The sequence below is a fragment of the Eleutherodactylus coqui genome, chromosome 1, assembly GCF_035609145.1.
Source record: "Eleutherodactylus coqui strain aEleCoq1 chromosome 1, aEleCoq1.hap1, whole genome shotgun sequence".
Classification (NCBI taxonomy): domain Eukaryota; kingdom Metazoa; phylum Chordata; class Amphibia; order Anura; family Eleutherodactylidae; genus Eleutherodactylus; species Eleutherodactylus coqui.
In genome coordinates, this window is record NC_089837.1 from 214468338 (window position 1) to 214612516 (window position 144179).

Consider the following 144179-nt stretch of genomic DNA (forward strand, 5'->3'; position numbering starts at 1 on the left):
AAAAGATGGCAGGGTCAGGCCAGTATTGGACCTGAGATGGCTAATTCGGCACGTCAGAACAAGACACTTTCGGATGGAGTCCCTCAGGTCCGTTATAGCATCCATGGAACCTGGGGAATTCCCGTCCTCGGTGGACATCAGGGATGCGTACCTACACATTCCAGTCCGGGAAACGCATCAGAAATTCCTACGCTTCGAGGCACAGGGAAAGCATTATTAGTTTACGGCCCTACCGTTTGGACTCTCGACGTCACCAAGAGTGTTCACGAAAGTCCTGGCTGCAGTAATGGCGCTCCTCTACTCAAGAGGCATAGTGGCCATTCCGTATTTAGACGACGTCTTGATAAAAGCGCCATCTCAAGACAGCAACCTAGGGAGCCTGCGCATTACGATACGGACACTGGAGGAGTTTGGCTGGATGATAAATCACAGCAAATCCTGCCTAGTCCCGACACAACGCCTGGAGTTTCTGGGGATGGTGTTCAATACCAGAAAGCACCAGATTCAACTACCCTGAACAAAGGGAGAAACGCTCCTCCGCAGCGTCAGGTCCCTGATGCATGGGAGACCAGTGACCATCAGACATGGCATGAGGGTGTTGGGTCAGATGGTAGCATCATTCGAGGCCATACCATTTGCGCAATTCCATTCAAGGGCCTTCCAACACCTGATCCGGTCACACTGGAACAGGTCTCTACTGACCCTGGACCATCGAATTCAGGTGACCCCCCCCCCCCCCCCCCCAGGTCTAGGACACCCTAAGCTGGTGGCTGAACCCTAGGAGGATGCGGGCAGGTCGGTCACTGGCCCCAAACCAGTGGGTGATAGTAACCACAGACGCCAGCCGCTCCGGGGTGGGACTCTGGGGAGTCAGTCGACACAGGGACGTTTGTCGCGGAGCGAGGCAAAACTCCCAATCAATGCCCTGGAACTACGAGCCATATGCCTAGCACTCCAGCATTTCAAACCGAGCCTCAAGGGAAAAGACGTTCGAGTTCAAACAGACAACGCTACAGCGGTAGCATATGTCAATCATCAAGGGGGCACGCGGAGCACGAGGGCAATGAGCGAGGTGGCCGGTATACTCGGTTGGGCAGAGAGCCACCTATGGTCCATCTCGGCAGTATATATCTCAGGTATGGACAACTGGGTGGCAGACTTCCTCAGCCGGGAGATGGTGGATCCCGGCGAGTGGGGGTTACATCCAGACGTCTTCCAGGCAATCTGTCAGAAATGGGGCACCCCGGACATGGATTTGATGGCATCCAGGATGAACTACAAAGTTCATCCGTTTGTGGCCCGGTCACGGGACCCTCAGGCAGTAGCAGCGGACGCACTAGCCATTCCATGGGGAGGCTTCAGACTTCTTTTCCCTTTTTTTCCCCTCTTGCTCTCATTCCAAGGCTATTAGGGAAAGTCAGGAGGGAAGGGCGGCCAGTAGTCCTGGTAGCCCCAGACTGGGCGAGAAGGAGCTGGTACGCAAACATCGTGGAACTTCTGGCCGACGTGCCGTGGCAGCTACCAGAGCAGGAAGATTTGCTGTCCCAAGGACCCCTCTTCCACCCGGATTCCAGGTCGCTACGTTTGATGGCGTGGCTATTGAGACCGAAATATTAAGGAGACAAGGGTTTACGGAAGGGGTAGTCGAAACAATGATACAGGCCAGGAACCCGGCTTCATCTAGAATTTACTATCGGGTCTGCAGACTTTTTTTGGCTGGTGTGAGGATCAGCACATCCAACCCATGCAATTTTCGCTGGCAAATATCCTGGCATTTTTGCAGTCAGGGCTCGAGGCGGGGCTGAAACTGGGCTCGCTAAAAGGTCAGGTCTCGGCCCTTGCAGTGCTTTTTCAAAGGCCAATTGCGAGTAGGCTGGCAGTGCGGACGTTCCTTCAGTCGCAATCACCTCAATTCGAAGAGTTTCCGAATTGGCTGCCCTGTCAGTAGAACCGCACTTTATGACGTTCCATCAGGACAAAGTGGTTCTAAGGCCAGTCCCGGATTTCCTCCTGAAGGTGGTCTCGCCCTTTCATATTATTGAGGATATCATCCTACCATCCTTTTGTCCAACACCGGTGCATGCGAGGGAGAGAGTGCTGCACCGCTTGGACCTGGTAAGGGCCTTACGAATATACGTAAGGAGAACCAGAGATTTCCGGCGAACGGAGACACTGTTCGTGGTTCCAGAGGGGCCCCAAAACGGATCGGCAGCCTCAAAGGTGACCATTTCAAAATGGATAAGATCACTGGTGACAGAGGCATACCGCACCACAGGGCGCTCGCCACCATTCTGGATTACGGCCCACTCCACGCGGGCGCTGGGGGCCTCTTGGGCAGTTCGCCACGGGGCCTCAGCATTACAGGTATGCAAGGCAGCCACATGGACTTCCTTGCACACGTTCTCAAAATTCTACAAGGTCCATACGTCTGCATCATCAGATGCCTCTTTCGGCCGGAAGATTTTGCAGGCGGCGGTCCTTTGATCACTCTGGACCACTCTTGTAAATAGCCCACCCCATGTTTTTTTGTTAGGGACTGCTTTTGACATCCCATGGTCTGGCTGTGGCCCCCAATGATACGGACGAGAAACAGATATTTTTGGTATAACTTACCATAAAATCTTTCTCGTCGCGTTCATTGGGGGACACAGCACCCACCCTTTTCTTTAAAGAGCAGTTGCTGGAACTTTCTGTTCTTCAGTCACAGATGGCGTGATATTAGTCCAGAACATTATGTTTGGTGTGTATGGAAAATGTATTGTTTTGTGGTCATACGTAAGAGTGGCCTTGGGCTCCTTTTTACGGTTTCCCTCACCTTCTGCAGAGTGCTCAGATCACTGATCCAGGAAAGAGAAATAGATGTGGAGCATAGGGCACACTCTCACTTATTGTCAAGTTGCAGCTGCTGTCTGAGAGGAGCGTCTTGTGTGCAAAGCAGGGAAGGGGGAACAAAACAAGCATTCAATGTGATAAGGGTCTAGAGAACCATTAGGAGCACCCTGTGTGATAGTTGGGCAAGAGAATGAGGAGCAGTCTGAATGGGGGTGGGGGTTGTGTTGAGAGGTGATCTATGAGAGCAGCATAGGCAGTGGCCTAGGGAGCAGTCTGCGTGAGATTACGTATTGGGAGTAGCAGCTAGTTGACACTATTAAGGTGGGGCTGTACATAGTGTTGGGATGTGCTTAGAAAGCATGTAGCTAAAGATGTATGTGTCAGAAATTCAACGTCGACAAATGATGGCTGGAAAAAGTCCTCATGGTGGTCTGGGCTGGATAGAGATGAAAACCAGAAGTAAACATCACCTGCACTAACTGAAGGTAACTGCACTGTAATCACTATCACTGTGTTTTGGAGGTATCTGACCATTATATGCTGATTTTACCATTCTCTTTATAGTAGAGCTGAGCTGCTGTATCTGAGCCTGACCTGTTGTAAACATTAGCTTGTGCTGTCTCCAGGGAGAACAAACATGTCTCAAGGCTTCTACTCCAAATATTTTAAGACTCTGGCAAAGCTCATGGCTGCTAATTGTGCATCAATGGGTCACTTTAAAAAACAAAAAACAGTAATGTAGCTAAAAGTGATGGATGTGAAGCGACCATAAAATGGAGCTGGGGGCCTGAGCTGAACTTATGCACCCATGCCCACGAGTCTTTAGCTACACCCCTGAGATGGACTCATTTCTGTGGAAAAGGTACACATCATGAACACACTTCACCAAAAAAAATCAACAAATCAAGGAGCCCACAGCGGAATCCGGGCCGGTGTCTGTGTGTACCTGCCATTTTCTGCATTGCAGATGGTCGGGTTGACTCTCCTCCAGGCTTGCGCAGGGCAGTTTGCATTTTTTTTTCAAAAATTTTTTTTTCTTGCCTCATGGCTAGGCGAAGATGCAGGTACCCGCGACCTATCCGCAATGTCAATTGCAGATGGGCCGCAGGTTGGACAGCTTCTATAGAAGCTGTCCAAGTGGAAATTCACGCGAAAATAGAGTATGCTACAATTTTTTTCTCCCCTCGAATTGCAATTCATTTCCACAATCGTTTAGAAAAAAAAACGCTTTTACATAGCATGTAATAAACAGTATTTGTTGTGGTTCTGTGGTGTGGACACCGATCGCGGTTTCCGCAATGCACATCGGTTCGTGTGCAGCCAGCTTAAAGGGGTTGTCTTGCGAAATCAAGTGGGGTTATACACTTCTGAAGGCCATATTAATGCACTTTGTAATATACATCGTGCATTAATTATGAGCCATACAGAAGTTATTCACTTACCTGCTCCGTTGCTGGCGTCCCCGTCGCCATGGTGCCGTCTAACTTCGGTGGCGGCTTGCTTTTTTAGACGCGCTTGCGCAGTCCGGTCTTCAGCTCTGAGCACGAGCCGCTTCAGTGTGCTCGCCGCTACAGCTCTTCTGCGCATGCGCAGACGAGCTGTCACTTCTCGGGAGCGCGCTGGAGCGGCCATTCTGTACCATCCTCTCTTAGAGGAAGGTGCAGAAACTTGAGCCGCCCAGCTGTCCCGAGAAGCCGCCCAGCTGTCCCGCCTTCCTGCCGCCCAGGTAAGTGATGGGCCGGGGGGGGGGGTTGGCTGCCGCTGTGCCGGGGGGGGGCTGCCGCTGTTCCGGGGGGTCTGCCGCTCTGCCGGTGGGGGTCTGCCGCTTTGCCGGGGGGGGGGGGGGGGTTTGCCAGGGGGGGGGGGGGGTCTGCCGCTCTGCCGGGGGGCCTTCGTCTGTTGTCAGGGTCTAGCGCCGGTTACCTGCTGCCTGGCGGTGGGTGACTGTGTGCCGTGGTCGGCGGCTGCGGTGGGTCCGGGCGTCTGGTTGTCAGGGAGACACAGCTGGTAGCGTCTCGGGAGCGCGCACGTCGGGCTACAGCAAGCGACGGGAAAAAAGCCGGCGGCCATCTTGGGAAAGTTTTTATAAGTTGCTGAAACGCTGGAACTGTAAGTACAAACCAGCTAGAAAAGTCATTTACAGGGGGGCTTAGTAATGTATGCTTAATTAGGGGGACTGGGCAAAAAAAAAATTCACTGCTTCCTCGAGACAACCCCTTTAAGTACCATCCCACCTCAAAAGGCAAATGAGCAGAAAAAACTGGATGTGGGCACAACCTTTTAAGGGAAGCACAGACTCTGAACTTCTCTGTTTTTATATAAACGCGTTTCAGGGCTACGGCACCCCTTCCTCCGTCTTTGCTGGAGACATACTACTTGCCAAGTTATGTAACAATTTGAGAAAGGGAAAAACTTTCTAACCTGCCCATAGGAACCAATGACAGCACAGCTTTTATTTCAGATTTTGCTGTTCAAAAAGAAAGCTGCTCTGTGATTGGCTGCTGTGGGTGAGAAAGACAGTTTTTCTTGATGGCAGTTGACCGAAATCTGACAACTTTGTCCTGCGTGCTGTATGTCCTTTGTCCTGGGGTACAGCACAGTGGCGGCTGCTAAAGCTGTGTTCACCCATGCTATATTTGTTTTCGATTTTTAATGGTGGTTACTTCACCATAAAATGCATCAAAAAGCTGCATGCCGTTTTTAAAAATGGCAGATGACCCGCAATTAAAAATGCCACTAAAATGCTATGTGTGAACGCAGCCTAGGACTGGGGTCACACGAGACGGAAATGCTGCGGAATTTCCATGCGGACCCTCTGCACAGGAATTCCGTGTGCATTTTTAAAACTGAGATTAAGCAGCAAAGTGGACAAGATTTCCAAAAATCTTGGTCACATGCTGCAGACAAGCCACTCTGAAACTAACATGGGGCGCAGAGTTCCAATCTGTGACATGTCAATTTGGCGCAGTTTCTGCTGCAGACCCTCTTTTCTCTGAGCGTGGGTTTTGAAGCAGCCTTTCCCCTGCGGAAATCTTGTGGAGTTTTAGTGCGGTTTCTCTGCAGACATTCTGCGAAATTTCCGTCCCGTGTGACTCCCAGCCTAAGGGCGCCCACCCACTGGCGATTTTTTTTCCTTTGCGTTTTGCATTTTTTCTCAAGAGCAATTAGTTTTGAATGTACTCCTGTCCACTGGCGTTTTTTTTTTCAGTCCGTTGCAATTTTTAACATAGGAACTGTCAGTTGCATATGTGTCCTTATTTTTCTCTTAATGCACCCATGAATGTCAATGTAAATTAACGGAAAAAGCCGCGAAATTGCCGCGAAAAAGCCGCGAAAAACGCGCCGAAAACGCTGCGTTTTTCACGCACGAAAATCGCAAACGCGATTTTAGGCTGACTACCCACTACAGTTTTTTTTCACTGCGAAATTCGCAGTGTTTTTTTTTCTGCAGGGGTCTATAGGACTTGTGATGTTAAAATCGTGATTTTGCGGTAAATTGCAATCCCATAGACCCCCGCCAAAAAAACCCGCGAATTTCGCAGTGAAAAAAAACTAGTGGGTAGTCACCCTTAGGGTGCCTACCCACTAGCGTTTTTTTTCCGCTGCGAATTCGCAGTGTTCTTTTTTCCAATTGTCAATGGGACTTTCTAATGTTAAAAACGCAACGCACCAAAAACGCAAGAAACAGCCAGCACCCGGGATGTATGAAGGGAGATCACTCCGCGATGTCTCCTCATACATAGACCGCCGATGTAGGTCGTCAGAAGGCATATTGGCGGTTGTTAAGGAGTTATTATTTAATTGACATGGCCAGTTGACTTGACTACTAACACATTTTAGCTGTGATGTGATTACTGTGGACAATGTTTTTTTTTCTTACTATTCTGTATTTACAAAGCAAGACCCCAACATTTCTTTTTCACAATTGTCAAATCCACAAGGGTAATGAAGAAATAGTATTGCATGGTTACAACTATCTAGGGTCACAATATAACTAGATATGTAGATATTTCCCCTATTAGGCTGCATTCACACAGGGCGGATTCCCGTCAGAAATCTCGCGGTTTGGCCGCAGCAAAAACCGCGAGATTTCTGCTGGGAGAACCGCTGCAGTTTAAGCCGCGGCGGCTTTGAAGCGGCTCGGCCGGATGCTTTTCCGTTGCGGCCGGTGCTCCCATAGAAAAGAGCGTGGCCGCGATGTAAATAAACAACCAAAAAAAAAGTAAATAGACATGCGGCATCTTTTGAAGCCGCGGCGGTTTCAACCGGATTTACCGCAGCGGATTAGCCGTCCTGTGTGGACGAGATTTCTGAGAAATCTCATGCACATGGCTTGCTAATCCCGAGATTAGCGGCCGCGGGCGGTTTTGCCGCGGGCGGATCTGCTGCGGCAAAACCACCCTGTGTGAATCCAGCCTTAGGGTACCTTCACATGAAGTGTATCTGCTAATGGTATTCCGTGGCGGAAAGCCTGCAGCTAATACGCCAGAAATCTGCAGCTAAATGTTGCGGATCTGCTACAGCTTTTAGCCCTAAGCCTGGGTTCACACAGGGCAGATTTGCTGCAGTTCTGCCGTGGTTTCCCATTGCATATCCGCACTGCGGCAAAACCGCTGCGTTTGCAGTGCAATGCAGCACAAATGAGTTTTGGAAAAAAGCTGTTCTCAAAGGACGGATTTTGCAACTGCGGCGCGGTTTTAAAAGAAGCAGCATGTCCATTCTTCTGTCTTTTCCGCAGTGCTTTTTTGCCCATAGACCTCTAAAGACGCAGCTAAATACGCACCAAAATATGCAGCAAAAAGTAAAAAAGCGCTGCGGAAAAAAACGCCTGCGGATTTTTCCGCACGAAAATCCGCAAGCCAAAATCAACCTTTGAAGCGGTTTTGCCGCAGAAGCAGTACTTCTGCGGCAAAACCGCAACGGAAAAAACGCAGCAAAACCGCAACATATCCGCCCTGTGAACCCAGCCTTAGGCTGAATTTCCATGGAACGGTTTCTTAGCTGAAATCTCGCAGTTTTGCCGCAGTGAAAAAAAAGTTTTCCACAGGATAAGCTTCATTGCATGGTTTTTCATTGCGGCCGGCTCTCCCATATAGAGGAGCGAGACTGCAATGGCAAAAGAAAAAGAATTGACATGCTGCGTCCCAGTAATCTGTGCCGCTGCAGCGGCTTTGCTGCGACGGATTATCCGCAATGTGTGGACAAGATTTTTGACAAATCTTATCCACATGGCTGGCTAACTCCGGGATTAGCAGCCGCAGACAGACTTGATACAGTGAAAATCCGCCACAAATCCGCCCAGTGTGAACCTAGCCTTTTATTTCAAGAGTTGAAATCCACAGTATAAGGGCTTGTTTTCACGACCGGTCGTTGTACGCTTCCATCTGAGCAGTCCCCCCTTCCCTCCCCCTCACTGGCTCTCTGCTTCTCTCCTCCACTCCGGTGTTTGCAGTGCTCTGCTCTGTCCTGCCCACTCCCATTGCTGGCTATTGAGAAAGATCTGGATGTTGGGTCGAAACGTCGCTGTTATTGGGACCATGGAAGAATGAAGGAACACATTTTTGGCTATGTACCGTGTGTATTAAAAACTTTAACACACCGTGTGATGCTGCTTCCTCGTTGTGAATACTGAAGTTCATGTGGATTTGGGTCGGATCCCAGGTTAAGCGTGCATTGTTTACCACTCCAACCAAGTGTGGAAGATTGGCGAGTGCAGCTGACGATTTTCAGTTTTGTTGAAGCTGGCTATTGACAAGGGTTGGGATCTTAGCCCCGCCCCTGTCCTGCCCACCCCCATTGCAAACCGCTCAGAGGGGAGGAGAGAAGCAGAGAACCAGAGAGGGAAGGGGGGACTGCTCAGATGGAAGCATATATAGGCCGGCCGAGAAAACGACGGTTATATATGCTCATGTAAATAAGCCCTAAATCTGCAATGTAAATGGGAATAATGTGGTTGTGGACTCCGCAGCATTTTTCAAAAACACTGCAGATTCATCGCAGAAATTTTCCACTCCACTTCGCCCCTGTCCCGCCCCCTCCCATTGCAAACATACAGCAAGGGGCAGCGAGAAGTGGGAGGGAGTTTAGCAGTCACGCTGCTAAATTCCCTCCCACCCCCCCTCTCCGGCCGCTATCATTGGCTCTCATAGGAGTCTATGGCAGCGGCCGGGAAAGATAGTTCCAAGACTATCTTTCCTACCCGGCGCTACATTTGCCGGTCGGGCGCTTTTACGCCGTGTGGTCTGATGCATTGGAGTCCAGTGCATAAGTTGGTAGCGTATATCTGCCGACTGTTAAAACGGACGGCCAATATACGCTTGTGTGAATAAGCCCTATGCATGTAGGTAGTAATCTGTATGCACCAATGTTCCAGGTACAGTGAAACTGGGAGAATGCCTTCTAGCGAAGGAGCTGGGTGTATTTGTAGACTAGTACATATGTATCACAGACTACACACACAATGTTCATCAGCTGCTGCCAAGGCCAGCAGGATATTGTTATGTATTAAAACAAGCATTGATGGACTAAGGACAGGCATGTAAAAGGAAAGACCAGCCCCTCTACTACACTGTATGATTTATGTTCCCAAGCACATCATAGTTTTCTTTGTACTATTGTATCATCCCATTTCCTCTAGTTCTGCTGTTTTCTCGCCATCTCCCTGGAGTCCATCAAGATAAGCACTTCTATGATGGAGGAAATAAGTGCAGCCTCTCCCAGGCCCAAAGAATCTCTATATATAGTAATGTAATCTAGGGGATGGAATTCACAGCGGTTGGCTATGCGGAGGGCATGTGACCAGTAATAACTGCGGTGAGCAGGTGAGCTGAGATAATAGGAGATCCTGCGTGCAGCTGTAAGGGTTTCTGGTATGTTCAGCCTGCCTGCTCACTGTACATGATTACATATGACACAGCCATGGACTTTGTATGATCTTGCACTGATTGTGGAATGGTCAGACTGAGGAGACTGTATAGATGTAGTAGAACCGAATACCTCCTTAGGACTGTATTGTTTGTGCATTACGGATTGTAAAGATTCTGCATTGCTAAAGTATTTGTTAAACCACATCCATCATATCCCAACTCAGCCGGCATATACAGATGCAGCACAGTTAACAGGACTTTTAATGTGACAGTTTGTTTACCCTTTAAACTCCTTTATTGTGTTAAGAGAACAATTGTTTTTAATGGCTTAAGATAACTTTCTGCTACATTTGTATTTGCAGAAAGAAGTCGATAATCTTCCCAGAGATCTGCAGTGATTTAAAACAATGGACAGTGTTTAGTACTAGCCATTTAATGCATAAGGACGGATCGGATTCTGCATTCAGGATCGCACAGCTGAATTAGCCGGTGACCCCCGCGTACCTGTCCGGAGTCTTCATATTCTGTACTGCGGATGTGCCGGCAGGCGTGCATGCGCAGTACAGATTATGCCGCACTGTCGCTAGGCAATGACGCGGATCTGGCAACCTCTCCGCAATGATGATTGCAGAAGGGTTGCGGGTCAGACTGTTTCCATTGACTTCAATGGAAGTCGTCCACACGTAATCCAGCTCAAAATAGAGCATGCTGAGATTTTTTTTTCACCGTGAGTGGAAAATCACAATTGATTCCCGCTTGTAGGCACGAAAAAACTGTTTTCCATAGCATGCTATGGCAGATATTTGCTGCAGAATCCGGAGGCAGATGCCTGCTCCAGATTCCGAAATGCAAATCCGCAAATCTTCATAAACTGGAACAACATAGGGTTAGAGACTAGATGGATCTCAGGTCTGCCAGGGTTAATTACTGTTTAATCTCAGGTTTTCTGTAGGGATGGTGGGAGGGAGTGGGGGGCATGAAGATGTATAAACAGCATTAATTATATGCTGATTTTTGTTTCAGTAAGGCCTCCTGCAAACAGCCAGGTTGGATCCCACTGCGAGAATCCTCGCAGCGGGATGCGAGCCGTGCCCCTTGCAGTGACCAACGCAGCTCACCTCTTCCCGGCATCTTCTCCGCTCTGCTATGTGCCGGTTGCTGCCCAGCCGGCACAGGTGCAGAACAGAGCCAACGTGTCAGCCGTGACGTTTCTGTGCAGGCCTCTGGAGGCTCGCACAGAAATATGACATGCCGTGGTTTGTTTACCACACGAGTTTTCACGCGGTCAAATCGCGGCTGTCTGCATAGGATTGCATTATCTAATGCAATCCTATGGCAGCGGGCATGGGCGGAAATTCTGCGGGAAATCCCGCCGCAGAATTTCTGCTTGTGTGCACAAGGCCTAACTATGCAGATGGCCAGCGCTCCTAACCGCTTGTAGTTACCAGCACTGGCTCTTAGGACCCTGCTATTGGGAGTGATGCAGTCTGGGTCCCGGCAGGGAGAATATTGATTTCTTTCTCTGCTGCTGCCAAGAACCTGACACAGACGGGCCAGACAAGTGAAAGACATCAATGGTTTCTCTGATAGGACCCGGCTTGCATCACTCCTAAGAGTCGGGTCCTAACAGCCAGTGCTTGTAATTACAAGCAGCTAGGAGTGCCAACCTTTATCAGTTGGATACCGAAATAAAAATCATGTGCCATATAATTTAAGCTGGTTACATATTGCCAAGCCCCCTTTCCTAAATTCCATATGGCATATCTGACTAAAGGTTTACACTGCAAGTTTAAAAGAGTAAGGATACAAAATTCTCACTGCAAATATGGAAGATGGAACAATACAGCTGCAGCGTCACCTATTAGATGGCAGCATTCCTGCAAATCAATGTACGACTCTTTACACAAGTCTTTAAAACAATGATTGGGAATAGGAAGCCAAGCCAGAAAACCATACACAGACAGCTGTTTCGGGCTGTTTGCCTCTCATCAGTGTGCAGTAGGTTTCTGGTTTGGCTGGTGAGATGCATGTGACAGGTATCATTACTCCATAAGGAAAGCACCCAGAAGGTGTGTGGAGACACCTAGCAGGGGAGTGCGTCGGAAGGGGCATCGTCTTTCCCCAAGGAGAGCACTCAGAAGGAGTGTGGACACCCACTCGCCTCCTAGGTGTCTCCACACACCTTCTGGATGCTCTCCTTGGGGAGAGAGGACACCCCTCCCGACCCACGTCACAGGTCTCTCACCAGCCAAGCCAGAAACCTACTGCACACTGATGAGGGGCAAATGCATGGCCTTATAAGTGTCCTCACTCACCTCCTAGGTGTCTCCACACCCCTTCTGGCTGCTCTCCTTGGGAAGAGACTATGCCCCACCCGACCCACAAAATTCTCACTCACAAGCAGTTACAAAACGACATCAATTAAGAGAAAAGAAAGTGAAAGTGTCCATAGCCTCTAAATTGTTGTAACGTCTTTTTTTTCTGTCTAAGGAAATGGGAAACTACAGTCAAGCAGAGATAAGTAAGCAGGAGAGTTATAAATGAGCCTTCTTTGATGATCTTTTGCACGTTGCATCTACTATCAGTATCAAAAGCTAGGTATATTTATAAAGCCCCCCTATGGATGGCAGAATCAGCACAGCTCCAGATCTGGCCGATAATTTCTGCTGCAGATTTAGAAGCACATTAAGGTTGGGTTCACACTAGGCGTATTCCCGTCGGAAATCCCGCGGTTTGACCGCAGCTGAAACCGCGAGATTTCCGACGGGAGAACGTTTTTTCCGCAGCGGCTTTGAAGCGGCCCGGCCGCTCGCTCTTCCATAGAGGAGAGCGCGGCCGCGGCAGAAGTAAACAATAAATAGACATGCTGCGGTTTCAGCCGGACTTACCGCAGCGGATTGGCCGTCCCGTGTGGACGAGATTTCTGAGAAATCTCGTCCACATGGCTGGCTAATCCCGAGATTAGCGGCCGCAGGCGGATTTGCCGCGGCAAATCCGCCCTGCGTGAATACAGCCTCACTGTGTCCTTTACCTTACTTACTACTTTGCAGAGGCTAAACTCTGGACCCCCTGATTCTCATATGGATTTCTTACAGTACATGAGGATAGAGTATTGAAAACCTCATCAACTAATAGTGTACTGTAAACTGCTGCCAATATGCCATTGCTCCCGCGTCACCACTTCTCATGTGATTATCATGATCAGCCTGCGTTAAATGGCCCTTTACAGCAGGCCATTGATAAAAAGTTCCAAACCATCCCTTTTAGGTCTCTTTCACATGGGTGTTGCGGTTTTCAGCTACCCACATCACAGCCGAAAATCACATGAACAAGAGAAAGCAGCAACCAAGTCGTGGCTAAATCTCACGTTTTCTCATCCAATTAATGCGGCCAGGTGTGGTGTACATACGCTGCAGCCCTGGAATTCGGTCGTTGGGGGGGAGGGGGGTGACGGGGGTAGAATCTTGCACTGCTAAACTCTCCCCATCTCCCTTTGCCGGCAGATTGCAGCAATAGAATCTCCCATACAAGCCTATAGGAGCTGCCGGCAAAGGGAGGGCATTTAGCAGCTGGCGGCTAATCGTGGCCAAAAGATAGGGCAAGAACTATCTTTTCTGGAAGGTCAGAATCTGCAGGGTGTGCGCTATCTTTTCCGTCTGGACAATTTTACACAGATCGGATGGGCAAATGCATTGGACTCCAATGCTTCAGATGGTCGTGATTTTCGGCTGACTATCGCAGCAAAATAGCCGCAATAAAACGTTTGTGTGAATAAGTCCTCAATAGGGTCTGAAGGGATTTTTGCATTCTGATACAACTGCTGGGTGTTGTGTAAAGGTTATGGACACCTTTGGAGGACACTTTTTCTCTCACTTTAAATGCATGTAGTTTGGGCTGACAATCATTTCTGCTGCAGGGTTTAATTCACAATTGCGCACAGTTTGTCTTCTGAAGTTTCTACATATCAAGTGATGTGCAGTCTAAGCCTCAACAGGCGATTGATCAGTAAGACTGCACTGACTGCTTAGTTCTCAGCATTTAGGCTAAACTCACACGGGTGAGTGCAATGTTGGGCTCTGAATCACGGCCCGATATCGCACTCGCCAACATGCAAATTCCCCGCGGATGCCAGGTGTTTTTATTTCAAGACCGCCTCGCATCACTTCAGGGAATCAGGGAGTGTCTCCCATTACTTTCAGTGGTCAGACCTCACATCGCACTGAAAACAATGGGTGATGCGAGGGCATGCCAAACATTAGGATGTGCCGCCATGCGATGCAGGAAAAAAAAAATCACTCCTGTGTATTACCCCATTTAAAAGAACGGGGTTCATATTCATACGTCTCGCAACGCACAAAACTGGCCTGTGTAATGCTGGCCTTAGGGCTCCTGCACTCTGGCGAAGCGTTTTACATGGAAACAGCCTCGCATCCCTGCGGGGGTTCCCTTCATCCCCACCGCGGCTGTGACAACCGCAGCAGGAGATCGTGGTGTTCTCACATTGTTTTAAACAATAGGCAAAAAGAAAGATGCTGTGATTTTTTTTTTTTCCATCGCAGCGTGACAAAGACCACCAGGTCGAAACGTTGCTGTCTGATTTTGCTGTCATGGGAGAATAAAGGCTATTTTTCATCTTGGCAATCCCTGATGCTGCCGCCTTTCTTTATCTTGGCACATGGACAGGTGTCCAATGCAAGTTGCGCATGAACCTCTCGGAGCAACTCGCAAACATGGCAATTATGGGCCTGGCTGAGACTGCAGTTTCTATATACAGTGATATGTAGAAGCTCACATCCTGGGCGCCATAATGCCAGGAGTTTGGAATGGCAACGCTACAGCCTCTGATTGGTGGGCGGCAGTCACCTGACTCGAATGTCAATAGAAACTGGGTAAATCGTGGGTCTGGAGCCCCATTTTGTTGGGGTACCCATTTTGTTTTGGTTTATGTGATTTGACTGTAAATTCAAAAAAATGACTTCCTAACTGGACAACCCGTTAAAGATTTGTACAGTTGTAAACTAATGATGGTCTATCCTCAGAAAAATGCTATTACTAGTAGATCGGAGGAAGCTCTGATCACCTGTTCTCGAGGACAGTACTCTCATGCACTGAGCTGATTGCTGCAGCTAGCAGACAGCTCTGATCCTACTGCAGTGGCCAACCTTGGTATGGCAGGCAAAGTTTCCATTCACTTTAATGCCTGTAATACTAAGCGTTGCTACAGCAGTGGGAACAGAGCTGTCAGCTCAGTGTAGGAGATCACCAGCCCAGAAAACAGATCCTGTGCAGCAGACCCTAGCCAGCCTACTATTGTTGGCCTATGCTGAGGATGAACCATCAATAGTCTAAAACTGCTCCAAGTGAAAAAAAAAGCCCCCAAAGCTGTCAATAGCCTTTAGGATGGCTTCAAATTCTTTTCTTGCTTTGTGTGAATGTGATCTTGAATAGGCCACAGCCTTTGTATCAGCGCCCTCTAGTGGCAATAGAAGATTAGGCTCATATCAAATATTTTTAGTGACAAGTTCTTACAGCACTTTTCTTCTCTCACTTGTGTACCATCTATTGTTGTAGTTTAAACACCACTTGGATAAAACGGACTGGAAAATACACAATGGGTGAATTTAGACAGAAAAGCAGAGTTGAAGAGAATGAAATGAACAACTCGGTGGGTGATCTAAAGAAGACGTGGCAACTCTGGGCAAAAGATCATGCGGATTATCAGAAACAAAACCCTTTCAGCAATGTCATACAGCCTGGCCATGCCCGCCCGGACACTCAGGATCCAGAGTATGGCAAGCCCAAAACTGGCACTCTCACAGAGAAAAGAGGAAAAGACGCTCACAGGCACCTTGGAAAGGAAGTGGAGGAACTGCGTCAGATCATCCGAAATATTGGGGTAACTGCTGAAGATGGACTAACTAGAGTCACCTTTGGGAAGCTGTTTGATGCCTATGTGACCATTTCTAATAAACTAGTAGGGGTTTTGTTGAGAGCCAGAAAACACGGGCTGCTGAACTTTGAAGGCGAGATGCTTTGGCAAGGAAGAGACGACCATGTTGTTATTGTATTGCTAGAATAAAATGAGTAATTATATGTCAGAGTCATTGTAATGTATTGGAGTAACTGATTGGGCTGATAAAGTCAATGTGGAAGGTTGCAACAACTGGTTTACACAATGACTTATGAACATTCAAATAAAGTCCATCACTATACTGCTGCAATAAATGCTATATTTCTATATCAAAGATGCAGGTATGGGCGCCGGAGGCTCCTATTTGTGTTATGCATTGGCAGCTTCCATCATAATACACTTTTGTTTATTTACAAAGACAACCGCTATTCATATGGCCTGATGGAGTAGGAACGCTAGAGCTGTGCCACCCATACTACTTGCATGTCATCTATTACTAGGTTTCCCTGCTGATACGGTAATGGATATGTATAGTTGGGGGCAAAAATCAGCTGTTTGCTGGGTGTTAGAGAGGCAGTGGCCTCAATATGAAAAAATGTCTTTCTGAAACAACCCTTTTAAATGTATTATGTTCTTCATACCAAGAAACAAGCTGAATGTGTGACTACCACCAGACTGGTCTGGATTACAAAGGAGAGGGGATGTAAGTGTGGACTCTGCCCACTGGGTATAAGTGAGATGTTTGGCAACTGACACAACCAGCTGTTTCCACCACAGGCGGTGCTCGTTCCATACCAACATCTAGCTGCAAGTGATGCTTTTTCACTACTCCTCTAAATCACACACAAACAAAAGGTCCGCAGGCCAAGTTCGACCCACCAACCATGCAACAAACTAACGTGTTTCACTCGCCAAGTCTCTGTCTTTGAGCAGAGAAACGAGATTAAAAGACAAATAAGGCTGGGTTCACATGGGGCCGATTCTTGACGGAAATCCCGCGGTTTGGCCGCAGCGAAAAACCTGCAAGATTTCCACCGGGAGAACCGCTGCTTCAAAACCCGCGCCGGTTTTGAAGCGGCCCAGCCGCTTGCTCTTCCGCTGCGGACGGCACTCCCATAGAGGAGAGCGCGGCCGCAGCGGAAGAAAAAAAAATGAACATGCTGCGGCTGGCAAATTCGCGCCGCAGCCGTGGCTTCTGCCGGCTTTGCCGCCCCATGTGGACGATATTTCTGAGAAATCTCGTCCACGTGGCTGGCTAATCCCGGGATTAGCGGCCACATGCGGATTTGCCGCGGCGAAATTCCGGACGGAATTACCGCAGCAAATCCGCCCCGTGTGAACCCAGCCTAAAGGTTTCCTTGTCTTTCCCCCAATAGATTTCTTTTTAATCAATTAAAAAGGAAAGCAAATGGAAAGCTTTCAGTTTGCTTCCATTCCGTTGTTTTTAACCCCTTAATGACGCAGCCCTTTTTTTTCTCCCTCAGATTTCCCGCAGAATTTCCGCCCGTGGAAGCTGCCATAGGATTGCATTAGCAAACGCAATCCTTGGCAGACGGCCGCAATTTGTCCGCGTGAAATCACGCACGGAAAACAAATCACAGCATGCTCTATTTCTGTGCCAGTCTCGCAGAGGCCCGCACAGAAATGTCACTCCCGGCTGCCAGCTCCGGTCTGCCCATGCGCTGGCTGGCTGGCACATCAAAGAGCCAGAGCCACGGGAGAAGTGAGTGCCACGCTGGTCTCTGCAGGGGCTCGGGTCGGGTCCTGCTGCGAGAATCCAACCTGGCCAGCTGCAGGCAGCCATAAAGTTTAATCAGCATCATGACCCATTCACTGTATTATGTGTGTATGTTTTACGTGTGTAATATGGAGTGAATAGAATTAATTGATTTCAATGGGTTTTATTCACAAATGCATATTTTTCACATGATTTTCAGTCGTGTGGAAAAAAAACAAAAAATGCTGCTTGTTCTATTTTGGTCTGTATTACGGAATAGGCAATAGCAGTGAATGGGACTCCGCAAATACACAGTGAATACCCATAAAAACAACGGGCGTTCAGTTTTTTCTTTGCATGTTTCAGAGCTGTGTATTTAGATGCTGAAAAAAAAGCATGAAGGGCCGAAAAACACTCTGAACAGGCGAGTTTTAGTCCATGAATACCGAAAATTGCATACTCCACTGTGCATGAGCCCTCATGGCTGCTCTCACACAGGCGCTAGGCAAAATGCGACGATTTTGATCGCTGTGTTTTGCCGCAATTTTACTTTCATTTTCAGTGGGTTTAGTGCACCCCATTATTGTGATGATGGGTGATGAGTGCTAAACAGGAAAAAACAGACAGCGCTTCAAAATCATGGTGTTAGAAAAAGCGCTTGTCTGAGAGTGGCCTTAGGCCTCATGTCCACGGCTAAAATAAAATTCAAAATCCGGAGCGTTTCACCCGCAGTATGATCCGCGCCCCATAGGGATTCATTGGACACCTGCAGGTAGTTACATACCTGAGGATGTCATTTTTCCCTTGAGGCGCGGATTGCGTGTGCGGGAAAACACCCGCAGCATGCTCCATTTTAGTGCGGGTCTCCTGCGGGAACGGCACCCGCAGGCTTCTATTGAAGCCTATGGAAGCTGTCCGGATCCGTGACACATCCACACCTGAATTTCTGCTCTCCGGCGCAGGAGAGCAGGAGTTAAAAAAAAAAAAAAATGGAGTGCACGGCGCATGCACGCTGCTGGCGTGCCGAGCACATCCGCCAGGCCGAAGGAAGAAGATCCAGTTGCGACAGAGGGAAGATCCGCAGCGTCCGGACAGGTAAGTATAACTTCTTTTTAGTCCTCATGTCCGCGGGAAAGGACAGTCCCGCTGCGGGATTCTGCATGGAGAATCCGCGGCGGGCCTGATTTTCCTCGTGGACATGAGGACTAAAAAGAAGATATACTTACCTGTCCGGACGCTGCGGCCTTAGTCTACATTTTTCAAGCAGCTTGTACCCTTATTCATAAGTCAGGACACAAGCTGTCTGAAACATGCAAAAGAAAGAAAATGTCTACAGTTAATTGTTTGGGGCTAGATTTTGAACCTTTTCCTCTGGAATTTGCTTACCGTAGCGGATCAAAAGATTGCCGCATTTCATTGTTTTGGCATTAGATTAGTGATGCAACCTTACCACCATCCAATGCACTTTTTCTTTTTAGCAAAATCTCTGTGTAAAAGCAGCCTCTAAGTCCTCTTAAACTCTATTAGAAAGGAGTAGACTATAATAATAGACTATAATAGATTATTCAAATAAAAATATTCATATGCCAATATTTTACTTGTGTCCCAATGAATAAGAAGCCGAGCAAAGTATTCATGTATATGCTGAAAATTTATTGATTTAACCAACCTGGATGACAAATTTGCAGCATTATGCTACCAGTACTGCTGCTTTATGCCCAATGGAACACTTTAATATGGTTTACTATTGTAGAATACTAATGCAGCCGGCTGGGCAAAAATACCTATGGGTGAGTTTTAAGTTTTACCCTCCACTCCATTGTCACCTCTGAATGTCTTTTAACTTATGTTGGTGACACTGGAGATGAAAGACAAACACATTAAGGATTATACTGGGCATGCGACTCGTCAAACATCTACAATAAGGTATTAAGGGTTGTTGCCATCTTGTTCCATCCTGGTCTCGCACCATTTTGGTAATCTGGCACTTTAATCCATAGGCCTCCTTTACTTTCCTTACAGTATGCACACGATCATGTGGTTCTCTTGTGTTTTTAGCGACTGCTCAGAATAATACTGAATGCCTCGGCAGTATTTGTGATATCCGATGCCTTTGCCATGCACTGCAGAGACAATCAGCTGCCCATTAGTTTTTTTTTCATGCACGGTGTCACCTCTAATCCGGCACTAAAGCAAACCTGCATTTACTTGTAGTAGGCTGAAGAGGCTGCAGCCATCAACGCCCCACATAGCAACAATGCTACAGGAACTATATTAAAAATTACAATGTGCCCATTGAAATCTGCAGCCCATCCAAGTAATTCCTGGATACGACAGGTTTTCCAGAGGGGCAGCCACTCTTTAGACACACCCTATTAGAAAATATTAACAGGAGCTGCAGGCAGATACCTTTAAAGTGTAATTTAACTTTTTTTTAAGCTTCTGATATGCGATAGTAACATGTCAGACGTTTTGATCGATGGGAGTCCGGGTGCTGAGAACCTGACTAAAACAAATGGGCAGTGAGTGCTATGCCCATGTGACTGTTTCTGCCACTGCTCAGCGTGGTGTATGGGCTCCAGACATGAGAATGGGCACCGCCCTCAGAGGAGCACTTTAGTGATAGGTGGGGGGGATCTCAGCACACGGATCTCCACCGATCACACCTTCTGACATGTCACTATCACATATCAGAAGCTTTTAAAATATTTAGTCATACTTTAACTACAGTTTAAACTTGTATGTCCGGAAAGTGATACTACTACAAGGGTCATACTGGCCAGTACGTCACATCCGCCATACTACAGCCTGCAGTTTATTAGAGGCGGTTCACTTTTCAAGTATTTTGTAATAACTTAAGCATAACAGGCTAACTTTACTTTCTAGCACTTTACAATCAGACAATAAATATGCTGCATTCATTATTAGTATATCATACATCCTTTTATCTTCTTATGGGCTGGCACCACCTAGCCCTGTCAGCCGGAATGAAACTGGAGAATAAGGTGCTTCAATATCAACTTGCAGGTCCGTTTGATTGAAGGCGCTCAATAAGCTGATCAGCCTGAAAAAGACGTAATACCATTTTATAGAGTATCTGTCACGTGTCGTTCAGTACATATTACCAGATTTTATTCTAGACTTGGAGAGCCACCCTTCTGACGATGGGTAGAGCAGAGTACCCAGATGCCGTATTATAAAGGGGACGGCAATATGTTCTGGCGGCAGACTCCATGGCAGCTGGCCCGTTGCAAGAAGAACGGCTAGAAACATGACAATTATTTTCTGAACAGAAATCACCTGTAAATTCCCGCAGGAGTTTGAACGATAAGTGTTCAGTCGTGCAGAAAAATTACTGACGCAACGGTGTAAACAGCAGACGTTCGCTTCTGAACTGTCTGCTTACTGTCAAGGGAAGAACACTCCCCAGCCGCCTCGCCTCCAACGCTTTCACCAATGTCAGCGATACTCCTATGTAACAGCACAGCATCGATAGGACGCACTGTGGGGCATTGTTGGCCCGACAGCTTGCCTCGTCTAAATGGGGCAATACCTGTCACACAGCAGGGTGTCTATACAGATATTTAGCATCACGAGGGAACCATAAGTGGAGGAAGGCGATGCTGGGCGATTTGAACAGAAATGCACTGTTGGGTTCCCTAAAAGGCATTGTTTGTCTGGCTATACCCCACAACTGTAGGAAATAAATAGATATAGATTGTTAATCCACTACTGAGGCTAGTCCAACGCCACCACTACAGTGATATTTCCCCCATCTCTAACCAACAAGTGACAGTGACAACCCGCAGGCGCACGCCGAGCCATGGCCCCATTTTAAAAAATACACATATTCACTGAGGGGGGGGGGGGGTGTCAGGAGTATTTTGATTCCACAGATTCTTTTCAGGAATGAATGCAATTTAGAGAAGAAAAAATTAAATTTCAAATTTTTGCAAATATGTCATTTTAAAGACAGTTTTTTTTTCTGTAGTGCACATGAAAATGAGGATATACACCCCAAAATGGATCTCCGTTTGTCCTGTGTGCAGAAACATACCCATTGTGGCCCTCACCCTATGTCTGTATGCACAACGGGCCCAAACCAAAGGAGCATTAAACTTCAACAGTTTTTTTTTAACTTTTATGTGATCGCCATTATCAATTGCTCACTGCGGCCCTCAGTCACTGCTCAAGGCTCTCTGGTACCTTTAGTAGCTAGGAGCAAGGAGATTTTTTAAATTTTCCTGGCCCTCCCTAGCTTCTGTGCTTGCATCCGCTATACTGCTGACGTCCGCATGCGCCGAAGTTGGGGAAAGGTCTGTGGCTAAAGATCCCATTAGGGGACGTTGCCGCATACCTTAAGTATAATTGTACCTTCCCTCACGGATTGGATCTGTGACGGGAGATAAAACTTTAACTTTTTTTACTTTTACATGATTACTGTTATCCATTGGATTATGGCAATCACGTGACTAAGGACCACCTACAGCGCCCTCCTATGAAATCTACGGGCTCTCGGCTACATTTGGTAGCCAGAAGCAGGGAGATTTTAAATGATCCTGGCAATCCTTAGCTTTTGCGCATGTGTCAGGCACGTGCACAGAAGCCAGGGTAAGGTCCGTGGATAAATATGATATGAACTGTGTTGAGATAAAACTTAAATTTTTGCTTGTCACACTTTTTTTTTTAAACTTTACATGATCATGTGACTGGTGACATCTCCCTGCTCTGGGCTACTCATGCTAGCTGGGAGCAAGGAGATTTTAAATCTCCCAGACTTCTAGGCCTTCTGCGTGTGCACCCAACATTTTATGTCTGTCTCGCATGCGCAGAAGCCAGCGTGAGGTCCTGGAAGGACCAGAACGCCGCTGGACATAGCGAAGGACAGAAGCGAGTAGCTTCAGCTCCCCTCATGGATCCGAAGTTATTTTACTTTGTTTGCTTTTATGCGATCGCTGTTATCCAAAGGATAACGGCGATCGCGTGACCAGGGGTTGCATATAGCGGCTCACCCTGACAGCTCCAGGCATTCGAAAACAGGGAGCTGTCACATCTACAGCCCCCACGGCTTTAATCACCAGGGCTAGCGTGTTCTTTTACGGCCCTGGGGATTAAAGCCCACAAAGCCAGGATGTAAAAACACTACGGGGCGGTCACTTTTCAAAGAACATCTGGGTAGTGACACAAGCTTATTTATGTGCCCCTAATAAGGATGGGGATCCCAGTTCAGCTCAGGATATCCGCAGTCAGGTTGGTACTCCAGTCTGTATTATGGACACATGAATGTGACTGAAATACGCTTGTCTGTCACCGGCCTAATTCTACAGCCTGAAGAAGAGGATGGTGTAACTTGACTGCTGGCAGACCGCTCAGTGTCAATCGAGCTTTGAGTGGGACAGTGTTATGGATACACCAAAAGCCACAGCTTGTCCTGTATATATGGTCTTCTGATAATCGGGTGTTAAGTCAAACTCCGCTATCTTTCTTTCAGTCTAAACACAGCATGTAACAGATGTCATATTTGAATTCAGCGCACTAAAGTTACTGTAAGCCGCCTATCTGCTCATCGGTTACAAAAATTGTGTTGCACAGTGTAATCATTCAGTCAAAATGCCAGCAGCAATTGATTTGTTTATTGATTTTCATGCCTGCAGAAACTCAACAAAGGACAATCAGCTCTAAACAACGGCCTGTTTACTGTGAATGGAGGCAGGTGGGTGGCTGGAATGGCACGGGCCAGCTCTATTCACTGAGTGATTATAACTTTGTGTAAAAGGACCCCATGCATGCATTGGATTTGACACAGATTTCAGCATCAAGTCTGTGCCAAAATTTGCATCAATCCCAATGATAATCCACATCCCATACATGAGAATATATATATAGCCCATTAACAATCAGTATAGATTTTTGGCTGTGCTGAGGATTTTATTATTTTGCATGGAAATGTAGAGGATTTGCTCCATTGAATGACAACAGGACTAGTCCTCAAGTGGAATTGGTGCGCACTAAAGTACAGATTACATTTACATATCTGTGGTGGATCTTATAGTAAAAGGCCCCTTTAGACACAACGATTGTCGTTCAAAAGATGTCGCTCAAGTGACTTTTCAGCGATCATCGTTGTGTCATTTGCAGCCCAAGATGATCGCTTAAGATCAGCGATCACTTTGCGCTACCAGCGGAGGATGCAGAAGACAAGCGGGGTGTCCCCGCTTGTCTTCTGCATCCAGATGTTTTCTGCATGGAGCGCCCGGCTGTTATACAGCCGAGCACTCTGTGCTAGGTATGGAGAACACAGCTGGTTCGCTCTGTTCTTCATACCCCACCTGTTATCAAGAAGCAGGATACAGCTGAAACAATAGTATCAGCTGTATCCTGCTGTGAATCCCTGATAAGCCTCATCATTGTCTTTCAGCACGCTAAAAGACAACAATGAGCGACAGCTTAGCGAAAACTGCAATGATGTCAGTGCAGTTACACACAACTATTATCACTCAATAGATGGCTTTTGAGCGAATTTTGACCAATAATCGTTGTCTAAATGGGCCTTAACCCCTTCATGACATGGCCTATTTTGGGCTTAAGGACGCAACAATTTTTGGCGGATTTTCTTCTCCGTTTATCAAAAGTCATAACTTTTTTATTTTTCCGTCGACGCGGCCGTATGATGCTTGTTTTTTGCGTGGCGAACTGTAGTTTTTATCGGTGCCACTTTTGGGTACATAGACTATATTGTAAACCTTTTTTTTTTTTTTTTAATGATAGCAGGGAAAGAAAACGCATCAATTCTGCCATAGATTTTTTTTTTTTTTTTTTTTTTTTTTTAACAGCGGTACTCATGCAGCATAAATGAGACATTCCATTTTTTCTGCGGACCGGTACGGTTACAACGATACCAAAATTCTTACATTTTTTTTAGGTTTTCCCACTTTTCTGCAATAAAAACCCTTTTTCTGGGTAATCTTTTTTTTTTTTCTAAATTGCTGCATTCAAAGTCCTGTAACTTTTTTATTTTTTGATGTACGGCACTCTATGAGGGCTTATTTTTTGCGAGACGAGCTGTAGATTTTATTGGTACCATTTTGGGGTACATACGGCTTTTTTGATTACCTTTATTGCGTTTTTAGTGAGGCAAAATGCTAAAAATTAGCATTTTGCCTCAGTTTTTTAGCGTTTTTTTTAGCGTTTTTTTCCGTGCACAGTCAAAAGGATGTGCAACTTATTGTACGCGTCGTTACGGATGCGGCAATACCAAATATGTGGGATTTTATTTTTTTTTTACATTTTTTTAAGCTAATCTGAGAAAAAGCATTAAAAAATGTTTTTTTTTTTACTCTTTTTTTTATATTTTTTTAAATTCTTTTTTTAATCTTTGTTTTTTTTACACTGTTTGTGTCCCTCTGAGGGACTTTAACCACTGCCCTGATGATCGCTGGTATAAGGCATGGCAGAGCTACTGCTCTGCCATGCCTTATCGCTTGTACAGCGATTATAGGCATAGGCAATACAGGACGCCAGTGTCTGGCGTCCTGTTGCCATGGTGACAGGCCGGGCTCTCGCGATGACATCGCGAGTTCCGGCCGGAGACACAGAGGGAGCCGCGCTCCCTCTGTGAACTCTTTCCCTGCCGCGATCTACTTAGATCGCGGCAGGGAAGGGGTTAACAGCGGGGGGAGCATCTCCGATGTCCCCCCGCTGTTGCAGCAGGACGCCGGCTGTGAGTGACAGCCGGCTCCCGCTGCGGGATAGCGCGGGATCACATAAGATCCCGCGCTATCTCCAGGACGTAAGTTTACGTCCTGTTGCAGGAAGTACCAGGCTGCCAGGACGTAAACTTACGCCCTGCAGCGGGAAGGGGTTAAGATATGGGTAGGATTTACTAAAATTCCCTAACTGTTCATATTCTTTCAGAATCAGGAATCCACCAAGATTAAATTAATTTTACTGCCTATACATCTTCAATGAATACATATATAATAAATGACATATAGGTAATATAGACTTTATATAAATGTACCTACATGGAATGTGCTGCACTTACCGTGATAAACCAGTAGGAATTCAGTCTGTAAATCATGCGAGAAAGAAATCCCAGCTGGCTGGCTGGCGCCAGAACATGGAGATGTAGATGGGATATTGAGCAGAAGGGAGGCCAGTGGAAACCCAATCTGACGGTAAAATGGAAAAAATACAAAAATCAATACACATTTGACAACAGCAAACATCGTTAGGCAGTTCTTATGATGGAATGCAGGAACAGCAGAAGATGATTTACAGAATGACTCTAATTATCCCTTCCGAAGAAAAGTACAATACAGGAAGACAAGGCTTTCAGCATCATCTTGAGGTCAAGTACAAATGGTTGTAACTGCAAGTTTTGCCCTACGTACACATGGCTGTAAATACAAGGGCACAACTTGCATCAGACGGCACACAGACACCGTGCACTGTCATCATGTCTGGGGCACTGCATGTCCTATTTCTCATCTGTGAAACATACCATCATGTGCATAGCCTCATAGGCTTTTCCATTTCCCCCAAAATAAGCGCTACCCCGATTTTGGGGGATTTTCAGGGAGGCTTGAAATATAGGCTTTACCCTAAAATTAAGCCCTAGTTGCATAACATAAAAAACAAACAAAAAAACTGGAATACATTACCTAGCAGGCTCGGTCCAGGTCCCTCCCGCTGCTGCCCGTAACTCCGACGCGCTTCTTGCAGTTCTCGACCGCCCACAAAAGATCACTTCCTGATTACGGGATTCATAAATGGCTCTGATTGTTTCTCGAGCGCTGCTCAACCAAACAATATAGCGCTCGATGAACCAATGCAATGTCTGTGATTGGTTCATCGAGCGCTATATTGATTGGTTCTTCGACCGCTGCTCAATCAATCACAGCCATCGCGTTGTGGAGGTGGGATTTATGAATTGGCCACTCAATGCGTGGTCGAAGAACCAATCAATATAGCGCTCGATGAACCAATCACAGACATTGCATTGGTTTATAGAGAGCTGCATTGATTGGCAGAGCAGTGCTCGAGAACCAATCGGAGGCATCGCTTCCTGGAGGCGGGTTTTATGGATCCCGTAACAAGGAAATGATCTTCTATGGACGGCTCAGGACTGCAAGAAGTGCGTTGGAACTCCGGAGAGCAGTGGGATGGACCTGGACTAAGCCTGCTAGGTAAGTAAAATAAGACCTAGCGCCTCTTTTGGCGCAAAAACCTATATCAAACAGGGCCTTTTCAGGCAAACATGATATAATAGGGCAGTGTGCTGACTGTGAAATTACACAGACAGCACACAGCCCAAAACTACAGCTGTGTGCACCTAGCCATATGCTGATGAAACTCAAATCTACCTCTTTGGCTCACATGTTTTCCGTTTCAGATCCAGAAATCTACCTATCCAGAATCCCAGCTATATCCTCCCTATTCTGTTCCTGCCTTGTATAAGTAAATGTGCAGAAAACAGAATTCATCAACTTCCCTCATCGCACTCCCCCCCCCCACCAGATCTATCAATTACATTTTATGTCTCCACACTTTCCCTGTCACACTGCCTTATCTTCAAGCTTTACATATAAGCCCTCAAAAATATCTTGCATGAACAAAAATATTGGTGCACGCCCTCATCATCTCTGCTTAACTAATGTAACCCAAATATGTGGGTGATTTGTAGCTGACAGAGGGAGCCCTCCCCCTCTTGTCAGGTAAACAGCATGTAAATGGTTATCTACAATCCTGGAAGTTGTGACCATGTGTCAGCCTTCCAAGATAGCCGACACCTGCTGTGAGTGCTGGCTGTGAATGGCTAAGCTACAGTCAATCACAGCTAGCGCTTCCAGAAAGCGGAGATTTTTCAATCCCCGGGCAGAAGAGAGGAAATAAATCAGTGCCAGGACCTTGGGAGAACCTGCGGCCGGGCTGACAGCGCATCTAAGGTGATGTATGTGGATTTTTTTTTCTCTTCTTCAGCTGCAGCTTATTTTCGGGGTAGGGCTTATATTTCAAGCCTCCCCCGAAAATCCTTGCATGTGATGCTACTAAATCGTGATATTGCCAAAAGAAGACGCAGCGATATCGCACGGACTAATGATGCGGTATCACTGCGATTTTTGCGCGGCGATGTCGTGTTGCCCATGTGAACGAGGCCTAAACAAGAGCAGCCAAGCAAGCATGCAAGAATGACACAATTAATACAGCGCCATGACAGAAAAAAAAAAAAACAGAATGGCACCATGTGCAACAGCAAAGGGAATACTCTACTCAGGAGGGAAAAATGTAAAGAAAATAACAACCACTGAACTGCTGAGAGTATAGGAAAATGATCCTCGGCCCAGGCCAGGACTTTCGCTCCTTCGGCCATGCCCCTCGTCCTGCTGGTTCTGCTCTGGTGATTTATGTACGCGGCTACTATTGTGTGGTTGCTTTGGGTGACCAGTCAACTGGTGAGGAAGGGATGAAGCGACAGGAGAATGGTTCAAAGTTCCAACACATTTATTGGCAGTATGGATTCTTGTCTGGCCCAAGAGACTTGCACTGTGAGGCTCTAGAGAGACCCCCTACTGGGAGGAGAGGCTAGCATTTGTGGTGAGCACCTGCCATTAGAGAATCAGAAAGGAGGACCCTAGATGAACCCGTGGAGAATCCAGCCACCAATGAAGACCGTGTTGGGTTCGCAGAGGCACTAGGATCTTCAGATCCAAGGAGTTTGGGGATCAGTCTCACCTTGAAGAGGCCGAGCGTGTAATTTGGCTGAATGGAATTGCCTCAAAGGAGGAGACCATTAGCACCAATACTCTCATGCAGTGGGGAATGTACAGAGGATTCTGAATTTGTAGAGAGCCCATTTGCCTCTGGAGGCGACACAGCTTCGCTGGTCAAGATTTGATAGTGATTGGACCAGAAGGCGAATAGGAGAAAACACTGGTACGCTTGACAGATGGGGATGTGAAGGCAGTAGAGATGAGCGAATGTACTCGGTAAGGCTGATTTTGCAATCGAGCACCGCGATTTTCGAGTACTTCACTACTCGGGTGAAAAGTACTCGGGGGCGCTGTGGGTGAGCGGGGGGTTGCAGAGGGGAGTGGGGGGGGAGAGGGAGAGAGAGAGAGCTCCCCCCTGTTCCGCGCTGCTACACCCTGCTCCACCACACCACGCCCCGCCCCACAGCGCCCCCGAGTACTTTTCACCCGAGTAGTGAAGTACTCGAAAATCACGGTGCTCGATGGCGAAATCGGCGTTACCGAGTACGTTCGCTCATCTCTAGAAGGCAGGCATCCTTAATGTAAATGAATGAGAGAAACTCCACGGCTCCATGGATGCAATGACAGATCTCAGTGAGTCTATGTGGAAATGCCGAATCCTTATATACTGATTTAGGTTCTTTAGATCCTTTTTGGGCACCACAAATAGTTTGGAATAGTATCAGGTAAAATGTTGAGAAGGGGAAACCAGAACAATGAAAGCCTACTAGGATAGGCTGTGTAATGCCCAAACAAAGGTCCTGGCCTTTGGAGGGACTTCGGAATTTTTCATCTGAGGTAACGAACAGGGGGTTGGGCTGAAAATTCTATGACGTAGCCTAAAGAAATGACATTCTGAACCTATGCATCTGTGACATGGGTGAGCCAGGCCTTTCTGAACTGGGAAAGTCATCTCCCCACCCTTGACAAACTGGGTTGGGCCACCCCATATGCATAGGATTCATCAGAGGACAACTGAGTGCTGTGGCCGTGGGTGCCAGGAGATTTGGGGCCTTAAGGGCCTTCACATTTGATCTAGCGATGCTCTTTTACTATCCGAGGTATGGGGCAGCAGCAAAAGGAACAAAATTGAGATCTTTTCCTCTGTGTAGCTCTCAAGACAGCTGGGTCTGTTCTGTGGTAGATGGGAACTTTCTCCACTGATGGCATCAGCCTGGCGCCAAAAAGCCTTGCACCAACAAAAGGGAGGCTTGTGAGAGACCTTTTAGACAAGGGTTCTGTGTCCCAGGATTTAAGCCATGAAGTCTGGTGTGCGACTACTGAAGCTGCCAAGGCGCGAGCTAAGAGCCTGGCCGCATCCAGGGAAGCATCACAGATAGGCCAGGCAGGGTAGTTTATCTGATGCGCCATATCCGCCAATTCTTTAGGCGAAGAACCGGAGCGGATACGCCTGCGTAGTGGTTTAGCTTTGCTATTTCAGCAGTGTTCCCTGCAAGCCCTCACCTGCCTTTAACGAGGAGGGGAGCTTTCCGGTGACAAAGGATGGTAGGGACACTATGGCTGGCGGGTGGGCCACGTTTAAGTTAATGCTTGAACGTGCCCCCTTTTCTTCAGAGGTTGGAGCAGACAAGAGAATGGTTAGCTTTGTTCTGTTCACCGGCCTCAGTGAGGTAACAGGGAGAGTCATGCCTCACTGTTATTTCCCATATCCAAAACGGTGTTTAAAAACCGTTGAGAAACAGGTCTGCCACCTACAGACACTAAACTAAAAACTGATTTGCTTGGTGCCTGCAGGGGAAAAAAATATAGTGAAATGGGAGGCGCTAAAACTTTTTTTTTTGCTTATTGTCCGCCTCCCAGTGGCAGTAGCTTTACCCATGGTCTATAAGCTGTGTCCCCCAATGATCTGGATGAGAAAATTAGATGTATTGATCTATATTCTGCAAGCTGTTTCAATACATCTCAATAAGCAAGACAAATAGAATTTATACAGAGAAGTGAACCTCATGACAACTTACCTTATATCCTCCATATCTGTCACATTGTTTTTCTGGAGCACACACTTTCCTATTTCCACCATATTCTGAACTGCATTAAGGAAGATAAGGAGACGCAGCTGAATGTCAGTAATGGAAACATATAAGAGACTAACGGCTCATACACCCCAGAGCCATTGACATGGGGCAGTTATGCACTGCACAAAGGCTGTATAATATGCTATATATCATGAGGCCGTACAGGCTCCACATGTGAAGACCTAATATCTAAGAAGCTATGCTTTTAGGAGCATAAGGCTCTGTACATACAGCATTCATGGAGCACTTCAGATTTGTACCTGATGCAAGAGAAAAAACTACCATATGAAATTGGAGCCATACAGAATAGGCCCAATGCACTAAGATGGGAACCCTAGGATGGCTCTATATAAAATGAAGAATAATACTGTGGTGTGCGGTCTGAAAAACACATACGCTCTCACAGCTTTTAGTCAACGCATGACTTTACTGAAGAGAGAGGGTAACTTCTGAACATAATCACTGACACGTCCAGACTAAGTATAATAATATGTGTCTATGGATGTACATATAGAACAATTGTCATATCAGATCACGACTGTCCTCTATCTACTGATTACAAATCCCATAAACATACATGCAGATCATCCATCTCACCTAGCTGCACATGATCATTTGTTAGGGTTTTACAGTTTCCTACATGCGCCTTGGGTACAACCAGGTAGTGATGAGGCGCTCCGGGTCGGATGTCTCTAAAGCAGGCCAGCTCCTCCTGTGAAGAGAGACTATTTATTAGAATATCCCGTCTCAGTGCTACGTAACTCAACTCAAACAGGGTCATAAGAGACTAGGAAGAGAGGTCGGATTTTCTTTCACAAAAAGAGTGGCATGTTGGGGAGAAGGGGCTCGAGTGAACGGGACCCCCGAACATTAGTTTAAATGTTGGCATTTAAAGAGTTAACAGCTCTAATGAGCCGTGCGACTTATCGGAGCTGTTACGGGCAGCCAGCAATAGCAACATCCCCCTCCATACACACCCCGAATGTTCATGACGCAACTGTATGTTCTGCAGCGTTAAGGGGTTAAAGGGATTCTATCAGCAGGATCATGTTGGCCATTAGGCAGACAACATCTAATAGAGCAGGAGAAGTGGAGTAGATTGTGTTATAGGGAAAGGTTCAGTATAACTTGTATTCTATTCATTTATATCTCTGCACATTCTGAGCTGAACAGTCCAATGGGCGGAGCCATTAGTGACTGACATCCACCCCTGTATGTAGAGTTATACTGTTAGCTGTCAGTCACTGATAGCTCCGCCCATTGGACTGTTTAACTCAGAATGTGCAGAGACATAAATGAATAAAATACAAGTTAGGGTTCCTACCCCCTTGCGTTTTTTTTTTTAACGTGATTGTCAATGGGACTTTCTAATGTTAAAAACGCATCACAAGTTTGTGCTTTGCAATTTTTGTGCAATGTATTTTTAATATTAGAAAGTCCCATTGACATTTGCGTAAAAAAAAAACTAAAAAATGCAGCGATATCGCAGCGTTAAAAAAAACGCAAGTGTGTAGGAGCCCTTATATTGAATGTTTCCCCATAAAACTACATATCAGTCTGCTCAGCTCCTCCGGCTCTATAACATCAGGCCTGCAGTTTGGGCAACATGACCCTGCTGATGACTCCCTTTAAACAAAAAGAACAGGAATTAGAAAGAAAAATGTTACAAACTTGTATAAATCATCTAATGTGGAGTAAATGGAGGCATCTCTGCAATGGTGTTCAACATAGAACAAAAAACACAAGAAAAAATATGGTGCTCACGGTGATGCTTGTGTAGAACAATTTTAGGTGTGCATTAAAAAAAAGTAACAAAAATCCTCAAGATTTTGAGTTGTGAAAATTAAAAAAAAAAAACAAATAAAAAAACAAAATAAAAGAAACAACAGAAGACCCCTGTAGAGTCTGTGGTAGTCAGAGCTGTGGTTGCTCGCTAAAAATCGTGTGAATTAAGAATAGCCGCGATCAAGTCCTGATTTTAATTAGCGTTTTCTTGTTCAGTCACACAGCGGCGGTGGTGGATCAACAAAAAATACGCTGCTGCACGGAAATCCTCGGAATGACTGCTAATACTTAAAGGGGTTTCCAGTGTAATACTATTGATGTCGCTATGCCTCCGCGCGGGCTCGTAAACATGAGCTGACTGCGTATTACGTGTGCGATGTACGTGTGTGCGATATGCAGGATTTTGTAGGTAATCAAGTACATTGACTTCCACTGTATTGTGGACAACGCAGTGTGTTCTATTTTCCCATGTATTACACGTGAGAGCCCATTATCTCTATGGGGTGCGTCATCAATGCTGTCCGTACGGGATTACACTGCTTACGGGGGTGCTGATAGGTGCTGCTGTGAAGTGATAGAGTGGGAAATTTAAACAAAAAAGGAGGACAGGGCATGACAGCATGTGTGAGATACACCGCCGTACGTGGTGATAGGCCTGCTTACCACCAGATCCACAGCTGTAAAACCCTGTGTAACTTCTGCAGGGTTTTACACATACGGTCATGCGTGCCTGGCTTACACTCATCATCATTGCCGCATCTACAGGGTGAGCCACGGACAAGTAGCCAGTATCAAGCCCAATGTCCACGGGCACGCATGGATTCCATCTGCTGAATCCCGCAGCGGAATCCAGCCGTACCCACAGACATGGAGAGGAAAATACATTTTCTTACCTGTCCAGCTCCAGTGCGGGTCTCCTTTGTGTCGGCCGGATCTTCTTTCTTCAGCACAGAAGATGTATCCGGACATGCCAGCCAACGTGCTTGATGCATGCACAGTCCTCATTTTTATTTTTATTTTAAATCTGCTGTCCCGCTGCACTTCCACAGTGACAGCAGTGGGTGTGCCGCGGCGGGGACGACTTCCATTGATTTGAGTGGAAGCCGTCCCGCGGAATCCGCAGAAAAATTGAGCATGCTGTGCTTCCTTCCCACGTGTGCGATCCGCACGCTGGGAAAAAATAATTTTAAAAAAAATCACATCCGCATGCTCTAAATTGTTTTGCGGATGCTAATACATCCTAATGGGCAGCTTGATTTGTAGATCTCCTGCACGGGGTCCACAAATCAAATCTGCCCGTGGACATTGGGCTTAACACTCTTACGTCTTTGATGTGCACAGCAACCAATCACAGCAAAGCTTTCATTTCTTATACTTGTGAGGTAAAATGAATGCTGTGCTGTGATTGGTTGCTAGGAGCAACAACGAGTTTCTCTAATGCCTCATGTCCACGGGTACCCACGGATTCCACTGCTGAATCCCGCAGCGGAATCTAGCTGTGCCGACAGACATGGGGAGGAAAATACATTTTCTTACCTGTCCGGCTCCAGCGAGGGTCTCCTCTGTGCCGGCCGGAACTTCTTTCTTAAGAACAGCTGATGTGTCGGCGACGTGCCGGACACATGTGCAGTGGTATCTTATTTTTTGAATCCCCTTCTTTCCCGTGGACCCGCGGCACGTCCGCAGTGACAGCTGTGGCTCTGCAGTGATGAGGATGTCTTCCATTGACTACAATGGAAGCCGTCCCGCCGGATCTGCAGAAAAATGGAGCATCCACACACTTTTCATTGCCTTGCGGATGCTAATGCATCCTTGATGGCGGCTACAGCTGCGGATCTCCAGCGCAAGAGGCACACGCGGATTCTATAACTATACTCCGCCCGTGGACATTGGGCCTTTCAGTTTTCATAAACATGTGGTGCCAGGCTAGTTACAACAGGAATCAGCCCTCCACATTGGTCTGCCCTGCAGGCAGCGGGCGCCTCTGCGCTATAAGGCCGCTTTCTCACGGGTGATCGCGGGTTTGCCGCCAGAAAATTTTGCTTTGAATTTTTTTGTGAAAATCAATGGGACGTTCTGATGTTAGAGCCGCAGGTTTGTGTTGTGATCACAAGGAAGACATTGGGGATTAAAGAAATAAATGGCGGACAGACCGCGCACACCGCGATCCCTTGTTTTCTCAACATCGCACGAGTGCAAACATCACAGATGGGAAGGAAATCATATACTGGAAATCATATTCTGCTTGTTTAGACTCTCGCCCGCGTGAAACCACCCTGATATTACTATTAACTCCACTGAATTATGTCCCGTGCATGGAGATATATATACACTGCAGTAGCGATGCTAATCTGCAGCAGAGTGACCAATGGACAGAAGTCTTGGTCGGGTGATACGTTGTATTCGCAGAGAGTGTATCCGGCGCACCCCCACCCCAGGATCAGCGCTCCCTCTGGCCCCATGACGTCACTCCCCAGCCGCTTACGTCAGAGTGCAGCAGCTCCGCGCCGCCCTCCTGGCTGTTGCAGATCCTGCAGAAGACACACTTGGCATCATAGCCGGCGGCATCCGGCTGCTCGCCCTCCGCAGACATCTCGCCGGCACAATGCGGCTGCTCCACCCCGCCGGCCCCACACTTCCTGCGCCCTCTGTGTCGTCACGCTGGAAGATGGCGCTGCCCGGGAGAAGCGGCGCGGCGGCTGTGTGCAAGTACCTGCTGCTGCTGGCCCAGGAGAACTGCGAGTTCCGGCCGCCGGTGAGAGGAGGCAGCGCTGTGTAATCACGTGCTCATGCTTGTCCGGACCTCTGCTTGCCGTCAGTGAATGGGAACATGCTGTAGTACTAACACAGACCTTCTCACAGCTGAGCGGTTGCTGCACTTGCATCCAGCTCATTCTGTGTAAGCAGGGAGGTAGATCTGGCTCCCCAAAATATGAAGAGGTTAGAAGGTTTTCTGGGACATTGGGGCGACGGACACCAGCGGAACTTAGTGGCGTAGTATGCTACATAGTATCCACGGTGAATGGAGGCCGGGAGGTACATGGATCGCCATTCATCCACTCACACTCACGTATATAAATTGCATATAATACACATAAAAAGGCGCGCAGCATGTTGTATTGTACCGTATGTTATACACGCTGGAGCCCTACTGTTCTCTATGGGCGCGTAATAAGTAATGTATGTATAACATTGCATTGCGTATGTGCCACATTTATACGTACAGTCATTAAGCAGGTCAGATTGCACATGGCAGCGCGTGAAAAATCACTATCATACGTAAAATGCCGCGTTACACAGCGCGCCCGTGCCTGACTATCAGTAAGCTGTCCTGACAGTCGGTCATCAGGAGGGGATCAGTCAGGGTCCGCTGCTCTGATCCCCAGCGGGTGACCCTGTGGACCTGTTACTATGGCCGGATGATGGGGAGAAGATATTAGTTAAGGCCCATTTAGAGACAACGATTATCGCTCAAAAGTCGCCCAAAAGACATCTTTTGAGTGATGATCGCTGTGTGCATTTACACGGCAAGATGGTCGCTCAAAATTTGCTGAAACGGCAGTTTGAGTGACAGTTTTGAGCGTTCACTTTGCAGCAGTGTGTAAATGAAGGCTCACGCTGTATGCAGAAGACAAGCGGGACCGCTATCTCCTGCATACAGCTGTTGTGTTCTCGGAGCGCTCAGCTGGTATACAGAAGACAAATGGACCCTGACTGATCACCCTGACGGGCCGCTTGTCTTCGGTATACAGCTCTTGTCTTTTTGGAGCGCTCAGCTGTGTAGTAATAGTCACCCAACTAGTCATAGAATCCTCCATAGTGACTCTAGTAAAAACTGTGACCCCCAGTAGTAAGTTCCCCCTATAATGGCCCAAGTATTAATAGTGGCTCCAGTAGTAATAATGTCCCCTATATTGGCCCCAGTGGTAATAAGTGATTCCCATAGAAGTCCCAGTAGTAATATTGATGCCCTTTGGCCCCTGGCCAGCCTGCATCCCTACAGGTATTACATTAAGCCAGCCTGCAGCTCTGCTCCAGCGATGACAATCGCTCCTGAGTCTGTGACTGCTGACCTCTCTCCTCGGCATACGCGCTGCATGCTGATGGCGCACACAGACTGCACTGCCGACGTCGGACCAGAGCTGACGGCTGGGTGGGTGCCTGTTAGGTTGCTGCACGCCCAGCGGGCACATAAGATTCAGTTTCCGGATTCAGGCCACGGATGTTTGACATATGTTACTGTACTATTCCTCTACGAAACATCAATATTTGCAGATAATCCGAAACGATGTAATATCACTCCAGAGGACGGCACAAGGTTGGAAATGGATCTGGATCAGTTGCCCATACCACCTCACATGGGACTTTCAGTCAGCACTCTGTTTCTTTGTTGCATTTTTGAAGAAAAAAAACTGAAATAAACGTTTCCATTTTCCGCCACTGATTTCAGTGGGTTTTCCGAAAACAGAAAGCGGAGTTTCTTTTTTTGCCAGCACAAATAGCTCTGCAGACTGCACCATGTGTTCCAGTAAGAAGAAAAAAAACTGACACCTAACAAGATGGAAGCAAACAAAGTGTTTTGCTTTTGGAAAACCCACTGAAATCAGTGGAGAAAGAAGGAAAAGTTTATTTCCATTCTTCTGCTCCAAAAATGGAACAAAGAAACAGAATTTTGACAGAAGGCCACAATGCTGGTGTGCATAGGCCTGGAGGCTGATAAATGTAAGTTTATACACCTGGACAGGGGAAATACATGTCACCATTACACACTAAATGGGAAACCACTGGGAAACACTGACATGAAAAAGCACTTGGGGACTTTAATAAAGTTTAAAGGTAACTGGAGCAACCAGTGTCAGGCAGCTGCTGCCAAGGCAAAAGCCATCATGGGGTGCATCAAAAAAGGTCTAGTAGCACATGATGCGACCAGTGTTCTTCCTCTTTACAAGTCACTGGTTAAACCACTCATGGAATATTGTGTACAGTTTTGGGCACCGGGACTAAGGCCTCATGCACACAGCAGGTCTGGATTCTGTCTGCGGAATCCCGCACAGAATCTGGCCCTAAATACGGAAGGTGACCCTGCGTACCTGTCGTCTTCTTCGCCGGCGTCCACGCGGACCTGTCTTCTTCCGGCTTCTCTTTACTGAAGATGGTCCGCACGGCTCTCCGTCGAACATGCACAGTACAGATTATTTTTAAAAACTCCTTCTTTTTCCCAGCAGAACCCATGGCCCATCAGCAATGTCAATAGCGGATGGGCCGTGGGTCAGAGGGCCTTCATTAATTTAAATGGAAGCTATCCGTGCGGGAAGCGCAGGAAAATGGAGCATGCTGCGATTTTTCATCCGTGAGCGGAAACCGGAATTGGTTTCCACTCATGTGCATGAAGAATCTTTTCTCCATAGAATGTTATGGAGGATTATTGCTGTGATACCCGGAGGCGGACGCCAGCCCCGGATTCCGCATCGAAAATCCTTAAGGACATATCAGAACTTGAGCGGGTACAAATGCGAGCAACTAAAGTAATAAATGGAATGGGCGGACTACAATACCCAGAGAGGTTATCAAAATTAGGATTATTTAGTTTAGAAAAGAAGACGTCTGAGGGGCGACCTAATACATATATATAAATATATAAGGGGACAATACAGAGTTCTCTCCCATCATCTATTTATACCAAGGACTATGACTGTAATAAGAGGGCATCCTCAACGTCTAGAGGCAAGAAGGTTTCATCACCAACATAGAAGGGGGTTCTTTACTGTAAGAGTAGTGAGACTGTGGAACTCTCTGCCTGAGAACGTGGTGATGGCAAATTCACAAAGAGTACAAGCGGGGGGCCTGGATTCTTTTCATTCGTATAATAATATTACCGTACATTAGGGTATGTTCATGTGGTGGAATCCAATGTAGATTTCGCCTCTAAAACCATGGCAGAAATCCGTAGCCACACGGCATATTTTTGACGCATATCCGCTCAATAATTTAGCCCTGTCAATGGGCAAAACCTATGGGCTGGATGTCCAAGGCGCTTTTGGGCTAAGAAATGACATGTCACTTTTTAATGCAGATCTGCATCAGAAATTCTGCATGGGGATTTTTTTCACTGACCTGGCTAAATCTGCAGCAAAATATGCGGCACGGCAGCGGATGTCTGCCGTGGTTTTAGAGGCGGAATCCTTGTAGAAATACCTGTCAGATTCCGCTGTGTGAACATACTCTTATAGTCACTGGATTACTTCAGATGTGTTAGTGATCCAGGGATTAGGGACTGCAAGAGAATAAGCACTGGGGAAAACGAGATGTGAGCACTGGTTCTTTTTGTTCCGTTTTATACAAATGGCTGCTGCTTTTATACAAAGTTGGGAAACTCCTTTAACCATTTAAATTAGCTGCAGGAAATGTTATTTTACCCCTTAGTGCCCGGCATATCATGTTTTTACACCCTGCAGCTGCAGAACGTGTATGAAGGGAGATCACGGTGCGATCTTCCTCCATACAACACGTGCGACAGCTGTTTCTTACAGGCAACAGCTCTGATAAGCTGCGTGGCTCATTGGAGCTGTAAACCCTTTAAATGCCGCTGTCAATTCTGTTTAAGTGTTCGCTGTAGTGGTCATGCAGATATGACATGCCATTGCTCTAGGGAAATAAATGGGGACCACAGATGCTGGAGTTGTGGGGAATTTATCAAGTGAGTTATGTTTTCCTGCAGCTAGTTTAATTTCTGAAACCCTATGGAAATCCTTGTCCTGCCTGCAGGCTGACACATTTTCTAGGCACATTATAGCACATTGTCAGAACAGTAAAGAGGTTTGTGGTGCTGATATGTCACACAGTTGACTAGACTCGGTAAATTTACATTCGCCTCTCAGCTGTGAAAAGATTTTGGTCTGTGTTGGTTTTTCAGCATTATGGATGTAAACAAGAATGTCTCTATTCACTGCAACAAGCAGAGATCTTTAGTGGTGCGGAATTAAAGCGTTAAGGGGAAATTTATTAAGACCGGTGTTTCATGCGTGGTTTAACCTGAAGAGCACTCAAGTAAGATGTGCCAAAAGTATTAAAAGATACATGACGTAAAAGGGTTTTCTGCCCTCTTTTTAATTGGTAACCCATCCTAGTCATTCAGGACATCTGTCCATCAGCTGATCCTCCGGCCTGCAGTCGGTGTAGTGGGCTGGACATTGTTATCACTGGTCAGCACAGGAAGTGGCAGCGCTGACTTCCAATCCTGACCATGAGAGAAGCAGGAAGTAGAAGATCAGCTCGGTGTTTCCATTGATTTCAATTGGAGTGAAGCTGGCACTCCCATTTCCTCCTCTGACCAGTGCTGACGAGGTCTGGTCTGCTGCACTTAGATGATCAGCTAATGGACGGGCAGCAGACCTCTGTCCATCAACTTCTGATGACCTATCTATAAGATAGATCATCCGTTAAGAAAAAACACTGACAACCCCTTTAACACTCTAAGGACCAAGTGCTGGAAATTCATGGCACTTGGTGCTGGGCTTTAATCCCAGCCAATAGCAACATGGAATTAAAGCTCCTGTTTTTAACCACTTTTACAGGGCAGATAGCACTCAATGAGTGCTGTATAGTGCAGAGAGAAGTGAAAGTATTACTTTTGCTATGCAACTCGGTGATTCAGTGACTACCGGGTGCCCCTTGTTTCAGCAGAGCAGCAGGATCCTAGCACACCCTGATCAGCTCTGTTGGAGACTATTTTCACTACAAGGGGATGTTTTGGCTGCTATGGATGCCCGAGTTACAGTGAAAAAGTGTGACATAAAAAAAAAAGACCATGTGACTGTTCCCAGGAGGTCTTATAGGATGACGTGGGGGGACATAGATGAAAAAAAAATAGTAAATGGCAACAAAAAAATGTTAAAGAAAATTACAGAATAAAATAAAAATTTATACATAAAAAAGAAAAATGACCCACAACTGATGCCAACCAAATCTGTCACCATATGCGCCCTGTAATCCAAAACTTTGCATATTATATATCAAAGCGTCCAAAACAAAATGAGAAACCTATTCATGTACTTTATTTAAGCTCAAATATACTGATTTTAAAAATAAAGTATAAATTAAAAAAAAAGCTTTTTGGCTTTTTACCCCCAATACAACTAAAAAACGGGCAAAAAAGATATTAATAAAAATAACCCTATATGTCACAGAAAAAAAATGCAGCAAAAATACTTTTGCTAGCTGAGGACCAAAAAATAGGGCAGTAAAATCACTAAAAACTGTCTAGTCATTCAGGACCAAAACACCCTGGTCCGTAAGGGGTTAATAACTTTTGCTCACCTCTGGTGGCCCATGTGCCAAAAAATGAAATCAGCTGCGAGTTGGCATGGCTTTGTTAAGGTGTGCCAATTTCTAGTGTGAATTATAGTAAACTTTTATGTGGTGGGATGCCCCGCCCTCTTCCGCTAAAGCCCACCCACTTTTTTTTTTTCAAGCAAAAATTGAATAACCATTGCAAATTTTTGGCGCAGGAATTTGCTTTTCCATTTGACTTGTTTTCAGTTGCTGTCTACGGAGAGTTTACTATTGTGTTAAGAGTCTTTTGTCAGTTCAGTGTTCTGCAACCTACCGGTACATGAGAATGATAAGTTATTTACTGCTTAGTGGTAACGTTTGCCTTTACTGCTTCTTACTGGTTGTAGATTTGTATTTACTTGTCATTATTATTGATAATATTAATATTCAGTATTTTCTATCCTGCAGGAAATTTCATCTCTCCTGTCCCTTTATGGCGGCAATATCAACAATCAGGAAGACCATGGAACGGTTTGTAGATAGATATGTGTTTGTGCGTACATGTCTGTATGGTGTGATATATATTCACGAAAATGAGACCATTTACTTCTGGCGATTACAGGGTTATTCCCATAATAGTAAATGATGGCATATTGCTAGGATACTTTGTCACTTTATGGTCAGCGATCCGTAGATTTAAAGGAGCTGCAGCATTTGAATGTGTTCTACAGTTCTTTGTACAGCAGGGAAAGAGCAGGGGGGACATGGGTTCCTCATGATCCACAGAGGACCAAGACCCTTGACTGCTCAAGTGATCAGAATGTGATTGCATGTCCCCTTTAAAGGCGTGGTCCAAGTTATACCCTTAAAGGGGTTGTCCAACACTAGAAAAAAGTGTCTGCTTCTGTTCCATAAACTGCACCACTTTTGTCCAGGGCTGTGTCTGGTATGGCGCTGTTCCAGGAAAAAGAGTGCACCTTTGGTGTTTTTTTTCTAACCCAGTACAACCCATTTAAGGGCACGACCTATTTTGGACTTCAACATGCAGATCTATTTTTCAAATCTAATATGTCACCTTATGTGGTAATAACTTTTTCAATTGCTTTTGCTTATCCAAGACTGTTTTATTGTGACGTACTTTCTTTTGGTGGTAAATTTTGGTTGATGTGTTTTGTGTCTTGACTAGAGATGAGCGAGCGTACTCGGATAAGCACTACTCGCTCGAGTAATTTGCTTTATCCGAGTATCGCTGTGCTCGTCCCTGAAGATTCGGGTGCCGCTGCGGCTGACAGGTGAGTCGCAGCGGGGAGCAGGGGAGAGCGGGCGGGAGAGAGGGAGAGAGAGATCTTACCTCCGTTCCTCCCCGCTCTCCCCTGCAGCTCCCCGCTCCGTGCCGGCACCCGAATCTTCAGGGACGAGCACAGTGATACTCGGATAAAGCAAATTACTCGAGCGAGTAGTGCTTTTCCGAGTACGCTCGCTCATCTCTAGTCTTGACCTTATATGTATATTATAGAATTTATTACAATTGAGTTGTAAGAAATTTGACAGTAATATGTAGTTTTAGTTCAAAATTTTCATTTTCACTAGGACTACAGGAGAAACGGCACCTCGCAGTTTGGTACACAGGCTCTCCTGAGTTTGTAATTACAACATATGTGGTCCTAGGTTGCTATTTGGGCAGTCAGCAGGGCTCAGGAGAGATGGCTTTTGGAGTGCAGATTTTGCTGGATTGGTTTTTGCACCAGCCCTATTTGCCGAGTCCCTGAGGTTCCAGTACAATGGAAACCTTCAAGACGTGACCTCTTTTCGGAAACTAATGGTACAATTATGGGGTACATATAATATAATGAAACACTTCATTTATTGAAAGCTTTTTGCTAACTTAATTTTTTTGGGTGGTTAGTATAAAAACAGCAATTTCATCTACATAATGGACCTCGCACGGACAGTGTGTGCATGCACATAATAAAGAGGGCGCGTTCGGTATATAATGCAAAGGACCACATAAAATCAAATGGACTTTGTTAGGCCACGCATAGAGCTGCTTGTACCTAGGCCAACAATTTTATTGTGAGAAGACTCGCATTTATGTATGCTCTACTTTAATTTTGTTTTCATATACTCTTTGGTTCACAGTCTCCTTTCTGTGTTCTTAATATCCCATGTGAGGACCTGGCAAGGAAAATAATGAATCGGACTGTATGTGCAAAGTAAGGCTTGGTAAATAACTATTTCTGTCTTGTAGAATTTGATAGTCATGATGCTTTTTATCCTTCTGGGTGTGTTGGGACAATTGTACTAGATTAAAACACATAGCTAATTGTTACAAAGTTAGGCGTAACATCTTCTTGATTTGGCAAATTGCTCAATAATAATAAAAATGTACATTAAATTGAGATGAACCAAAAAGTTAGAACACACCAACGTGTCAGAAGACTTCAATGTCAGAACTGGAGCCCCACAGATGTAAACTTCTAAAAAGTGTCTGTTAGAACAAAAATGCAGTCAGGCACCTAACATTGCTCAGCAGACTGCTTATACTCCTCTGTTATAGTGTTCTTTTGGCCTTAGCATACATACAACCAACATTTCTAAAATGTCAAGTCTTCATGTAGCCATAGGCTGCAGCGTATATGTAAAAAAAGACAAAGTTCCTAAAGTGTTTGTCTTATTTTGTCTCCTAATACCAAGTTTCGGAGTAGTGCTAAAAGTTGTAAAGTTTTATATTAGTGACTCTATTTAACTCACAAGCTCAGTTTAAACCTTGCTGCTTGCTCATGGATCTGAAAAATGTGCATCCAATACACTTTGGACGATGAATGTGTGATTCATTATAATACTTGCTCATTGACATATTTTGTTTCCCTCTTCTTTAGATCGCTCTTTGAGTTGTGGGGTAATGGAAAATGCCTAGACGAGCTCAAGCAATCAGTTCAGAAATATCCCTTGGAAAGGATGGTATGAAGAGTCACCAGACTATAGCTATAAAGCAGTTATTCCCAACCGGGTTTTCCCTCAAATGGGTTTTCCAGGTAGCGCCCGCTGGGATACACCGGGGTCAGAGCAGAAGATGCTACTCTGACCCCTGTGTAGTTTCCGGTGCTCGTAATTGTAGGCACAGATGAAACCAATAGGAGCTGTGCCAGCCTCTACAAGTGCAGACGCATTGACTTGAGTGAGAACTGCTGGTACTCCTGCTGTGAATAATCCGTGCTGGCCATATGAACAGTGCTGGCCGGTTAGATCAGCATGTACTGTCTTAGGGCTCATTCACAAGACCATATGCGTAACACTCTGTACGAGTGCCGGCCATTACACAGAGGTCAGAGCAGCATCATCCACTCCGACTCCGGTGTATCCCAGCGGGCGCTACCTGAGAAGCCCCTTTAGGCTGGGTCCACACAGGGCAGCTTTGCTACAGAATTGTCTGGCGTCAAGTTGCCATGTCAACCCATCGGCTCTCTGCGATTACTTAGTGAAGAGGCAATGACATCACAGAGAGAGCATGATATACATTGATTGTGGCATATAAGGGCTTAACAGCAAGGATCATGCACCCAGAATTAAACTTACATCCTGTGGCATTAAGGGGTTAAAGCGGACCTCCACGCCTAGAGAAACAAAGATAGCCGCACCAGCATTCCTAAAGGCCCATTTAGATGGGACGAATGTCGGGCAAGCGATGCCTGACACTCGTCCCCGCACAGACTCACTCCCGTGCTACTACATGGAGCTAGTATCGCTGGCTCACAGCGGGGCGGCTGGAGGAGATTTCTCTCCTCACGCTCCTCCGTCCTTCTCCATTGACTTAACATAGCGGTCGTTCAATTCTGAACGGCTGCTATTTCCACTGAACGATCAGCGATTGCCATGTTAAGTCAATGGAGAGGGGCGAGGGAGCGCAAGGAGACTTCTCTCCTGCAGCCTCCCCTCCACCCTGCTGGCCGCTATGTGAGCGAGCCCATGATACTAGCTTCCGTGAGCGAGTGTATGCGAGGACGAGTGTCGTGCATCGTTTGCCCGACATTCGTCCCATTAAAATGGGCCCTAACTGCCTAAAGCACACTGAATTATTATGTATCAGTAGTCTAGGGCCACTCTCACACACACTACGTTTTACCGCGTTAACTGCGAAACAACGCTTTCATTGATTTTAATAGGACCTCTCAGACCTGTGCTCGAATGCGGCTTTTTCGATGCCGCGATTTTTGAGCGCTGTCTGTTCTATTTTCCAGCGTTTTTTTTTTTAATGCACCCCATCACAATGACCTGTCAAACGCTGTGACGTGTTCAAAAACTCCACTCAAAACCACAGTAAAATAACACCGTTCCGAGCTGCGTTTAACTGAACGCATGTGTGAGAGTGGCCTAAGACACTACACCTGCTGTGATTAATCCGTGCTGGCCACATGAGCAGTGCTGGCCGGTCAGATCAGCATGTACTGTCTTAGGGCTCATTCACAAGACCATATGGTTAAACTATGCATGGGTCACACCACATTTTACCAGGCCGTGTGAGCCGGCTATTGACACGTATGACAGCGGGCGCACTGCACGTGACAGTATATCGCATGCACGCGGTCATGCGCAGTGTGACTTTTGTATTTTAATTTCCCCGCCTGTCTCGTAGCGGGGTTGTGTATGTATCGACGCCAATATGCAATGTATTATGTGTGGACAGCGTTGCATACGCTACACATAGAAAAGACTAGGGATCTCTCTGAGTGATATGCGCTGAAATAGAGCGCGCTGCAGTCTTTTTCACGCGCATATCTTGCTAATGTGAATGGATCAATGAAAGTCCATGTATGCCGTAATATGTGGTGAAATCACGCTTGTGTGAATGAGCCCTCAGTGTATATTATGCAGTGTGCATGTATAGGAGCTGTATGGCCATCTTTTTGTCTCCAGCCCCGGAAGGTTGCTTTAAGTACACCACATGTCCTTATATCTTACTGTTTTTTTTCTTTTTTATAGGTCCCTTACCTTCAGCCTAATTCCACGTACAAAATATGCATCCATAGTTTTAATAAGACCCTGACCCAGAAAGAAAAGATTGAAAAGATAGATGTGAGTAGTCACTTCATTGTCAGAGCTGTTTTCTCCTGCGGTAAGTGGAGAATGTAAAATAAATTGAATTAAGTTTGTGGGACCAGAGGAGCGAGGCCGAACACTTGATGTCCAGCGACTGGGAGCTTTCACGAATAGCCGTTATCTCTAGGAGGAATCATTGAAAATACTTGTCTTACGTAGCAGGGAAACAAAGTGCCATAGTACAACCTCTAGGATCAATGGCTGTCCATTTTCTTCAAAGGATGTCTGTGGTTTTCTAAAGCACCAAGTGTTTTTCAGTGTTTCTAGGCTAAGTACCCCATACTCATTTAAGTTACATCAAAGACAATACTCATGCATTGGATGTTCATTACGGCACTTGTGTATTTGTCTAGAGTGTCTGGTGAAGTACTGTTTCTCCTTGTGGAGACCATCAAATTGATGTGAAGACACTTATAGGCCATGCATGCTCCTGTGGGAAATATGGTATGCTAATGCCCTGTATTACCACCTAGTGGAAGGCCAATTCAATGTCTGACCTTCTAACAGACCTCGTAACATGGCTGAGGCCATGAGTCAAAGCAGAATCCTCTACAGAAAGAAAAGACAAATGCACAGTTTAATTTTTCGGGGTTCTTGTCTAGATCCTTGTCCGTGCACAGTAGGGTTCTGGTTGGCTGGATGAGAGGCCTCTGGCGTGGGTCAAACCCCCCAAAACAGCTGTCTGTAGATGGGTATATTTTCATTAAGGAGAAGATTCTGCTTCAGTGTATATTCTCAGTCATGTTTCGAGGCTTGTTAGGTCGAACATAGGGAAGCTACTTTCCACTGGGTGGTGCTACAGAGCTATAATTCCTTGTTCTTTTCCTAGAGGAGCTTGCATGAAGGTGTCTAGTCACACTAATGCGGTGGTCTCCACAAGGAGAAACAATACTTTCCCAAACCCATATCAGAAGCTTCCTGCCCAGACAGTCAGAATCCTACTGTGCATTGACGAGAGGAAAGAACCTCGAAACAGCCTGTCTGCACATAGGTTTATTTTCATTATGGAGAAGATTCTGGTTTGGCTTATGTTCCCAATATTATACAAGGTCTGTTAGAAGGCTGGACATTGAATTATACAGAAGCTGCCTTCCAATAGGTGGCATTGCAGATCCTTGTCCCATCCCTCATTTGCATTCTCATTGTGTATTGAACCACTTATAGAAGTCTGTGGGGCTTATTGTACTGCTGTGTACCTCCAATTTCATACAGAGGCATACGGATACCATTGTTACCCCTGAAAGGTAGTGCTGTTTAGATCAGGAAATCATATAATGACCTAATTTCTTTAAAACTAGTTTTTACAAAGAGCAGCTCTTGTTATGGAAAACAGTCAGACTGCTGTGTAATGCTAAGGAGAATGACTTGTAGGCGACTTCTTCGATTGGCTATAACAGCTGATCGCTGGGGTCTCAACATCTAGTCTCTAGCAGTCTTGTATGCTGGACTAGGGTCCAAGACGAACAATTTTTAAAGGGCTATTCCCATACAGGGCTGATGATCACGATTATGGAAACAGCCAAACTGGCTCTTTGTCGCTGTTCTCATAACGCCCATAAAAGTGAATGGCAGTTACATAACCAGTGCAGCGCAGCGGACTATGCTGTTTCCCTAACTTCCAAGATACAGAAACCGTGTATCCCATTGTGCTAAACTGTTTACTCAACTCTCATTCACTTCTGTGTTATGAATTATGGAAATTGTGTCAACGTTGGGATGTTTTTGGCCACCTCAGACTCTGGCCGTGAGCTGGCATGGAGTTGTGGGACCCCTATTCTAGAGACAGATGCAGGTCCCACCATTTATCAGGCATTTATGACAAATCCTGTGGATATGCCCTAAATGTTCGGGATGAGAATAGCCCTTTAAATCGGTTGAAAAAAAAAAAATCTGGTTATCAACAAAGCTTCTGTTTTTTCCTCTGCTGTGCATTTTTATTCTTTGCTTTTACTTTTTGTACATCTAATAAAGATTCTTGGCTAACACAGGCAATGGAGTTCATGCCGTTTAAAGGCAGAGTTAGTTTACAGAATGCGGAGCATATATTCTGCTTGCTGGAGGATTATGGACCTGACCCAAATACTGCTCCCCAAAACCCTCTGAAGATCTACTTTGGCCGCTGGGTGAGTTCTACAAAGTGCTGAGTAAATAATTTCACCCTTATAGAATGTAGGTCATTTTTTCATCATATTCTTTGACGCCTTACTCTAGTCATATTTGTCTAATTGAGGTTACATTCACATGGCCATATATCCGAGCTGTGTGCTGTCTGTACTGCAAAAATAATACACGGTCCTATAATAGCTTGAATCGTCACACAGACTGATGGTCCGTGTGAAAAACAAAAATCACGGCATGCCCTTTTCTCGGCTGCTTTCACAGATGAGAATGGCAAATGCAATGATCCATGAATATTGGACAGGCGAAGGGCAGCTGTATAGGTATTGCCTGATGTGAGTTGCGCTTGAGTTTCTTGGGTGCGATTTGCATAGGCTTTAGGTTACCCAAAGAGCTGGAACTCATGCCCTAACTAGTTCAGGGCACTATCTATCTGTAGACAATTTTCCAAAACTTTTCTGCTTAGAAATCATGCCAAGTCTGGCCTGGCATTGTTTTAAAGCATATGCCAGATTTAAGGGCTGGCATATAGCGCACTTGATAGAGATATTAGCATCCTGCTCGTATGGTGCGCTAATATTAATAGATCTCCCTGCAAATTGCTGGTGGCTTAAACAGTAATTAAGGAAGAGACAATATGTAGAAGGAAAAAAGAGTTCTGTGGTCATGAGAGGAAAAATTTGTAATGATGTAGTTCCACTTACTTGGGAGGAGGGGGTATGGTGACAACATATACCCCCTCCTGATGGTAATGTCTAGAGGATAAAATGGACAGGCAGGTATATATAAGCTGTTTATTTGATATAATGCAGGATACAGGGAAACAATGCAACACGTTTCGATGCTCTAGAGGCACCTATTTAAAGTATAAATAAGGTGATAACGGGGAGCGATATATATACAGGTGATTAAGGAGGTTTTACCAGCTTGCACAACCACTTTCAGAATGTGGGGCCTGGGGCAATCAGCTCATTGCCATGAGTCCCACTCTCTGCACCCATAGCAATTCTCAGACTTTGCAGGGGTAATACCCTATTTACAATGACAGATGATCACTCAAAAGTCACTCAAACGATAGTTTGAGTGACAGTTTTGAGCGATCATCTTTGCATACTTTATAGTAGCTAATTTGCTACCATAGAGCTATACAGGCAAAGCAGGACACTGCTGTGGCCACTGATAGAACAATACAGCTGTTTTGCATAAGCAAACAGATGTATTCTTCTCAGCACTGACTGCTAGTGTCCCCGCTGTGAATTTACAGCAGGACACAGGCACAGAGAATCTTATCAGAGCAATCGGCTGTGGTAACAGCCTGCTTTGCTGATAATAGCTAATCACTCAATTCTAGCAAGCTAGAATTCAGAGATCAATGACTCATGCACGAAAACTACACAATGTCCCTGCATTTAGACAGAACGAGAATCTTGAGCGATTCTCGTTGTGTCTAAATCAGTCTTTAGCTGTTGCCAGTGAGACATTTCACCTGCAGTGCAAATGTAACATAAGAGGACTGCTATTTACATAAATAGCCACCAAGTAATTACAATGACATTACATAGTCTGCCCAGACAGAAGACCCTGCTCTATGTGCTGTTCATATGCCCTATTGGGGTATATCAAAAGGAGATGCCATCTTGGTGCAATACCTTTAAAAAGTGATAGCAACTTGGTGAAAATAAAATTACCCAATAAATATAAATTACAATGCATTTTTTTCTTAAGATTGCAGATGGACAAAGAGAGCTGATCAATTCCTACAGTGTGAAAAAGAGGCACTTTATCGGGAACACAAGCATGGATGCTGGACTTTCCTTCATCATGGCCAACCATGCAAAAGTGAAGCCCAATGATTTGGTGTTTGATCCTTTTGTTGGCACTGGTAAGCCCCCCTGCATTCCCTCTATAAAAAAATATAATTTTTTTCTGGAATTCTTTTTTTCATGTTTTTATTCTATCTCCCACATAAATGTCCTGTCCCTTGTTACATCTCTCGCTTAGTATTGCTGACTGTGTGGTATATACCTTATCCTAATTATGTAAAATGAGACTTCTTGCTGTCGCAGTAGGTCGCCCCGACTGGACATTTTATGTCTCCGCATTTAAAAGTGAGCTTTAAGTTTCCATTTGTTTGTGCATGCAGTGAGGTCCTCAAAAGTGTGACTACTTTGAGGCAGATTTATTGCCATTTTATAGCTTCTGACAGTTTCTGAGCTCCTGAGGAGGGGTACCTGACACATTTATGTTTCCACAGGGGTTGGTGATTTGAAGTAATAGTTTGGAATTTGCAAGTTTGACTTGAAGACGGTTGTTTGTTTTAAGTTCCCCAATGTAACATTGATCTATCAGCAGTTGTAAAGAGACTAAACAGATGGCTGTTTCTTCCAAGAACAACTATAAATATCATCTTGATCCATAAAAATATGTATGTGCAATTGGAAAACAGCAGGAAGAGTAACATTTTTTTCTTGCACTTTTAAGCAGGTTTGGGATTTGCCATCTGTCAAAGGAAGAATGTAAATGGTTCTCAGGCGTGTACCTTTTAGAAAGTATGCCTTGATGTGCATGGATTGTGTCTGTAAAACACGTCTACCAGACATGTTCTCTCTCCATTCTTTCACATGGTCTTAAATTTGTGCTTTACCGCCCAGAATATGGTATATACCTTCCCCCTTGATGGCTCTAGCTATTGTGTTCCTCATGTTAAAACTGATCATTCCTATAGAGTCTCTCACCACTTGCTTTTGTGATTCACAAAACTACTAGTTTATTTCTTTTTACTTTGCATTAGAGCCTAGGGGGCCTTAGAAAATTTGGTAACCTGTATAAAATAACTTTGTCAGGATCCCGGAGACATAAAGGTGACTGCTTGTCATACGCATCATATTAGTCATTGACATCAGTCAGAGAACTTGCAATGGGGCAAACTAGTCAGAATAGTTTAAATTACCATAAGGGTGATTCTATGGGCCTCATACACAAAGGGATTAGTGCTGAACAGTTGATTAAAATTGTATGCAGAGTCTTAATGCGTACACTCAGTTTTTGACCAGCGTAGCACAAGTGCATCTTTTGTGCCCATATTACAAAAAAGTATCATGGTCTTGACTGTAGGTCTACTAACTTGATCGTGCAGTATTATAGATACCTGTGATTCTGTAAGTTCACGTCAGTAGACTCATGGTTGGGCTGGAACACTCGTCTGTAATTCAGACGCAAATGCGCCCCCATGATATGCTTACCTGTAATTGGCCTTAAGCTTAACCCCTTAACGCTATAGGACGTACAGTTATGTGCTGCAGGGTTGGGGTATGTATGAAGAGAGATTGCACGGCGATCTCTCTTAATACAAGGCAGGTGCTGGGTGTTTCTTAAAGCCAGCACTCGCCTGCAACAACTCCGATTGGCCGCGCAGATTATTGGAGCTGTTAACCCTTTAAATGCCACCGTCAATTCTGACAGCGGCATTTAAATCCTTCGGCTGATGTTATGGAGTCCCGTACAGCCCCCTGCGATGAGATCGTAGGGAGCCGTGAGGGTGTCATGGCAGTTGGGGGCATTCTGAAAGGCCCCAGGGCTGTCATAGCAGAATGCCTATCAAGCCATGCTTAGGGCATGGCTTGATAGAATGCCTGTCCGATCGCAGTATGATGTAATGCTATAGCATAACATCATACTGCAGGAACGATCAAAGCATCACATGTTCATGTCCCCTCAGGGGACTAAAAAAACAAGTAAAAATAAGTTTAAAAAAGTTTTACTAATTATTTAAAATAAAAGGTAGCAAAGTTAAAAAAAAAACCTTTTGCCATATTTATTATAAAAGAATCTAAATAATAAAGCAAAAATACATATTTGGTATCGCTTCGTCCGTAAAAGTCTGATCTATCAGAGTAACGCATATTTTACCCTGCACGGTGAATGTCATCTGATTTTAGAAAATAACAAACACCGGAGTTGTGCTTTTTTGGTCACCCCTGTCCCCAAGAAAAAATTTAATAAAAAGCGAGCAAAAAGTCATATGTACTCCATAATAGTACTAACAGAAACTACCGGACGTCCCGCAAAAACTGAGCCCTCGTACAGCTGTGTTAACAAAAAAAAAATTAAAACGTTACTGCGGTTAGAAGATGGCATCAGAAAATAATTAAAACAAATTAAATATCTTTGAAAAAAATAGTAGTACAGCAAAAAAATACTATATAAATTTGGTATTGTAGTAATTCTACTGACCCATAGAATAAAGTTATCAGGTCATTTTTGTTGCAGTTTGTGGGCCGTAGAAATAAGACGTACCAAATGATGGCGGAATTTTGTTTTTTTTCCATTTCACTCCACTAAGAATTTTTTTTAAAGTTTTTCAGCACATATGGTACGTTAAATAGCACCATTAAAAAATACAACTCATCCCGCAAAAAACAAGCCCTCACACAGCAACGTCAATTGATAAATAAAAGAGTTTTTTTCAAAGGGGAGAGCAAAAAAGCAAAAATGGGGAAAAAAGGGCCATGTGCTTTCGGGGTTAAAGGCTATGGACACCTTTCAGGGGACAAAACTTTTTCCACTTGAATGCATGTATTTTGGGATGATCAGTTTTGCAACAGGTTTAATTAAAAATTTCATAGTTTGTCTTCTACAGCTTCTACATATCACTGTGGTTAGAAACTGCAGTATGAGAATTAATAGCTAATCTGTCAACGAGGCTGGACTGAAAATCCATTCTTTCTCATCCTAACTTTTATCTCTTCAAGTCCTGCAGTGCTATATGGCTTATCGCAGATTGGTTATATTTATAAGGATGCATTTTTTTTTTTGCACCGAACAGGATGATGTGGAAAAACCTTTTGTAGTTTCCAAATGTGCCCATAGAGCAAAAATTCAACTCTTTTTGTTTCGTATGCATGTAAGAAATACAAAAGAGGATGCAGTTTTGGAAAATGTAGGAATTGCGGGCTGTTGTGAAGGTCACATTTACTATCAGGACTAAGCTAAAATGTTTGGAACAGAAAAGCTGGTTGTCATGGATCTTCCACAAGAGGGCAGCATTGAATAAGTAGTTTTCCAGTCAACCAGTCTAATGCACAACCCTATAAAATGCATATTAGAGAATTCCATGTGCAGCACTTTCATAGTGTGAGATTATAATTATCGATCTATCTATCTTTCTGATCTGATTTGGATAAGACTATTGGTGTTAAGGGTGAACATTTGCCTTATTCTACTCCGATAGTTTATGTGATTCCAGCAAGTAATATACATAATTTTCAGGCATTCTGTACTGACATTGCAGACGTGTCGCGGACCGGACGGCTTCCATTGACTTCAGTGTAAGCTGTCCCTGCGGGAACCGCAGAAAAATGGAGCATGCTGCGTTTTTTTCCCGGCGTGTGATCCACACGCCAGGAAAAAAAATGACATCCGCAGTTATTAAATACCTGCGGATGCCCAATGATGTTCTATGGGCATATTGAGCTGCGGATCATCTGCGCGGGTGACCCACGCGGATTCTGCAATTCAGTTATGGTCGTGGACATGAGGCCGTATGTTGTTGATGTTTGCCCAATAAGAGTGGCGTCACTATACACGCTGTTGTAAAACAACCTGTGTTTGCTAACAGCTCTACATGTAGACTATAAACAGGCTCCTGCCATTCATACGGGAACATATGGTGGTCACATTTTCATTAAAATGAGTTCTGCAATTTTACCTTCCGATAACTCTCAGGTTGCATATTTACGGTTCACATATGTATTGCTTTTTCATATAGTTTTGCCCTAATTGGTGGGGTTGTCATGTGCATTGCCACATGGGCTCACATAAACCCCCATTTTCCCAAAAAGTGAAATGGCAGTGATTTTTCATTGTGGATTTTTCTAAGCAAAAATGACGAGTTTCTAAAAAGCAAAAGCTATATTGGTGAATCCCATCAAGTCCATCCATGTATTTTATCATATAGAGCCATGGTTCATATCACATGAAGGAGGTACATTTGTAACTTTCAAAAAGAATAAAATAAACACCAAAAACAGGTAACTCATTAAATTTAAAGTGTACCTGTCAGGTGACTTTTTTGCATAAGCTGTGTGAGGAATAGCAGGGTTCCTGGCCATTCTGACTTGTCTATTTTTGTAGAAATTTTCCCTTCTGCTGGTTCCATCTCTAATTGTTCGTTTTCACTGAACTCTGCTTCAGAGTGGGTGGAGATTAGCTTCTATCATGTCACACAGCAACTAGAGAGGAGGAGATCCTGATGCTTTGTTTCAGTTTTGAGGACATTATAAAACTGTACTCAGCAGTGTAGCTGTAAATCCAGTTGCTTCTTCCTCCCCCTTTCCTCTCCATAGACTTCTATGGGCAGCAGCTGTAACCTGATCTCTCAGTGAGATGATAAGCTTCCTAAAGCTCTACCTCTCTGAAGAATTGAGAGTGAGCGAATGGTGCAGGAAAGAAGAAAACTGGAATCGAAGTGAAGAAAAAAGCATTTTTCTGCAATGAGCTATAGTAATAACTAAGACAAAAGAATGCAAAAAAAAAAAAGATGGGAATGATACTTTTATATGCCATGAACTCTGCAAATTAGTTTATAGCTCATAACAACCTTTCTGGAATTTTGATATAAAAATGATTCATGGGATTAACCCTTTAGGTATTGGCAGAATACTGTGATAATACACCCGCTTGGTCCCGCCATTTTTCATCACAAGTCTTCATTAGGCATATTTTTTTGATTTCCATTTTATAACATGTAAAGGTTTCCACCAGCACGTAGATGACTGTAGACTAAATTCCTCTTGTAGGGGGTCTCTTGGTACCATGTGCACACTTTGGAGCCTATGTATGCGGCACGGAGATTGATTACAATACAGTTCATGGACGGGGTGAGTAAACTATTCCTATTTTTACCTATATCTAATAGGACTTCCTCTGATGATGTCATCCCTCTGATGATGTCATCCCTCTGATGATGTCATCCCTCTGATGATGTCATCCCTCTGATGATGTCATCCCTCTGATGATGTCATCCCTCTGATGATGTCATCCCTCTGATGATGTCATCCCTCTGATGATGTCATCCCTCTGATGATGTCAATGGACTGTTAGAGCTGTATGTCCCACTAAAACAATAGGGTTCAATTGCTGAAGAATGGGAATTGATGTCTTCATGGCAAGCTTTTGTTTCAGTACGCTGTCCGTTTATAAGAAATCTGCACTCCTCTGTCTTAATAGTCTCCAAATACGAAGGTGTATTAAAATCATTGGATTCTTTGAGGTCAGCAGTTAAATAATCACTTTTACTGTTTGCATGGAAAAACTTTTATACCGTGCACTTTTCAGCCCTGTTTTATCATGAAGCATACACAATAATTATTGCCAGAACTACAGAAGTATTTGCTGGAAACATTTATTACATTAAGGCTTTGAAGACTTGGGTCGAATGTTTCATGCTAAACTAGTATTAACAGAACGTAGCTAATTTGGTACAAATGGTCCTGGGAAACAGGTTGTTTCAAGTGAAGTTTTATATCTGGAGCTGTTGAGCATATTGTCTCAAACTGTTATTCATTAGAAGGGTTGTCTGGGATTTGAAGAAATTAAGCTAACGGGAGGAAATGCAAAAAAAATTATTCAAAGGAATCCGCTGTTGTGCCTCTAGTCTCTGCTTGCGGCGGTGGTGGTGTGCCGTTCATCCATGTGACTGGCCTCAACGGTCTTGTCAAACTAGCATTACCGCTGAGACCAGTGATTGCAGCAGTCACATAGCTGTATGGCACATAATTGCTGCAGGGAAGTAAACCAAGAGAGTTCTGGAGCGCTGAGGAATTTAATAAGGGACTGTTTATTTTTTAACCTATTTCCTCCTGTTAGCTTAATTTCTTCAAATACTGGGCAGCCCTTTTAAAGTAGAGCTCCACCCGTGAGTAATAATGTTCTGTAGTCAGCGAATGGAATTTCTAGCATTTTTGTAATAGATCTTCAGTGCCTTCATTATGGAAGGAAAAAGCTTCCAACCTGGAAACCATCAACAAGCTGTCTGCGACAGAGTTTTTTTTCCTTCCTATGCCACTGTTTAGTACCTTGTGTGTATGAAGTCATATTGCCTTCTCCCCAGCGATTACATAGTACCTTGGCTGCTACACTATTGCTTTTTCTCTATTGATCTACAAGCAGTCAGATTGTTTGAGAAAGTTCGGCCCTCAGACTCAAACGTCACAATTTCTGTGGATTTCCTTCAATAAACTATAGATTCTTCAGCACTACTTGAGGAGCATCTTTTGTTTAACCCCTTAACGCCACAGGACGTAAATTTACATCCTGACTTCTTGGTATGTAAGGCAACAGAAGCTAAGCCCATGCCATCTGCAGCGGGAGTCGGCTGTGCCTAACAGCCAGCCTCCTACTGTTAACACTAGATGGAGCCTAGATGATTACAATGAATTCCATCAATGTCCTCAGGGACCCAAAAGACAGATTTGTATTTGCCAATGGCGAGGTTGACACTAAACCGTACGCCATCTTAGGTGTTTATAACCCACCACTTAATACTCCTTTTACAATCAGCTATCAATACCCTTTTGCACATGTCATATGTATGGGAGACTTTAATTAGGTCATGCACTCTATCAAAGATTGATTCCGAGTAAATCTGCTTCCTAGTGGATTGAGTGACTCCCCTATACGACAGTTGATAGTATGGGCTGGATTGATCTATGGCATTTACACCACCTAGATCTTTGTGAATATACTTGTCACTCCCCTGGTCAAGGATCGTTATTGAGGCTATTCATGTATCATCCAAATTCATTGTCCTCGAGGTATATCTGATCATAGTCCAATGCCTCCTGTTTTAAAATTCCCAAAACAAAGAACACTCCCAACTTGAAAACTCCACTCTTTGTAGCTTAAACTGATAGGCCCTAATGATCGTATAACTGACCAAATATTACATTATCTCCAAATTCATGATGATACTACCCAGCATGCCTTGAAATGGAATGCACGTAAGGCCTACCTTAGAGGCAGTCTCAGGTCCACTATTAAGTATATTAAGCCTTTCCATTCAAATTTCCATGCAACCCACACACTCCCTATCTCTTATTTATTTTGGGTGGGAAAGCACATTTTGGATTCCTTAGAAGTACTCAACTGAAACACATAAAAAATGAACTGTCATGTTGATTTTATTAGCAATTTTTTTGAAATTTAACAATTTCCAGTCCAGTGTCTGTCCTTGCCCGACATTAAGATTTCCCTGCAATGCTCCAATCCCGTACAAGGGCCAACACATGTTTCTAACTGTATGCAGGACAGCTCTCCGATGATAGAGGCTGTTCTGCTTATGTATGTTAGGGTATAGAGGACAGCGCTCATTTTACAATTCTGTCATGTATACTCAAGCATACATATGCAGAACAGCCTCCGACATCGGAGAGCCGTCCTGCAAAGTAGTAGAATCATATGTTGACCCTTACCCAACTTCAGAGTTTTGTAGGAAAATCTTAATGTTGGATGAGGGCTGACACAGGATTGCAAAAGGGTTAAAAGATCAATTTGTCAGACAGACCTCTTATTAGAATCTCAAGTAACTGAAGCTTCAAAATTTTATATATATATATATATATATATATATATATATATAGTGTTTCCCTGAGAATAAGACACTGTCTTATATTAATTTTTGCCCCAAAAAGGGCACAGTGTCTTATTTTCAGGGGGGGCTTATACTCACCTGGTCCGCGGCCTCCCAATGGTCCTTGGCGGCGCTGCGGTAAACTGTGTCCTCCTCGTCTCACAGCTGGGCTTCTTCCTGGTGATGGGGCTTTGAATACCCTGCCTCCAGCAAAGCACACGCTGTGATTGGCTAATCGAGCCACAGCCAGCTAATCACAGCCGGCGCTCGGTGAGCCAATCACAGCCACTCAGTGAATGATATTACAGCCACTCAGTGATGTCATCAAGCTGGAGGAAGTCCCAACAGGTCATTACAGACATGGCACTAAATTAATCCACTGGACCAGACAGCCTTCCTATAGAGGTCTTTCGGATACACACAGAGCGACTTTCCCCATTATAACAATACACACCGTGACAGGCCCTTCTGGAAGATTCCCTTCCATCTGACTTCTATGATGCCACTATTGTAGTATTATTAAAATCCGATAAAGCACCTGCTGATTGTGGCTCTTATTGCCCAATTTCGTTAGTCATTGTTGACTAGCAAATCCTAATTAACGTCTTAGCCACTAGACTAGACCAAGTTAATCTTTCTATTATGCATCCCGATCAAAGAGGCTTCATGTCTGGTAAATCACAGCTATAAATATCTGTAGGGTTCAAACAATATTCAGCTCGGCAGACTATATGATATGCCTTGGGCCCTGGCATCACTAGGCACAATGAAAGCCTTCGATTCTCTAGAATGGAATTTCCTGGGAGCTTGTCTTCTTTACCTTGGGGTTTTCCCTCAATTTTTGAAATGGAATAAAATCATATACAGGTTCCCAAAAGCTAACATTACAGTAAACTGTATCCATCAACTAACTTTGCTCTTCCACGTGACACTCGTCAGGGTTGTCCCATATCCTCCACTCTATTTTTCATACCCGTAGAAGCCCTGGCTATTTGATTATGCCGTATCCCTACTATCCCAGGTGTCTGCTGGGGAGGACGGGAAAGCATAGTGTGGCATAGTTCCAGATAGATGATCCTTTTACTTCAGAATCGAGAGAAATTGTTTCTCCAAGCTAGAAAACATAGATTTCTTCTCCCAATTTTAAGGGGTAATATATTTGCAAAAATCCGCTATTATGTACACCGCCCCTAATTCAATTATGGATCCTTTTATCTCCAGTTGTGGCCTGTCAGTGGTCTCCAAATTTAAATATCTTGGAATGACCATGGTATGTGACGATGAAAGTGCGATTGTAGAGACTATTAACCCACTACAAGAACTTATCAAAATTACATTGAAATGATGGTCTAAATTACCCTTTCAGTAGCAGGATGTATAAACCTAGTCAAAGTGGTTATACAGCCTAAATGTCTCTTACTGGCATATGTTGCAAAGTGTAAAGGTCTGATACATTTCTTTTAATCCTTAAATTCTCTCCTCACTACATTTATCTGGGGCTCATCCACCTTGCAGAGACCAGGTTGGAGTGGCTCTCTCAGACCTTCAGCTGTACTAGCTGGCAGGTCAACTGACAAATATACGACCCTGGTTCCTACATGTGGAACTGCTGATCGAAAACCATTATTTATCAGGGTTGGTAGCTGGCAACATTAAATTTTTTTTTTTGAAGACACCAAATCTTCCAATATGCTACCATTACATAAACTAGCTCTATCTATATGGTATACCGTCAAAGCCATTACACATTTTACAGACAACATGTCAGAGTTTCCCTTATGGAACAATCTAACCTTGCCCTCTTTGCAGTTGATACCAGATTATCAATATTGGGTTATGCTGGGAGTTGATTGATAGGAGTCAGCTGTTGGGGATCCCTGCCGATAAGCTGATTGAAGTGACTCCTGTTGATTACTGCTGTCACTTCAGTCCATAGCAGACACAGCGCTGTATATTTTACAGAGGTTGTGCCTGTTATTGCACTTGAATGAGGCAGAGCTGCTCTCAGGTCATGTGACTGATGAACGTGACGTCAGGTACCTGTGAAGAGGCTACAGCCCTCACCTTAGCACTGTGGCCTCTTCAATCAGCTGATCGGCGATCCAAAGTAGCGGTCCCAGTCGATCAACTGGTGATGTTCTATCCTGAGGATAAGCCATCAATAATGTAGTTCTGGTAAACCCCTTTAACTCTGTGCTATGCCATTCCTCTGTTGTTCCACCTAGAAACATATGTATAAATTAACAACTAGATGTTACCATTTCCCATCTCCAAAGAGTATGTAACTACATAGTCTGACGTTGACAAGGAGAATGGTTGTAGGGATTTACTAAACTAGACTTATTAGGAGTCCTGATAGGTCCGCTCCATTACCTGCAGACTTACTGATTAACCCAAGAATATGTGAAATGGGGAACAGATATTTATGTTAATAAATATCAGGACTCTTCTATCATCTTATGGTAGACTCATCATAGGATCCTCTAGCCTGCTTTATGATGGCTTTTTCTCGGTAACAGAGTATTTTGTTTTTGCGCAGTGTTAAATGACCTAAAAAATAATTGTAACATATTTACTTTACCCTATATTTTATGCATGCTGCTTATATAGTCAATGTTAATAAAAATGGAGCTTAACTTTTTGAAAATGTCTTTAAATGCTTTTTCTACCTTTCTGCCAGGTAAAGCAACTCGAATGAATCAGAAGTGGAGAGGGCCAGATGAGAATATTAGGGCCAATTTACGCCAGTATGGGTTAGAGAAATATTATCTTGATGTCCTTGTGTCCGATGCATCAAAACCCATCTGGAGAAGAGGAGCGTTGTTTGATGCCATTATTACAGACCGTAAGTTACCCAAGATGTAAAGAGAGGCTAAGAGTGAAATGGTGGGGACATAGGCTTGCCATTAGATTGGTTCAGTCCAAACCCTTTTGGTGCCTGCTCTTGAGAGAAAAATTAAATGGCTATGTTTTCTTTCTGATCTATTGATGTTAACATAGAAAATAGATGCAAATACCTAACATAAAATGATACCTTTAAAAGAAGGTTGCACTTCATAATATAATGATTTATAGCTTTTTACTATGTGTATAGCCTGTTTGGTCAATTAAATCTGCAGCTCTTAGTTTTGAATTGGAAGTTAAGGCCCACTGTCCACGGACCTATTTGAATTGCGGAATCCGCAGTTCAAGCCACCCATAGGGAAACATGGGGGTCTGCAACTGAATTGGATGTGGATTTGATTTGTGGACCTTTTGAATGTGGAAATCAAACTGCAGCATGCTCCATTTCAGTGCGGTTCACGCACGGACGGCTTCCATTGAAGTCAATGGAAGCCGTTCGATCTGCGGGAAAGCAGAAGTTTGGGGAAAAAAAACTCGACTGCGCATGTGTGCCAGCGTGCTGGCCGTCCCTTCCACACACATCCACAGTACAGAAAAAAGAAGACCCAGATGGATAAGCAGGGTCGTCGGCTGTGGGCAGGGTCGTATTCTGCTGCGGGCTCCCACATTCGGAATCCAACCCACCCATGGACATGAGCCATAAGAATATGTTCATTTCTGTTGTTGAATTGACTGTGGAAAATCTGTACCATTTTACAGTAGAGGAAATGTTAATGAGATTTCAAGGAATCCCATCCACATGCTGCCAACATATTCACAGCGTATGTTGATTTGCAGTGCATATTTTCAATGTCAATTTATGCTGTGAATTGTCACAATGGATTTCGCCTCTTCAAATAAGAGGGTGAAATCCATGCCAAAATAACACACAGAACCTGTGGATTTTCATGCGGATTACCAGGACCAAGAGCCGTAAATTTACTGTGCTTGGTACTTAATGGGTTAAGTAGCCCACCAGGAAGTATAAAAACTACATCTCCCACAATGCCCCATTGCCAGTCACTGATTAGTGCACATTCACAACTGTATAAACTGTCATGATTACAGAATGGGATGGCACTGAGCAGCCTGACCAGTAATATAGCGGAGCGTACCGGACGTAACCACTGGATGCCAATGGAGAACTAAGCAGGGGGGAGACCACAGGGAAATATCTCTGCAGCCTTGTATTGCAGAATTGCATGTGATCACCTTATGATGCATATAGCTTTCACTTTAAATCACTGGAGTACCCCTTTACGCACCTGTGTATATCTTTAGAAGCAGTGTAACTCTTCACAGATCCGTCTTGCACACCTGTACTGAGACAAGCCCTGTGTTTAGCGGGTGATGTATTTTCTGGCACAATGACAAATCTTAAATGGTGCTGGTGGGAGATCTAATAAAGATGAGTCTTCCTAACAGCTGGAGCTGTTCACCTTATGAAATCCTACGTCTGCTTGGGAGCTGTTTTCTGGCCCTTCCGTGACCTTGTCTTCACACGCTAGCAGAAAAGCAAAACCATTAAATGCATTCCAATAGCGAAAGGAACGGAAATCAGTGTTAAGATCTGACAGAAATCAAGGTTTTGTTGAAGTTTGTAAATAAACCGTTTACATATTATTGGCATGATGACTAGAATTCTTTCTCCATCTTTAGCTCCATATGGCATTCGCGAGTCGACTAGAAAGACCGGTACACAGAAAGAAATTATAAAGACGGACCAGTTGTAAGTTATTGATCAGTTCACCTATCTAGGGTCACTTACTAGCTTCGTATGATGGACAATTATAGCACTATAATAAAGAGGTCACTTCTGGATAAGGGGTTTGCACTTGTCTTTCACAATTGGAAACCTCTTTTGAATTAGTGTACTCTTTGTCATAGTGTGATAGTTAAATCAAATCAAATCATGGTATTTGTATAGCGCCAACTTATTCCGCAGCGCTTTCAGGTAATTATTACTTATTACCCCCCACCAAGCTGGGTTCTCATTTTACCGACCTCCGAAGGATGGAAGGCTGAGTCAACCTTGAGCCAGCTACCTGATTCATGCGGGGATCGAACTTGCAACCTTCAGGTCGTAGGCAAGAGCTTACACTCTGCGAGTGTGGTGCTCTGTGGTGGGTAGTGTGAGGTCCTCTTCTGTCAAGTTGAATTCAGCCACTTGGGTACATTTCTTATAGGCTTTGTCACCCAGCTTTGCTTGACCCACAGAATGACAAGTCTATCTAGTTATGATTTGATACATCCCCCTGATCCTGTATCTATGAATGAAAGATGTGTGCTTTCCAGGAGTACATGAAAGCTCTCTTTAAGCATGAAGGCAACCCTTTAGATTAGTTGTAAAGCAATTTGCAAGGAATGTATTAGAACTAAGAAAGAACTATGATCTTAAATATTTGGGTTATGTGATAACCAATGTGATAATTAGCAACAGTGCCAATCACTTTATTTACCAAAAAATAAAAAAAAAATTGTCCTGAAGAATCACTTCCTATCCAATGCGTACTGTCATGTAAAATTCATCTGCCCATAGAAGTCTATAGGCAGGAGGAAGGAGACAGGCAGTGAGACTAAATATGTGGCTCCATTTTCGAGTAAGCGCTTAATCTCACATTGTTGCTTCTCAGTATAAGAGAGATAGTGATAAAGAAGACATCACAGCAGCTAGTCACCACCCACCTCCTCAGGGAGAACTGAAAACTAGAGATGGAGCCTGCAGAGTGGGAAATTGGAGAAAAATGCTGAATTTGGGCTCATGGACTTTCAATTAAGCCCGTCTTCAGCTAGCTTGTAGAGATGACATACGGCTGAGCGCTTCTGCTGCTTTGTTTTACTGACTGGTGGAGGCCTCCACTCCCAGACCACCACCAATCCAAACTTTTGACGTGTGTATCAATTGTTAAAAAGTTTTTGGAAACTACAGTTATACTTTAAGGTTGAACTGTAGTGTTGTGGGTTTGTAAAATTTTCCTGATAGTATTGTGTTACGGCATTTTGGTAAGGAATATGCATGATCTAATGGGTTTCTTTTCCTTTCAGCCCAGAAAGCCATGTGCCTGTCCAGCTAACCTACCACTTAAGCGATATCTTCTTGGACTTGTTGAACTTTTCAGCTGAATTTCTTGTTGTAGGAGGGAGGTTGGTCTACTGGCTACCTGTGTACAGACCAGAGTAAGTGTTTTAATATTTTCTATGATGGGTCTTTAAAATTGCATTCTTTCTAAGGCAAATTACTAATGATATACTTGTCCCTAAGATGTGTTCTTATGTGTTTCTTTTTTTATCTGCTACTTGCTGCCAAAGACAACAGAGTAATGTTTATTTCAGGTCCTTAGTAGTTTGAAGATCACTGCCTGCTAGCAATGAATGAAAATATTCTTGCATTAGGCAATCCTCTGTGAGATAAGCATCCTGGACTGCAGGTTAATACGTTGTACCTAAACTGATACAATGTAGCAGACTACATTGAGGACCGAGAAGACTTTTTATGTTACTGATGTATTTAACTTACACAAGATTGCCTAGAGCAGTGGTTCCCAAACCTTTTCAGCCATAGAGCCCTTTTTAAAACAAAAGTTTCTCGTGGAGCCCCAAGGTGTGGTCAGGGGAGGGGTTAGGGGCGTGGCTTATCACACCATATAATTTTACCTTCGTTGTTGTAAAAAGGACAGGGACGTTTAAAAAAAAATAAAAAAAAACAAAAAAAAAAACAGGTACTAACGCGGGAGCGCTGGATGGGCTATTGATATACATTATATTTAAAATTAACATGCTGTGGAATTGAATCCCGCACCACATGTCAATATCCACACGGGTTTTGTGCAAATTTTTTTCTCAGCGTGTGGATGAGATTTTTAAAATCACATCCACTTTGTTGCTACAGCTACTGTAAATTTCACAGCAAATCCACCCCCTATAGTGTTGGCCCCAGTAGTAATAGTGACCCCAGTAGTGATAGTGACCCCTATATTGGTGGCCCCAGTAGTAATAGTGACCCCTATTGTGGCCTCAGTAGTAATAGTGTCCCCTATTGCGACCCCAGTAGTAATAGCGACCCTTATTGCTGCCTTAGTAGTATTAGGGACCCCGATTGCCGCTCCAGTAGTAATAGAGTAACCTATATTGGCCCCAGTAGTAATAGCGTCCCCTACAATGACCCCAGTTGTATAATCTCATATTGGCCCCAGTAGTAATAGTGACCCTGCCCCCCCACAGTGGCCCCAGTAGTAATAGTGAGCCCCCACAGTGGCCCCAGTAGTAATAGTGAGCCCCCACAGTGGCCCCAGTAGTAATATTGACCCCCCCCCCCCACAGTGGCCCCAGTAGTAATATTGACCCCCCCCCACAGTAGCCCCAGTAGTAATATTGACCCCCCCACAGTGGCCCCAGTAGTAATATTGACCCCCCCTCCACAGTGGCCCCAGTAGTAATATTGACCCTCCCTCCACAGTGGCCCCAGTAGTAATATTGACACCCCCCCACAGTGGCCCCAGTAGTAATATTGACACCCCCCCACAGTGGCCCCAGTAGTAATATTGACCCCCCCCCCACAGTGGCCCCAGTAGTAATATTGACCCCCCCCCCCCCACAGTGGCCCCAGTAGTAATATTGACCCCCCCCCCCCACAGTGGCCCCAGTAGTAATAGTGACCCCCCCACAGTGGCCCCAGTAGTAATAGTGACCCCCCCCCCCCACAGGGGCCCCAGTAGCAATATATACCCCCTCAGTAATATTAACCCCACAGTAATATTAACCCAACAGTAGCCTCAGTAATAATAGCCTCCAACCCATATACTTAACTCCTCCTTACAGTCAGCGCCGCTCTTCCTCTGCTCAACGCTGATCCTTGGTACGCACTGACAGCAGTGTGTGCTCCCGAAGCGTTTCCTTCCTTGTCCTCTCCCACTGAACTGAGGAGGTGCGGACTCTGGAGAGGAGGATCCCAGGTGCACACTGATGTCGGAGTGTGCACCGGGATCAGCGTCACAGCGTGATTACTGGCAGGGAGCTGCAGCACCCTGCTGGCAATCACTACAGTGGTGAGCAGCTGTCGGATTCTCACCACAGAGACCCTCAGTCGAAGCCCCTGGCTGTCGCACTCGGAGCCCAGTTTGGGAACCGCTGGCCTAGAGAGTGGATAAAGTTGTAGTAGAATTGTTTGAGTTTTTCAGCCTCTGGGTGTAAATTGGATGTATTCATTCACATACAGCAAACTGATGTTAAAAGTTGAGGAGGAATTAAAACACAAAGAGGGAGATTTATTAAGCAAAATACACCAACATTTGGTTCAAATTATACAACAAGAAAATTGTTTTACACAGTGAGAGATTTATTATGTATTTTACACCTCACTAGACAGCTTTGAAAAGCATATAGAAGAAGGAGCGTGTCATGAAACACACAAGATTTATTAGGGAAGTGCACCATTATTTCGGCGCAGAAGATTGGTGTTAAGTAAGCCAGTCTAATAAGTAGCACCAGAAAGAGAAAAGTTTCTAAGGATCTGTTCAGATTTCATTTTACACTATGTCCCAGGTTTCCATTTGGATACATGAAATGAAAACTGTATTTAAAACCCTGGGCTAGTAGGTTTTCATTTGTCAAACAGAAGTTAATGAGGTCTCTGTTTGAGCAGACTTCCATTCCTTTCTGTTACTTATACTGGACAGAGTAGTAGAATTGACTATGCTATTCAATCTGGCAGAAATGCTGAAAAGGAACAGTCTGAATAGAGACTGACCAATAAAAGCCTGTGTTCTCTCCAGGGGATTCAGATGGATCCACAGGACGTAGTGTAAAACAATGTCTGAACAGAGCCTAATATGTTGAGCAAAAGACGCCACATTTATCACACATCCTGTGCCACTGTGACAAATTTGGTAGAGCTGCATGTCCCAACTAGTTTTGTTGGTTAAATTTGACAGCAATAGTAAATCTCCCCCGAAGTATATCAAAATAATTTGTTATCCTGTGATTGAGGTCTACATAACATTGGAAAACCCCTTTAAAAACATCTAACTTGAGATCATATACTTCACAAGTGAGATTTATTTTTCCTTATCACTGTGTTTAGCTCATAGCCCAACATGCAGAATAATCCTTATGATAGTAGGGGGGAATAAAGAGCCTTTTATATGGTAGATTATGATTGATTTGATCTTTCATGCACATCTAAAAATCACTGCTTGCTGCAAATCCTTTGATTCAAACAGGCATCATTACTAGAGATGAGCGAGCGTACTCGGATAAGCACTACTCGCTCGAGTAATTGGCTTTATCCGAGTATCGCTGTGCTCGTCCCTGAAGATTCGGGTGTCGGCACGGAGCGGGGAGCTGCAGGGGAGAGGAACGGAGGGGAGATCTTTCACTCCTTCTCTCCCGCCCGCTCTCCCCTGCTCCCCGCTGCGACTCACCTGTCAGCCGCAGCGGCACCCGAATCTTCAGGGACGAGCACAGCGATACTCGGATAAAGCCAATTACTCGAGCGAGTAGTGCTTATCTGAGTACGCTCGCTCATCTCTAATCATTACGATTTGCTGAAAAGAAAGAGACTAGTTATTAGTATTATTTATACTACCGGTTATCAGTATTATTTATACTACCGGTTATCAAAGTACTAACGACCACTTGTCCGGGAAATAATATAGCGAATGACCTCATCACATGCAACTCACTGAAGGACCTGTGATGAAGGGTTGACTGAAGGAGTTCAGCATGAAATTTTTTTTTGTCTGACAGTTTCTGTCTTGAAGTATAAAATAATAAAGTATAATCTACATGAGGATAAAATCCCTATGGAGATCCTGACTTGATTGTATGCTATGATAAAGAAGCTGTCCTTGCTTGTCTTTGATCTTTACGGAATTCCTTTGGGTACTTTAAGGTTGGTTTCACACCTGTGTTGGAGATTTTGCTTTTGTGCTCCGTTCGTGGAGGAGGAAAGGGGAATCCCCACTGTAGAAAGATTTCGTGTCTGGACGGAACCAAACAGCGACAGGTGTACCCCATTGACTATAATTAGGTCTGCCCATTTCCCCGACCAGCTGCCCAGTTTTGGGATGCGTTTGCAGCTAGATCTGTGACGGAACCTCTGACCCTTTTGGCAGGGTCACACGTGTGGAAGTTTACTTTGTATTAGGTATGATGTATATGCGCATGATACGTGGTAATTCACAGCAATCAAATACATAGCCTTACACTGTTTCACTCACATTTGCGTCATACGCGCGTGCATAGGAGAACGCAGCATGATCTATTTTGCCACGTATTACGTGGGAGGGAGCCCATTGTTCTCTATGGGCGCGTAATCAACGCTGCCCATACGAAATTATATTGTGTATGAGCGTCAGACTAGGAAAACCTCTGCAATACGCTGTGTGTGTCCAGCCTTCAAGGAAGTTAACGCTTGTTAGATAAAAAAGCATTAGAAACGCACCAAAGTTATTCTTAGTGCATTTATGTTTTTTTCCCCTTCTTTAACCCCCCCCCCCCCCCTAGTCCCATTTACTACATTTTCCTTCTGTCCAAGCAAACCTCATTACTAGGGAATAATGCACACACCAGCAGTGAGTGACAGGCAATGTATTAACGAGAGGCAATAACCATTTCTGTATGAAAGATAACATCAAGCTGAAAAGATGTGTTTAATCTGACATGGTTGTTGTGTCTGAATTCCTCACATTCTTCTAGTTGTAACCCTTGTATAGTGTGTGCAACCATCACTACTGAGCTTAGACATAATCAGAATGCTGTGCTGTACCTTGTGGGTAATAATTGGACTACAGCGAGGAAAAAGTTTTACATCAGTGGAATTCTGCTAGTAGTAGAGCAACTTGTTAAAACTTTAACTACGGTACAAGCCGTATCAGTAAAGTAAAGTCGCTCTAAAGGGAGGCTAGCCAACAGCCACTTCCCTCTAATGGGGTAGACTGAACAAAGTGGTCAGTTCATCTATTCCAATAGTTCAGCCATGGGAGCAGTTGAATAGTAACTGCCCTAACAACAGACTTAAGGCCCTTTTACACGCAACAATGATCGCTCAAAATTCATTCAAACGATTGAAAGTGAGCGATGGTTTTTCTTTTAAAGATGAACGTTTAAACCTAACGATTATCGCTAGAAATGGACGTGTGGACGTGACGCCTGGGCATTTCAGTCATTCGTTTTGTCACTTGGTAGTATTTACATGTAAAGATAAGATAGGAGGGTGTGTGCATTAATGAAGGGGAAAAAATCATTGGCCTTTGAAAGTAGGTCTAATTAGGTGGGTGAGCATAATTTGAGTTCAGAAAAACAAGCAGCTTTGTAAATTGGCATTTGAAAGAATATCTAGGTGTCAAGTTTGTAATCACTGGGAAAAAGAAACCAACGGCTAGTATAGGAGTTCTCTGCATTGGCATTGAGAAAGAATCAGTAGACATGGTAGGTTTATACTAAAAAAAAGGAGTTTTGTGAATTAACATATAAAAGAATCTTTAGGGGTCAAGTTTACAAATCTTTTTTTTATCGGAAAAAGTAGCGAAATCTGCGGGCGCCCAAAGACAAATCTTCGAAGTAGATGCCGTGACCTTCGCACACGAAGTAAAAGATGGCAAATGTATTTTCGATCCTCTTTGTAGCTGCGGTGCGCATCGTAACGGCCGATGATTTACCAGCCAATGGTGGGGCACTAGGAGGGCCTGTAAAAATAGTTGCTTTGTTCGGCCGACCGCCAATTTCTCTGCCTTTTTAAACACAAGAAAGTACGCCCCGCCAAATGATGACCCCTCCCCACGAATCGCTGAACGATTGCCATTTAAACCAAGCAAACTGCCAAACGATTGATTTATGCGGAGTAAAGTCAACGAGTAATTAATATTGAATGAAATGCACGACTACCCGTGTTACCTCGTAACAATTATCACTCGCTTTCAACCGTTTGAACGATAATCGATGCATGTAAATGGGCCTTTAGAAGACAGAAGAGAATGCTCGTTTTGGCTTCATCAATCTTAGTCTGTATCTGGGTACCTTTAGAATTTATTTCAATCCAACTTTCTATAATTTCTAAATCAATGAGTTATTTGCAGTTTTCATAATGGCCGTATTCTTTTTAATGTTTCCAACACTAGTCAAACGTACCTTCATAAATAACCCGTATAAACAGTTGTTAGGTCTCTAAGCTACCTATTTAGATTTCTATTGGCATTGGAGGCTACCCGATACCCTTGGGTGTCTTTCAATGACAGTTGGGTTGCTCTTATGTCATAAGCAGACTGTTTTCTCATGATTAGTACTTCCAGAACCAATAGGCAAATCATGTACAAGTTTGACTGAGCATGCAGAGAAAAGTGCGGCTAACGTTTGGCTGACATTTTTTCATGTATGGCCAGCTTAATAGCCTTATTACACAAAGCACTGATGGCATTAGCGGCCTTTCACCTAGTTCCCACTGTTTATGAGACAAAAAATGACTACAGAACTGTACAGTAAACATTTACAGAAATCACTATTTTGTTGTTTTTACATAATTTAAACATTTATAAATGTATTAAAAATGAAAGATGATATTTACGGCTGAAACTCCCTGATGCTCACGCTTAATAGCTTGATTTAAAGTGAGCCTGTCACCTCTCCGACATGTCGGTTTTAGTAAGTACTTGGATGCCCTGTGAAATGGCAATTTCAAGGCAACTTTTCTTAGAAATCTACATTGAGTCGCTCCTCCATTATTCCTCCTAGGAATGTATGAATTGATCGATTGCCTACTGTAGATAGCTATAGGAGTGCTTATAGCCACAGTCTCCCAAAATTACTCTCAAGGACCTCGTTGGTGCATAAACCGGATTTTAGGTTATGAGCAGGTTTCTAAATGAAAGCAATGATCTGATTGTGACCGGTATTTGCTATGGGTAAGAGTTCTTTAATGCAGGAGCTTATGTTACGCTACAGTAGGTAGGTATTCCATCACTGAGAATGCTACTGACCTGGAGTATGTCGGTAGATGGAGAGTGCACACATAGGGTCCTAGCCTAGGGTCCTACCGTGCCGTAGTTCTTGCTAATCGGAGAGGAACCAATGTTGAGTGTACATGTCATGGAAACTGCAAAGTTAACTTTATTCGTGACCTACCTGCGGATAGACTGATGATTTATGGTGCTTGGATTTATATAAGACATTTTGGGTTGAGGTGCTACAGTTCTAACACTGCTTCCATGGTGGTGAAATCGGGATCATACATCGGACAGAGACCAAAAGCCATTATTCAGGATACTTGTAAAGGACATGCCTTTGCTATATTAATTATAAACTTGGCAGCGGTTTTATTTTTTCCATGAAGTTCTCCCCAGACAAGTTGTCATATTTTGAACCCAAACACTCATTTTCAACAGCTTTTAAAAGTTAATATTGTTTGACAGACCTGGATAAAGGGATTAGGTGCTTGTTCTGGTTTATTGCTGCGAGTAAGGAATCAGTCTGGATTAGGGATGCTCAGAACATGCAGTGAGCAAGTCCAGAGAGCAGACCTGAGTATAACGGAGATGGGAAAGGCCACAAACATGACAGCGTCTGACGTAGCTGACGCGTCTTACTTACACAAAATCTCACTCTTGAGAAATCAAATTGTTCCAAAGTATTTCGAATTGTTTAGACTCAAAAGAGATGAGTAAGTATATCGGGGTCCTTCTTAGAAACATCTCAGAATGTGCTCAAAAGCAATACTTAAAATATCACCGCCTGCACCTGAGTATTCTCAAACCTAGGGCACGGCTAACAATACATGTATTTATTTACTGGTACTTCGGCACTCATGTGAATTTGTCAGCGCCTTGTACAAGACATTTTTTTTCTTCAGAAGTAAACGAAGAACCCGAAACCACTGAATAGTTCTTCATCCTGAAGAAATCTATAGAATGTTTCCTGATCGCAGCCACAAAGTGGAGAAAATGTATATACCATGTTTCCCCCGGAAATAAGACAGTGTCTTATATTAATTTTTGTTCAAAAAGGTTTAACCTTTTTACATGTATAGCTGCCTGGACACTATTTAAATTGACTTTTTAAAATTAACTGTTAGTAGGGCTTATATATCAAGCATCCTCAAAAAGCCTGAAAAATCATTTTGCATCCTCAAAAATTCAGGAAAATCATGCTATGTCTTATTTTCAGGGTATGTCTTATTTTCAGGGAAACAGGGTATAATTTTACTTTTATAATTCAAAGGATTTTATTGGACTTTTCAAAGTCCTCTATAGAAAAACTGTGTATCGACCTTACATTCTGTATGCCAGTGTATACTAATTATACAGAGTTAAAATCGAGTACAACTAGTTTGCCATTGGAGTGAAATTAAAGTTAAAAAGACCGTAAACAAAGAAGTTATGACCAGTTATTAACACATTTTCCTTTAAGAGAGTGATGCTATGGTCTGGAGCCTCTTGGTCTGGTTATAACCTGGTTAAAGCACTTTTTTCTCCCCTGCCCTCCTGCACACAGGACCTCCGACACATCCAATACATCTTTTGGAATCGTGTCACCCCCAGGCATCCTGTTGTCCTATCCAGCCGAACTGACGAAGGGGTTCTTCCCCGAAACGCGTATTCTATTGCTGGTTTTTAATTTGTGAAAAAATAATAAAAAAGAAGTGCTTTCACCATCACACATTGGACTTTGATCTACATCTTCTAGTAGCTTAGAGGGTTGTGCCTCCATACCAGTTCTTTTCACATCCTTTTTCGCTATACCCTTAGAAGGCTCTGCTGACATCACGTGGCTGTAAGGCACTTACTATGGCCTATAGTGGTAATGTACAGTACGCTACAGTTTCTAGCTTTCTCTTTCGCTAACTGAATTGGCAGCAGTTAATCTTCCTAATAGCTTCCCATATGAATGTGAAGTGCTCATGCGAGGTTATGCTTTATGGTTCACTGCTGATCTTACCAACTCTGCTTGCTTTCTTTTAGATATACAGAGGAGGTTGTACCCCGGCACCCGTGCCTGAAACTTATTAGTAACTGCGAACAGATGCTTTCCAGCCACACGTCTCGCCGCTTGATAACAATGGAAAAGGTGAAGGAGTTTGAGGTGAGGGGGCACGAGCCGGGCAGGGGACATAGTTTCACATTTTGTTTCGGAATGTAATTTGTTTAAACAGGTGAGAACAAGTTTTAATATTAATAGTACTTGGCAGCAAGTGTTCACTTTTCATTTTCTGTTCCTTCTTGAGTTTTTGAATATATGCAGCATCATTTACTTCTGATCAGTCAGTCTGATCCCAACCAGCCTAGGAAATTTGGCCTGCCTGTATTACCTCCTAATGTATCATTAGATTGAGAATTCAATACAAATACTAAGTTTGAGATTCTTGTCATGCTAAATGCTTGCTTATAGTTCTTATGCCAGTATGAGGACAACGTATAGTGTCAATATGTACAGTTACATTCTTTGTCCGCATGTTTTATCATTTCTTTATTGCTGCACAGCTCTTCAAGTGCACATTTTTCAGTAGAGGGTAGATTGGAATAAATCATAGACTTTTTTGGTTAAATTTTCATCAAATCCTTGATGACTAGGCATGTAAAAATGTCAATTTAGCTAAATTGAGCAATTGATGGAGCAGTTCTAGATTTTGGTTAGTGAAGTTAGTGAATGGATACGTACTTGTCTCAACCTCTCTTTCATTTTCATCAAGCAAAGATAGCAAATTCCCCAAGGCGTCCCGACCCCTTGGAGATCCACTGCCCCCCTGCCATATGATACATATATAGAACCAGTTTATGGGTAAACAGTCATATATTCTTAGCCCAATTAAAATGAGAGGAAGCTGAAGTAGGAGTGACGGAAAGCCTGCGTTGTAGGACACGTAGTTGTGCTTCAGTGAGGGTGTATAGGGATATATATGACTTGAAATTCATCATCATTAGTGATATATGATGACGACTCAATTATTTCAAATTGCAGCCTTGGGCATTTCTGTCCCATAGTTGCATTGTTGGAGGCCCTAAAAAAATTTGCACCCTAAGAGGGAGAGATGTATTAATAGTTGCATCTTCACATTCCTCGGGCAACCGCACAGTTAAGTCCACAATAGGTAGACATGCCACATGTAATGCTAGTTTAGAAACGGCAGCGCACTACCAAGGTCCACGACCCTCTCTTAGTAGGGAGCGAGAAACCTACTAAGAGAGGGTCGTGGACCTTGCTAGTTCCCTGCAATTTTAAGAAAATTTTCAAATAATAAAAAAAATAATTTTAATTGATGTCTACACTGTAAAAGGTCATAACTAGAAAATGTAGACTTTACTGCCTCCCTGAAGCTAGTGAAGTTTAGAAATGGGTTGAGGCAAATAAGGGGATCTTTGACGATGTTGAAGCTTCCTGTTTGCTTGACCTCTATTATTTGAATAGACCATCTCTGTTTCTGACTCTGTAATATCAGTACATCTATTTTGCTGTTGGTAATGGTTATTCTTGTTTGGCTAAATCAGACTTTGTTTAACATTTATGACAGCAAAGACCTTCCCTGACTTCTTGTAATCCAGCTGTTAATAGAGACAGGCATCACTTAACAACAGAAAGAGAACAGCAAGTTAGGAGAGAGGGAGACCCCCTAGTAGCCTGCACCTGAGACTGTTTTTCAGTATGAAAATGTAAATTTAGGTAAACAAAGTAAACTCGGTCTTGATAGATATCACATTGACTATTATATTCCAAAGTTTCCCAAAGTTTGCTCTGTGTCCGCTAGTGATTGTTAGTGGTTTCAGTCATGTGATCTGCATTACTATGCCGACCACAGGTCCTGCGTGCTTATTTCCTCAGTATAGGCTTTCCAGACACCGCTACAGGGGTGAGTAGAGCCGGCACCAATGGCAGATTATAATTGGTGCGACTCTAAGGGGGCCCACGGCCGTCCCAATTGCCCCTATTGTAATCTGCACTGCTAAACCTCTCCCTACATCTGAATAGCATAGCGGCAAAGGGGGACCCTAATATTACTGCAATAAGGGACCCTATTACTACTGGAGCTGCAATGGAGGACCCTATCAATATTGGGGTGGCAATAGGGGACCCTATTACTACTCAGGCAACAATGTGGGCCGCTATCACAACTGTGGCTGCAATGGGGGAGCCTATTACTGCTGGGGCCGCAATAGGGGTCATAATTACTACTGGGGCCAATATATAGGGGTCACTATTACTACTGGGGCCACTATAGGGGGACACTATTACTACTGAGGACAATATAGAGGACGCTATTACTACTGGGGCCAATATAGGGGACACTACTACTACTGGGACTGCAATATGGGTCACTATTACTACTGGAGCCAATATAGGGGACACTATTACTAGTGAAAAATGGAGGGTCTGCTCAACGTGTGCTGATGAAAAAATGTAGTTCATATGTATGCAAAAACACGTGAAGGTGTACAGACAGCTTAAAAACATCGCAAATAAACAACCAGTTTAATAAAATTTTATGTAAGCTATGCATTTAAGCTAAAAATAGCCTTTATCCAAGCTCATGGAACAGCAAACAAAGAGGGTTTAAAAAGCATCTAAAATGCTAGCATGATACAAATGTCACTTCCTTCCTCCAAATTAGCAAGAGGAACGCCTTGCAGCTGACATCAGAGCGACACACAGTTTGATTGAACTTGCAGATCATACGTCAGGCTGCAGTGTAATCCTCAGCATTGACAAAGCTCTCTCTTCCTGGTAACTGGGCTTTGAATACCCCGCCTCCAGCAAGCGGATGCTGTGATTGGCTGAGCCACGGCGCTTGTGATCTAATCAGAGCCAGGGCTCAGTGAGCCAATCACAGCTATTCAGTGACGTCATTCACTTAATGGTTGTGAATGATCGAGCACCGGCTCTGATTGGTTGAGCCACGGCACTTGTGATCCAATCACTGCACTCGCTTGCTGGAGGCGGGGTATTCAAAGCCCCTTTACCAGGAAGAGAGTGCTCTGCCAATGCTGAGGATTACACTGCAGCCTGCCACAGCGCTGGACATCAAAGCGAGGGACCCAAACGCTACTGGCTTAGTGAGTATGAAACACTCGCCAAAAATAAGACAGTGTGCCTCCTTTGGGGCAAAAAGTAATATAAGACAGTGTCTTACTTTTGGAGAAACAAGGTTGTTACATTTCCTTTATTAAAAGGCAGGTTATACATAAATCAAGTAGCTAATGATAAATAAGTCCATAAAAGAAGAATACGCATATAAATAAATGCTTAAAGAATAAATCTCCACAAAGATCCTGAACTTAAAATACCTTTCTGGATACTAAAGATCACATCTCGGCATTAGAAAAGATGGGATTTCTCAGAGATAGATCTCAAGTCTTTGGTATCTTTTCACTTAGGAGATAAGCAGCGTCATATGTCTCTGCCAGCCACTTATTTCCTGTCCCTGTTGAAATAAAAGTAAACCCTCTACTTTTAATGCCAGGCTCAGAGGGTCATAATTTGCTGCGTGCCACCTGTGGTGACATTGTGTACTTGCTGCGTACCGCCAATTGCCATGCACTATCTTGGTGCGTAAGTGCATTGAATACACACCAAGATGGAACATGCTGCTATTTTTCTTGTGCAGGTTTTTTTGCGCAATTCGTATGAGCTGCCACATGGCTGCCTATGGGAGATTGGTACAGCACATTTTGTGCGTGGAATACGCTACACCAAACCAGTCGTGTGACCCAGCATTATACTTGTTCCATAATTGTTTTCACCAATCTCTTTGGGGCTTGTATGGCTTGTTTTTGCTGTCAACAAATCCATCCCTAGTATCTTGGTTGAGCTCCTTTAACCCCTTGAGAGGCGGGTTTCCTACCACCCTGTTGTGCCCACCAGGGCAGGTTTTTTAAAATGGTCTAATCATTGAATTTCAACTAATTTTGCAGTTGCGTCTCAAGAGCCATAACTTTTTCATTTTTTTAAACAGGGGGGAGGAAAAAAGAAATGGGGAAAAAAGAAAAAAAGGGGCCATGTCATTAAGGGGTTAAATAATGTATTAACTTCCTTCTCTGGGTCATTACGACGCATGGATACCACATGTGTGATTGTATTTTTGATTTTTTTACAAAGTAAAGGGAGACAAGTGTTTTTTATAATTTTTTAAATAATTTTTTTTACTTTTTATTTTTTTATTTTATTTTTTTGTCCCTTTAGGGGACTTCCACAGGGACCCATCAGGACCCCCTGATCACATTCCGGGGGTCCGATGGTGACAGCCCTTTACATGCTGCAGTCACATAGACTGTCACATGTAAAGGGTTAACACAGCAGAGATCGGAGGTTTTCTCTGATCTCTGCTGTAAGAGCAGGTACCTAGCTGTCCTCTTACAGCCAAGCACCAAGCTCTCCCTGCCACAGAGACCATTGGCTTGCTTCTGACAAGCCGATGGTCTCTATGGCAACCTGTAAACAAAGCAGGAGATTGCCGGCATGTCGGCAATATCTTCTGCTGGTTTTTCAAAGCCCCTTGCTGTGTTCTCTGTGGGTCTGTGGAGGCAGAGCACACTGTCACAGCTTGTGGCATTGTGCTCTGCAGCTCCCATAGTGATACATAGCCCGGAAATCTTCCGGGCTATGTCGCTATAAGCAGTGGAGCTCGTCCCGGAAAATCTCCGGGCGTGCCACTCAAGGGGTTAATTGAGTGGGAGAATTATTTTTTTTCGTACATCACATTATTGTACAGATTTGGTGTAAAGATTATACTTCCCAAAATGCAAATCACTCAAGCAAGTTCTCTTCAGACAATAAGCCAACATGATTTGCTGTGCGAGTTCAGCTTTGCAGAATTCTGATTGCAGCTCTTGGGCTGCAATATGATTTGTAACTCGATAACAGATAAGTAATGGGTCTTGCCATCACCTCATAGGACCATTAAAGTGTATACAAATTTGGAAATTTAGATAAAATAAGCTTATTAAATATTTTTGCTCTGACCAGCACCTGCTCGGTACTACAGGTTGCTTAATTTCACCTTTGCACATTTAGTTATTAAACTAAGCCATGAGATGGCTTCTTGAGAGATCCAATTATGAGCTGCTGACAAGTGGAGATGGAAGTGATATGATGTTGGCTGGGCAATGCACCAACATGGAATTTGTTCTACTTTATCTCTGAAATTGCTCTGTTCTTAACCTGTTCACTATGTAAGGAGTTTACCTTCTGTATTTTACATTTTACCACTTGTGAGGTACAGAGTATTAAGGCAGCAGAAATGCTGTCCTAAGCTCTCGCTCACGACCTGAAGGTTGCGGATTCAATTTCCACTTGGTTCAGGTAGCCGGCTCAAGGTTGACTCAGCCTTCCATCCTTCAGAGGTCGGTAAAATGAGCACCCAGCTTGCTGGGGGGTTAGAGATGACCCGGAAAGGCAATGGCAAACCATCCCCAAAAGCAGTCTGCTAAGGGGAGTTACCCTAGGAGTCGGTCATGACTTGGTGCTTACACTCGGGAACTTTACCTTTTCCTAATTGTCAAAACTTCACAGCTTGAGGGGACCCACTGCAAAGTCACCCAACATTAGAGATGAGCGAACGTACTCGGATAAGCACTACTCGTCCGAGTAATGTGCTTTATCCGAGTACCGCTGTACTCGTCCTGAAAGATTCGGGACGCGCTGCGGAGCGGGGAGCTGCAGGGGAGAGCGGGGGGGAACGGAGGGGAGATCTTTCTCTCCTTCTCTCCCGCCCGCTCTGCCCCGCTCCCCGCTGCGACTCACCTGTCAGCAGAGGAGCGCCCCGAATCTTTCAGGACGAGTACAGCGGTACTCGGATAAAGCACATTACTCGGACGAGTAGTGCTTATCCGAGTACGTTCGCTCATCTCTACCCAACATCTATGATGTGCACAACAAGCAGCCTGTAATGGGGATAAAACAAGATCAGTAATGATAAACCATCCCAGCATTACCATAAGAAATTTTACTGATAGCAACAGTGTTGACTCTGGCACAAAAACAAAAATGGCCAATTTTTTTCACCTCTTTAACCCCTTACAGAACACACACATCCTCGAAGGCTGTTGAATGAAATATGATGCGTTTACAAGCAATTGATAAAATTTATTGAGAAAGAAGAAATCTAGTTGACCTGCACAGAGGGTCCCGTTTGTTTCAACCTAACATCAGTTGAGTAGCGGCCAAATAGCGGATATTAATATATCTGATTGGCGTATTCTACAGAGGGGTTTACCCGGTGTTGTAGAATTTTCTTCACCCCCGATTATGGCCTATAGACGAAGAAGTAATTTGAGAGACAAAATGGTCAGATACGGGGAGTAAACGGGTAACAAGCCACACATCTCTTTGTCCTCCTAGATCAGCTAATTTTCTCTGCTTGAATTTATAAATTGTGGTGATATACTGCAATGTAATAGTTTAGGCACCCATACAGTGGTATAGAGATTTTTATTAAAGAAAGATGCACCTGTTGATCATGGTATGTTATCTATGCAATTTTATGCTCATGCAGCTTGTGATATGTGGGGCAGCTGACTGTAGAGATTAGAGAGGGGATAGACAAGCATAAGAGCACCATAAGAAAGAACTTAATTGATGTACCAGTAGCCAAAACCTTTAAACAAATCAATTAAGGTTGATGGATTCAGTGTGACCATTAAGGAGAGGAGGCGATCAAGACAAGTAGTCAAGCAATTGAGGTGCCTAGAGGCTTGAATATTGAATTTAACATTATCAATATATGAGATGTGCTGTATTTTTTCTCTTCTGTTTAATGGTAGCTGATTACACATGCACAGGGTTTTAACCCAATATGCATTGGCAATTGGTATTTTATGATGTGGAGGTGTGTTTTCTTTGCGGAGTTTCCTCTGGTGTGGGCTGCATGGTTGGAGGATCCAAAGCCATTGAGTGGAAGATTGCAGTCATCTGACAGAGATCTTTGAAAAGAGGCGGGGTCTGCCATTACGTTCAATTTATGAACTGTGCTACCCTGTCATATGTGCCTTAGTACACCAGGTTTGGATCTGTGCCAACCCTGACTATAGTGGTTGCCAGTGTTGTATTGGTACTGAGAGTACAAAAGAGGCATGAGCTCCTTTGCTGACTGGCTGACACCACGCACACTTTTGTGTTCAAGTGGTTGATACTACACACGTGTGATATACTGAATATGAGTAGATATGGACTCTAAAGTAGCTTGCAGATGCGAATGTAGGTGAACTCTTGCATTGATTGATGGTAGAGATGAGCGAGCACCAAATTGCTCAGGTGCTCGTTGCTCGAGTCGAGCTTTTTAAATGCTCGAGAGCTCATTTAGAGTAACGAACCCCATTGAAGTCAATGGAAGACTCAAGCATTTTTCAAGGTGACCCATGCTCCGCCTATGGGAGGTTGTGTGAAACACCTGAAAACATCAGAAAGTGATGGAAACACCACAGAAATGGATAGGGAACAGCAGGGGCACCATGCATGGATGCATCTGAGGCTCCCAAGTCGCACTATTAAGCCAAATTGTGGGCAAGAGCCTGGTGGTCACCTCCCTAATAATTTAGTTGGGACAGACCATAACCAGCAAAGCACACGCGCTGGCACATCTTAGCTAAGCACCACACTCAGTGCAACAAAGGCCAATCACCGCCTGCGGGTGATACCACTGCCTCTTCTCCTGTTACATGCTGTAATTGCTGTGCAATCGCCCCGAGGACGCAGGCACGAGTCTGTGTCCACAGCATACTCAAATTTTTCGCAGCGCAGCGTTCAGCTGCCCTCATGCCACACAGTCGCTTGATAGCCACACCACCCTCATGTCTATTTATAAGTGCGTATTGGATGAGGAGGAACAGGAGACACACACTGCAGAGAGTTGGCAGGGCCTGGCAGCAACCCTCTTTGAAATTGTGGGCGATAGGACTGTTAGGTTCCAATAATTCCAATCCCATGCCAGTACTTTTAACCATCTGCACCATTCAACAACCCATTCTACAACCAAAGATTTTTGTAGCCAGAGTTCAGGTGAACCCCTGAAACATTTGTGTACCAAGAGTATAGGCGAACCCCTGAAAAATTGGTGTACCAAAAGTATAGGCGAACCCCTGAAACAATTGCTTTACCAAGAGTATAAGCGAACACCTTAAAAATTTGAGTACCAAGAGTATAGGCGAACCCCTGAAAAATGCTCTACCAAGTGTATAGGCGAACCCCTGAAAATCTGGTTTACTAAGAGTATAGGTGAACCCCTGAAAAATTTGTTTACCCAGAGTGCAGGTGTAACCAAAACCCAGAAATTAATTTTTTAAATACAGCTCGTATTTGCTAACAGAGCCTGGAGGCAGCCCTCCGAAAAAAATTAGTTTTTGCAGAGCCTTTTGGCCCTCTGAAGAATTGGCTGTTCAGCGTGCTCACATGCTGGTTTAGGAAGAGGAGGAGGAAGATCAGAGGATAGACCAAGCTACTTCTCCTCTTTTTTGGGGGTGATAGAGGGTGCATGGTTCTCCTTTTCCAGCTTAAAGAATCTTTATGTTCCGCTGCTTTCCACTGGTGGAGAAGAGAAGTCAGTGGAAATCCAGGCTTTCTTCATCTTAATAAGTGTAAACCTGTCGGCTCTGTCTGTTGACAGGTGAGTACGCTTATCCGTGATAATCCCCCCAGCAGCACTAGATGCCCTCTCTGATAACACGCTAGCAGCAGGGCAGGCCAGCACCTCCAAGGTATACAGCTCAAGTTCATGCCACGTGTCCAGCTTGACACTCAATAATTGTATGGAGCAGAGGGATCACGGAGGACATTGGTACGGTCAGCTATGTACTCCCTCACCATCTTTTTACATTGTTCCCTCCTACTCCGCCTAGACTGGGGAGTGGTGACACAGTCTGGCTGGGGTACCATAAAACTGGCAAAGGCCTTGGAGTGTGTTCCCCTGCCTGCGCTGGACATGCTGCCTGTTCCCCGCGTCTCCCCTGCTAGTTGGCCCACTGAACTACGTCCTCTACAGCTAGCATTGTCAGATGGGAACTTTAGTATCAGCTTTTCCATCAGGGCCTCTTGTACAAAACGGGCAATAATTTCCAGGAGCTTGAACTTTATAAAATAAACCTTCATGCTTTATTAGATAACGTGCTCAAAACATCATGGTTGTTAGGTGCTTATGGAGTACTCGTTTTGATCTTAACTAAGATCTTGATCACCTTAAGATCTTAGTTAAGATCGAAATGCGTACTCCATGAGCACCTAACAACCATGATGTTTTGAGCACGTTATCTAATAAAGCATGAAGGTTTCTTTTATAAAGTCCAAGCTCCTGGAAATTATTGCACATCTTGTACAAGAGGCCGAGTGGATCGAGCGGCAGTGAACTAAGAAGCACTTTCATGAGGAGCTATTCTCACATTGAAATAGGGAGAAGGAAGCATTACCTGGCGTGGAGGTGAGCGCTCTTGCATTATACATTGCTATCCTTGTGGTATTCCATCACTCTCATACTCCTTTCCTCTTTGGTAATGAGAGTGGAAAGGTTCTCCTTATACCATGGGTCGAGAAGGGTGAACACCCAGTAATCCATGTTGGCCAGAATGCATCTAATGCGAGGGTTACGGTAGAGGCACCTTAAAATGAAGTCAGCCATGTGTGCCAGAGTCCCAGTGCGCAACACATCGCTGTCCTCACTAGGAGGATGACTGTCTCCTCCTTCTCCTCCTCCTCTTCAGCCCATACACGCTGAACAGATGTGAAGTAGCATGGGTATCCTCTGAAGTGTGGGCAGCAGTCTCTTCCCTCTCCTCCTCCAGTATGCACTAAGAAACAGACGTGAGGGTCGTCCGGCTATCAAGCGACGTATTGTCATCCCACATCTCCTGTTCTATCCGCAGAGCGTAGGCCTTAATGCTAAGCAGTGACCTTCTCAGCAGGCAAAGCAGCGGGATGGTTACACTAATAATGGCCGCATCACCCCTCAGTATTTGTGTAGACTCCTCAAAGTTTCCTAAGACCTTACAGATGTCAGACATCTATGCTCACTCCTCTGTGAAGAACTGCGAAGGCTGACTACCAAACGGACGGCCATGTTGCAGCTGGTATTCAAGAATGGCTGCTCGTAAACCCTGGCCAACATGTGCAACGTCAAATTCCAGTGCGTGGGCACATGTCACAACAGTCGGTGCACTGGCAGCTGGAAGCGATGTTGCAGTGTTCTGAGGGTGGCAGCATCTGTGGTGGACTTCCTGAAATGTGCACACATGACGCACCTTGCTGAGCAGCTCAGACAAATTGGGGTAGTTTTTAAGAATGCGCTGAACCACCAGATTGAACACGTGGGCCAGGCATGGCACGTGTGTTAGTCTGCCAAGCTGCAGAGCCGTCACCAGGTTATGCCCATTGTCACACACCACCATGCCTGGTTGGAGGTTCAGCGGCGAAAGCCACAGATTGGTCTGCTCCGTCAAACCCTGTAACAGCTCTTGGCGGGTGTGCGTCTTGTCATCTAAGCTCAGGAGTTTCAGCATGGCCTGCTAACGCTTCCACACGGCAGTGCTGCGGCGCCTCGAGCTACCGACTGAAGGCGACGTGCTCACACATGGTAATTGAGAGGTGGGGGAGGAGGAGGGGGGGATTGGAGGAGGTGGCATAATAAGCCGGAGAAACCATGGCTGAGGTAGGACTTGCAATCCTCAGTGTGGGTAGCACGTGAGCGGACCCAGGGTCAGACTCTGTCCCAGCCTCCACCAGGTTAACGCAATGTGCCGTCAGGGAGATGTAGTGTCCCTGCCCGCCAGCACTTTTCTACGTGTCGGTGGTTAAATGGACCTTCCCAGTAACCTCATTGGTGAGGGCATGATTTATATTCCGTGACACGTGCTGGTGTAGGACGGGACAGCGCAGCGAAAATATTGTGGTGCCTGCGCATGCTGGTGGTGGTCAGGCTGATAGTGGTGGCTCCCCTGCTGATCTTAGTGCAGCACAGGTGGCACACCAGTGTTCGTCGGTCGTCTGCGCTCTCAATAAAAAAACCTCCAGACCTTCGAACACCTAGCCCTCTGCACAGAGGCTTGCCGCGAGGAGGTGCTGTGGGGAACAGTTGGGGGATTATTTGCTGTAGCCCTGCTTTTCCCTCTGGCCACCCCACTGCCTCTTCCAACCTGTTCTGCTGCTACACTTGCCTCCCCCTCTGAAGCCCTGTCTTCAGTAGGCTTAGCCAACCCAGGTGCGGTCAGTCACCTCATCATCCACCAGCTCTTCCTCTGAATCCTCAGTCTGCTCCTCCCTCAGACTTACTGCCCTAACAACAACCTCACTGACAGACAACTGTGTCTCATCATCATCATCCACAAATAGCTCTTGAGACACTACTTGGAAGTCCCCAGCCTCATCACCCTGAGTCTGTGAAAGGTCCAAATTTTGGGCATCTCAGGTGGCTGATGAACCTTTTTTTTCCGACTCAGCGCAGGGACCCGAGAACAGTTCCTGGGAGTATGTCTGTTCTTATTCTCCTTTTCCTGGAGTGACCGGGCTGGGAGGAAGGAGGAGCAACCAGAGGATTCAGAGGTACAGTCCCTTGGCTAGCATGAGTGGACTGCGTGGAAGACTAGGTGTTGGATAAATTACTGGACACGTTATCCGCTATCCACGTCATCACCTGATCACACTGGTGTGCTTTTTAATAATGGTCTACCACGCGGACCTGCAAAATGTGAGATGAAGCTAGGGAGCGTAGATATGTGGCACTCTACTAATCCCTCAGTAGCAGGCACAGTTTCACCCCGCCCAGGACCTCGGCCTCTGCCCACGCCCTTATTCGGATGCCCTCGACCCTTACTTAGTCTTCATCATGTTGGATAATGCACTTGGACAAAATGCTACACAAAATGCGAGTTATCTTGCGTACGCTTATAGGCCAAAATAAACAGTGTATACTGTTGTTAGCGTGGATCGACAGGACCCACACACGGGTATATAGTGTACGCTTTGAACCCCAAAACAAAAAATGTAAACAGTGTATACTGTTAGATAGCGTGGATTGACAGGACTCGCCTATAGGTATATAGTGTACACCTTGAACCCCAAAATATACACAATAAACGGTGTAGACTGTTGTTAGATAGCGTAGATTGACAGCACCCAGACACGGGTATATACCGTACGCTTTTAGCAGGCCCCCCAAAAATTTCAAGAGTGTTTACTGTTATACTGTTGTTAGATAGCGTAGATTGATAGCACACAGAAACTGGTGTATACTGTACGCTTTCAGCAGGCAAAAAACTAAGAAAATGAAAAATGATAGTTTTGTTACTTCCTATCTACTCTCTGTACACCACTAGCAGTACACTGCATAAAACCGGTAACAGTATGCAGTATACAGCCGGGATGCTTGAGAATACTTGGTGCGCACTACTGCTCCCAGCCAGCCAAACTGCTGATGCACACAATGAGAGTAGTTGTCCTAGAAAGGACTGTTTGGTTCTTGGATCATGAATCCCTGCCTAACCGCCACCCTGTACCCTACACTATCACTTTCCCTATAGCAGCAGCTCTATCCCTCAGCTCATGCAGCATGCATGTGAGGCGAGCCTCAGGTGACCAGAGTTTTAATATTTGGCGGTCACCTGATCAGCCCAACTAGTCACTGCTATAGATGTGCACAGGACTCGCACGTCACAGCAGGAAGTGGTAAAGCCTTCCCTGCATATTTATTGGCTTAAAAATGGCGCTAAACATGTGGGGAGGGGAGATTAAATTTTCTCGAGCACTGTGTGGTGCTCGCTTGAGTAACGAGCACCTTCCAGCATGCTCGTTCATCTCTAATTGGTGGATGTTGCACACACCTCTGCGCTTGATTGGTGGATTTCACACATGCGTGCGTTTTACTGAAGACTGAGTTGCCATGGCACTTAAGTGACTCACAATTGCGTACACCAATGCGCATGTGCCATACACGACGCTCTAAATGATGGACTTGGCTATGAGGAAACTTTTTTTAGATACATTTTTGATGACATGACTAGCAGTCCTCCCACAAGATTACGCAATGCTGCTTTACATTGGTGGATAGAAATGTCTGTTAAATGTCATGTTTTTGTGATGAGGCTTGCTCTGTTAATTTTTAATTAATTATAATTAATTGCATGGGGGACAGGCTCATGGAGAGTAGGTACACACATATATATATAGCTGAATATTGTGGCTACTTGCTTGAAAAAGGCTCATGTGAGCCAAAACGTTGCACTTTATAGGCTGTTTTGGGCACTCAGAAGAATATTTGGACATGCTGACATCTGCCTGCTTTTGGAGTATTATGTGATGCTGGCTGGATGATCTGCTGCATTCCAGTGTTGAAGTCTATCCATTGGTGCCGTTTCCAGTCTGGGATTCCAACATCTACGATGTAAGCAACATCTTAGCCTGTATTAGGGATGAAACAAGGGCAGGAATGATAAACCGCCCCAGCATTAACATAAGAAATTTTGATCAATAGTGTTGATTCTGGCAGAAAATTTGCCAGTGTTCTCCTCCTCTTTACCCCCTACAGAGCACGAATTTTGCTCTAATATTCAGTGTTGGCATTTGTTTTTATTGTTTCGTTATTTTCTTATTGGCTGTTCAGCTGAACAACTCTTTGTGGTTTTACGTGTTTGTACAACCCTACCTGACTGTAGCTCAAATACAAATGAATTGCCGCACTTTGGCAGGCCGACAAGCGGGTGCTTCTAATTCAAAGACCAGATGGGTTGCAGATACTTTGCACATTGACAACAGGACTTTACATTGCATTGTGCTCTAGGGTACTTGGAGCCATGAATGACTTCTTCTATTTCATCATGAATATCTGCTGTTGCACTAGGATGAAGTTCTTTTTGGAGCATTTCAGCACTGGATTTCCCCTCTGTAGAGAGGTCATATTCTTTTGGAAACTCTCAACCCACCACAGCAAGGAACTGTTTTTCTGTTCTTGGAACACATATGGTTTTAAAGTTAAGCCTGATCAGTTTGCATGTGTCCATATTATACACATATTCCCTTGGTTGTTAGTACCCACCAAAAGAGGGTATTAGTGTAGTATGTCTCCACAGGAAGTATGTGTTGGCCGGGCTCACCAACAGTTCACACCCTAAAAGCTCTCGATTGGTAGAGACATACTACACTAGTAACTTTCAGTACTAGTAGATAGCTCCCAGCCCTCCTCCTTATCCCAACCCGTGCCGGAGTGTCAGCCCTCCCTTCTGGCACCGCTCCGGAGGAGTGTCTAGGAGCTTTATGCCTGTAGTCATGTTGGAGCTGGGAGCCGCCTGCTAATACTGGTCGGTACTAATTTAGTAAGTCTCCATCAATCGGAAGCTTTTGCCAGCTTGAAGCGTTACCTGTAGGTGAGCCTGGCCAACCCATACTTCCGGTGGAGACAATACTCCCAACGAAGGATACTGGTGAGCTGGCAAAATGTTCATGAGCTCCCAAGGTTCATTGATATGAGTCGGGAGCAAAGGTTGGCCCATCTGATCCGATTCTACCAAACAGGAGAGCTACTGAAGCACAAATTAGTAGCTTTGATAGACAGGTGTTTTTCAGTTTGCAAAGTATGGTGCTCTGCGGTTGCAGACCAGTTAGACAGGGGTCGGCCTGGGCTTTCTATCACTAAAAGTGCTTGCAATGGACATGTGAGCATGCAAACTGGACTGTTGCAATGGAAGCTAGCCTGCTGTAGTGAATTCCGCTTTGTTTTAACTTTGTGTGTGGCCAAGTGAGTGTGTGTCACTTACCTGGGGAAGAGATGAAAACAAGGTTCACTATCGGAAAAAGACAAGCCAGCAGAGGCAGTGTGGTGCAATGAAACCTTCATTCCTGACATTCTGGTGGAAGTTACTTTGACACCTACTACCTACCTGAAAGTTGTTGGAGACCAGGTAACCTTTTTATGGGAACGGTACTCGATAATGCAAGCGGACTCTTTCAGAAGTGGTTGGAGGAACATGACAGAGTTCAGGGTGTCCTTGGATTTCAATTCTTTTAAATCTGTCTCATCGAGTATCCATGGCAGTGCTAGTAAAAAAAACTCCACCTTTTAAGAATCATGATTCATGTGAAGGCTTGTTTTTTGTAGCATGAGTTTTAGTTTTAACCCATTAACGACCGCCGATTCGCCTTTTGACGGCCTGTATCGGTGGCCTATGTATGAAGAGAGATCACGGGGCGACCTCTCTTCATACAGAGTGGGTGTTGCCTGCGGGCAATCGCTGCAATCGGTCGCACATCCGATTGCAGCTATTAAGCCTTTAAGTTCCCCGAACGATGTTCGGGGGTCCTGTATGGCGGCTCCGCGTGAGATTGTAGGGAGCCGTGTGGGTGTCATGGCAGCCGGTGTCCTCCTGAAAGGCCACAGGGCTGCCTTAGCAAACTGCCTATCAAGCAGTCCCCGTGGGGTAGCCTGATAGACTGTCTGTCAGATTGCAGTATGATGTAATGCTATGGCATTACATCATACTGCAGGAGCGATCAAAGCATCGTTAGTTGTTATTCCCTATGGGGGCTAAAAAAAAGGGAAAATGATATCAATAAAGTTTTATTGTAAAAAAAAAAAAAAAAGTTATAGCTTAAATCACCCCCTTTTGCCATATCTATAATAAAAAAATGAACATAAGAGACACAATACAGATCTGTTTTATCCATATTTATGTATAAATTATGCTTCTGTCAATTTTTAACCCCTTATGGACGCAGTCCTATAATACCCCCATTTTTGGTTTCTCCTTTCCACTTTGAAACAGTCACAACTCTTACTTTCCAGTACATATAGCAATCTGAGGGCTTGTTTCTGCAGGACGATTTATATTTTTTAGTGGTGCTATTTAATGTGCTGAAAAACGTTTAAAAACTTCTAAGTGGAGTGAAATGGCCGTACAGGTTCGGGGGATCTAAATGCCGCTGTCAGAATTGACAGTGGCATTTAAAGGGTTAATAGCCGCATGGCCGATTGCAGCTATTGCCCACGGGTGTCAGCTGTAAACAGCTGATGCCCGCGCTGTATGAAGAGAGGTCACCCGCGACCTCTCTTCATACATACCCGATGCTACAGTATGTAAATATACCTCCTGGAGCGAGAAGCGGTTAAAAAGCATGTAGCACCATATGGTACCCTCTTTATTCAAATCTCTGAGCATTCTTTGGAACGTGTTGCCTATTGATTTCAATGAGACCTTCAATGCATTTAATGTCTCTAGCGTGCTGTGCAATGTGCATGCGAGTACGATGTGAGGTTTCCCATTGAAATCAACGGAAGACACTTGTGGTTCTCTATCGTTCATAATACTCACGCAAGAAGATTGGAATTTCACAGATGCGATGCAAGGCATTTATTGCCTCGCATTCACAGGTAAAACGCAGGTTAACGAGGGCGACGTCACATTTGCCCATGTATAGGCAGCCCGTGGAGGAGAAAAGTAATACATTTTAATCTAGGGAACCTGACCGTTCTATTACCATTTTATCAATAAACACATAATAATTTCACTTTTGTCACACTAGTGAAGCCAACTTATCACGACAACTAGGTCTGGAAAATTGAAGTGTTGTAGTAAAAGTAATCAGCCATGAAACTACCTACTTAAATAGGCAAATTGGAGGTGCAAAGGAAGGGGGGTATAGGTACCTTTACGCCGGTGGTTCCCAATCAGTTGCTTGGAAGGCACATGTGACTCTTGTGTCCCCTGCATCTGACTCAACAGCTGCATATACTGTACTATTGTGCCCTAGTGATACCAGGGAGGTAATAGCGGTACTACAACTTGGTTCTAGGGGCGTAATCATATAGTAGCTAATGAGGGTCATGTCTTTAATGGGCTTTTCCCCTTTTTAATTATGTTTTACAACACCTGTTGTATCTGGATGTGGTGTGTAAGCTGCAAAAGGGTTGTGGAGTAATTCTTTATATATATGCTAATTCCAGTCTAGAAAGCTGGATGACCATTCCTATGGCGCATGTAATAAGTGCAGAAAACAATGAATGACCATTACCATTGTAGCTACCTCGAAATCAACTGAATAAATGATTAAAAACAGTTGAATGAAAGTCATACGGCTATATTTACTGTATATACAGGTCTCTCTCGTAACGTGTTTGTTTTTGTACATTCTCTTATTCAGGACAAGGACCAGTATGCACATTTAGAGGATGGCCACTATTTACTGTATCAAGGTCACAACTCCTTCCGCGAGAAGTATTTTAGCGGCTTAACAAAGAGAATTGCAAGGGAAGAGCGCGCCAGAGCCGGAGAACAGAACTGCAGTGATTTCAGCTCCACACAAGAGCAGCAGGACGTCTGACATAAAGTACTTCATATGTTCTTTTAACTACAACGCCTCTCATGCATGCAGCTGAGATTTCAGTCTTTGCATTCTTGAATGATTTGGGAAACTTTCCAAAGTTTCCAGATCTAATAAGCCATCTCCCTTAATACTTTCCCCTAACAGGTCTCAGGCAATCTGTGTTCTAAATAACTGACCTGCGTGTGTGAGCCTCACATGCTGATGGCTAGTTGATCCTCCGGACTGGTGGAAAGATGTTCACTGCGTTTTATATGACGAGCTATTGAGAGAATAAAACAAGGCTGACGACGTTTACCAAGCGCTCCCTTTGCCATCTACAAAAAGACTTCTCTGCCTTTGACCTTGTAGCACGTGCCCACCACTATGAAGGTTTGTGAAGGGGTTAAGCAAACCTGCAACGGCTCATATTCATTTGGAGGACTGCAACGTCTCTGGTTTACATTCTCATATTTTATTGTATATAAACCTGAACTCTGTATTTATAGTCTTTTTAATGGGCATTAGCACCTCTAAGTGGCCACAGAGCTGGAGCTCACTGCCTTTCGCGTCTGACTTTCGCAGAAGGAAGTTACAGTGTTTGCTTTTCAGTCTCCAACCTCTGGAATTCGTTCTTAACAAGTAAGGGCGATGAGGTCCCTCATTAGGGAGATTGCTTTCATTTGTTATTGTTTGTAATTGATACACATTAAACACACACAATCTCGCTTTGTCTCCTTACAGCAGAATTGCATGCAAAGGCATTTGGTGGTTTGACCTGGCCAGTTACGTTAAGCCCACAGGACTTGACTGAGGCTTTGGAAGGTGATGGCATTTGGTTGAGCCTGTCCACATCTGAAGCTCCTCTTTTATTTTTCAATTGTTTTTACATTCCTACTATCCAGCTCTTTCTTAAGACAACTGACTTAGTTTTTAAGTAGTAAAAGAAAAAAGAAAAAAAAAACACTAAGAGACTCTATTGTGGAGCCATAACAAATAGGTTTGGGACTCCCCTTGTGTCTGCGCTGAGATATTCTCTTTGAAATCGAAGCTGTGTTTAGACTTTTTTTCTTGATTTGCGGTGCTAATACTTTGCTGATTTTACCTTGTCACCCTTGGGAAGATTATGGTAAAGATGAATCGCTGATACATGCAGTGAGCAAGATCTTTTCTACTTCCACACCGAGGGCCCTTTTACACAAAATGATTATCGCTCAAAAGAAATCGTTGTTTCACGCGAATTTGAACAATAATCGGTCAATGTAGACACTGCCAACAGTTGAATGTCAAAAGCGAATTTTTTCGCTTATCGTTCATCATTCATTTTTTTGCAGGCCTGAAAACAGTCGTTCGCACGTTGTATGTGTACAGCGATTGTTTAGTCGACTGAACGATTTATCTGCCTGTATAAACAGACTGCAGGAGCCAAGCCTGTCCTCATTCGCTCGAGCGAATGAGAAATCGCCTATAAAAGGAGCCTTAGTTCAACACACTGCAACTGAAAGGGATATAAAGGACTCCAGCATAAGCTAGGCAGTTATTGCACGATGCACTGATGATGTGTTCTCCGTACACAAGGGAAAAGAACGCACACGGTGAGGTGTTTCGGCAAACCAGACCCTTCACATCAGATAGCAACATTTGAAACAGTATGTCTGCTTGGATTTATATATGGCTTTTATATGGATTTTTACATTGGACTACCAGGTATTCTTGTGTATCAAATGTTTTGTTTCAAACAAGTGCTCATCTCAAAGCTTGATGTAAATAAACTACATTGGTGTTTGATTAATTTTGTGGTTATTTTGTGGCAGTCAATGGAGAATTATAGGTAGATAACAACATACCATCACACACTCTGGAATCTTTTGTGTGTTCTTTATTACCCTGATTGAGACAACAAAGTGTATAATAAAGTTCTGGGTTTGATGTCAAATTACACTTCAAGTGGATTTGGGGTGTTTTGTAATGGCTTAAAAAGGTATTCCCATCTTGAGGAAAACCTGACCCGCTGTTTCCATAGCCTTCAGTAAAGTGAATGATAGATATAGAAACAAATATAGCGCAGTGTAATCTGGGGAACTAGCGTAGGATCTGGCCGGCTGGTCTGTAACTATAGCAGGGGTTTCCCATCTCAACTATAAAAAGCCAAGATGGAAATACCCCTTTAGTTCTGGAACTGAAATCATTTTCTTGCCACTAAAGCAGCAAAAACAGGGGCAATTTTTAAAAACTGCCATAAGATTCAGACACAGTAGTGTTGCTGTTTTGGAATACAGCAATCATAATTTATCCAGGTTTCCACAAAATTTTTTTAGTGATTGAATCCATGAGAAAAAAAAAATTGTCAAGCATCATTGCGTGCCATGTTTTGGAGGAATTTTCCCCTAGACATATTGCTGATATGCACTGTATTATTGCATATGTTTCAAATTGTCAATGGGTCCATGCACTTTCCAGGCCCATATATTGTTATACTGGTTGCTTCTCCAAAATTGTTGTTGTTTTTATTTTTCTTCAAATTTTCCATGTATTTCCCAAAATGTATGCTCACCTATGAGCCTCTCACAATAGGCTGACATTTAGGCTGGGTTCATACAGGGCGGATTTGCCGCGGCAAATCCGCCTGCGGCCGCTAATCTGGGGTTTAGCCAGCCATGTGGACGAGATTTCTCAGAAATCTCGTCCACACGGGACGGTCAAACCGCTGCGGTAAGTCAGGCAGGAACTGCGGCAGCGGCGACCGCAGCCGCGGCTTTACAAAATGCGGTATGTCTATTTATTTTTTCTTTCCGCTGCAGCCGCGCTCTCCTCTATGGGAGCGCCGGCCGCAGCGAAAGAGCGAGCGGCCGGACCGCTTCAAAGCCGCCGCGGGTTTTTCTGCGGTGGTTCTCCCGTCGGAAATCTCGCGGTTTTTGCTGCTGCCAAACCGCGGGATTTCTGGCGGGAATCCGCCCTGTGTGAACCCAGCCTTACTGTTCTGTAGAGAAAATGTTTTAGTAGTCATTCTGTTATCTTTACAGATAAGACAGCAATGAAAGGGTACTCTCTGTACATATATAATGTAGAATCCCACCATTCACAACTACGTGAAAGACACAGCTCATCTCCTACCCCTCCCTGTACAATGACCTCTGCACAAGTCACAGAACAGGCCTAGAATGGGCACACATAGAAGTTAATAAGTCAATTCCCGACACCAGTTTTCTTTACCCAGGTTTGTACTATAAAGCTTATTGCTACAGACAAAGCTGCAAGCAACATGGGTGACCGCGTTATGTCATTAAAGCCACAGTCAAAAATTTTTTGATTCGAACAATAAATTGTCAATCTTCTTTCAATTAGTATGAAAAAACTAAAATTCTGGGCAAGCAATCCCTTTACGATCATAATACTGTCAAAAAAATTGAAGTCAGGGGGCCTTAAAGGAGTTTTCTGGGACATAAAAAAAAATCTAAAGGATTAAAATGAAGGTAAATTGAATACTTACCTATTTTGGTTTGATGCAGCATTGGGGGATGCAGGAGCAGGAAGATGGTGAAGGAGCTAACCAGCCAGCCAACCTATTGAAGTTGTGAAGCCACCGTGGAGAGCAGGAAAAGATGTATGCTAGCAGCACAAAGGTGTTTTAAGGTTCCAAAAGGACAAGCTTTATTCCACTTCAAGTAAAAACGGCATATAGCTGTGACGTTTCGACCAAAACTAGGTCTTGTCAATACCGTGGATCGTCTGCGCAGGTGACAATCACCGATTCCACAATCCAAATCAGGTCCTGTGAAAGCGACCTAAGGATAGACCATCAATATGGCAGACCTGGATAAACCCCTTTAAGGGCCAATTTTAAATAAATTTGGTTGAAATATATCAGGAAAAATGAATCTGCAGGCTCCACGCATCAATTGCTTCTAATCTGCTGTTCACCTCTGCTTTTCCAGTCGTTCTAGAAACTTTTAATGTGAAAGCTTCAGACTTTAACTATTAATGTTTGAGCCTTGGTTCACTCTAAACAGTCAGCTAGGAAATTCACCGTGAACCTGATTAATTGTTTCTATTGCTTTGTAAAAAGAAAACTAATTGGTACTGTGTTAGCCAGTAAATGACCTGCCAAAATCAAAGATTTCCTTCCAAAGAAATTGGTTGTACCTAGTAAAATAAGGACATAAGTCATCCATCTCCCGAATGTAGAATGCCCATCAAGATACACCAAAGTCTAATTTATGACATAACTAATAGTAGGAGACAACATTGTAATTCTTAAAGCTTAAAGGAGATGTCTCGAGGAAGCAGTTAATTTTTTTTTTTGCCCAGTCCCCCCCATTAAACACACATTACTAAGCCCCCCTGTAAATGACATTTCTAGCTGGTTCGTACTTACCGTTCCAGCGTTTCAGCAACTTATAAAAGTTTCCTCAAGATGGCCGCCGGCTCTTTCCCCGTCGCTCGCTGCAGCCCGACGTGCGCGCTCCCGAGACGCCGCCAGCTGTGTCTCCATGGCAACCGGACGCCCCGCAGCCGCCGACCAGACGCCCACCGCCAGGCAGCAGGTAAGCGGCGCTAGCCCCCGGCTCCCCAGCGCTAGACCCTCAGCCCAGGTGAAGGCCCCGGAGCCCAGCGCTAGGTTCCGGAGCCCAGCGCTAGTTCCCCCGGCCTAGCGGCAGCCCCCCCCGGCGCAGCGACAGCCCCCCCGGCCTAGCGACAGCCCCCCCATCGCAGCGACAGCCCCCCCATCGCAGCGACAGCCCCCCCGGCCTAGCGACAGCCCCCCCATCGCAGCGACAGCCCCCCCGGCGCAGCCCGGCGCAGCGGCAGCCCCCCCCCGGCGCAGCGACAGCCCCCCCCGGCCTAGCGACAGCCCCCCCATCGCAGCGACAGCCCCCCCGGCGCAGCCCGGCGCAGCGACAGCCCCCCACCCCCCACCACCCATCACTTACCTGGGAGGCTTCTCGGGGCTGCTGGGCTGGGCTGGGCTTCTCCGCTGGGCAGCTCCAGTTTCTGCACCTTCCTCTAACAGAGGATGGTGCAGAATGGCCGCTTCAGCGCGCTCCCGAGCAGTGACAGCTCGTCTGCGCATGCGCAGAAGAGCTGTAGCGGGGAGCACACTGAAGCGGCTCGTGCTGAATGGAGAAGACCGGACTGCGCAAGCGCGTCTAAAAAAGCAAGCTGCCGGCGAATTTAGACGGAACCATGGAGACGAGGACGCTAGCAACGGAGCAGGTAAGTGGAATAACTTCTGTATGGCTCATATTTAATGCACAATGTACATTACAAAGTGCATTAATATGGCCATACGGAAGTGTATAGACCCACTTGGTTTCGCGAGACCACCCCTTTAAATGAAGCTTCAATCTAAAATTTCAAGTAAAAGAAAGCAGGTAATCCATAAGTAAAAATGGGATACACCTAGTTTCACATAAAGAACACCTGCACTGCTATATTAGGTAATTGTATTAACAGATTTGCCATATGTATGACTAAAATTATTGTCTTTTCAAAGAGCGTTAATAGAGTAGGCTTTATGACAGCTCTATAACTGGCTGTTATGAAGAAACACAGGAAATGATCTCTCTGTGCTCAAGGAAGGAGTTGCAAAATGCGCCCCACCAACGAGATGATTGAAAGATGGACAATCGCTTAGCTCATTGCTTCCAGCCCATAGAAATGTATTGAAGCGGAAGACCTTCCGTTTCAATCCGTTCCTGTATTTTCCATTTCCATTCCGATTTTTACACTGGAACAAAAGTGTAGACTGCTACGCCTTCGCTTCCAGTTAAAAACATGAAAATAGATGGATCTGTTTTATTGGAATTTTAGTCAATGGGAAACAGATGCAATTGGAATGCACTTCATTTTTCATTTCCAGTTTTGTTTCCTGAGCATGCACACCACATGGCTTTCTGCTCCTCTTAGGACAGGGGGTAGCGGCGGCTCTTCAATAAATGTGGCTCAGTGGTTAGCACTGTTGCCTTACAATGCTGGGGTCCTAGGTTCAAATCTCATTAAGGGCAACATCAACTTTGAAAAACTCCTTACAGATGTCACACTTGGTCAGATTTGAACCTTGAACTTCAGCATTGTAAGGCAACAGTGCTAACAACTGAGTCACCACACTTCTTTCCTCTCCCTTCTCCAGAGAAGGAGAAGAAAAATAAACACAATGAAAATATACAAACTCCATGCAGATGCTGTCCTTGGCCATATTTGAACCTAGGATTCCAGCACTGCAAGGCAATACTGCTAATGACTGAATTTGCTTTTCTTCCTTCCTTCCCCTCCAGAGAAGGAGAATAGGGTTAAAGGAGAATAAGATCTCCATCTGTCCTCATCCTACAGAAATTTTTGCCAATTTCCATTTTTAATAAGACTGAATCAGCCCAAAAATTCTAGTGTGAGCATGGCCTTAGACACTGCATATGATTGCTAGTAGAAAGAATATAACCCATTAACTACTAGCACACGCGGCTCTGCTACTTACATTGTTCATCAGCCTCTGCTGGTTTAGGATCCGTCATGACATCTCTCTCATGTGATCAGGGGGCAGAGCTAAGAGCCTTGACTGATCACATGACAGTGGCATCTTCACAGGTTCGGTCAGGACATGGCTGCTGTCCGGCTCTGCAGGTTTTTAATAAAGTGAAGCACCTGTGATGACGTGACTGTCATCTAATCGGGGTGAAGGTCAGAGTCCTGGTGACTGATGACATGATGGTGACATCATCACAGGTCCTGTCAGCACACTTCTGCTGTCAAGCTCTGCATGTTTTATGCTGTAGGACCTACGATGATGTCACTGTCATGTTATCAGGGGCGGAGCATGAAACACTCACGAACAAGTGGTTGTTAGCACTTTGACTTGTTCCCTTGATTCTAGATGTCAGTACTATTACAACAATACCGTGCTTATATCACCAAGTCCCAATAAGAAGTTCCGTCAGCAGACAGCGATGCCTATCAATCACCCACACTTGGGCTTCTTTATTCCACCTTGGTCATATACAAAACAGCAGGAATTGCAATGTTTCGGCTATGGACTAGCCTTTGTCTGCTGCCAGAACTCCTTAATGGGACTTGGTCATATTTGAGTGCTGTGGGTCAGGCACTAATTCTGGTGTGCACCTGAGGTGATTTATACAAACCCCTGCCCCATTCCTTGTAACAAGGTAATAGTGAGGGCTGTTGGAATTGCATATACTGATACCATGCTTTTATAGATTTTTTTTTTTTTTTTTTTTTTTATGTTTTACTACTTTTAAAAATTAAAATCCCTTCTTTAAACAAGTCCATTTTTATTTTTCTTTGCCAGTTCTGGAAGTTCCATAACGGTTTGCTTTCAGTTGGATATACTACAGTTTTTATTGCTACTATTTTTGGGTACTGTACATACAACTTTTTAATCACTTTTTTTGTCAATTTTATTGGGCCAGCATTGACCGCTCCTGTAAGCTGCTCCTGCGGTCTGGGCTTGCTACAATTGTACTCATTTGCTAACGGTAAATTCAGAGGAGCCACAGAGGAGGAGAGATCAGCACTGCTGAAACCACTATGTAAGGGCTTAGTCAGACGGGCGTTTTTTTGCCGCGATTTGCGCATGCGCATGCGTCCGGCGATTTTTTAAAACCATTGCTTTGCAATGGTATCGGACACATGAGCGCTTTTTATGCGCTCGTCCGATAAATTATAGAACAAAAAATCGCAGATCTCACCCATCTGCGATCTGCGATTCCTGTTCGCTTCTGTATATGCGCTCAATGGGGCCGGCGGCAGCAGCGCCGACCCCATTGAGAACATACAGAAGACAAATCATTCTTCTCTGCCACAGCTGGAACAGCTGTGGCAGAGAAGAACGATGTTTGCCCATTGAATTCAATGGAGCGGCAATACAGCCGCTCCATTGAAAGCAATGGGCTGCCGGCGTGCGCGGGGTGAATTGTCGGGAAGGGGTTAAATATATAAACCCTTCCCTGCAATTAATCCTAAAATGTGTTAAAATAAAAAAAAATTGTATACTCACCTTTCCGCTGCAGCGGGAGTCCAGCCGCGGCCGCTGTCAGTTCTCCTGAACTGCTTCTCGGCACTATTCAGCCGGCGGGGCTTTAAAATCCCCGCCTGCTGAATGATCTGCCTCTGATTGGTCACAGCCTGACCAATCAGAGGCCAGTTTCACTCACACACCCATTCATGAATTCATGAATGGGTGAGTGACTGCTGCCTCTCAGCGCTGAACCAATCAGGGGCAGGTCTGACTCACATCCATTCATGAATTCATGAATGGGTGTGAGTGAGGCATGCCTCTGATTGGCTCAGCGCTGAGCCAATCAGGGGGCAGGTCTGACTCACACCCCCTTCACACCCACTGCAGGACGGCCGCTCGGAGCTCCAGCTGCCGGGAGAAGGTAAGTGCATATATATTTTTTATTTTTACACATTTTAGGATGCATTGCAGGTAAGGGCTTATATATTTAAGCCCTTACTGACAATTCATCCCGGGCTCGCCCGCAGCGCATTGCTTTAAATGGAGACGGCTGTATTGCCGTCTCCATTGAATGCAATGCGCTGGACAGCTCCGGCCCGTTTCTAATGAAACGCGGCTAGGAGCAGATTTTCGGGCGATTTGCAGGCGACTTGCGCGCACCATGCGATCCGCAAATCGCGTGAAAAAACGCCGGTCTGACTAAGGCCTAATAAAGAAAGTTTAATGGCAATGTGTTAGAGCTGGACTGACTCCTTTCTCAAGCCCACACAGAATTGACAATTGAGCAAGAATTTAAAAACACAGAAAAGCGTGGGTCATCTGATTGTGGCACTTGAAGAAGCTTAATTGACTAATGGTTAAAAAGACAATATGCAAGACCAAATACAGATTAAATTTATAGTATTAAAACGTGAAATAACGCTCACAATGAATTAGGTTAGGAGAACATAAAAATGGCTAAAAGTACACTGCATTATGGAGATGACATGCAGAAATTTAGCGTGGTCGAGCGCGATGTATGCCAGATGAAAGTAATAAGATAAAACAAATAATTTCAATAGTGCATAAGTTAAATACAATGTATGTTGAAACTATAGTAGACTAAAGGCCCATTTACACGGGACAATTATTGTGCGAAATACATGATAATCATCGCGTCTAAATCTACAGCCATTGTGCGCTGTTGGTTTACAGTTCGTTGGTCGCTCACTTTCAACCAGCATGAAAATCATCACTGGATCACTGAGTGTAAACACTCCCCTAATGGAAATCGCTAGGTGAGAAATCAGTGGTAATCTGCCTGTTTAACGCTCTTCGCGAGCGCTAACAAGCTAGCAGTAATATCGTGCATTCATTTAGTCGACTGACCTGTCTAAATGGGGACATTAAGGTAGTGAACATAAGGGTGCATTCCCACGAACGTATATCGGCTCGGTTTTCACGCCGAGCCGATATACGTTGTCCTCGTGTGCAGGGGGGGAGGATGGAAGAGCCAGGAGCAGGAACTGAGCTCCCGCCCACTCTCTGCCGCCTCTCCGCCCCTCTGCACTATTGGCGGAGGCGGGGCTAAGTTCTGAGAATTAGCCCCGCCCACCTCCTTTCATTGCAAATAGTGCAGAGGGGCGGAGAGGAGGCAGAGAGGGGGCGGGAGCTCAGTTCCTGCTCCTGGCTCTTCCACCCCCCCCTGCACACGAGGACAACGTATATCGGCTCGGCGTAAAAACCAAGCCGATATACATTCGTGGGAATGCACCCTAAGTGTGAGTTCTTAAAATCGGAGAATTATTAAGGATTACTCCCATCAGACAAGAAAGCAGTAGACTCGTTAGATATGAAGGCAGAGTGAATTGTCATGATTAGACAATGTTATGTACTAATCTAATTACATAGCAAAGGTACAGCTGAAAGGTGGGGAATGGGAAGAATAAATAGAGAAATTAAGAATGAAGGTGTGGGTTAGTGCTAATATGGTGTGGGGAGTGGTATGTGAGAAATGTAATAATGGAGAAAATAATGCATATAAGTGCCAATACAATAAGAGCAGGGATGTGTGTGGGAAGATGATATAATGATACAATAACGTGTATATGCGCACAAATTAACATATAGAAGTGCTCTTAGAAGACTGAGGAGACACTAGAAAAGACAATTAATTGTGTTGAATTACACCACATTATTGGCAATTAAGAATACCATATATATAAAAATATAAAATTATATATACTACAAATGGCACAATAAGATATAACAAAGAGAAAATATGAACCGTAAGAGAAATATGGAACAATAAATCATTGACAATTTGGTAAATATAAAATGACTAAAAATACATATTAAATATTTTCTATTTTTATTTTATATATTTATGAGTGACAGATAACCGCAGAAATCAATCAAAATTAGATTACACAAGAATGGTCCTCTGCTTGCCGGAATGGTTTTCATACCTAACTGATAAGTACTTTAATGAAAATGTGATCTTTCTGTACTTTTGAAACCTTTTCTTACTTTAACCCTTAAAGGACATGGCACCTTTTTTTCCATTTTCTTTTTATCCTCCCCCCTTTTAAAAAATTGTGACTTCTTCTAGCCCCAAAATTAAAAGACCTATTCAATGCTCTCCTTATGGGCGACACACTACCCAAACAGGCTCAAGAGGCCCACATTACTCTACTGCACAAAGAGGGAAAGGATCCGGAGATGTGTGGCAATTACAGACCCATATCTCTTATCAATGTGGATGTAAAGTTCTGGGCAAAACTCCTAGCCAACAGAATGGAAAGCCTAGTCCCCCTCTTAATAAACAGAGAACAAGCAGGCTTTATAAAAGGGAGAGAGGGGAGGGACAATTGCCTCAGAATATTACACGCAATCAGAGGCGCCCAAGCCCACGGCATTCCTGTCACCCTGATTGGGACTGACGCCGAAAAGGCTTTTGACAGGGTGAGCTGGCTTTACATGGAGAGGGTCCTAGCCCAATTTAACTTCCCTCCCAAGTTTATCTCGGCAATCTTTTCACTGTATCAAGACCCCCATGCAAGACTAAAAATTAATAATATTCTATCCCCACCCTTCAATATTCGCAATGGAACACGCCAGGGATGCCCGTTATCACCCACCCTCTTTGTATTGGCCCTGGAACCACTTCTGCAGGAGGTAAGACTGAACCCAGATATAAACGGTCTCAAAGCTGGATCACTCTAACAACTGCTGCATTCGCAGATGACATTATGTTCATCATCTCGGACCCAGAAAAAGGAATACCCAACCTGGTTTCAGTCTTGAATCTCTTTGGAGAACTATCTAATTTCAAAATTAATTTCTCTAAGTCAACTATGCTCAATATCTCAGTTCCCCCAACAAGTTGCGACTCCCTGAAAGCCAGCTCACCCTTCAAATGGTCAGATTCCTACATAGAATACCTTGGGGTTAAGGTTACAAGGAGAACAGAAGACTTATATAATGCTAATTTCCAACCGCTCCTGACGCATATAAGAAACCTGCTACAAAAGTACGATATACCATTTCTTTCATGGTTCGGAAGAAAAAATATTATAAAATCCTACATTTTGCCTATAATACTATATAAAATCCGAATGCTCCCAATTGCATTACCTCAAACCTTTTTCAAAGCATTAAGAGCGACTTTTTCCAACTTTGTTTGGAAGCAAAAAAGACCCCGCCTGGCATACAGCCTTATGATTAAAAGACGTGAAGAGGGGGGGGATCGGGTTGCCGTGCGTCCACGACTTTTACCAGGCCACCCAAATTCAATACTGGATGAACCTGACTCATCCAACAAAAGACAAAATGTTATTCTCTTTAGCAACATTCTCACATGGTAGCTCTCTCCTAGAGGAATTATGGTTCCCCCGCAGACTCTCGTACAGGTCCAAAAGTTTTAATCCACTTATTAGAGGGCCCTGCGAAACGTGGGATAAACTGAAAACATCTTTGGCCCCCGAACCCTCTCCCATTACTCCACTGAGATTGGCCCAAAAATTGCTTAACATACCCACAGATTCAGCAACTAGGAGCCTGTGGGCAAAATTCAGGGACCTGCGAATATCAGACCTACAAGCTTTAGCACACAAAAAAACGCCCGAAATTATACAGGAATTAATTCCACAAACATCCCTATCCTTCCTACAAAGCATTCATATCGTCAAGGTCCTGGATGGTTTCAAGGAGAAATACAGATCTACTAGACCCGCTACTCCCTTCGAGAAATCAGTAACGGGGAACTCCCCGAGGAACAAGACAATCTCCTTCATAAGGAGAAACTTTATCTCGACACCAGTAGAATACAAACCAAACTTCCTAAATTCGTGGGAAAAAGAATTAAATATATCCCTATCCCCAACAGACATAAAAGTGATCCTACAAACATCACTCGGCCTATCTCAATGCATACTCTTACAGGAAAGCCATTACAAGCTCCTTGTACGTTGGTACAAGACCCCTCAATGGCTCTTCGCTTATAAGCTTGCTCCACACAACAGGTGTTGGAGATGCAACACTGAGGAAGGCTCATTTAAGCACATATGGTGGGAATGCACCAGGATAGCCCCCTTTTGGAAAGACATTGAAAAAGTACTACGGTCCCTCAAAACAGATTTGACAATCTCCGCGGAAATGATTTTCCTCTGGAAGCCATCCCGGGATTTTCATCCCAGAAAAGATAAATTAATCGCTTTTCTACTTGACGCAGCAAAAGCATTAATACCCACTAAATGGCTCCAAAGAGAACCCCCTACACTAAAACAGTGGCAAATGAAGGTGGACTCAATCTGCAACCTGGAGGAACTCTCTAGCTGGAATAGAGGCACACAAGAGGACTTTATTATCACATGGGACCCATGGAGGAAACTAAGACGGTAGACGCATCCCCCTCCCGCCCTATGGGGTGGAATGGGGACCAAGGCTGGTTGAGACCTCGGACATTGGGACTGGCTGGATCGCTCCTGGTAACGTCAACCCGACTCCGACGGGCCTTCTGTGGTGGACATCAGTGGGGTGAGCAGATGTCGTCGGCTTCTATATCCCCCTCCCCTCCCCCTCCTTTTCCTTCCCTTCCCCTCGGACATAACCCCCCCCCCCCCCCTCTTTTTCTCTTTTTCAAAAGGTTTAATTCAACAGTTAATATATAAGGATTAGACATAAGGGAAGATCTCCTTGCTAAAACAGTCCATCTTTCCGACGATCGGAGATCCGCAAATATGTGCATTATATTATGTTTATTGTCTAATGAAAATCTACCCCCTGTCAGGGGACATAACCTTGTATTGTTAAAAAATCTTAAAATCTGATTTACAAAAAAATTGTGACTTCTTTATTTATCCATCAGTGTACCTGTAAGAGGGCTTGTTTTTTGCGGGACGAGTTGTATTTTTCAATTGTACTATTTAATGTATCATATAATGTACTGAAAAACGTTTTAAAAAAGTGGAGTAAAATGAAAAAAATAAAAAATACGGCCATCTTTCGGTGCGTCTTGTTTCTATGGCATACAAACTGCAACAAAAATGACATAACTTTATTCTATGGGTCAGTACAATTACTATGACACTAAACTTATATCGTTTTTTTTGCTGTATTTTATATCAAAGCTATTCAATTTTTTTTATTTTCTGCCGCCATCTTCTGAGCACAATAACTTTTTTATTTTTCCGTCGACATAGTTGTGCGATGGCTCATTTTTTTTGCAGGATATTCTGTAGTTTGCGTTTGGTACCATTTTGGAATACATGTGAATTTTTGATCACTTTTTATTGCATTTTGTCTTGGAGACAGGGTGACCAAAAAAGCAAATTTATGGCGTTCTTTGTTTTTTTTTTCAGACATCGTTCATCGTGCGAGGTAAATAATGCATTACTTTGATAGATCAGACTTTTACAGACGCACCAAGACCAAATATGTATTTTTGTTTCATGATTTAGATACTTTTATTATAAATATGGAAAACTGTTTTTTGGTTTTTTTTTAAACTATTGCTTTTTTTAATACGTAGTAAAACTTTATTAATCTTATTTTCACTTCTTTTTTAGTCCCCAGAGGAGAGAACAACTTGCAATGGTTTGATCGCTCCTGCAGTATGATGTAATGCCACACATACTGCGATCAGACAGGCAGTCTATCAAGCCACCCCAAGGACATTCCTTGATAGGTATTCTGCTAATGTATTGGCCCGTAGTTAAGGCCTCCACAGCACTTAGTTAGCAACATCTTGTGGAATGTCAATGTTTGTCTATGCGTGTATGTCTGTACTGCTAATTGTGTTTGAGGTATGTGTATTGATTCTCCAAGATCATCAAAAGGTCACTGTTTGGTGTTAGTGTCAGCTAACCTGTTTGTCTGTGCCCGGTTCATCCTAGCCTGTTCTGTGTCTTGCCAGTCATCCCTGTCTAGCTCAGGATAGGTTAGGGCATTGAGTTAGGGTAAGCTGAGGCCTAAGGCAGTGTATGAGGAGGTAGAAAAAAAAGTGGAAGAGGGAGTAGAGGAGAGTCGAGCATAGGCTCAGACCAGCCAGTCTGAGCTAAGCATCGGTCAAGCTCTGCTTAACCTCGGCTGAGTCCTCTTCAGCTAAAGCTAGGATTAGATTCGTGGAGCCAGCCTTCGGGGAATCTTTTTCCGCCCTGCTTAAGTGGGAACCTAAACCAGGTTAGACAGACACCGCAGAATCAGGATGAAGAGCAGTCTTTTCAACTGTGAGTTATCTTGTCCCTGCAAAAGCAGAAGTTAGCGAGACCACAGAATAGCTTACTTCACTTACTGCATTCCTCCACAAGTAACCTTCCAATGTCACAAGCTTGGACCTTAGCTCAGTAGTTTTATCCCTCAAGCGAAAGAGAGTTGAGGGAAGATTGTACTTCATCTAGAGGGACCAAGAAGTGTTGAAATGGTTACCAAGTGTTCAATTGACAACTCTGCACTGTATCATCAAACTTCCAGCTTTAAGTAAACTGTGTGCCTTCTGTTTACTACTACTTATACGAACTGGTCTTTTTATTTCAATAGTACATTACATTAAAAGGCACCAGCATGACATGACATCTACACCATCATTACCGCTGACAATCTTTTGTGTAATCCGCTTGCTGCACTTGTTCTGGGTAGAGTACTCACCACTATGACCCAGGCTGTAGGCAGAGTACCCACTTGAGATACTCCTGCCAACTGGGGCCTTTCAAAAGGCCCCCGGCTGCTATGACACCCGAACGGCTCCCTGTGATCTCATCAGAAAGGGGGGGGGGGGGGTGCGCATACAGGACATTTAGGGGATTTAAAGGGTTAACAGCTCCGATCAGTCATGTAGCTTATCAGACCTGTTGCCTCTGGGTGTTGGCTGTAAGAAATAGCTGCCGTTCGCATTGTATGAAGGGAGAATTACACGTCTGAATCTGGATTACCTTCCCCTGTGGTCTTGCTTTTGCAGAAAGAAGAACTGTGTGATTTTTGGTTCTGTCATCATAGCTCTAAGAGAGACTATACCTTTTTATCTTTTCGTCATCCTTCCTATTCAAGAATTGATTTGTTTCGGAACACGAATCTAACTTCAAAACCTCTCAGTGTGTAATGCCTCCAAGCTTATATGAGAGGTTTCTTTATAAAATACTGTTCTAGGGCTAAAATAAAGAGAGAAGAAGAATTAAATCCCCTTCCCCACCACTCAAATTAATACGATTGATTCCCTAGTAATGCTAATCCCACACCTCAAAGAACACAAGAAATATTTAGGTTGTGGGATAAACTTCAGAATCTTTTGGTGGTAAAACATGATATTGTTTTTCAAAAGATGACAATGCAATTTTATACACATGATAACCATACTGGGACACTAATGGCCAAACAGCTTAAAAGCCTAACATCTAAGGAAAGGATTAGATATCTCTTAGACTCTAACAGGCATAAAGTTAAGGTGCCTTTAGACTGAAAGATGATCGCTCAAACTACAGTTTGAGTGACAGTTTAGAGCGATCATCTTTGCATAACTCTTAAATAGCTAATTAGCTTCTTAAAGAGTTATGCAGGCGGAGCGGGACACAGAGAACAAAGTAGCTGTTTTGTATATGCAAACAGATGCTTTGTTCTCACAGTTTCCTGCTGAGCTGCTAGCTCCATGAAACAGTAGGAACACTAACAGCTTATTTGTTCTCTGAGCTTTCAGCTGGTATCCCGCTGGGAAGTCCCAGAAATATACCATCTGAAAGAATGCTATCAATGTTGCCTGCTGAGAAAATCAGCATGCGGCACTGATAAGTCATCCCTTATTTCTAGCTTGCTAGAAATGAGCGATGAACGAATAATGCAGGAACAGTGCACGAATACAGTGCACGAATGCAGTACATTTAGACAGAACAATGTTGTTTGAGCGAATTTTGAGCAATAATCGTTGCCTAAATGGGCCTTTACTCATCCCCAAGAAATTGCTAATGCATTTGCCTCATATTGCTTCTCTCTTTACAATCTAAGAGAAGCTACAAATATGCATCAACCCCAATTAAAAGAAATTATAAATTTTTTTCAGAAGATTAATTTCTCGTGCCTTGTGCAAATAGCCTCTCTTTCTACACCAACATATCAGAGCTTGAACAGATACAAAGGCAGGCAACTAAAGTAATAAACAGAATGGGTGGACTACAATACCCAGAGAGGTTATCAAAATTGGGATTATGTAGTTTAGAAAAAGATGTCTGAGGGGCGACCTAATAACCATATATAAATATATCAGTGGACAATACAGAGATTTCTCCCATGATCTGTTTATACACAGGACTGTAACAAGGGGGCATCCTTTGCGCCTATAGGAAAGAAGGTTTCTACACTGACAAAGAAGGAGGTTCTTTACTGTAAGAGCAGTGAGACTATGGAACTCTTTGCTTGAGGACATGGTGATGGCAAATTTGATAAAAGTGTTCAAGAATGGCCTGGACGTCTTTCTTGAGTGATAAAATATTATATGTTATAATCGCTAATAACTTCAAAAGGGTGGTGATCCAGGGATTATTCTGATTGCCAGATTAGAGTCAGGAAGGAATTTTTCCCCTTAAATGGGAAAAATTGACTTCTACCTCATTGTTTTTTTTTTTTTTCCCTCTGGATTAACATTAATAGGCTGAACTGGATGCTCATATGTCTTTTTTTTCAGCCATTACATACTATCTAATGGCACATACTCTGATTGTCACTGTTACTAGTGAAGTACCACAGGGGTTTGTTTTGGCACTATTCTTTTTAATATATTAATGACCTGGTAGAAGGATTGCATAGAAAAATATCAATATTTGCAGATCACATAAAACTATGTAAAGAGATTACATAAAAGTGGGTTCTTTACTGTTAGAGCAGTGAGACTGTGGAATGCTCTGCTTGAAGACGTGGTGATGGCAAATTTCGTTAAAAGGGTTCAAGAGCCTGGATGTCTTTCTTTTTGCCTTCCTCTGGATCAATATTGGGGGGTAATAGGCTGAACCGGATGCACACTTTTTTCAGCCTTACATACTATGTTTCCTTATCAGTATCTCTTGTTCCGATCTGTGTAAGTCATTTTCAATGCCTAGTAGTATGTCTTCTGCCTTTCTAAAATTGCAACACACACTTCAATCCCTAGATATTCATAAGCCAACTGTATTTTATTTATTCTCTGGCATCCAAGGGCATTTCCATCTTTTATGATGCCTTTTTTCCCCTAGCTTCTCAAAGCCAATCTCTTCATATGCAACTATGGTAACAAGACTTTAAACATCAATTCCAAATGGAGGACGGCTCTGTCATGGACTGTTTTACATGGAATTCGTCATTGGGAGTCCTTGCAAAACATATTTATGTGTTGGTTTGTAACTCCTGCTAAACTCACCAAAATGAACAATTCTATTCTTGAAACATGTTGGAGAGGATGTGGCCTCCAGGGTACCTACTTCCATATGTGGTGGTTCTTTTTGGAATAGGATTTTTGATTTTGTTCATACTATATCACATCATTTTGTGACCCTGCACTGACTCTTTGCTTTTTTTCTCCAGATAAAATCCAATTTTCTTATTCATTTCTTTACTCCCATATCTTTCTTGCATCTTGCCTGACAATTGCGGAATCTAATCCGTTCTTGTGCAAGCGATCTGACACCCATAATTTTACACATTGTGATATGTCTACTAAGTCTTTGTTTTAGACTGGTTGTTACTTCTTAAAGGGGTTGTCCCGCGGCAGCAAGTGGGTCTATACACTTCTGTATGGCCATATTAATGCACTTTGTAATGTACATTGTGCATTAATTATGAGCCATACAGAAGTTATAAAAAGTTTTATACTTACCTGCTCCGTTGCTAGCGTCCTCGTTCCCATGGAGCCGACTAATTTTCGCCGTCTAATGGCCAAATTAGACGTGCTTGCGCAGTCCGGGTCTTCTGCTCTCTTCAATGGAGCCGCTCGTCTCGTGCAGAATGCCGACTCCGTGTAGCTCCGCCCCGTCACGTGCCGATTCCAGCCAATCAGGAGGCTGGAATCGGCAATGGACCGCACAGAAGAGCTGCGGTCCACGGAGGAAGCAGACCCCGGCGGCCATCTTCAGCAGGTAAGTATGAAGACGCCGGACCGCCGGGATTCAGGTAAGCGCTGAGCGGTTTGTTTTTTTAACCCCTGCATCAGGGTTGTCTCGCGCCGAACGGGGGGGGGGGGGGGGGGGGGGGTTAAAAAAAAAAAAAAACCTGTTTCGGCGCGGGACAACCCCTTTAAGTTTGTTTTGTTATGCTAATTATTTCAAAAATAATTTTAATAAAGAAATCATTATTAAATAAAGCAAAAAGTGACTTGGTGCCATATCTACACTAATAATGGTATCGGCTAGAGTATTGGAAAGATCAGTGACAGTGTCCCTTTCACCAGAGTGGGACATAATGGTATAATGTCTGGTAAGAGTCAATTTGTGGACAAAGGTGTTAAGATCTAGGAAGAGCTGGAAATTGTCCAAGGGCACAGCGGAGCAGTAAGACAGACCCATGGACAACAAGGATATCTTGTGTTGATCCAAAACATATTTTGATAAATTTAAATAGGTTTACTGTGACGCTCGATTCTTCTTGGTGGGAGTGTTGATTTTGTTTTTAGTCTCTTCCCACTTTGACACCCTCACCTCCTATTTTTCTTATTGATGTGAGCTGATGGTTTGTGGGAAATAATTGGGTTATAGTGTGATGAGAAGAAGTAGGATGGAGGTGGATTGCTTGGCCATAGTAATGTTTGGTAAGTTTTGCAAATGAAGCTAACGGGGAAGTTCTAAAAAAAAGAAATAGAGACTGTAGAGGTGGAACTAGAGCTACTTTCAGATTGTAAACTACTAATGGCTGTCATACCCACATCATTCGCATGGAATAGCAGCAATAGTATCTTTTTTGCATAGGCCCTAAGGGTGGATGAATTGATTTGGCTGAAGTTCTAGTAACCCTGGGTTCATGAGAGTTTCTTTTTAGTAGGGGCTGAATTTCTTGCCCTGTGTTAACCTTGGGTAGCATTTGTAGTCACCACAGTGTTAATTGAATCAGGGTTATTGTCACTCGCTAAGATATCATCAAAGCCGAAAGGCTCTTCGTGGTCTCTAGATAATTTTGCAAGCTTTTTTTGAGGATAATTTCAATCTCAAACCCCTTGATCTGCTCCCTGGTAGAGGTGAGCAAATGAAAGAAGGGTGACCCTCAAATACACCAAAATTGTCAAAGATATTGGTGGCTTTATTCAACACATTAGTGCAAAGAATTTTCTGTTTATGTAATATATGTCTCATGAGGGACAAGGAGCAGGAATGTGCAATCTCTGACCATTTACTACTGAAATAACGATTAAGGAAAGTTGGCACCACTGGCGCCCGCAGTCCTATTCATATTTTTAAATTATTAAAAGTCTGCAATTTGCAGTCAATATTATTAAATATTTCTTCCTTTCATGCATCTTCCAGTTGTAGAAAAATATCTGTCATTTCTTTAGTGTCTGCATCGGAGATACCTGTGGGGGATAATTCCCCTGTAGGTGTAGTGGCACCAGTAAGTTCAGTAATTAGTGAGTCTTGTAGTTTTCCAGCTGTACCAGCAGCACTTCTGTCTTGTGTGTGGTCTGTGTCTTCCACCAGATAAGTGCATATTTCCCTATTATTTTTCAATTTAAGGGGATCCTGCACATTGGAGCCCTGTTTTATTTTCCATTTGCTGCAGATGTTGGCTGTTCTAAACAGATGCCAGCTGCCTTGTATGCAGCAGGCTCTGCTCGCAAGCCTAGCTCATACCCAACCCGCACCTCTGTGGTGAAGACCCACATTTATTGACCACTTTATAGATTCAATCTTGATTAAAGAAACGTTAAAATAGGGGCTAACATGGACAAACTCACATTCACTTCTACATAGGATCTCAATAACTAAGACAAGCCCATCTAAGTCGAATTATGAGGATTTCAAATGTATTTGAGCTCACCCTTTTCAAAAATTGATTTGATAGCCCAAGTGGCGTAGCAATTGACTTGCACTGTCAGGGCAATCAAATCAAAATTTTTCAAAGTTTTGAGGGAAATGGAGACCCGAAGCATATGATAACCAGGGGTCTAATTGACTTCTATTACAGCGAAGAAACAATAGAGTCAATATCACATCTCCCCCTTAGTATGACAGTGCATGCAATTGCATGAACTATCCAACCAGGGTGGGCATAAAAGTGAAAAGCTATTTGCACGGTTTAAGGTTAATGGAGCGATAACACACATTTTTTATTTAAGACCAACAGCAGTACAGGTACTGCTGTTGGTTTTGAAAAATTTGGATTTGATTGCCTTGAAGGAGCAAGTCCATTGCTACGCCACTTGGGCTACCTAATCAATTTTTGAATAGGGTGAGCTCAAATACATTTGGAATCCTCATAAATCGACTTAGATTGGCCTGTCTTAGTTATTGAGGATCCTAAATATGAGTTTGTCCATGTTAGCCCCTATTTTAACGTTTGTTTAATAAAGATTGAATCTTTTAGTGGTCTATAACTGTGAAGGGCTTAGTGTTTGAAAAATAGACAAATACTGCTACAGTGAAAAATTCTGTGGTGAAGACTATTAGTTTTTTTACCCATAATTACTGTTCTCCTTCAATGACACCTTAGGCAACTGCCTCTCATCCCTGCCCTGAATGTGTTCTGAGTGGCAGTTTGCACTTTACTGATGAGTTTAGAACTTCCCACAGACCTATTAGCAGCTTATAACCCATCGCCTAACATATATAAGGCTTTGTTGTAGACTGCATTTGATCATGTTTGTTAAATACCTCCAGTGAAGCTCATGGCGTATACTTCAAACATATCTACATAGCTCCATTCAGCTGACTGAAGACAAGAGTGTCCTTTTCACCTCTATCAGAATGGTATGTGTAAATATGTTTATTCCCACTATACAGATGAATTAAGAAGACTGTACTTTTATATACAGAATTCTAAGGCAAGAAAAAAGTATACACTCTTCTTTCTGACACAGAATACCGGACATGAATGGAAGTCTGCTGAAACGGAGACCTATTGGTCTCCACTTCAGAGGTTTCCTCTATTGCTCGAGATATGTTCTGTCTACTCTTCGTCCAGTGAGTTCCATTTTCAGGATTTTCAACCTACACTTTGACAGGACCACTGAACGAAGACAAAAATGTAATGTGAACAGAGTCTTCGTTGTACACTTTGTGATAAAGCATGTAGTATGTTGAATTATTATAGCTTTGCCTGAATGAAAAGTTTGTTGCTCTTTAACTTTTGTCATTAGGAACAATTTTCATGTGCTGTGAAATACTGCAGAACAGTAAAATAATACGACGTTCAGCATTACAAATATTTTTATATTGTCATCTCTGTAGGAGTTTAATATTGTAGAAAAATCAGTTTCATGTTCTGCCCATGTTAATACAGCCATTGGATCATTGCCTGGCCTGAGTATTATTTAAAAAAAAAGGAAATGATGTGGTTTCTGGTAGGATGTGGGTATGATTCAGGACATACGCAAACTTTACCACTTAAGATCCTCACCTCTGTATGACATTTTACTCACTTGTTTTGCAGAAAGTTTAAGATCATATTTTGAGAACTCCTTAAAGACGAACTGTCTTGTTCTCATGTCAGTGGGGCCAGCTGCATAGCTTTGCAGCTACAGCCCTGACAAATCCAACAATGTCTCTATTCCCTCTACTCCAATTGGAGGGGAATGGGAGGGCGTGAAAGCAAAATAGAGGGATCTTTGGAGTCAGCATAGCCAAAGCTATTTAGCTGGCCCCCTTTACATGAGTAGATAACAGGTCTTCTTTAAAACATTTACAGTATATTAAGTATATTAGGCATTCACACTTGAGACATTGAAATACTGAGCTATTGACAAGCAAATCAAATCAGTCTAGTGTCGGTATTGTGTTAGTATTTCCTGCCTTGGGATGTACTTTTATATCACAATCAGGGACATGTTCTTACAATCTGACCAGCATCAGCACAAGGCAAACCTGGACATATGCCAGAAGCTGCTGGGCATGACGATCCATGGAAACATCCTGTAAGCTTATTAAACCAAAGGTGGGATTGAAAGGAGACCCACTATGACTATCACTCAAAGATCCACATACACTTTGAGCCAGCTCTAAAGTTCACTTATGTTCTAAAACAAGGCTCACATTAACTTTCTCCCCTGTGCCTATTATGTATGGAGATAAAGAAATAGGTCAGTACGTATTCATGAAAAAGATAGATAATTACTTTATTGCTACTTAAAAACAATGGAAAGTAGAAATTGATGAAAATTTAAAAAGTTTGCAAAATAAATAAATTTGTTTGGTGTCTCTATAACATTGCAATTAGAGATGAGCGAGCACGCTCGTTTAGAGTTATAGTTTTGCTGCAAAACTTGACATGCAGTTGCATTTCAGGTAGCTATGCAAATGATTAGAGTTGTGGCGGGATTAGATGAATGATTTTGCCACTTGAGGCCCTAAAAGTAGTTTGAAAAAGGCTCTCAGAGGCTTGCTGTGTGTAGTAAACCTCTTATTTTGCTTGTGTTAATAACTAGATTCCTCTGCGATGCAATCGAACAGATTTCGCTCATTCAACAAAGTTTGAGAGGGGGGATCTTATTGGAATGCAAGAAGCTGGATGGTTATATTGACAAATAGTTGGCCACCTGGACCTTTGTGACCAGACTGAGGAGGTGTTAGGACCAGTGGATGTGTGAGGGCACACATACAAGGCAACCAGGCTCAGGGCACCCTCAACAGACCACCAGTAGAAAGAATCTTCTGACAAACACAGGCAACTCCAACAGTTTTGTTGTCCACCATCTAGAGCCAGGTGGCACCATCGTTGCAGGCCCTGAGTCTAAGGGAACCTTCCCCAGGTGCTTGGCTAAAAGACATTTAGTCTCACAGCGCTCACTACATGCACTGCCTTTGCCACCCACTCACCATCACCTCAGTTTGCATTGGCATCGTCAACAATGAAATTGGACTGCTATGGAGTGGATCCAGGTTGTCTTCAGTGATGAATCTATGATTAGTTTGGGCACTAACGACTGCGAGTTCATGTCCGAAGACCTAGGGGTGAGTGCCTCAATGCGGCCTTTGCTGTGGAGTGGTACACTGCCCCCACTACTGATGTGATGATCTGGGGGGCCATCGCATACAACAGTCAGTCAAACCTAGTAGTGGTACTAGGCACAATGACAGCTCAGGCACAATTTCAGGACAGCATGCAGCCACATGTGTTGCCTCTCATGGCAGGGCTTCCATGAGACATTTTCTAGCAGGATAATGATCAGCTGTGCACAGCAAAGGTATCACAGGAATGTCTTCACAACATTGCTACACTTCCGTGTCCTGCCCGGTCACCAGATTTATCAATAATAACATGTACGGGACCATCTGAGATGCCAACTTTGACAGCCTATTAGTTTGCACAATCTAGGGGCTCAGTTAAAGCAAATGTGCCGCAGGATGCCATATGGAACCTGTAATCCTCTATGCCTACTTGTGTCACATCTTGCATCCAAGCTTGAGATGGTACAACAGGGTACTAGAGCCTCCCTTCAAGTGCTCAGTTTTCTGCAATAAATTATCCTTTTGATATTATAACCACTTACATATATCAATGTTACAATTACACATATAAAGTTTCATTCGATTCCAACAATACCTGCTAGGTGCTTGATTTTTTTTTTTAAATGAGTGTATTAACCCTTTCCAATCCACTGTCTGACATCTTTCTACATTCTGATTGAAGCTTGTACAGCTCCAATGTCAGAAGATGTCCGACAGGGTATTCTTAAAGGGGTGGTCTCGCGAAACCAAGTGGGGTTATACACTTCCGTATGGCCATATTAATGCACTTTGTAATATACATCGTGCATTAAATATGAGCCATACAGAAGTTATTCCACTTACCTGCTCCGTTGCTAGCGTCCTCGTCTCCATGGTTCCGTCTAAATTCGCCGGCAGCTTGCTTTTTTAGACGCGCTTGCGCAGTCCGGTCTTCTCCATTCAGCACGAGCCGCTTCAGTGTGCTCCCCGCTACAGCTCTTCTGCGCATGCGCAGACGAGCTGTCACTGCTCGGGAGCGCGCTGGAGCGGCCATTCTGTACCTTCCTCTGTTAGAGGAAGGTGCAGAAACTGGAGCTGCCCAGCGGAGAAGCCCAGCCCAGCCCAGCAGCCCCGAGAAGCGTCCCAGGTAAGTGATGGGTCAGGGGGGGCTGCCGCTGCGCCGGGGGAACTAGCGCTGCGCCGGGGGGGGGGGGGCTGTCGCTGCGCCGGGGGGGGGGGGCTGTCGCTGCGCCGGGGGGGCTGCCGATGTGATGGGGGAACTAGCGCTAGGCCGGGGGGGGGGCTGTCGTTGCGCCGGGGGGGGCTGCCGATGTGATGGGGGAACTAGCGCTAGGCCGGGGGGGGCTGTCGCTGCGCCGGGGGGGCTGCCGATGTGATGGGGGAACTAGCGCTAGGCCGGGGGGGGCTGTCGCTGCGCCGGGGGGGGCTGCCGATGTGATGGGGGAACTAGCGCTAGGCCGGGGGGGGGCTGTCGCTGGGGGGGGGGGGGCTGCGCCGGTTACCTTCTGCCTGGCGGTGGGTGACTGGTCGGCGGCTGCGGGGCGTCCGGTCGGCGGCTGCTTGGCGTCCGGTTGTCATGGAGACACAGCTGGCAGCGTCTCGGGAGCGCGCACGTCGGGCTGCAGCGAGCGACGGGGAAAGTGCCGGCGGCCATCTTGGGGAAACTTTTATAAGTTGCTGAAACACTGGAACGGTAAGTAGAAACCAGCTAGGAAAGTAATTTACAGGGGTAATTAGTAATGTATGTTTAATTAGGGGGACTGGGCAAAAAAAAAAAAACACTGCTTCCTCGAGACATCTCCTTTAACATCTATTGCCAGCCACTCTGCTGTCTGAGCCTCTCTGGCGCATACACACTGGCTTTAGCCAGCAGATGGCACCGTTGTATAACAGCAAAAAGAGAAAGCCTTTTAGGAAGCCCTGAATCCAAAATTGGATTGAAAAGAGTTAAACAAATGTCAGTCAACATTGGGAGTAAATCCGATGCACATTGCAGTGAATTGAAGGCTTACTTCTTAACAAACAGTCTTTACTGAAAGTCATTTTTGAAAAACAACTGCACAAGAAAACTGCTATAAGGGCATTGATTGATCTCCCTCAAATGTTTTTGGCTGTTGGCAATCCCATTCTGTGAATTTGTGAGAAAATCATGTGGCTGAACCGTTTAGACAATTTCTATTTACAATATCAGCACTTCAACTTAAGTGCGGTGGCTCTATAAGTCTGAAAACGTGATACACTTTCTTGTTAGAAATGTAGCATCCTATGACATAGTATCACATTGAAAGTCAATGAGCTCTTACTCCAGCCGACTGCTAATATTTGTCTCTGAAGGTTGCATTCCGTATGCTGCGACTATACGCAACTGTTGAAGTTTATACAGGACATGGACTGAGATTAACCTTCAGGGTTCATTTACCAGTTCAGGTAATGCTTTTAGGCAAAAGGAATTCCCTAAGATAGTGTTGTCCAAAGAAGATCTCTTTCTTAACTCCTAATTATTCCAGGCTGTTGGGAAGAATTAAAGCCTCTTTGCATTTCTTTCACCATTTTCTTTTCAAAAAACCACTTCAACACCTCTTGACATATGAGCCTACAAAAATATTAACTTTCTCTACACTACAAGGAAGCCATGTCAGTCATATGTGGGTAAGGAATTTACAATGCTTGAGAGATTTCTTATAAAATACGTGTGTTTGGCTATAAACTTAAATCATTGCTGTGGCATTCTGTTGAAAAGCTGTCAGTGACTGCACATGTTTCTTTCATTTAGTGTTTGGTGGGTCCAGCTCTTGTGTTGCTTTACGAGGTAACGGGACGCTCCCGTCTAGTTTCAAATTTTGATTGTAAAACTAAATATAAAAATAAGATAAGTTTAAAAAGATCTGTTACAATCTATTTGTTACGTCAAATACAACCATGAACAGGCGAACTCAGATCAAACAGCAGAACTGCGAACCAACTTCATACTCGCCGACAGGTGAACTCAGACAGAAAAGCAGAACTGCAAAACCGACTTCATACTCGCAGACATATATAAATCAGTGCTCAAAACACTCACCCGCATACCGGCACACGCAGCCAGATGGAATAACTATAGACTGTACGAGGTATTCGTTCATATTTTGACCAAGATACTTGTGCCCATGAGCCCACTTCAAGGGTCCTCGTCTTGCATGCCCCTTCACTAACAAGATAACTAACCCCAGAAAAGCCTGCCTGCATGCGGGCGATCATCCCAACAGGGACAACCCTGCGCTGGAACCTAGTGACCTACCTGGTTCTAAATTATTAAGGATCCATAACAGGACATAGTACACACTACACATATAGAAAACTGCACAGACACACAGGAACATGACACTGTTCACACTGAAGATACTGAACAAAAAGGGAAAGGCCAGCAGCCACAGCAGAGGAGCTGGTGTATATGAGCAGGAGACCTGGTAAATTGGCTGACTGGAGCAATCCACACCCAGCCAGCTCAATCAACATCACCTATAGAGCCATGCTGCTGGAAACCATGTAATACAACAGATCCCGGTAGAATTCTCTAACACTATTTAATGTGAAAATTAATCCAATACCTAATTAGATAGCTCAGATCTTTAAAGAAAAGTTTAGGAATACTCCAGATAAGATATATACAAAACATCTGTGTGCATTGGTTCTCCTTTGTGATTGTCCACCGTTCATGCCCATGATGGAAAGATAATATACTGACGATCCATACATCATGTAGATGGTTTTAATATATGTATCTACATCCTTAGCCCAGCTATGGTTAGGGGTCTGATCTAATACTGCATTACACCCAATAGACAGGAAAAATGTAGGGTCTATATATTTTTAGGGTTCCCAGAGTTGAAATAATTTGAGAGCCACTGGATTAGCCTATTATTTTTCTAAGTCTTTAGTATCAATACAAGCCTTTTAGAAAAGACAACATTCTCCAGTAACATGTAGATATGTGTTCTACATATTTAATGGGGTTCTCCACTTTTGAAAATCCCTAATTGATAGGCATCAGGACAATAAACTGATTGTAATGTGTCCCCTTCCTCACACCTCCCCGCCCCTTCCCCAATCAACTGTAATTTGTGGCCAGTAAGAGATCACTTTCTTTGCAATTCCACCACAGAGAAAATCAAGCATTACATAGTGCCCATTTATATTAATGGGATGGCCATGTAATGCAGAGTGAGAGATGCTCCTTAAACCTGCTCTCCTCTCCAAGAGATGAGGATCCTAAACAAAAACATTTAAGCTTACATGTGATGCGTATGTGTTAGCTTGGTCTTGGCGCATATTAGCTTCAAGTGTGTAAGCAGAAATTTTTTTTGTTTTATATGCTTAGATTTGATGTTGTGGGTTTGCAGGCACCACACATTTACAACAGCACAGAAACACGAAGTAAGCTAGTGAAGTGTTGCACAGGTGTGCTTTTAATTTTTGCCCTTAGGATTCTAAACAGTGGATTCCCCTCTTTTAAAGGGAACATGTCAGCATCTTTGAGCCACACAAACTATTATGGGTGTTACGCTGTGCTGCTGGGACCTGTAGTACTAGGGTTTCTAGCAGCACAGCTCACAGGTGTTGAATAAATGAGCTGGCTGGGTGTGGTGTTCTCCTGCTAGCCAATCCCCTGGATCTTTGCTCACATATAAATCTTGCTCCTGTCAGTGTTTGTCTAGTGTTCAGGGCGAGCAGTCATGTTATTTCAGCTGGCTGTGTGATCTGTGCTCTGTTCTGTCCTTTTCGCAGCTTGCTGTGTGATCTGTGTCTGGTGCTGCTGGACTCCTGGTTAGTGTAGGGACTAGCGGTATAGCCAGGAGCCGTAAAGTGGCCCGCTAGCTTCCACATTTTGATCAAAATGTCAACTAATACCTGGTATTTATATTCAGCTTACTATCTGCTATTAGTGGTTGCATTTTGGCTGCTGTATGCTGTGTCTTCTTGTTCTGTCCACGTGTCCCTGTCATGTGGCATGTGTATGTATCCTGTTCTGGTGCGTGGTTCCTAGGATCAGCTAGGGCCCAGATCCGAAGACCGCTGGGCCGCCCTTTATTGGGGCGATGTCCCCGCTTAGGTAGGGCCATGTCATCCTCCCTTGTAGCACAGGGCAAGTTGTCCGAACCCTGTGTGTATCCATCCCTCCCTTTGGTCACGATCATGTGGGCCCCATGCTCTGTTGCCCACATGATCGTAACAATGGGGCTCAAAGATGAGAAAATGGTGGGTTCAGGGAGCTGTGTCTCATACTCACTGAGTCTCCAGTTCCACCGATCTGTCCCTGAGAAATCAGCACGTGCGCACATGACTCTTATCAGAAGGCTATGTGCACATGCTTTCCCATAGAAATGTGCACACAGTTTTCTGATGTCATGCTGTGTGTGTGCTCATTTCTCAGGGGCACAGCACTAGAGTGGGAGTCCCAAGGTTGACACGATTCTGAATTCGCTTCCTTTCTAAATAATTTTGTATCTGCGTCTCTCTCTTCTGGCTTTGGTGGGAGTAGTATTGGGTGAGACATGCTTGGTCTCACCTGTGGGTAATTTGTCAGGTCTATTTAGCCTGGCCTGGTGCTTAGCTCAGAGCTGCTTAATCTCAGCCTTTCCCTGGCTTTGGGTGAAGTCAGAGCTTGGAGTTGGATGTCCTGTTTGTCTGAGTCTTCTCAAAGCTAAGTACAGTGGTTATTATCTGTTCATCTAATTTGCTGTAGTTTTCTCCTATGCCACGTAGGGTCAGCTAGTGGCCGAGGTACATGATCAGGTTCACCCTTTTCAGCGCGGGTTACCTGCGTATAGGCAGGTCCCTTCCCTAAGGGTCTTGAAGGACAGTGTTTTCCTTGTTGCGGTAGTCTGTGTTGTTAACATGCATTTGTGTATTTCAGGTTATGGATCTAGCGTGTCCTGGTTGGACATAACACCCTGTGAGTATGAGACACAGCTCCCCAGACCTCCATTCCCCCATCTTCGAACCCCATAATGTAGTTTATGAGGCTCAAAGGGTTCCCTTTAATGCAGACTTCTCTAATATAGTATGTGAAAATAGATGTTCCGTACTGGACAACGCCTTTACTTAGCACTTCAGTACATCTTAATGAATACATCTCTTCCTCAAGTAAATATGTCACTCTGTTAAAAAATAAAACTGTCAATTTGTCTGGAATTGCAGCTTAGCTGCATGCAAGGAAATGACTGACTTGCCTTGTATATATACAAGCCCTTTAAGTTTTAAATCAGACACACACAGACCATAACAGATCTTTAAAGCAGATCTGCCACCGAACGCACGGAACCCAACCAGCCTCCAGTACCCTTTACCGTATTTATGAGAGCCAGTAATCCCGAAATAGCGCAATGAGTACGTGGATTATAAATAAGCATTATATATCATCTCTTGTGGTGTCAGAGGTTATGTCTCGGAAGAACCCGGACTAAAGGCGAAGCTCCAGTTGGAAGATGGGGGCTGAATTCTGGAGGGACTCCATTTGATTGTTACATACATCAGTGTTATGATTTTATGTCATTTGAGCATGAATAAACACCTTTACAAAGTCTTATACAGGTTGGGAGTTGGTCGCGCTATATCTGTCTACTTGTTTTTCATCTAAAAAAATAAAAATGGTGTGCTAAATTTTATCATGGAGATGTGGCGCTCCTGGTTGAGTTGCATTTGGATCCCTAGTGAAGTGCAACTTGTATTGTCATCTTAGGTATTTGGGATGTACCCATGAGGTACTCCACTATCAGGAGAATGAAGAGTCTTGCATGCGTACTTGGCTTTTTCCGTAATTGCGTTAGACTTCAGTGGAGAGGTGTGCAGCTACAGATAAGCAAAGCTTTACTTGAATGTGATCAGTTTCTGCAACAAGTTATCTTAAGCCATTGAAAAGCTGGTTATTATCTTATAACAACACAACAAAGTTCTCTGAAAATGTATTAAAAAAAGGCACAGAACTTTTTCTTAATGTTTTCATTCTCAAGTTGAACTTTGCTACATCTGTGCCTCTCCTTATTAAACTGTATTGAGAATGTTGGGAACAGGAATAACTAATATAAGTCAGGAAAATCATTCACCAAATAGGTGAAGGTCCAAGACTTCGAGTGAACACCTTTGAGACATTTTAGTGTAACCTGTGGATATGACATGAATGCCCAATATATGAATATGCCTATAAGTTTATATAATATACTGTATAAACACAGTACCAGTTCATATAATTTCTCCCTCAGAACATCTGATACATATTTACAGATTTTCTTAATATATCAAGGCAGGCACCACCATCTTAATCCCCAGATTGCAGTTAAAGCCTGTTGTGCCCTCACACACCTTATATAATTTAATGTCATACCTGATGTGTTTGGATAGGATGAACTGCCGGAAGGAAAGCCGGCCCTTGAAGCTTATCAGGGACTCATCAACTGACAGATTTTTAACATAGAGATTAGGGCCTCAATCATAGGCAGGGCCATCTCTTGAGGAGACTTGAAAATTATCAATTAAATGGAAGAAATGCATTACCGTTTCAAAGCGGGTTCAGGGTGTAACCGCTGCAAATGCAGGGATCGCATACACAGCACTGGTAGGCCAGTACGAGCGGATGGAAGACTTTTTTTTTTACTAAAGCTATTAACAATATGATAGTTTTATTTCTGGGACACTTGTGGCGGTCCATAGTCTGGAATAGACCAGAGGTGGGATGCTCTTCAATAAATTGTCTAGCATAGATGTTGGTCTGCTGGACAATTAATTCCATGACTTTATCACTGATGAATAAATTAAAAAAATCAAAGAGGCAAAATTAGCAACAAACACACTTACACCTGGATCCGCTACAAATTGGGGATCTGGAGGTGAAAATGAATCTGCAGATTCCCAAATTGCGGGAGGCATTGTACTACCCGGCCCTGATGACTCAACAACTAGCTCAACCACCACAGGGCTAGCGATAGAACTAGTGTCATTGCTAGAATTTATTTCTGCCTCTGACGCAGTTTCCGTATCGCTACCAGAACTGCTGGAGCACGGCAATGCGTAGTCCTGCTCTGTTCTATACCTCCTACCTACCATTTTAAAACTTTTCTTTTGTAAGGAACAGTGAATAAGATGAAGAGAAAAAACAACTATTGAGAAAACGGCAGTAGACATACACTACTAAACAGTACGCTACTTTCCTTTTTATATTAATGAAGAAAATAAACAGCGGTTCAGCGGTTAATGCCCGTTGTAGCATAATGGTGCCTAAACAGTGTTACGACCCACCAAACAAAAAAAAAAATGAAAAAGAAGAGAAAAAAAGTGAACAGGGGTGTTCTTTACTCTGTGAGTGAAGGGGGTGGGGATGGGTAATGAAGGGTACTTTCTTCAACTCTAACTTACTATCGCACAAGATTATTAGCTCTGCATCGCTCTGCTCTCAGAATTGCACTCAGTGAGGGGAGAGAAATAAACAGCACTAATCTTGTGCTATATTTACTAAACAAATAACATGGATCGCTGTCATAGGTGTATCATAGCAATGCATGTGACCAGGGACCAATGACAATGGTTCTTGGTGGTTAGGTGCCAACTGCTGCCAAAAGCAGCTAGGCACATAACTTATGCGCATGCACCCACTATTTTGCCATGGGTGGGCGCTGATCACTGACAATGGAGGATGAAGATCAGCTGCGGAGGGCAGGACTGGAATTCTGCCACCAAGAGTGTGGGTAAACACTGTGTGAAACCCACCTAATATGAATAATAGTCTTCCTAAACCCCCTTGTATTATCACAGTAAAAAGGGCAAAGACAATGAAAAATATTTTAGCTTTTAACATAAATTGTCACAAATACTAAAGCCACATCACCCATTTGATCAGGTTAGTTTCCATCATACCTTGGTAAGCATTGATGTATCTATTTGCACTGTTCAGTATCAGTCCCATTACTTCTGTTTGTACATAATAGTCTTCCATAGGTAATTCATCTCCAATAGGTACAATGTCTCCACGTATTGTGACATGCATTGCCTTGGAGAAATCTAACCTATGCTCCTTTCTAACTAATATGACACAAGACTCAATACTAAGACCTTCTATTTCACGTCCATCAATTACAATAGGAGGATGGAAATTCTTTCTTAAAGGAAACCTTGCCTTTTCCCCGTCTGCTATAAAATACAGATCCAACAAAGTTTAATGATTTTAATGCCTTTAACTATGAAAGATGAGCTGAATGTTGATCGTTCAGTGTAAACAGCAGCCCTTCAGTACTGAACGGCCGCTGTGTTAAGTGAATGGAGAGGGACGGGGAGAGCGAGGAGTGAAATCTCCTCCAGCCGCCCCGCTGTGAGTCTACGATACTTGCTCCTGTGCAACAGCACGGAAGCGAGTACATGTGGGGACAAGTGTTGGGCATTTGTCCCTGTGTAAATGGGGCTTTACTATAACTTTCTATGCCACAGTTTGTTCACCCTGTCAATTACCAAACAAAGGTTTTTGTTGTGTTAAGATAAGAGATCCAATAGCTTATCAGTGGCTCATAGTAAGATAACTTACTACAACAAGCCCTCACAGAAAAGCTAAACTCTGTTACATCTGTATTACTGTTTTTGAGGAGGCTATCAATATAAAATATTCCTATGTAAGGATGCTCTAAGCATCACTTTTCCACCCAGAAGGAATATATAATTGCTCCCCACTGCCACCTACATGTAGCTACACTGTAAATAGGGTTCTGGTTGTCTGTATTGGATGCACAGGATCAGACATTGACTTATCGGGTAACTACCCATTGGTGGCACTGCAGAGATGGCTTTCATCTGGAGGAGATCTTTTTGCAATGTATTTCCCTAAATACTCTGTACCAGCTGAATCTCTGCAAGGAATCGGTGCCTTCCAAGAATTAAGTACTCTACCATATCCTTCCTTTCCTCCCCACCCTTTCCTCCTTCGGCCTTACTTCTCCCATTTTTGTCTTTCTCCTTTTGATTTATATGCCTCCTTTCATATAACCACACCCTTTCCTTCTTCCCTTCTGCCTTATTTTTTACACACTTAATTCTTTCCGTCACTTGAAAAGATATTGAGAACCAGTGGCGATCTATTCCACTGGCTTTGTTTTGATAATTAAGTGATATGAATATTCTAATGTCTGTGCTAATGTGTCACCCAGTCATAATAGCTGAAGTCACTTTTCTTAGTGAATATAAATTATACAACAAGTGAGGAGAGGTTTTAGTTTAATAAAGAAGTTTTATAGCAGCTGGGAGCTGTTAAAATGGACCGCCCTGAGTCTGAGTTTCCTTTTTACAAGCAGGAACCACCTGGAAATCTGTTAAGCTTAGCCCAAAAAGGAACTCATGTTTACAATGTGGAACACCGCTGATAAGTAGAGCAGTTTTACAAACCTCTGGGGTCTGTCATCAAGGAGTCGAATGGCTTGTTTTGTCTAATGACAATGTTGGTGAGAGTGGCCGGGTAAAATATTGTCCTCCATCTGCAGCAGCGTTAGAATTCATTTACACATTAATTATTATATTAAAAGTTTATTGTAGGGTTCAGCATTATTGAGGCTCTGACATGCTTTGGATAATTTTCACATGGCAAGTTCTCTCTACCCATCCATAATACTTCCAAAGTTTGTAATGATGTTTATTGTCTTTCTTCGTGGCTCAAATCAAGGATAAAAGAAATGTAATGATACTTGAAGTGGATTTTTTCATACAGTATATGACTGTATAATCCCCCAGTTTGCAATTGGCCAAGACATATGGAAGAATTGAGACTGGGGAAAGCCACTTGTACACTAGATAATGAACACCTGAGAGGCCTGTTGATATTTCCTGAGTGAGCAGACCCCCAAATCTACCCAGAACTTTTAATTTAGGAGATTATTCCTTTTCCTGTGTTTGGCTGATAGATGATGTGATGGAGTGGACTATATGAACAGTGATATATTAGTCAGTAACATATATATTGTGAATGGAGTTTATTAACTTATATCATTAGCTTGGGGACAGTTATGTCATATATACTTTGTATTTTATTTGGTGTTTGGCTAAACCTTCTTATTGGAGTTGTGTGTAACAAATGAGCTGAATTCACATTGTGTCATTGTAGCTTTTCCAGAGGAGATCTCTTATAGTAACCAAAAAAAGAAAACATTCAGGTATTGAATGCAATAGTTCATGTTGGCAAGACAAATTGCATGCAAGTTTCATAGAATTGAGAAGAAAAGGATATAGCTGTTAGTTTAGTAGACTAGGAGATTCACAATAAGGTTGACACATGGCACACAAGCATATTTTTACTAATGCAAAGTATGTGCCAATTTATGTACTACACATTTCTGGGATATGTAACTTGAATCTCATGGATCCTAATTAGAGATGAGCGAGCATACTCGCTAAGGACAATTACTCGAGCGAGCATTGTCCTTAGCGAGTACCTGCCCGCTCGGAAGAAAAGATTCGGGTGCCGGCGAATCCCCCCCGCTACCCCCTGCTCACTCCTGCAACTCACCGCTCTCCCCCGCCGGCATTCGAATCTTTTCTTCCGAGCGGGCAGGTACTCGCTAAGGACAATACTCGCTCGAGTAATTGTCGTTAGCTAGTATGCTCGCTCATCTCTAATCCTAATGCATAGTCTATAACATCCCTCCCCTACCATGTATGAGTTTTAATACTAAAGTCCTTCATATATGGCAGAGCAGCCTTTGAGACCCCTCAGATACCAGAGTATGAATGTATTTGCTACCTTTGAATCCCCTATGACTATGCTTTTGTGAAAAACCCTATTTTCAGCAAGTATAAGCTGTTTTCTCCAGACCTAGTTTGTAGACCTTGCGGAAAAAAGGAAGAGCGCTAATATAGTATCAGTGTACCGTGTGCATATATCCAATAGTTACAGTTTCTAGAAAAAATAAGTGAACCCTTTAGAATTTCTTGGATTTCTACACTGATTACTAATAAAATGTGGTCTGATGTTATCCAAGTCACAATTATAGATAAAAACAGTCTAACTAAACTAATATCACATGTACAGTTGTACTTTTCATGTCCTCTGTTAGGCACATTGCATTAACACCCACAGTGCAGGGAGAAAAAGAAAGTGAACCATTAAATTTAATAACTTGTTGAACCCTCTTTATCAGCAATCAACTCCACTGAATGTTTTTACTTTTCCAGTGGTAGCTGTAGGAGTATTTGTTTTTGCAGGAGGTAGTTTTTATTGGTATTATTTTGAAGCACTGTATATACAGCTTTTTGATAACTTTTTATTCCGGTTTTGGAGAAACAAGGTGAACAGAAAATTATCTCTCATTTTTTTTAATGGTATTTACTTTGCTAGATAAATAGCATAATATGTTTTAGTATGTGTCATTATAGATGCAGCAATATTAGTTACGTGTAGGTTTTTTTTATTTCTTTCAACATAGTGTAAGGTAAAACTTTTAATTTTCTGTACAACCATGTAGACATCGTGACCAGCATTGACCTTGGCATCTGAGGTGTTAAGTGGTATAGAGGAGTGAATATAGTATGAGAAAGTACTCCCCTTTTAACTCCTTTTTTGAAAAAAAAAAAGGTGGCAATCACAGAGCAAGTATGCACTCTTGATATTTTATAGAAGTTCATGTCACCCTACCCCATAGAATAATATAATGTCAGACAAGGACAGGAAATTCATCTATGATCCTCCTTCTCTGGTTGCACACTGCCTGCTTCTCCATTGTCCCCCCTTTCCTACTTTAGACAGGCTCAAGTGAATGCTGCTAGTGCAGTATATGCAATTCCAATTTTAATTCTCCAGCCAAATCTTGTTTTAAAGATTCCTGGCTTTAAAACAAGATCAAGATCACAACTCTAAATAGACTGTACCCTGAGATAGAGTCTTTACAAGCAGCTCCATCCAGCTACACTGTAGAAAATGCTCTGCTTGTTCAAAACTGTAATTTTCTTTTTCAGTTAATAAGTAGTGTATTAACAAAAGAAAGCGAGACCAAAGCTGCAAATTTTGATCTGCTTTCTATTAATTACTGTCTTTTTTTCAAAGGACTCCGTAACATTGCCTGGGTTCATACAGTGTAGTGTGTGACTAAGTATAGACATAATCATAATAAAAATGTAAGCAATATCATAGCACAGCTTATTTCATATAACACTCTTGAGAAAAGAAAGCTGTGCTGTGATTGGTTGCTGTAGGCAAGAAAGACAGTTTTTTTTAGACATGAATTTTCCCAATAGAAGACTCACATAACTGGACAGATAAATCAAAACTGGTGTGATAGAAAAGTTGTGAATGGTAGTTGCCTATTGCAACCAATCAGATTTCTTATTTAATTTTCAAGAGAATCTGTGACAATCAAGGTTGGAATTTTTTTACTGGTTGCTCTGGGTAACTGCGCTATTTTTTCATTGCACCAACTTTGCTAAATAATCCCCATGGTATTCAAAATGAGTATTACATAAATGTACTAAAGCAACATACAATGTCATTATTCTCAGTCAATGCTTACAACTCTAGCAGTAATTTTTTTAAGTGATGGGATGTATTACCCTTTATGATGGGCATTCGAGTATGTGCAGGTTGACCCCTCTGCACACTTACCCTCCACAGTTCAGGTTTCAATCATAGGCAAAAGGTAAAGCAGTCATGCAAAGCAACCAATTGACTACTTACATTTTGTAACCTGCTTATGAAAAATGAAAGGTGACACCTCTATGGGTAATTGCAGCATATTTTGTCTGCACTAGTGTTTACATACAAGGCCTAATAATTTTAGCATACAATTTCTTAAAAAAGACTAACTAGATATTTGTTCGTGTGAATTTGTCAGTGATGTCAGCCATGACAGTCTTGTATACACAAATACTATACAATGTCTGACCCTCCATGTCTTCAGAAAATGAATGATGAATATGATATCATATTAAATGTATTGCTAGCACAGATGACCATTCTACAAGTCCAGCCAACTGTGAAATCTAGAAACATGTTGACACTACATTGGGGTAGAGATAACAGACCATTCACAGTCTGCCCCGTCACTCAGTGAATCCATGACAAGGTGCGGATAAAGAAGTCACAACATTTCAAGCATGCTGCTAAGCTGTCCTTCTAGGATGCGTGGGAAATGAATAGCAATGTATGGGAATCCTCCTGCATGAGGCCAGCAGGATTCTTTCAGTATCACCTTGTTCTTGCTGAAGATAAATGTACTCTTCTTGTTGAGAAAATGTTTTAGTTGCTTGAATAGTAAAAGGTCATGTTCTGTTCACAGAAGAGCACTTCCATGTCTGTATACAATAACTTTATATTACCAGTTGTTACAATCACAGACAGGTAGAACTATACTAACATAAGAGTAAAAATACAACAGGAAATGAAGAGTATCATAAACTGGAACATTAAGATTCACTATGTCAATAAGCAGATTTTATTATCCAATTTCTAATGTAGTTGCCATGTTTTTATGTGTGTGGCCCCATTAATACTTCTGGTAAATAATTACCTTTAATAAAATAAAAAAGGATTGGTCATCTGTTGACTAGTAAGGGTGTTCATTTGGTTCATTAGGCCTTGCCAGGGATGTATTAAAGGGGTTGTAACAAAATTAACTTCTGCCACCCATTCACAGGATAAGCGATGAAAATCTCATCTGTGGAGTTCTAACCGTGCCCCCCCCCCCCCCTCCTCTTCACTGCGGTCTCACTACACATCCCGCAGGGAAGAGGAGATTGATAAGAGTATGCGAAGAATGTGGAAACCCAATATAAAGTTTAAAAATCATTTGACATGTCTTGTAGAGGTACAGAACCGGAACCGAGCTACTATGTACATGTTGTTGTTAGCAGTTTAGTCACTCGCGACCCTCGGCAACCCTAAAGGCTCCCTCCCTTGCGGATCCACATCCACAGTCCTATTTTGTAAATTTATTTAAGAACCAAAAACCCAAATAGAATATATCACTATACAGGATTTAGGGGCCAATCTATATGTATAAATGATTCAAATGTTCAAAAGTACTAGTAGATTATCATTTATTAAACCCAACACTTCAGTTCTAATGTACAATTCTACGGCCTGGAAACGTTAACATTTTAGTTGCCTACTTTGCAGAAATTCTAGGCACAGCCCTGTACATTTGAGAATGGGGAAATGATTTAAATAGAGTAGTTGGAAAACTTCAGCAATATAAGTAAAAGAAATAAAAAGGACAAAGAAAGCATTTATATAAGCTCCATTTACAGTCCATATATTAAACCATTCCTCCACTGAAAGGCATGATTTTAGCCAGAAGGGTGTGGAGGCAATGGAAATGATTAAACAGTCAATGTAACTCATTTTAATAGAATATTATGTTGTTAAATTGAAGAAAAGATTAATTACTGCTGATGTATTCCAATTATAATTCATCCCAGAAGTGTATTTTTCAAGCCTCAAACTTAACTGGGCAAACATTTCTCAGGTTTGAGATGAAGTGCTCTTAATTGCTTTTTATTTTTGTAAGAACACTAGGTTATTCCCGAGGGAGCAGTGTTGGCACACAGTGCAATAAATTATGGCACTTGGGTTGGTTATTGCTCTGCACTGTTCACATATCCTACAGCTTACTGGGTAATTATACTTGACATTACTGTTAATGGCCAGCACAGGTTATTTACCTTATGCTGAAAATGCACACATTGCTTGAGTTAGAGAAATATATGTAATATTACTTAGAGCTTTCCCATATGCAATTCATAAACCACCCAATTAGAGTTCTAATCATATTATAGTGACTAATAGCAGACAACATCACATATTGTCTTTAGCAAATTAGACAAAGGAAATAAAAGAAACACTTTGTTCATATACATAGATATTTCTAATGATGAGTAAAAGGCTGGGTGCCCCAGTGCTTCCAGCAGATCATTTCTCGTCAATGTGATCTAGACTGCTAGAATCGCAAACAGCTCCCCTGGCCAGCTGTTCAACAAAGGGCAACTATGTACATTTATCAAGGGGCTTCAATCGTGGATGAACAGGCATCAAGAAAGACAGTAGCCAGCATAATGTACATCCGTAAGATGAATATGTATAGACATTAATGAAAATAATACCTGTTTGAGGATCAGAGATGTCCTAGTATTCTAGAAACATGCAAGTTAATTCACATATTCATTGACAGTAGAGATGAGCGAGTATACTCGCTAAGGCACATTACTCAAGCGAGTAGTGCCTTAGCCGAGTATCTCCCCGCTCATCTCTAAAGATTCGGGGGCCGGCGGCGGGCGGGGAGAGCGGGGAGGAACGGAGGGGAGATCTCTCTCTCCCTCTCTTCCCCCAGCTCCACGCCGCAACTCACCTGTCACCCGCGACGGCCCCCAAATCTTTAGAGACGAGGGGGGAGATACTCGGCTAAGGCACTACTCGCTCGAGTAATGTGCCTTAGCGAGTATACTCGCTCATCTCTAATTGACAGTCATATAGCTTGATTACAAAGGTGAACTGAAACAATACCTGCATGGATTATTTCCCTAATCCGCCTCATACAACATGACGCAAATAGTTAACAATAGCAGAGAACCTGGTTCAGCAGGTATTAACTACCTTCAAAGTGGGTAGGAGCATGCAGAAGGTTAGCATTAGTGTTCTTGGGGAATAGAGTCATATGCTCATTTCCTATACTTTTATCAGTTAGAGCTTTTCCTGCAAAAATAAAACTTTCAAGTTAGTAAATCTGAGAGACATCGAGGTGGAAAATGAGAAGTTATGTTAATGTCCCAAAGTCTTGAGCCATAAGTTTCTCTTAATTATGTGTCCCATTACTTAAATGTGTTCCACAGATATTCTGTACATTGATTGGTTGCAGCAGCCACAGGTCCTGGTCAGTGGAACTAGGAAGTACAGTGGTTTCTGAGCAATTTTAAGTAATAGGAAAAGCCCTTTAAAATGGGCATAGATTAGGACAATAGATTATATATTACTTTCTTTAAAAATGTTCAATAACTATTGAGCAAAAACATAAATTTCTATGTAAAGAGCTACAGATAAAAAATATTGAGTTAATGACGGAATATAGCTTTTTGTTTTTTTTTTAACCCCTTAACGACTGCCCATATGTCTTTTAACGTTGGACGTTAAGGGGCTTTAATCTGCAGCTCCATCAAAAAAAGGGTGCTGCATTAGAAGCCTGCTGCAGGCTATCTGTGCTGGGGGGAGCGTGGGCTTGGCTGTTGGATGTACTACACTACTATAAAAAATTGCAGCCTAGATTCCTATAGGTTTTTTCCCTAGGTGGTTGTTTGCCTTCTATCATAGTGTGTTAACAGAGAAAAATGAATGGTGCATTTGCTGATTTGCAAGTCAATAACATACGTGCAAGAACATTGTCTTGCATTATTAGTGGTACATTTTTAGTAATAATGTTTTTTACACTGGAAAATAGGAAAATCCTGATTTCCTGACCTATCATGCGACCTACAAGATATTAAATAGTAGTTTCTAGTTTTCAAATCAACAATGTTTATGGCTCTAATATAGGGTGTTATTTTTAAAGCCACATTGACGTAATTTCCTAGAGACAATATGCGATTCAGAAACCTAATCAGTTTTAGTAGAGCAGGCCAGCTTGGCTGTAACAGATTCCCTGACTGGGAGATTTTTAATTATATGTGGGGTATGGCAACTCCCAGCATGCATTCTGCTGTTTGGTTCGTTGCAATAAAGATCCCGTACTATTGGCACCATGGTAGCTCCTAGCTTGTATTTAGACTAACTAGATTGATCCAATGTTCATAAAATGTTTGGAAAAATGGTTGTAAATGTTTTAAGAATTGTCGAGCAGAGGATTCGGCTTGAACGGTTCGCTATCCACTGCTTCATTTTCCATGTTTTAGGGACATGGCAACAGTCAATTAGTGTATATTACACGTTGGAATATTATATCACTTAGTATAGTATATCTTACTGTGGAGCCCCCAGTATATTCAGTGTATCCTGTGGTAATATCTTGTATCTCTGGAATACTCTACAGATTGGATCTAGTAAAGAGAGAGAATACAGTCACTTCCTGCAAACTCAAGCACTGCATTGTTGAGAATATTACAGGAGCAGTCCCTAATCAAGGTGTGCACAGGCGTTCTTTATTTGCAGCTTCTTGTCATTTCTTAGATATACATCAGGCTTCATTAACACAAGCGTATATCGGCCGTGCTTTCACCCAGCCGATATATGCTGCCCGTCTGATGCATTGGTTTACAATGCATCAGTTCAAATGGGCACATTCCCGCAGCGTAAAAGCGCCTGACCATCCAAAATAGTGCATAGGAGCACATTTAGGCTGGATGCTTTAACGCCAGCCAGGAAAGCTAGTTCAGGAACTATCTTCCCGAACGGAATATGGCGGCAGCTCCAATTGACTCCTATGGGAGCCTATACTAGCTGCTGGAGAAGGGAGGTGGGAGGGAGTTTAGCAGCATGATTGCTAGACTCCCACCCCCTTCCCTCCTTCTTTTCGCCCCTTGCTAGCTGTTTGCAATGGAAGGGGGTGGGAGTTAGTTACTAAACTCCCACCCCATCCCGACCATTCCCATTGCTGGCAGCCGACAAGGGGCGGAGAGGGGGCGGGAGCTTAGCACACTAGCTCCCATCCCGCCCTCTTGTGAAGAGCCAGTAAGGGGGCAGAAAGGGGGAAGCAGTTTAGCAGAGCTAAACAGTCTTCCTCTGCCTGACGGCAATCTGGGCTCGGCATATATGTTCCAGACCTAGGCCATCTGAACGGGCGCACAAATGGTAGATTTGTGCACCCGATCACGCGATTTTCAGTCGTGCTGTGGCCGTGACACAGCTAACCGAAAATCACTCCGCTTGTGTGAAAGAGCCCTCAGGGTGATGTTAGTTCATTACAAGTAATTGGCATTGAAAGAGTCTCTCATCCCATTAAATAATGGCACAAAGGTTATAATAAATGCGCTTATTAAGCTTTGGTAAAAAAAACAAGCCTATTATGACTTAATTAAATGTGTACTCTAACAAACCCATGTGTGACCTTCACCTAATTAGTAAGTTACGGGAAAGCAGTAGCAGAAACCGCAGTGAATTGCCATTGGATGCCTGACCCACATGTGTGTGTTATAACTACTTTAACATGAATATATCTGGAGGGAATCATTTCTGAGTTATCCGTCATCACTGTATGTGTACACTGAGACATAATAAGACAATCCGTCTTCCTAACATAGTCTGCTTGTTCTCTTGCTGACAATAAGGAAATCTTGATTTAGAGTATTGCAGAAAATATATTGATTTCTTGGTAATTATTATCCTCTGTGAACCACAAATGTTGGGCTGATTCTTTCTAAACCCAAATTGCCTGTTGTGGGAGGAAATACATTAATTCTTAACCATCTGTGTCCTATGGACAGTTTGCTAGACCATGTTAAGTTTCCAGAAAGTAACACTGGAGAACTATGGTTTCATCCAGTGATAATTTGGCATAGAAGACAAACTGCAAGGTGATTCATCAAAATCATTTGCCTGTGGACTGGAGAAAACTCATTTCTAGATTTTGATGAATATAATTTTATTCTTGGATAAACATCAGAAATTCCCTAAAACTCTCCAAGAAAAGTCTCAATGTTTCTTCTTTATTTATTAATGGTCTGACATCTGTTGAGAAATTGCATATTGAAAGGTCCACATTTCTCTTCCAAGACTACATGAACCAATGTTATTTTTGCATTCTACCACAGTGACTTTTACTATGTTATGTTCTAGCACAGAGAATGGTAAATCAGTCCTCACCACTATAATTGGGCCGAAATGCACACTTTTATTTCCTGGAAACTATATATGCTACTTGCATGGATGAGCCAACATGCTACCATAAAAGATCTGCAGATAAGATTAAATAAATGGTTGTTCTTATCCAAGGAGAAAAGAGCGTGAGGAATTCAGCTTTACATATCACCAACAACTAGAGTTCGTAGCCTTTTGAGCATCAGCCCAACTGATTTTGAAATCACAGCTTCGGTGACAACAGACACTGGTTATTGGCTGACAATCAAGGATTTGAACATGTCAGTGATATTAAACCAATCCTTAGTACGGATAAATAATTCCATCCATTTTCAGAAGGCAGCACCGAGTCGTGACTGACTTCTAGGGTGACTTTTTTTGGCAGACTTCCCCAGTGATCTAAGCTGGGTACTCCTTTTACCGAACTCGGAAGGTTTGGGTGAACCTTGATCCGGCTACTTGAACCATGTGGGGATTGAACTGGCAACCTTCAGTTCGTGAATGAGAGCTTAGAACTGCATTCTGCTATTAAAATTGCATTTAAAATGCAACTTGAAACAGTAAGGTAAGATTGTAATAATCTGAAATATGATTTGTCCCCCTCTTCCCTTTGTGTAGTTGTAATGTTTATTACTTTATGGCATCTACTAACCTAAAAAATATGACTGTTATACTATAGGCTTCAACTGAATAGAGAAAGAGAAGCCAGCATGTGAGAAATCATAATACGGAAGCCAAAACACTAGAGATGAGCGAGCACCAAAATGCTCGGGTGCTCGTTACTCGGAACGAAATTTTCGCGATGCTCGAGGGTTCGTTTCGAGTAACGAACCCCATTGAAGTCAATGGGCGACCCGAGCATTTTTGTATATCGCCGATGCTCGCTAAGGTTTCCATTTGTGAAAATCTGGGCAATTCAAGAAAGTGATGGGAACAACACAGAAACGGATAGGGCAGGTGAGGGGATACATATTGGGCTGCATCTCAAGTTCCCAGGTCCCACTATTAAGCCACAATAGCGGCAAGAGTGGCCCCCCCCCCTCCCAACAATTTTTACTTCTGAAAAGCCCTCACTAGCAATGCATACCTTAGCTAAGCACCACACTACCTCCAACAAAGCGCAATCACTGCCTGCATGACACTCCGCTGCCACTTCTCCTGGGTTACATGCTGCCCCCCCCCCCCCCGCACGACCCAGTGTCCACAGCGCACACCAAAGTGTCCCTGCGCAGCCTTCAGCTGCCCTCATGCCACACCACCCTCATGTCTATTTATAAGTGCGTCTGCCATGAGGAGGAACCACAGGCACACACTGCAGAGGGTTGGCATGGCTAGGCAGCGACCCTCTTTAAAAGGGGCGGGGCGATAGCCCACAATGCTGTACAGAAGCAATGAGAAATATAATCCTGTGCCACCGCCATCAGGAGCTGCACACGTGGGCATAGCAATGGGGAACCTATGTGCCACACACTATTCATTCTGTCAAGGTGTCTGCATGCCCCAGTCAGACCGGGCTTTTTAATTCATAGACACAGGCAGGTACAACTCCGCAATGGGAATTCCGTGTGCACCCACAGCATGGGTGGCTCCCTGGAACCCACCGGCTGTACATAAATGTATCCCATTGCAGTGCCCTGGACAGCAGAGCTAATGTCAGATTAAATGCAGGTGGGCTTCGGCCCACACTGCATGCCCCAACCTGACCGGGGTTTTTAATTCATAGACACAGGCAGGTACAACTCCCTATTGTAAAGTCCCTGTGGACCGACAGCATGGGTGGGTGCCAGGAACCCACCGGCGGTACATAAATATATCCCATTGCATTGCCCATCACAGCTGAGGTAATGTCATGTTTAATGCAGGTGGGCTTCGGCCCACACTGCATGCCCCAGTCAGACTGGGGTTCTTTAGAAGTGGACACATGCAGTTACAACTCCGTGTGGACCGACAGCATGGGTGGGTGCCAGGAAGCCACTGACGGTACATAAATATATCCCATTGCAGTGCCCAGCACAGCTGAGGTAATGTCATGTTTAATGCAGGTGGGCTACAGCCCACACTGCATGCCCCAGTCAGACTGGGGTTCTTTAGAAGTGGACACATGCAGTTACAACTCCATGTGGACCGACAGCATGGGTGGGTGCCAGGAAGAGGGTGGGTGCCATTGCAGTGCCCAGCACAGCTGATGTAACGTCAGCTTTAATGCAGGTGGGCAAAAAATTAATTGGATTACACTGTAGGCGAGGGCCCCAAAAAATTGGTGTACCAACAGTACTAATGTACGTCAGAAAAATTGCCCATGCCCAACCATGAGGGCAGGTGAAACCCGTTAATCGCTTTGGTTAATGTGGCTTAATTTGTAACTAAGCCTGGAGGCAGCCCAGTTAAAATAAAAATTGGTTCAGGTGCAAGTTTCAACGCTTTAATGAGCATTGAAACGTATAAAAATTGTTTACAAAAATTATATGACTGAGCCTTGTGGGCCTAAGAAAAATTCCCCGTTCGGCATGATTACGTCAGGTTTCAGGAGGAGGAGCAGGAGGAGGAGGATGAATATTATACACAGATTGATGAAGCTAAAAGGTCCATGTTTTTGATGGTGATAGAGAACAATGCTTCCATCCGCGGGTGCAGCCTACGTATTGTTTAGGTATCGCTGCTGTCCGCTGGTGGAGAAGAGAAGTCTGGGGAAATCCAGGCTTTGTTCATCTTGATGAGTGTAAGCCTGTCAGCACTGTCGGTTGACAGGCGGGTACGCTTATCTGTGATGATTCCCCCAGCCGCACTAAACACCCTCTCTGACAAGACGCTAGCCGCAGGACAAGCAAGCACCTCCAGGGCATACAGCGCGAGTTCAGGCCACGTGTCCAGCTTCGACACCCAGTAGTTGTAGGGGGCAGAGGTGTCACGGAGGACGGTCGTGCGATCGGCTACGTACTCCCTCACCATCCTTTTACAGTTCTCCCGCCGACTCAGCCTTGACTGGGGAGCGGTGACACAGTCTTGCAGGGGAGCCAGAAAGCTGTCAAAGGCCTTAGAGACTGTTCCCCTGCCTGTGCTGTACATGCTGCCTGATCTCCGCGCCTCCCCTGCTACCTGGCCCTCGGAACTGCGCCTTCTGCCACTAGCGCTGTAGGATGGGAATTTTACCATCAGCTTGTCCGCCAGGGTCCTGTGATATAGCATCACTCTCGAACCCCTTTCCTCTTCGGGTATGAGAGTGGAAAGGTTCTCCTTATACTGTGGGTAGAGCAGTGTGTACACCCAGTAATCCGTAGTGGCCAGAATGCGTGTAACGCGAGGGTCACGAGAAAGGCATCCTAACATGAAGTCAGCCATGTGTGCCAGGGTACCTGTACGCAACACATGGCTGTCCTCACTAGGAAGATGACTTTCAGGATCCTCCTCCTCCTCCTCCTCAGGCCATACACGCTGAAAGGATGACTGGCAAGCAGCATGGGTACCCTCAGCAGTGGGCCAAGCTGTCTCTTCCCCCTGCTCCTCATCCTCCTCATGCTCCTCCTCCTCCTCCTCAACGCGCTGAGATATAGACAGGAGGGTGCTTTGACTATCCAGCGACATACTGTCTTCCCCCGCCTCTGTTTCCGAGCGCAAAGCGTCTGCCTTTATGCTTTGCAGGGAACTTCTCAAGAGGCAAAGCAGAGGAATGGTGACGCTAATGATTGCAGCATCGCCGCTCACCATCTGGGTAGACTCCTCAAAGTTTCCAAGGACCTGGCATATGTCTGCCAACCAGGCCCACTCTTCTGTAAAGAATTGAGGAGGCTGATTCCCACTGCGCCGCCCATTTTGGAGTTGGTATTCCACTATAGCTCTACACTGCTCATAGAGCCTGGCCAACATGTGGAGCGTGTGGGACTTGCGGAAATGTGCGCAGAGCCGGCGCACCTTTCCGAGCAGGTCTGACAAGCGTGGGTAGCTTTTCAGAAAGCGTTGAACCACCAAATTAAAGACGTGGGCCAGGCATGGCATGTTCGTGAGGCTGCCGAGCTGCAGAGCCGCCACCAGGTTACGGCCGTTGTCACACACGACCATGCCCGGTTGGAGGCTCAGCGGCGCAAGCCAGCGGTCGGTCTGCTCTGTCAGACCCTGCAGCAGTTCGTGGACCGTGTGCCTCTTCTCTCCTAAGCTGAGTAGTTTCAGCACGGCCTGCTGACGCTTGCCCACCGCTGTGCTGCCGTGCCGCGTGACACCGACTGCTGGCGACGTGCTGCTGCTGACACATCTTGATTGCGAGACAGAGATTGCGTAGGAGGAGGAGGAGGAGAAGGAGGGTGATTTAGTGGAGGAAGCATACACCGCCGCAGATACCACCACCGAGCTGGGGCCCGCAATTCTGGGGGTGGGTAGGACGTGAGCGGTCCCAGGCTCTGACTCTGTCCCAGGCTCCACTAAATTCACCCAATGTGCCGTCAGGGAGATATAGTGGCCCTGCCCACCTGTGCTTGTCTACGTGTCCGTTGTTAAGTGGACCTTGGCAGTAACCGTGTTGGTGAGGGCGCATACAATGTTGCGGGAGACGTGGTCGTGCAGGGCTGGGACGGCACATCGGGAAAAGTAGTGGCGACTGGGAACTGAGTAGCGCGGGGCCGCTGCCATCATACCTTTGAAAGCCTCCGTTTCCACAACCCTATATGGCTGCATCTCCAGGCTGATAAATTTGGCTATCTGCACGTTTAACGCTTGAGCGTGCGGGTGCGTGGCGGCGTACTTGCACTTGCGCTCCAACACTTGCGCTAGCGACGGCTGGACGGTGCGCTGAGAGACATTGGTGGATGGGGCCGAGGACAGCAGAGGTGAGGGTGTGGGTGCAGGCCAGGAGACGGTAGTGCCTGTGTCCTGAGAGGGGGGTTGGATCTCAGTGTCAGGTTGGGGCACAGGGGGAGAGGCAGCGGTGCAAACCGGAGGTGGTGAACGGCCTTCGTCCCACCTTGTGGGGTGCTTGGCCATCATATGTCTGCGCATGCTGGTGGTGGTGAGGCTGGTGGTGGTGGCTCCCCGGCTGATCTTGGCGCGACAAAGGTTGCACACCACTGTTCGTCGGTCGTCTGCACTCTCAGTGAAAAACTGCCAGACCTTTGAGCACCTCAGCCTCTGCAGGGTGGCATGGCGCGAGGGGGCGCTTTGGGAAATAGTTGGTGGATTATTCGGTCTGGCCCTGCCTCTACCCCTGGCCACCGCACTGCCTCTTCCAACCTGCCCTGCTGCTGCACTTGCCTCCCCCTCTGAAGACCTGTCCTCAGTAGGCGTAGCTAACCAGGTGGGGTCAGTCACCTCATTGTCCTGCTGCTCTTCCTCCGAATCCTCTGTGCGCTCCTCCCTCGGACTTACTCCAATTACTACTACCTGAGTGATAGACAACTGTGTCTCATCGTCATCGTCCTCCTCACCCACTGAAAGCTCTTGAGACAGTTGCCGGAAGTCCCCAGCCTCATCCCCAGGACCCCGGGAACATTCCAAAGGTTGGGCATCGGTCACAACAAACTCCTCCAGTGGGAGAGGATTCGGAACCATTGCTGCCCATTCTGGGCAGGGGCCCGAGAACAGTTCCTGGGAGTCTGCCTGCTCCTCAGAATGTGTCATTGTAATGGAGTGAGGAGGCTGGGAGGAAGGAGGTGCAGCAGCCAGAGGATTCAGAGTTGCAGCAGTGGACGGCGCAGAACTCTGGGTGGTCGATAGATTGCTGGATGCACTTTCTGCCATCCACGACAGGACCTGCTCACACTGCTCATTTTCTACCCATTAATTGTGAGATGAATGTGGGGACGCCAGAAACGTGCCTCTCCTAATCCCACAGCAGTTGGCTGCGATACACCTGGATCAGGAGCTCGGCCTGTGCCCACACTCTGACTTGGGCCTCCGCGTCCTCGCCTGCGTCCACGTCCTCCAGGCCTACCCCTACCCCTCAGCATGCTGTATTACCAGTAGTGCAGAAACAGAACGCTGTAATTAAATGTGCCGCTTATTGGCCTGTGGTTGGAGGCTGACTTTGCTTACGGAACGCACAGCAGAGGCAGGAAAGAATTTTGCGCAAGCCTGCTGTAACACTTAGCTGGCTGCGTATGAATCAGGACAACTACCCCCAGCAGAGATGCAGTACACTGAGGACGGTCACAGGTAGCCCAAATAGATTTTTTTCCCCAAATTTTTTGGGAAAAGCCCACTGCCTATATAGACTGTATATGTCTTTCACTGTCCCTGCCTCACCACCACTACTGGCCCTGGACTATGTAAAATTACTGCAGACTGTTTCACTCTGGACAGGATGACAGCGGTGATGTAAGAGGCAACGCAGAGCTAGGTAAGAATTTTGCGCAAGCCTGCTGTAACACTTAGCTGGCTGCGTATGAATTAGGACAACTACCCCCAGCAGAGACGCAGTACAGTCAGGACGGTCAGAGGCAGCCCAAATAGATTTTTTTTCCCAAATTTTTTTGGAAAAGCCCACTGCCTATATAGATTGTATATGTCTTTCACTGTCCCTGCCTCACCACCACTACTGGCCCTGGATTATGTAAAATTACTGCAGGACGCAATGCTCTGCACGGCCGATATACAAAAAAAAAAAAAAAAGTGCAACACTGCAAAAAGCAGCCTCAACAGTACTGCACACGGTCAGATGTGGCCCTAAGAAGGACCGTTGGGGTTCTTGAAGCCTAAAATCAATCCTAACGCTCTCCCTATAGCAGCTCCGGCATTAGCAGCACTTTCCCTGATCTCTGTCAGAATGCATTCTTGGCGAGCCGCGGGAGGGGCCGATTTATATACTCGGGTGACACCTGATCTCGCCAGCCACTCACTGCAGGGGGGTGGTATAGGGCTTGAACGTCGCAGGGGGAAGTTGTAATACCTTCCCTGTCTGTCTATTGGCCAGAAAAGCGCGCTAACGTCTCAGAGATGAAAGTGAAAGTAACTCGAACATCGTGTGGTGCTCGCCTCTAGTAACGAGCATCTCGAACACGCTAATACTCGAACGAGTATCAAGCTCGTACGAGTACGTTCGCTCATCTCTACAAAACTACCCCCATTTAGTAGAAGAGCACACTGCAGCTGAGTCAGTGATATTGCAAGTGTTCCTCTCCAGGTAAGTGCTACTTACACAGAGTTGTACTACACATATAAGAGTTTCTAGAATATACATGAGAGTTCAGTCTTAACCCCTTAGTGACGAAGCCTGTTTGCGCCTCAGTAACGGAGCCAAATTTTGGAAGGGACATGTGTCACTTTAACGTAGAATAACTCCGTAAAGGTTTTGCATATCCAAGTGATTCTGACATTGTTTTTTCGCCACATGTTGTACTTCATTTAGGTGGTAAAAATAGATCAACTGTGTATATTTATTAAAGTGCCAAGATTGGGAAAATTTTCACATTTTCAACTGTAATATCTCAAATATGTGCATACATACTGTACAAATTTTTGATAAGATATATATTTCCATCTGTTTACTTTATTCTGTGCGCACATTTGACCATTTAGGGCCAATGCCCACGAACGGATTTCTGTGGCATTACACTGCAGCTATTAGGTTCTATTGAATTCCTATGGGGGGAATTGTGCAGCGTGAAATAAACCGGGGCATGTCCTATTTGCCACAGGAATATGCATGGCTGGCTTTCATTGTAGCACAGTGGAAGTATAGCGTGAATACTCTTCCCCGCCCATATGACACTGCTGGCATGTCATGCACTGTACTGCGCGTCATGTGGGACTCGCACAGCAAATCTGGGAGGTGAGTATGGCGTCTTTGGGGGGGGGGGGGCATCGTGAGGGACTCCGCTACGGTGTTCCGCTGGCAGAGTCCGTCACGGCAGTGTACAAATTTATCATTATTTAGCAACATTTTGAGAAACACTTTGTCTTCCTACACCAAGCCAAGATTGCAAATGCTCCTAGGTGTCAGAATGATAGATACCCCCACAAATGACCTCCATTTTAAAAACTACACTCCTTAGTGTATTCACTGAGGGCTGTCATTTGTATTTTGACCCCACAGATTTTTTTTTTCAGGAGTTAATGCAGTTTAGAGGAGAAAAAAATAAAATTTCCTATTTTTGCATATATGTTATTTTAAAAACATTTTTTTTTCTATAGTGCACATGAAAATGAGGATTTACACCCCAAAATGCATACCCCTGTTTGTCCTGCATTCAGAAACATACCCATTGTGGCCCTAATCCGATGTCTGTATGCACAACAGGGCCCATACCAAAAGGAGCAGCCGGTGGTTTTCAGAACAGACATTTTGCTTGATGGCATTTTAGGCCCTATTGCCCACTTGTAGTGCTTTTGAGCTGACAAAATGATAAAGAACCCCAACAAATTACCCCATTTTGAAAACTAGACCGCTTATCGAATTCATCTATGAGTGTGCTGCTTATTTTGATCCCACAGTTTTTGAATGAATTTAGGCAAAGCAGAAGGAAAAAATTGCAATTTTCATTTTTTTTGGCAATTGTGTCATTTAAAAGCAGGTTTTTTTTGTACAGCACACATAGGGATGAAGACTTTACCCCAATATGGATACCCCTGTTTGTCCTGTGTTCAGAAACATACCCATTGTGGCCCTAATATTATGTCTGTATGCACAACAGGGCCCAAACCAAAAGGAGCATTACACTTTACTTGTTTTTAACTTTTATGTGATCGCCATTATCCATTGTATAACTGTGATTATGTGACTGGAGACCCCTCACTATGGCCCTTGGTCACTGCTCCAAGCTCTCGGCTACCTTTAGTAACCAGGAGTGACGGCCCTACAGTGTTTTTTGCAGGACGTGTATGGAGGGAGATAGCGCCGCTATCTCCCCCCATACAGCGCGGGCGTCAGCTGACACCCATGGGCAATAGCCACAATCGGCTATTCGGTCGATCGCAGCTATTAACCCTTTAAATGGCGCTGTCAATTCTGACAGCGGCATTTAAATCCCCCGAACGATGTTCGGGGGTCCCGTATGGACCCCCCGTGGTGAGATCTTGGGAGCCGTGCAAGTGTCATGGCAGCCAGGGGCCTTCTGAAAGGCCCCAGGGCTGCCTTAGCAGACTGCCTATCAAGCCATCCCCGAAATGCATTTTTTTGGTCACCCTATCTCAGAGAAAAAATGTAATAAAAAGCGATCAAAAAGTCAATTGTATGCGAAAATGGTACCAACGGAAATGACAGGACATCTCACACAAAATGAGCCCTCACATAACTATGTCAACAGAAAAATAAAAAAGTTATTGTGCGCAGAAAATGGACACAGAAAATAATTTAAAAAAATTAAATACCTTAAAAAAAAATACAAGTAGTACAGCAAAAAAAAAAAAACTATATAAGTTTGGTATCGTTATAATCGTACTGGCACATAGAATAAAGTTAGCAGTTTGTGTGCTGTAGAAACAGGACGCACGGAAAATAGTGGAATGTCATTTTTTTTTTCCATTTCTCTACGCTTAGAATTTTTAAAAAGTTTTTCAGTACACTTTTATGGTACAATAAATAGCACCATTGAAAAATACAACTCGTCTCGCAAAAAAGAAGCCCTCATACAGCGATGTCGATGAATAAATAAAGGAGCTACGATTTTTTAAAAGGGAGCAGGAAAAAATGAAAATGAAAAAAAGCTCCGTCACGGGGTTAAATTTCCCGGGCCCTCCCTAGCTTTTGCACTCACGTCTGCCATCTTGCCGATGAGCGCATGCGCCAAAGTTCAAGGAAGGTCTGCGGATAAAGATCCCGTCGGGGGACATTGTCAGAGGCCTTACATAAGTAATTTCACCTCCCTTCATAAATCGAATCTGTGACAGGAAGTGAGATTTTATCTTTTTTTTTAACTTTTCCGGCATTATTCATTGAATAGCGGCAATTACATGACCAGGGACTGCGTACCACAGCCGCCCGGGAAATCTCCAAGCTCTCAGCTACGTTTGGTAGCAAGGGAGCAGGGGGATTTTAAATTACTCGGGCAATCTGTGGCTTTTGAGCACACATCTGCCATTTTAGCGCGTGCTCAGAAGCCAGGGTAAGACCCGCAGATAAATCCTGGGGCCTTAGGTACATAATTTCATTTAATGAAACAAACTTTTTAAACTTTTTTTTCTTTTTTTTTTTACCCTTTTTTAAACTTTAAAAAAAAACTTTTTACATGAGAGTTGTTATCCATTGGATAATAGTGATCATGTGACCAGGAGCCATGTACAGCAGGATACTGGCCGGGAGCAGAGGGATTTTAAATCTCCCGGGGCGCGAGGAGTTCTGCAAGGAACAGATCGCTGCAGGACATCACGGAGGATGGGGGTGAATATTTTCACCTCCCTTCATCAATCACAAGTCCATTACCTAATAAGTTAGGAATGTTTTTTTCTGTGTAAGCCTGTGCAAAGGTATAAGGTGGGGGCTTTCCAGGCTACGAGTAAATGTTGTATAACTCTAGTTTTTATTTTGAATTTGAAGGCATAATGTGAGTCTGTAAAAGTTAGTATGAGAAAAAGAACAAGGGGATCCTTGTTTGTTATAATTGCCAAATGGTGAAGTTGTGAGTCAATTAATGATTATATTGCATGGGGTGTGTAGTACATTGATGTAATGGGTATCCCAGTGGTTATCAGAGTGGGGCCCTCCATTATTACCAACATATGTCCACAAAGGGTATAAAGGAAAATGTCTGTCTACTGTGATAGGGTGTTAGGAATTTATTTCTCATTTGATGAGTCTGTAGATTTCAATAACAGATTATAAGAAGATGAATGTTTTATATGTAAAAGGAGAAGGAGGAATTTAATTTTAAAAACGTATTTGTATTTTATGGACTACATGAAATAAACCAATCTCTCAATCAGCCTTGATATAGATTTAAGGGCTATGGAAACCTTTATGCATAAAAAAATCAATAGATACATATCTTACTAAGTGCATACAGAAAAAAATAATTCACTGTATTTTTTTGTATTGAGTTTTCCTTCACATGCCTTTAGAAAGCCTCATAACTGGTTTGCAGGCTCGCCTACATTCAAGTTTTAGGCTTGGTGGTGTTCCCAGATCAGCTGATCTTTCTTATGAATGTTTAGGAGCTCAGCTCCATCTCCCCTCTCCTCTTTCAGAGGCTGTTTAGCATAACCATGCCCATTTAATACTTTACAGCTATCTCTCCGTCTGTCTCATCCTCTTTCTCAGTAGCTGCTTGTTCCATTCCACTTCCCTGCTGAATAGAGTGAAAAATTCACAAATACAACCCCCTGTAATAGTAGCTTTCCCTGCTCTCTGTCCTCCTGATCTTCTCCACTATCCCTAAGTATTGTCGTGCAGCCAACTGTAATAGCTCAGTAGAAAGACAGTGAATTCATGTTGACAAAAGGGTAGCAGACTACGGTGGAGCTGCCTGTGTAGTTGGACTGACAGAATTTGCTAAGATTTCTGTCACCTGGTCTATAGTGCCTTGGAAAACAATACAAGCATAGAATTCAAACGATCAGAAATTTTTAATAAAATCAAATTACAGAATGTTTTAGTTGCTAAAAACACATTGGAGTACAAATGTTTAATAATAATGTAGTAAAACAGCACTTTAAGTCAAAGCACTTGGGGGCTGGTCACTTTTTTATCACTTCACTGTTCAGAATTTTTTTTTTTGCAAATATGTGCTCATATTCATGCACATATAGCAGGCCTTAAATGCAGTATGTGCATAATAACTTGATATAAACATATACAGGG

General features: G+C 44.0%; 2 protein-coding genes across 4 annotated transcripts; one reads left to right on the forward strand and one right to left on the reverse strand.

The window, feature by feature from the left end:
* Nucleotides 1–18958: 18958 nt before the first annotated feature.
* On the reverse strand, nucleotides 18959–34516 carry HINT3 (histidine triad nucleotide binding protein 3). Its single transcript, XM_066605521.1, has 5 exons — nucleotides 34384–34516; nucleotides 30711–30825; nucleotides 30057–30126; nucleotides 25371–25497; nucleotides 18959–20390 (listed from the first exon to the last, which is right to left on the reverse strand). The coding sequence occupies exons 1-5, from the start codon at nucleotides 34489–34491 to the stop codon at nucleotides 20343–20345; spliced, it is 468 nt and encodes a 155-aa protein (XP_066461618.1). The 5' UTR covers nucleotides 34492–34516; the 3' UTR covers nucleotides 18959–20342.
* Nucleotides 34444–90924, forward strand: TRMT11 (tRNA methyltransferase 11 homolog). Of its 3 annotated transcripts, XM_066605518.1 has the most exons (14): nucleotides 34444–34653; nucleotides 40638–40700; nucleotides 42309–42382; nucleotides 43049–43130; nucleotides 45150–45242; nucleotides 47255–47389; nucleotides 49110–49266; nucleotides 54182–54262; nucleotides 59693–59857; nucleotides 61555–61624; nucleotides 62941–63072; nucleotides 71844–71964; nucleotides 88978–89163; nucleotides 89305–90924. In XM_066605518.1, exons 1-13 carry the CDS (start codon nucleotides 34504–34506, stop codon nucleotides 89155–89157), a joined length of 1503 nt encoding a protein of 500 aa, XP_066461615.1. In that variant the 5' UTR covers nucleotides 34444–34503; the 3' UTR covers nucleotides 89158–89163; nucleotides 89305–90924. The 3 variants fall into 3 exon arrangements, with proteins under 3 accessions (XP_066461615.1, XP_066461617.1, XP_066461616.1); XM_066605520.1 differs by having other exon boundaries at nucleotides 34504–34653; nucleotides 88978–90924; XM_066605519.1 differs by lacking the exons at nucleotides 34444–34653; nucleotides 40638–40700 and having other exon boundaries at nucleotides 42308–42392; nucleotides 88978–90924.
* The last annotated feature ends 53255 nt before the right edge of the window (nucleotides 90925–144179 follow it).

What these genes read in the sequence shown, in the direction of transcription:
- HINT3 (XM_066605521.1), bottom strand. Translation starts at nt 34,491, where the DNA reads ATGTCTGCGGAGGGCGAGCAGCCGGATGCCGCCGGCTATGATGCCAAG. An exon ending in AAATGATCATGTGCAGCTAG is followed by an intron (nt 30,127 to 30,710) that starts GTGAGATGGATG and finishes TCCTTAATGCAG; the next exon opens with TTCAGAATATGGTGGAAATA. An exon ending in ACAGATATGGAGGATATAAG is followed by an intron (nt 25,498 to 30,056) that starts GTAAGTTGTCAT and finishes TTTTACCGTCAG; the next exon opens with ATTGGGTTTCCACTGGCCTC.
- TRMT11 (XM_066605518.1), top strand. Translation starts at nt 34,504, where the DNA reads ATGCGGCTGCTCCACCCCGCCGGCCCCACACTTCCTGCGCCCTCTGTG. An exon ending in ATCAGGAAGACCATGGAACG is followed by an intron (nt 40,701 to 42,308) that starts GTTTGTAGATAG and finishes TTTGGTTCACAG; the next exon opens with TCTCCTTTCTGTGTTCTTAA. An exon ending in AGATCTACTTTGGCCGCTGG is followed by an intron (nt 47,390 to 49,109) that starts GTGAGTTCTACA and finishes TTTTTTCTTAAG; the next exon opens with ATTGCAGATGGACAAAGAGA.